Source organism: Synchiropus splendidus, chromosome 10 (assembly GCF_027744825.2).
Source record: "Synchiropus splendidus isolate RoL2022-P1 chromosome 10, RoL_Sspl_1.0, whole genome shotgun sequence".
Classification (NCBI taxonomy): Eukaryota; Metazoa; Chordata; class Actinopteri; order Syngnathiformes; family Callionymidae; genus Synchiropus; species Synchiropus splendidus.
Window position 1 is genome coordinate 7,588,297 of NC_071343.1, and position 144,179 is coordinate 7,732,475.

The 144,179-nt window shown below is 41.2% G+C and overlaps 5 protein-coding genes across 6 annotated transcripts; 4 read left to right on the forward strand and 1 right to left on the reverse strand.

Moving 5' to 3' along the window:
- The first annotated feature begins 55,519 nt into the window (after positions 1-55,519).
- Positions 55,520-57,301, forward strand: LOC128765774 (C-X-C chemokine receptor type 4-like). The gene is made up of 2 exons (XM_053876836.1): positions 55,520-55,595; positions 55,837-57,301. The coding sequence occupies exons 1-2, from the start codon at positions 55,587-55,589 to the stop codon at positions 56,962-56,964; spliced, it is 1,137 nt and encodes a 378-aa protein (XP_053732811.1). The 5' UTR covers positions 55,520-55,586; the 3' UTR covers positions 56,965-57,301.
- Positions 57,302-61,180: 3,879 nt separating this feature from the next.
- On the forward strand, positions 61,181-76,267 carry dars1 (aspartyl-tRNA synthetase 1). Its single transcript, XM_053876834.1, has 18 exons — positions 61,181-61,339; positions 63,623-63,725; positions 64,260-64,289; positions 64,566-64,623; positions 65,729-65,821; positions 66,973-67,075; positions 68,928-69,030; positions 69,443-69,523; positions 70,062-70,121; positions 71,437-71,548; positions 73,026-73,160; positions 74,007-74,154; positions 74,596-74,742; positions 74,869-74,911; positions 74,989-75,069; positions 75,479-75,590; positions 75,673-75,744; positions 75,810-76,267. Exons 1-18 carry the CDS (start codon positions 61,317-61,319, stop codon positions 75,899-75,901), a joined length of 1,596 nt encoding a protein of 531 aa, XP_053732809.1. The 5' UTR covers positions 61,181-61,316; the 3' UTR covers positions 75,902-76,267.
- On the reverse strand, positions 76,209-79,470 carry LOC128765776 (protein lifeguard 3-like). Its single transcript, XM_053876840.1, has 12 exons — positions 79,378-79,470; positions 79,047-79,291; positions 78,920-78,987; positions 78,784-78,848; positions 78,641-78,694; positions 77,759-77,809; positions 77,644-77,683; positions 77,469-77,506; positions 77,306-77,393; positions 76,991-77,086; positions 76,869-76,922; positions 76,209-76,786 (listed from the first exon to the last, which is right to left on the reverse strand). The coding sequence occupies exons 2-12, from the start codon at positions 79,288-79,290 to the stop codon at positions 76,637-76,639; spliced, it is 948 nt and encodes a 315-aa protein (XP_053732815.1). The 5' UTR covers position 79,291; positions 79,378-79,470; the 3' UTR covers positions 76,209-76,636.
- Positions 79,471-80,291: 821 nt separating this feature from the next.
- On the forward strand, positions 80,292-86,202 carry pnkd (PNKD metallo-beta-lactamase domain containing). 2 transcript variants are annotated; one of them, XM_053876839.1, is made up of 10 exons: positions 80,425-80,440; positions 81,048-81,163; positions 81,467-81,558; positions 81,649-81,761; positions 81,913-81,971; positions 82,186-82,278; positions 82,348-82,511; positions 84,113-84,199; positions 84,278-84,393; positions 84,655-86,202. In XM_053876839.1, the coding sequence occupies exons 3-10, from the start codon at positions 81,492-81,494 to the stop codon at positions 84,826-84,828; spliced, it is 873 nt and encodes a 290-aa protein (XP_053732814.1). In that variant the 5' UTR covers positions 80,425-80,440; positions 81,048-81,163; positions 81,467-81,491; the 3' UTR covers positions 84,829-86,202. The 2 variants fall into 2 exon arrangements, with proteins under 2 accessions (XP_053732813.1, XP_053732814.1); XM_053876838.1 differs by lacking the exon at positions 81,467-81,558 and having other exon boundaries at positions 80,292-80,440.
- A 1,012-nt stretch (positions 86,203-87,214) lies between these two features.
- Positions 87,215-111,910, forward strand: gmppaa (GDP-mannose pyrophosphorylase Aa). Its single transcript, XM_053876835.1, has 12 exons — positions 87,215-87,352; positions 87,702-87,799; positions 87,917-88,020; positions 88,167-88,359; positions 88,930-88,989; positions 89,491-89,621; positions 91,389-91,523; positions 93,789-93,886; positions 93,972-94,018; positions 94,117-94,209; positions 94,448-94,616; positions 95,949-111,910. The coding sequence occupies exons 1-12, from the start codon at positions 87,313-87,315 to the stop codon at positions 96,047-96,049; spliced, it is 1,269 nt and encodes a 422-aa protein (XP_053732810.1). The 5' UTR covers positions 87,215-87,312; the 3' UTR covers positions 96,050-111,910.
- Positions 111,911-144,179: the final 32,269 nt, after the last annotated feature.

Genomic DNA, 144,179 nt, shown 5'->3' on the forward strand with positions numbered 1-144,179 from the left:
GGCATCAGGATAATCGGAAACATTTAATGGTGAAGCATGGGCGCTGAAGTCCACTTTGCCAGTGTCAAAATACTATACTGTATTAAGCCATGGGACTAAGGATGTGTTGTTTTTATCCTGTTCTCACAAAAAAGGTCTTTTTTTTTATTATTATTGCTTGTATTTTGTTTGTTTTTCAGGTAGCAGAACCTAATTCACGAATGACGTGTCTATGACTTTAATTGTATTTGTATTTTGTATTTAATTTGTCCTCGTATTGTTTGCGCAAAAACACATTTTATTGGTCACATTTTAGTTCGCCCGAGTGAGTGAGCATTTATTCCCTCCACCACTGAGAATATATGTTGAATACATATGTCTGTCTATCTGTAAGCAAAACATATTGAATCTTAAAAATCACAATAAAACGTCCATAAAACATGAGTTATACATGCAAAATGTAAAAACGTCGGAAAAAATGCTGCTAGGAAAATGCTAACATTTAACAATTCTGCTGTCACTGCAAAGGATTCTTTTCTAAAGTTTATCTATCAAGGAAACTCTGAGAAAATACCATCATACTACACTCCCAGAGTAATCATTAACATGCTGAAAAAGCTAAAGCTGAAATCGAAATCTTGCAAGGGCTTTGATCCCACCCGCAAATTCACACAAACCAATGCTGCAGGGACTGATAGCCAACTCTCTGTATGTCGACCCGCAGATGCTCTTTTCCCATTCATGACTACTGCGGCAGCCTGCCAACAGTTGCTATCTGATTACGTGTTTTATTTAAGGCTGCTCTGTCCAAGTAGCAATCAGCCTTTCTATCAGATTGTCTGTCTGTTTGCCTTTGAAGCGTTTAACCTCCCATGTCAGCGTCGGACAGATTTAAGCTCCGGGAGCCATCTTGAAACGACAGCGGTAAACATTCACTTATCATATATAGTGGCCGTCCACTGGGCCATTACTAGTATCTTTTGAGGAACTGAAATATTGAAACAGACACAGTTTTTAATCGACAACACAACACACTGAGGAACCAAAGTGCTTGAGAAGACGTTGAAATTCAGAGGAGGGAATAAGAATAAATCACAGAGGTAAACGCCAGCATTTTCATGATCAAATCATAAAGAAGAATTGAAAAGTTTAGTGAGGGATTGAAAAAGTACAGTGGCCCTGAAGTGTACAACACAACAGGGAATCAAAACACCAGCAACAAAGCAGTCACCACATCACAGACAGCCATTGTTGGGAAGGAAGAACATTTGGCTGGACGGCAATAAAGTGTTCAGAGAAAACTTTTAATGATTTGTGAGACAGAAAAACAATGAGTTTGCCTGCCATCCCTGAATTGAGACGTGGCATCAGCCGCTGCAAGTTTGTGCTTTAGTGATGATTATCTTTTTGTTTACATTGTTCCCATTCTCAGACTTGTAATGGATGACTGTTGTGATCTGCGTGAACTTATTCGGTTTGTCCATTGGGGGAGAATAGTGGCTGGTTTACAGTTGACTGTTTAGTTCGCTCTTTAATTCGTCTCTATCAGTGAAATAATTGCGATTTTAACTATATTAAGATTTATATAATGTTGATAGGTTTGTAGAAAAAGGCTGAAGTTTTGCCAATGTGATCAACAGCGTCATCAGTTTGACAGCAAAATAGTATATGCTTCAAATAAGTTTATGTTGACAATGGGACATGGAACAGATGATAGCGCTTTGCTTGTGTTCTCCAATACTATCTGGACCCATGAATGTTTTGAGGGATTTGTCACGTTTGAGCTCAGGAGAATTAAGTGCACTAAAGAACTCAATCGTAGAGGTCAAGATAAAATAAGACAAAAGAAAATCTTCCAATTAAAGAAAAAGGATCCTAATTGTGTTGCATAAGAAATAGAACGGCAGCCATGACCTGCTGGCGAGAGTGGGCAATGGAAATAAGCAGCTTTACAGATGTGTGTGTGTAAGCTTTTCACCTGCTGTGATGAAACATGATGTGCATTTCTGTTTGTAGAGAGTGTTGATCAGTAACTACACCGACACCTGCTGTGACTTCCAACTGACAGCTGGGGTCATGAGTCACATTCAAAGCATTTCTAAAGTGGCACCAAACCAAGGAACAATAAACATAAGCCACTGTTTATTTAATTGATGATTTAAAAATCCCGAAAATTGTGTTATGCTAGGTTTGCTGTATTTATCTTCAAATAAAATTAATAACTGACCAACAGGGCGGAAAAAAAAAGATCAGAATTCATGTCGATGGAAGAGAATTTATTGACACCAAATTAGATATTGCGAGAATAAGTGTTTTACTTCATTGTCCATCAGTGTCATACACTGATGGTCATGTGACCATTTGTTGCCATCTTTATCGGCGTATTGCTTCTGCGTCTCATTCCATTGTGAAAGAAACCTCCCCCTAATGTTACATTTTATTGACAGAGCAGTGAAAGATTGCCTCGTGTCTGCCCTATTTTCAGTTGGTTAATTGAGTTTTGTGTCAACTTGAAAACAGCACCCGCTGTTCCTTTGGAAACGCAGCATTCCATGTAAAGCACGCTGTCTGCCAATGAAGTGAGTTCATGAAAGAAGGGATGACTGCCAAGTGCTGATCAAAAGAAGGTTTCCAGATTTAGTTTGTCTCTCCTGGTCGTGTTTCGCTGCTTGGCCCGGTAATAATGAAAACACGCTCAGTTTAATTTGCTCACACACAACAAAGGAGTTATTGGTGTAAAGTCAGGATGACATGGAGTTGAAGGTTGAGTTTTCAGGATGGTAATTAACTTCACCATCTTCTTTTGTATCCTCACTGGTTGCTGGCACAGAGAAGTCAGAATCTATCCACAGCTCCAACTGGAGGCAGCTCTGTGTTTGGTGTTGTTTCTGTGTGGACAAGATAAGTCTTTGCTTTTATTTCGGTTTCATTTCCATCCGGTGCTTCTGTTGTCTTGATCTTCAGTGATTCTGCAGTCACCTGCCTGAGACGTCCAGCTTTATATGCCACCTGGTTCCAGTCTTAAGTGTCAAGTTTCCTGACTTTTTTTTTCACCATGGATGGTCCTGACCTCCATGTGTTGCTTTCACTTTTCAGATTTCTGCTCCCTTGTTTGGCCCCAGGACACTCGACATTCTGGATTGGGAGTTTTGGACGATATTATGGGCTGATGAGGCTTCATGAAACAGTGTACTTGTTTTTAAATCCCACTAGATGGCACTCTCTGCTCTAAAAATTGTTGGATTTCAACAACCGTTTCAATGAAACCTCATTTTTAAACAAAGAGTGCGACCTTCTGAGCTCAGAAAACTGGGCCGCTGTTTCATGAAACCTCGACAGCTCATTTATTGTGGCAGGACTTTCGACAATTATTGGACTTGTGTGTTGTGATAGTTTTTGGATTCTATTCTTAAATTATTTAACCTTGTTTCTTGCTTGTCCTGTCTGTTGTTCCTTCAACATGAGCACTTGGGTTCTGCTCAGTTCACTGGCTTCAGTAGATCCCTGCTAGAGAGAGAACAATGAACCACACCTTGGGTTTGGGCTGTGGGAGGAAATTGGAGTACTCAGAGGGAAGTACCCTCAAGTCACTCAGCATCTAGATGTTTCGCAACATTGTGACTTAATGTAATCAATAATAATAAATATACTAAATAAATAAATCAACTCAGATTCTGGATCAACATAGTCGGCCACTTTAGATGCAACTTCAGATTTCACTTATAAAAGCCAACATGATGCGACTGTACTGTAGTATTCTACCCCTGCCCTACGTTTCCTGTTACGTTTTTGGCTAGCCATTTTAATCGTCCTGTCAGTGGGGGTCGACATCAAGGTCACTCGGCCGGAAAACGCTGGTGGACTTTTGAAAAGGTTTATCGAAACAACATCATAAACACCATGAATTTCACTTGGTTTTTTTTTACATGACTCCAAGCCATAATAATGAAAACACTGGTGCTGGGAGACAGTGAGTAATTGCAGGTTTGCTGGTGTTATCCATTACAGGCGTGAGTACTGGGAGGAGGGTGAGCTCACCCAGAAATTCTCTTGCGATTTACATTTAAACAACCACTTCTGTGACGCCCCAAACCCCTCAGCCTGGTGACAGGGTTAACAGTCTTTTAATCTGCTGCTGACATCTTAAGTCTTGTGACTGATAAGCTCTCTTTGAGTCTGCAGACGCACAGATGTTTGTAAAAGCAGTAAAGTCCAAGACCAGAAAAAAAGGCAGATTCCCCTTCACTAACTGGAAGTCGTATCCTCAAATCACTTGCTCAAATGTGGACGCAGCTTGCAGAATGAAATCGCTACACTGATGAGTGCGATCCATCACTGTAAATACCCAGTTACACATTCTCCCTGGTATGGTTTTATGAGGCCATCCATATTCATTGCCTCGCAAGCAAATCAAAATGATATCCCTTCTGCCACATGTGAGAGTGAACAGATCCTGGCAGGGTTTGCTCTGCTGCAGAGGATTGTGATACGTCTTCAATGCCAGCTTTGTGCGCTTCAACAGATCTGTCATCTCTGTCTTCTTCACCATCATGACAGCAAAGTTGTGCCGGCGATGTGGACGTGTCAGACAAATACAACACGCCACAACATTCCTCTGTAAAATCCAGATAGACAATTCATGTTCTTGTTCCTCTCACGCGTCACTTGCTAATCCAAATGTAACAGTAAATACAGTGATACAAATGATTTACTATTACAATAATTTAAAAGGCAGAAGACATGAAGGAATATTGAGTAAGTAATAAGTAGTGGTGGGTTCGCGAGGCTTCATGAAACAGTGTCCTTATGTTCAGAGCCCACTAAATGGCACTCTCCGCTTAAAAATTTTTGAATTTAAACAACCATTTCATTGAGGCCACACATCATTTCTAAACTAAGAGCACCACCTACCTAGCTCTGAACTAAAGGTATTGTTTCATGAAGTCTCATTAGCCCATCACTACTTATAAGATGAAAATCCAGAACAGTACATCAATATTTTCAAATAAAATTCAAATTCAAGTATTTTGCGTACTGACTGACCTAATACTGTAAGCACCGTAATGGAGGTAGTAACTAGTGATGGTTTGATGAGGCTTCATGAAACTGTCCTCATTTTCAGAGGACACTAGGTGGCACCTCTGCTCTTAAAATCTCTGGATTTGGACCCTATTTCTATCACACCTCTCATCAGTTTTTAAACCAAGAGCACCACCTACTATGCCCTGAAAATTTGGACACTGTTTCATGAAGCTTCATCAGCCCATCACTTGTAATAACAGTATCCTAATGATAGTTATTTGCATGTAGCAGCACCATGAAAAAGCTTTTTACTTTGGTTTCAGTGTGAAAACAAATCTCACACTAACTTATTATGCAGCAAATCTTTTAAAAAATGAGCTCATAGTTCGTGATGAAGAGAGTAACTGGTGCAAAGATCTCAACAGTGATGATACTTTGCAGCTGATCCATTTGAGTTGGATGGATTTTTCATTTGATATGGAGCAAATCAGTTTATAATAGCAAGGAATGAAGTTGTAATTTCCTCATCCAAAAAAAAAAAACAATGTGAATTGGCTTAGTGAGAGAGCTGCATATCTCATTCATCCAATAGAGACTTGGCAGCTATGTTTTCTCTGATATGAGTCATTAAAGATACTTTAGGCCCTTGTAGTTGTGCCACCTGAATTTCTTTCCTTGGTAGAACATCCAGCTGCAAGGAGAATGTAGCGCAGATCCAGACCAGGAGGGTGTATTCACTTTATCGTATTCCCTCAGGCTTCAGAGCAGCTCCGACTGCCTTGTGGATGAATGAGATTTTCGGTATCTAGGTTCCTCTAACTTTTGTCACTCTGCCTCCTTCCCACTCACATCCACTATCTGAGTTCCACTGAAGCTGTGCGCTTTGATCTTTCCTGCAGATGACTCAGCATCTGCCTGATTTCCAGAATTTCCTTGGAATCCTTCGAATGATGTTTGACTGCCAGTCTTGCCGATTATTCTTCAGCGCTCAAACAAATAACACGATCGCTCAAATAATAGAATTTGATGGATTATGTTTTAGTAAAAGAGCTTTATTCAATACAAAAGAAGAAAATTGAAAAAGAATGACCCCAAAAATTTGGGACGGCTGGAATTATCAGTCGCTCCAGGATTTCACAGACTTTGTTATTGACTGATTTTGCAGAAGATTTTTTTTTTTCTTTTTTCAAATTTCAGCAAAAGTTGTGATCGTTTATAGTTCTGGTTAGCTTGTGTAAATGTAAAGTGCAAAACAAAAAACAAAAAAAACTGCAATGATTTCGACAAAATATGCATTGCAAGGATCATACACACATAAGAAAATAATAACTTCATAACTATATGTATATGCCAATTCAGAAATAATGATAAAATAAGCACATCTTTATTGTTATGATGTCGTGTGAGTAGTTTCCAGGTTGGCAGCATGTAGTGTGTGCTTGGTGTTTTGTTACGAAGCTCCTCACTAGGTGGGGAATGTTTGAGTTTGTGTGACCGGATTTGTTGTTAGGACAGGAAATTAAAAAAGTACGTGGGGAAATGTTAGACAGGGTCAGGATGGAGAGTGTCAGAAATGGATCTGGATCTCGCGATCAGCCATGTTTGTTCATGTTCACTTTGTATAATGTTTTCGGGTGACAGTGTCCTGCAATGGTGAGTTCTGCTTTTTAGTTCCATCTCTTCCACTTTTAAATCATGGGGAATTGGATGTTTATTAATCGATTCAGAAGTGTTTACGTCCGAATCACGACCCATGGCAGCAATATTTGTGGGTAGTAGTAGAGGGCCACCAAGAGGGGTGGACAAAAGGAGACTAAAGTGATTGGTGGAATTTGCAAGAAAGTCGCTATGATTGGACAAAATTGCAGCACCCTAGAACAGAGAGTGGTTGGAATTAGGTTGATAGTTGCAATCACATTTCCTGGAGTCACAGTAAAGATTGAAAATGAAATAGAAATTGCTGATTCAGCACAACTCAAATTGAAGCCCTATATGCTTATGTGACCCCACGCAAAGCCTGAGTATGCTCTTGCCAAGACCTCTGATCATCTCTATATGGTCCACATCTGGACAGGTGTTGATGTGACTCCTGCACTGTGGGATGACCCCCCAGAAACTAGTCAATCAAATGCAACATTTCGAAAGACTCATTTTAGCGCCTACTCTAGACCATGCTCACCACTTGTCCTCAACACACTTCATGAAGTGGACAGTGCAAAAACCTAAATATCCAAGCTCCAAGAGGTTCCCCGAGGCCATCGCTGGCCAACCACCAAACCACTGCTGCTGCTGAGCTGTTGCCTTCTTACCACCCCCTCCATGTCTCCTTGTATCTCCTCCATGTCTTTGATAGTTTCCTGGGGGGCATAGCACACATTAGCTGAGCAACTTCTGTGGGTTGCAGTGCTCCCTTGAGCGCTAACCAGTGCTGAGAGCGCGGGACAAATGTTACCAAGACTCAGACCTGAAGGAGGAGGACCCATTTGCACAGCAGCAAGTGGAATTGATTCCCAATTAGTACTGCTTCCTATCACTGACTTGACTTCGAGCTGCGTTGGCGAGATTACGTGTTGCTTTCTTGTTCTGGACAGACATCGAGACGCGCATTGAGCATATTGTGGTAATTTATTCCGCCTGTGAGTCATGAATCCAGATCAGAACATGATGCTATTCATTCCATATCAGCAAGAAATTACATCCTCTTTCCTGTATTTGCTCCCCTCTGCTTTTAAACCGAGGGAAGAGATTCACAGCTGAGAGTCATTTGCATTGAGGGAAAATACAGGCAGGCTGACATTTAAAAACCTAAATGCCCTATGTATGTCTGAGTCGCGTTCACATTCACTGTCAATTCGGTGAAGAACGGTCAAATTTAGATTTAAAAACACTCAACCCCATCATGAAAACACCTGTGCATATGAACAAGAAATTATTTAGAGGGGCCTTCTTACCGCTGGTGCTGCACTTACAGCAGCTTTTAAGATGTTGTTTCACACTGTACATTGGATCAGCACTTATGCCAGCACAGCACTGCCACTAGCAACTCAAAAGAATCCACATCTGTAGGCCTCTTCATAGGAAGGACATGTTTAAATAGCAGGCAATTCCACCAGAGCCTATCCGAGTGGGATTTAAATATAACTTCAGCCAAAAAGCTGTGAGTTTTAAAAGCCCCATTGCCCTTGATGAAGAACAGCATTGAGTTCACTAAGTAAATCTCCTCAAGTTCCGTTGGTTAGAGGGAACAAATACGATAAAAACAAAAGTAAATCAGTCCATTTTTGTTCCTTCCTTTCTCCACAACCATTACTGTTTCCGTGCTTCCGAAAAGGACAACATTGTTTAAAGAAGCATGCCATGTAAAGCAGCGTGAAGACGAGACATTGGAGGATTTTATTTTCTCTTCTGTCTCACACCGCGCAGGACTCAAGTGTTCCTAACACATCTCTGCATGAATATTTCCCGTAAATATTTGTGTTTGAAAGGAAAATGTGGTCTCAAGTGGCCTGCCCTTTCTAAAAGCCTGCCACTGGGTACTGACCATGAGACTGGAAAGAAGAAGAGGGGGCCTTGAGTGGTTTTTGCCGGAGGGAAAAGATGGCATGCCTGTACTGATATTTTGTCTCCTCTGTTACTATAATACGATGGCAGTAAATGTTTTAAATCTGTATGTTGCTTATCTGGTTTAGTTTCTTCCATCCTGCTTTCCTCCTCCTCTGGTTTCTTTTTCCTTGTTTTCTTGCTATATGGTTTTCATTCCCCAGCTTCCGCACTCCTGTGGGACCTTTCTGACAGATTTCTTGACCTTGACTTTTGCAGAAAGCTTTTTCTTCAATACTTCAATACTTCAATACCCCATTTTGACATTTCTTTAGTTTTTTGTTGTTGTTTTTTCACTCACACTGGTGTCGTGTTGGATACTGTTTGTTCTTTTGTACAGCTGTTTTGAACTTTGACTCCTGTATTATGGGTTGACAGCATCCATTCAGCCTGATGCATTTTAGATTTAAAATGTGGAGTGATTTGTCTTGTATAAATTAGTAACAAGTGTTTGTTTGCTTGCTTGTTTTTTAATGTTTTAAATGATTCGTTGAAGTAAGTTAACTAAATGGTCTCATCTGGATCCTGGAATCAGTTGAAGGGTTAGAGCAGCGGTGGATAATCCGGTCCTCAAAGGGCCAGGTTTTTGTTCCAACCGATCAAGATCATACACTTTAACCAATGAGGTGCCAGCTGAAACAAGGCGGACAATGAAAATGAAGACACTGTTTCATGAAGCCTCATCTGCCCATCAGCGTTAGTGTAGAATATTCTGGATGATTTTCAAATATAAAGTCTTTTTAAAACACAACATACATTCAGATGAATAAAACAACTTCTCAGTTCAGAACCAATGAAGAAAACCTCTGTATGATTATTAGTTTATAACAATTTATTTCATCTTATTATTACATTTTCCTGACATCAACTAACCAAGAAGTGACATTGAAGCGACCGCTCCACTGATTTTCTCATTACCTTTCAATCTTCCTTCCGCAAAGTCGCACGCCAGCAACATTCAAACACCTGTCAATCATCTACGGCCAGATGACGCCCCGAACACGTTCTGTCAGAAGTCAAACTCAATTAGCATGGAAGGATTAATGTTGAGGTCGGCAGATCTCATTCCAAGTCAAGCCCAAAGACACGCGTGAAATTTATGAACATGGTTGTGGAATGTGAAGGACGGAGCAAATGTACCCGCTGGATTTTTCCCGCTGCAGCAGCAGCAGCATTCGATGCCCACACACTGTGGCGTGTTCTCTACCTCATGCGGAGCTATTTCAATTCATTTGCTCGTATCTAACATGGAATTAGCACATATATTGTATCTGTGTTCTCAGGCCAGCATGACAGATGCTTTATGACTGCCTGCGCCCGACACCTCCTATTAAACCGCAGATGTAATTCACAATGCTCATTTGTGGATCGCAATTTAAAGCCCGTATCACCGAAGCATGTGGCCGGGGTGTCGAAATTAGAACTGCGCCTCGCAATTCTGGAAAACGCCCATTTATAAATTATAGCAGAACTTAAATTCAGGAAGCAGCTTCAGCGCCACTGAGGCAATTTCCTGTGGAAAAGAATGGTAATAAATATAGCTAACGCACTGAGCCGGCAATGATACACCAACACGCTGTTAAAATAAGACGTGAGATATTGTAGTGATTCTTCTCGCAATCGAGGAGCGAAATCTAAAGCCATAAACTCATGTGGTGCTGCTCTCGCTCACGCAGTGACAAGATGAAATTATCTTGAAATCACAGGCCGAGTGGTATGTGAGAACACAAATGTCAGATTCCATCAGGCCCAGCATTTAGCGTGATTTACGTCGGCGGTAAAGTGGAAGACGCATGGCTTTCATAAGCAGACGTTGTTAATGCAGACGACCTTTTCAATGGTGAGCAAGAGACAAAACAAACAAGCAAATGCACAACAGGGTGAGGAATTTTTACAAGGAGGGTGACGTCAATGAGAAGTTCGATGTCCGATCTTTACCATCGCCATGAGGTCGTGTGATTGTCTGCGTTTATCCGTCTGCAAAATAACTCAAACCTGATAAGAAGGACATTTCCAGCAGAGCTTTTAACATGCTAGTTCCAGAGCACTACAGCCACCCACTGTCCCAATGAGTTTATTGATATAAACAATGCTTCAAATGCAAAAAATATAAACGAAAAACTAAATGTAAGGCAATATTTTTGTATTTTTAGGTGTTCATTTGAAGCACTTTCTTCCTTCTGCGGAACATTCTGACACCGTCAGCAGCGCATCAGGCACAAAACAAACCCAAAAGTTGTACCTCGGGGCAGCGCTTCTTTCCCTCTTTATAGTTTATTGGTATATATTGCACCTCAAATGATCGTGAACCTTATCCATGGTTCCTTCTCTGAGACACCTTTAGTAAATCTCAGAGCCACATTGGGTGAACAATACAATATTTAAGTTGAAGTTGTGATGGCTTTAACTTAAATATACGCTCCAGTCCAACTGTTCTTTTTAGAGCGTCACACAGGTAGAGAAACATTTTAATAAATTGAAACTCCTACGCTTCTATTTGAAACCCTGCAATCCACTTGAAAATAGCCACTATTTGACACCTTGGTAATGAGAATGTGTTGTTTTGGGGGCAGGAAACAGGAGAAACAGAACGTGTCTAGCAGTCAGAACTGGCTTCCAGACTATTCAGCAACACAAAACTGGAACCAGGAGACTTTAAAGTAACAGGCAGAAGACTTCATTGCCAAGTGCAACCCACAGAAAAAGAGGGAAAATATATAAAATCTATATAAAAAATTAAACCATTAAACAAGAGCAAAGCATGTCGGACTTGGAATACAGCGGTACATTGACCTTTGACTGATTCAAGGAGTCTCTTTCCTGTTCTCTTCTGTTTTAGTTGAGGGCTAAAATGACTATCAGATATTCAAGCCACAGTGTTGCTCCCACACCTCGGTTGGACTCAACACGAGTAAATTCTTACATTAATACTGTTTTTCTTTTCTTCTATTTTATGGGAAGAACTTGTAAATGTATGTGTTCAAAGTAAAGTTGCCAGTTTTTTCTCGGTTTTCGATCCCCAGATTCCTTTACCACTGTTTTACCTTGAGACGAGTTGTGTCTCCTGACAACACTTATTTCAACCGTACGATAAGAACGTCCTTGCGCCCTTGATTTTGTGCGGCGCATTTGTCAAATAAATCCGAACAGTGCTTACCTCTGGAAAGCATCCTGGCGCATCAATCTCTGTTCAAACAACCAAGCCCTTCTAACTTCCACATGCAGGCGGAAAACAAATGTGTTTGAACGACATCATTGTAGGAATGGTTTTATTTAAAGACATTTATTTCACGACACAACCAGCTGGCATGTATTTTATTCTGAATAAATCATTAATAAATCATGATTATGTGGCACTGATGTGTTAATGGCTGGTTTGCATGTAACCATAGGTGAAGGATTGGACAACTGGGAGGGAAGATCTTGAGTTGGAAAGCTCAAATGAACCCAACTGAGGAAGAATGGATGTGAGGAAAGCAGGATTATAGGAGGACAACAAAATGAAGGGTTGGGTAGCGAGTTACGACAGACAATTATGACACTGCGAAAACAAGCTTCCAAAGTTGTATACTCTAATTTTTCTTACCACTGTCTCACATTTTCCATTGATACTTGTTATATTATTCTCTAGCAGCATTCCTGCGATTTCTTCTTCCTAATGGTCTTATTTCTGGGATTACATTGTGGACCTTAGATTATTGAAGTTTATTTTGTTGTATTGAAGTGAGCTCTCATCTGTCCCACCTTCTCCTGTGACTTTCTTCCAAGCCCCTCGGTATACAGGAAGGGACAGAAGTTCTCCAGTACTCTCAACTTTCCCAGGCAACGTCCGCCACAGCCATGACAAACTATTACACAGCACACTAACAGAGCCGAGGTCTAAGTATGGACTGCAGAAGGCAAATGTGGTCCCATCGGTGTTGCATTTTTAGTACATTCATGACCCATTTTTTTGCCTTTGTAAGGCTCTATAGAAGATGCTATAAATGCCAAACTTATGACAAGTTTATCAAGTATTAGAAGTTGTGAAATTAATTGTGTTGTAGAGATGAATGAGTGACATCAAAAACACCTGTAAACCGTGACCTGTGGTGCCAAAGGGAGCCCGCTGCCTCAGCAAGACTCCACTGGGCAACAACAGGAACTCCCACTCTCTACCAACTCCCAGCATTGTTGGCTGAGGTTGACAGCTTTGCCGAGAAAACTCCTTTCATGTTTTTGATTTCTTTAAAAAACAATGCTATAAAGGTCACTTGAAGTTGAAGCTTATGTATGGCATGGATTTTACACTATGGAACTGGTACTTAAACACATTTAAACTCTAAATGCTAGTGAACAACAAAGAATGTGACCTCAGCTTAGTCTGTTGTGTCGGTGTAGAATTTTACTGAACCAGGAGACGCAACAGAGAATCATATTTTGGCAAAAGCTTGAAAAACCCAGGAAAAAATAAACCCCAGAACATAATGAGTAAAAATTCATGTCAAATTTGAAAATGAATATTAATAGATCGCAACTTTTCTATTGAGTATTCACAGATAGGACGCTTGAACACAACAGATTTAAACAGTGTTGGCATGAAATGGCACATTTTATATTAGGGATTGATTCCAGGAAAAGGACGACACATTGGCTATTCCTGCTGCCCCTTTCACAGCCTGAAGAAAATCCAGAACCTGAACAACAATTATAGAACACATCAGCTAATCTCTGGCTGTAATCACAAAACTATCTGTCACAGTGAGCTATTACACCAGCTCTACAACCACAGAGACACAATAAATCCAGAGAGATTCCATAGTCTCCTGCAGCCTTGGTAAAACTCCTCTCTGCAGCTCTTTGGAATTAAAACTCGAGAAATGTGCTGTCGTACAGCCACGCTGAACATCTCCGCATTCACACACACCTGAATTTAACTCATTCCCTACTCTGTCGTTGATACTGACTCTTCATTTTGCTCCATTTTGCAGTCTCATTTAGCTGAGTCTGAAGTGACTTTGGTGACCAGTTTACATGGATCTGAACCGATCGGATATGTACACTAAACAAACACAGTTTTACAGTGCATCGTCAACAAAGACACTAGTTAAGCCGAGTAATTCTGGACACCAAGAGCTATGATTATAGCATCTTGTTTTTAATTTTTTTTTCTATTCATATTCATGTTCTTAATTTGCATAGTTATTTGCATGAATAGAAAGATAGAGCTGCTTGCGTGTGTACCATGTATAGCTATACTTGAGGAGCAATGAGTGTTCCTCATAAAATACAGATACAAATGTGTGGCTGTACCTGGTTCATTCCTACTTGCGGGGACCAATTCTTGACAAAACGCCTCATTGTGAGGAACATATATCTTTGTGGAGACCATACGGCCGACCATAACCCTCAAATTCAAGCCTCGATTTAGAGGATGAACATGTGAAAATAACTGGGGAAAATAACTCACCTCCTCTCGTGCCAGATGGTTGCCTGACGTGCCTTGGTAAAGTTCTCCCGTCTCTTGCGTTGTGTTTTCTCCGGGTGCTTTGTTCAGTTTGAGTCTGTGTTTTTTTTTTCCATTTCATCACATTTTGTGTTCTTTTCTGTCAGACAAAGGGTGTTTTTCTACTCGCATTTTCTGTTCTTCTGTTTTTCTTCCCTTGTGTGTGTGCTTTTCACCACAGTGTTTTCTGTTGGTCTCTCACGTGTTTCTATCGCATGCGTTTTTGTTCTCACATTTACTCACCTATTTTCAGGTTTTCCCCATCCCCGTGTGTCCTGTTCTCTCAATCCAGTTTTGTTTCCTCATCTTTATTGTTCGTGCTTTATTTGTCTTCAGTGTGTATTCAATTTCTTGCTAACATATTCCAAGTCTTCTGTGATCGAGCAACGTTTAGCTTTTTGCATTTGACCCCCTAAATCACGATGACACCAAAAGAAGATATTTTTCAAATATATTTCATTACATTTTTACCATGTATGTGTTGCAACAAGGATAAGAGGAAATTGGAAGACCATATATTTAGCAGCAAGAATAAGAGGTAATAGAATAACCATATATCTATCCCATAACAAGCCTCTGATCCCCTGAAAAAGGTGAAATGCGGGTTGGACGGGGTTGATAGCTGCGTATAGCCACCGGAGAAGCGTTTAAAGGGTCATGCAAGGTGGGAGAGAAACAGGAAATCTGCCAGGTCTTTTGTTCCCAGCCGTCAATGCAGCGAATTCACCATTCAGGCTCAAGTCCCTACTCTTTCCATCATCTGGGCTCCACAGCAAGATGAGGGACAAAAACAGATCAGTGAGAAAATCCCATGCACCGTAAAGCCCAGGCAATTCTGCAGAAGGAAGATGGACTGGTTTAATGTCAGAGCTGAATCTCATCACTCTAACAATAGAATGCTGTCAACCACATGGAGCCAACAGGGAGACCTACTGAAGAATCTGAAAACATCTGAGGAGATATGTGAAATATGTATTAGTGTCTTTTAAAGGGAAGTAGTTTGGAAAAACATCACACGTGGCTTTTGTCAACCAAGTGTCTGACATCCTGGCCGCCAATAGGTTACAAAGGCTTCTTCTAAATGTCACCAGCTTGCCTTCTAGCATATATCAACCTTGTGTGTTCCTCAGTTAAAGACATGTTGGACCATGCCTGAGACCACTTGTGGCCATGACCTTTTTTCTGAGCAACATTTCCTTCCCTTTTGAGAAGAGAGTTTGGGAGTGTAATATTCAAAATGTAACAAATTGACAGGCATGCCATGCAACAGTAAAACTGCTGATGCTGCCGCTCAGTTTAAACATAATTTAGAAAGACCAACAGAAAAGACAAACTCCTGCAAAAGTCTGTTTAAAGTGATTTATAATAAAACTCAGCTTTAAATTTTCAAGGAAACTTCTGGATGGAAGAAAAAATACTTCTAATTTGAGCCTTGGTTCTGTCAGATGAATAGCAACTTGTCTAATGTCAAACAATGGAAGGTTAGAAGTCGGTCTGGAAAAACACATTCTCACTCCTAACCTGCTAAATATCCATTATTGTCACATGGACTTTTGTTTTTATGAGTGACATAGAAATTGGCCTTCCGCATGGCAGATTGCTGAATGAGGCTAACAATTGAATTATATTTAAGCATGTAACATGGATGACGTCTGCGTCACTAATGGTCCTCTAGTTGCTAGGTGACCTGTCAGGATGGAGACTGTATTGGGAATACAGAAAAATAATTTGGGACAATAATAAAATGACATTTTTTCTGAGACATCTCGCCAATTTTCTGGGGTCCCTGGTCACCCTGTATGACATGGTGAAATGGCCAATCATCCATCGTCACTATAGCATTTGTCACTGTGGCACACGGACCGTCCAAGTGCTTTGTTTTGTGGACAGATCCACGATCAACAATCCCCCAAATTTGTGTGAATATAACAATGAAGAACTATTGGATAAAAAAATGCATCATTACGCATTAGCTATTAGCTATCTGCCAAACGAAGACAGAATTTCGCCGCAGCAAAGTCCTCTCAGGCTTGCTAACTCAGACTGAACATGCTACTTTGGGTGTCCCAAATTACATAGACAATACCGCGAAAAATCCAGTCAATTATAATTTGGTGCCTTTGCATGCAAATGATTCTATACTCCTGATCACTTTTGTAAGTGTGCGCTCACAAGTTTACAAGATGATATCGGCTGGTGAAAAGTTGCTATTATGGTCTATAAAGGTTTGGCTCTATCAAGTACCCTTATAGTGGTAAATAAGAAAACCAGGAAATGTAAATCGCAACAACTATATTGTTGACATTAATAACTCAAAATCAATAGCCGTCCACTCATTACTTTTTCTGAAGCTTCAATTGAAATAACATAAGCAGAAGGAAAAATGTCTGTGATTCTCTTCAGCCTGAACAAAGCTGACAGTAAATCAGGACTGAGGGAAATCTCCCAGGGAAGTCTAGCCGGTGAAAACCGTCCCACAGGTCAGAATGTGAATAATGCATAAAGGATCTGGCTAACGCTTAGAGATCCTTAGGGACCCTTCCCGGATCTGACACGATTGCCCGTCATATCAACAATGAAATGTGGATTTCTGCCAGACTCCGCACTTGTTTTCCCACATTATCAAATAATGAAACACAAGTGATAAGACGGTGGCACAGACAGGGAGCATTTGGTTATCCATCCATCGGCATGATTCGGGTCTCTCAGGATCAATAGTGTTTACTCAACTGGTTGTTACTAAGAACAGTTGGAGGCATATCTTTTCTTGGACTTGCCTTAGAAATGCTCCCGCTGACTGCTACTGACAACAAATCTGCCAGTTTCTTTGGAGGCAAGAAATGTGTATTCGAGTTGAGCTGAGAAATAAATACTACGTTCTGAAAGGGTTCTATTTTCGTCCTGCGTATAAATAAGGAAATTTGACCAGTGTGCTTGTTAAAATGCAGCAATGAGGGGAAGACATTATGACAAGTTGGATGTCACCGCCGTGCGTGGCAGCTTGAAACATGTAAAGGAGCAACCTGTGCAGATTTGACAGGGGCGGGTCATTACCTCCAAATTACACATTGACATACTGAAGTGGAACAGTGAACCATCTAAGTAGTGTAAGACTGCAAGTAAAGCACTTATGTGGGTGCCGGAGAATACGATGTTGTCTTCTATGATGAGGAAGAAAATCTGTGAAACAGGACAATATAACTGTGAGGAACTTTGTCTGCTACTTTAACTGTTTAGTCTTAATGGAAAACTCCAGCTTCTGTGGAACTGCCACTCTGCAATAATGTATTCTCAGTAAATACAGCAGCTGTGGGATGGTGAGACCGTCTGGCAGATCTGTGCCACAAATACAGCACTCGTCCTTCATAGTGAGAAAGGCTTTCAAAAGTGTCTGACAGAACAAGATAGTTGGAGATAAGTTCAGGATTGTTGCCTTCCTGGAGAGTGTCAGAGAGTACAACAGCTGCTCGACCATTGTCTGGATGCCTACGTGTCTGTCGAATGGCCCCTCAAACCACAACATTCATATACTTCCACACAAGGCGAGGAGGGTTAGGCACCATGGGTATTCAATTATTATCGACAATTGTTGGACGACTCTCAACCACCTGAGCCACTGAGTGACGTGTCCTGAGCACATCCAAATGGGAAGAGTATCTCTATCCAGAACATCTCTCCAGTGTATGTTATTTTAACAGGAGCAAGTCTGACTTCACTAAAAATGTAAGCCCCTTAACAGTTAGAGGTTTAGTGTCATGAAGACTTCTGTTACTGCTTAACCGAGAGTTTCAACAGCTCAAGGAAATGAAAATGCCAGAACATCTAATCCCACGTTGGTGGGTTGTGCCATCAAGAATAGGAGTAAGCAAAGACTGCTGAAGCCAATGGGCTCCAACAGGCCAATAATGATTGTGTTATTAACTAGTCATACTTACTTATCAGACGCGTCCTTTCTCCGTAGTTCTCATTGAAATAGTCAAGACTCTTTCAGCCGCTGAGTTCTCAGGATCAAAAATGCCATTTCATAGAACACGGAATGATGAAAGATAAGTGAAGCTGCAGTGGATGTGACGAATTGGAGGAAGCCTGATGTTTTTCAGGATGTAGTGCTTTAAAAGTTGTTCCACGGTGAACCTTTTTTTTTTAAGGTGACTCTTCGATGACAGCAAGTTAGAAGTTCCAGATGCTGTTGACTAACTGCATGGTGTCGCCCACAGAGACAGCAAGAAGGCAGGAATGAGTCTCTGTGTACCTGCCATCTTTCTGGACTCCCGTGAGGGTTTTCAGTCATGTGATTGGGACTGGAAACATGTCATCCATGAGAAATGGGAGAAAGTGAATTAGATCCAACGCTTGGTCACCTGAGAATAGGAGATGATGACTCTGAATCGACAGCTCCTCTTGATATTCTGAGAGAGCAAGGCTAGATTGTGGACTCTTGTGGCTGGCTAAATTATTATTTATAATGCAAAATACAAACCATTACATTGGCTCCAAAGCCTCAGCCTCTTATTACCAACTGAAAAATCTAAATTTGGTGGAATATATTTTCAGATATTTAAGTTATTTTTTTACGCACAAAACATTTATACCAAGTACGGATGACCTGTTTGAACTGGCTCCAGGAGAAGCATCCCCTGGTTGTCTACTGGTTATAGACTATTCTTGAACCACAGAAAATATTTTGGTTACACTTAAGATACTGAACGTATACTGTCATTAACAAACAACCTATTCACATGTGATTTGCATCTTTAGCCTGAATGGTAGCAGAAAGTTCACACGAAACAACAACATCATTACCGATAAATAACTGTAAATAAGCACGTAATAGCTAATATAGCCTCAAGTTAGTGTTACAGATGACGCTTCAGTTTTTTTCTCTTGTTGAATTATGCTTTGCTGTCACCTAAACCAGATCCCAAACAGGAAGTACCGTGGGTTGACAACAGAGAAATAGTCAAAAGTGGAAAAAAGAACACTCAAAATGGGATAGTGTGTTATCATGTACTTACACTGGTATACCAAACATTTTCAATAACATATTTGATACTGACCTGGGGCAACACACATTGCCACCAGAATAATGCTCCAACTTGAGTCCAGACATCCCCATTTTAACACACTGAAGCTTCCAAGCTGTATCTCAGAAGTGTCTAAACAAGTATTTTGTCATGGCTGCATAGGAGTCAGACCAAGTTGCAGAATTGTTGATGGCTCACAGAAGCCTTTGGAGATAGAGAGTAGATTACAGATATTTATTATAACGATACGTCAACAGCGATACTGCCAAGAGAAGGTGAGAAACAGAAAACGAGGCGAGGAGTACAACTAAAGAGGCGGCTGAAAAGAAAGTCAAGCACACACAGAATTTGGATTAACCAGAGGAAAGGAGAAAGTGGAGTCACTTGGGAGTTTACCATAGGAACGCAAAGTAACCATCTGGCGACACAAACTGGCACCAAGGTGAGGGAAATTTGATTAGCTGATCGATGCCAGCCGTGTCGCTCAGGAAGCTGGAGGAAAAATGCAAAACCAACCCAGAAAATGACAAAATAAAAGCATGAAAACAACCAAACACAACAACCTTCACTGTATTATAGACCAAGGATCAACATTCTTGGGCCAACAATCAGCATTTGCAACATTTGAGGCAGTAATTGAAGAAGGTGGTTAATGGTGAGGCTGAGGCACCTGATTTTGAATGCTGCAAAGCCATTATTTCCCCACCAGATGGCACAATCCAGACTGTCTGACCTTAGTCAACAGCAAAAATATATTTTTTAACAAATTTAGCAAATCATTTTTACAATAACCTTGAATATTCATGGTCTGCTGAAGGCTCAGAACCATTTATATAACAGCTTTTCAATGGCATTCATTCAAGTTTGCCAACAATCTTTCTGCCCCTCTGAGATTTTTGTATTTTTTGTGGCTCCTGAATGAAAAGGTTTGTCTAGCATTGCTCAAGGAGGATCAACATATCCACTTAAATATATTGTATAAAATGAAGACCAGCGCAGGTCATCAAGGATGTATTCAATGTTATATTCAACCATGAAAAAATAACAGATGAGAACACAGTTGAGCGTATTAGTTACCACAACCATTTTTATTCACATAGTCAGACTCTTTCTTTCAACATCCCATCTATGACTGTGGTTATATGAAGAGACTAAGGCAATAGTTTGATGAAGTCACCCAGTCTGATCACTTCATGTTCTCCTGGTTTACATAGAGTGCAGAGACAATCGAGCTATGAGGAGTTCACCTCCGAGAAGAGGGGTGGCACTGTGAGCTCTACATGTTCTATGACTGTCGAGGAAGAGCAATCGAAGGTGACAGATCACAAGAAGCTGGGTTGTATTGAACTCTGTCGAACAAAACACAGCTGATGTCAGGTTTGTTATGTGGTCACCGCAGTCATCGGCCAAGGCAGTAGAACACACATACTGCATCAGGTTACACACACACAACTTCTCAATTTTATAGAACGTTATTAGACATCATTCGATCATCATCGCTCCAGGAGTTTGTTTACGTCCGCCGCGTAGCTGATACTCGCACAGCCGCACATCACCCAGTCATCTGTCCGGTCATAGTTGAGCTACTTGGCTACATGCTAGCTTAGTGGCGCTACTGACTGACTGATTATTCAGGTCCTGTAGTCTAAGAGAAATTCAACTTTCTTTCCAGCAGTTGAACTAAGCTGTTTACATGCATTTTAAAAGTCCAAACTTAGCAGTAATGCAATAATTCAGACATGTGAGCGCAGTCAATGACTGCCTTTCCATTTGTTCATTCTACCTCTGCAGCACTCATGAAATCGTCAAAACAAATATAGCGAAACTGTATCCTTCCCATGTTTTTTGGACAAAAATATGAGGCAAAATCACCCTAAAATTTTGACTCTTCCGTGCCACGTCCAAGGTCAGTCAAAGAGAGTAGTGAACAGTCAAATGTGACTTTTTATTTATTCCTCTCAAATGCATTTACTATTGAGCCACTTCATTTACATCTACATACAAGGCTTTTTTAGGAGTTTAACTAATTCTTGCCGATGGAAGAGTTTTTCTTGCTTGGATTGCAAAAGTGTAGTCACTTGAGCTGCTCCGGCAAAGAGACAGAGAAGCGAGAGCGCTATGATAGCAAGCATTGACCCGCCTGACCTTTCCTCTCTATATATCTTCTTAATGTATTTATCCACAGAGACACTTACAGGGAGCAGCAGACAGACCCGAGCATTGCAGGTAGACATCTGAGCAGGACTCCCGGGTTCATCCAATTAGCAACCGTAGCAAAAAACGAAGCCCGGGGCTAATGGAAGCGCAGATAAGATGGCAAATTGAAGGTGCAATATAATAGGAGACTGACAGATGGAGACTTCAGATGCTATCTGACACGGACGCCGACTTGCTTAGCTTCTGCTGAATAAGCATGAACCGCTGCCCTCGAGCACAGAGCGAGAAAAAACAGGGTTGTGATTATGACACGTAATGCAATATCATAATGTAATGAATTGGCTCCTGTTCAGGGACTTACATCGCGTTTGTCAGCAGATGGTTCAGAATTTGATTCTGTTTAATAAAAAAGCTGTCGATAGGGAATCTTTTCAAACTGTACTTTTTATGAAGAACAATGCAGATTCTCTTTTCGATTAGAATCCAAGTCACTTTGTCGCTAAAGTGGAAGAGTTAAATCCGAAACTCAGTATGGCATGAATTTTTAATGTTAATGTCTTTCTAATTGCGAGACATGAGCGGTGAATAGAGGAAGTGTGTTTTCTATCGGCTGGTTCGACTGTCATGCAGCTGTAACGTGGCAGAAGATTTGCGAGGACTAAGCCCTTTATATCACGAAGCCGGGAGCAGCTCGGTGATGGTGGGGGAGGGAGGTCGCTCGGCATGCACCCACAGGTGATTTGTCAGTACGGTTTAAGGAAGTGTGCTTGTGAGTGCGAAGGCGAGACCGTCTGAGTGGGTGCACGAATGAGTGGAAGGCTTTCTCTGTGTTTCATCACCTTCAAATTATTCTGTGTTACCACTTCCTCTTCCAGTTGTTGTGGAAGCAGAACCCTTTCTTTTCTTGATGTCCAGAACAGTGTCATTGCTCGTGGAGAGGAGATTTCACGTCCAAATCTATAGTGTTTGTTCTCCTCCATGTGCTAAGCTTCGATGAGACTGAGTGCAAACATTTCAAGAAAACATGACGCAACATTCCTCCCACTGACTTCCAAAATTCGGAGAGGAGTTGAATTTTCTTGTTATTGATTTGTAATATTCCTGTGAGGATAAATGTTCACCTCCGAAAGCGTTACATACTCAATGTCATAATTCTTCAGGTGCTGAGTGACCTTTACCTGAACCCGCTGTCAAGCAAGAGAGTAGCCGTTGTTGTTTGTCCAGAAATTCCATCAGAAGAGGCATAATTTACTCTAAACTGACGTGCTTCATGTTTTATAGGGAATGCATGTGATTTAGAATGAACTATCACGTCTTTTCTATCAGGGCTCCGCCACTCCACTGCCAGAGGAAATCCGAAACACAAGGCCACCGCCAATTATTTAATATCCTCCTTGCAGTTCTGTTCTGCAGATCACTGAAGGCTGAGCTGTCCACCTTTGTGGTGGAGCTTGTGCATTGTTCTCTGTTTTGCCTTTAAAACACATAGTGAACAGCCTTTAAAAGTGCTATGTAAAGAAAGCTTTATTATTATTTATTATTAGTAGTAATATTAGTACTTATTGCAAGATTTATGTCAAAAATAGATGGACTAATTTCAATGACATTTTCAGGAAATGTAGTGTTGTAGTACTCGAGATAGGGCTTGGTCTCAAGATCACTATTTTAGGTTCTCAGTCTGGTCTCAAATGCATTTTTGCTTGTCTTGGTCTCGGAGTGGACGAACTCAGGATTTCTTTTCAAGGCCAGTCAAGACCGACAGAGAAAACTGTCATACTTGGTGACCATAAATAGTAAGATAAGAACAATATTTGCTTTTTTGTTTAGTTTTCTTTGACATTTATCAGGGATCTCAAACTGCTCCATCAAAGAGCTACAGTGGGTGTCGGTTTTTGTTCATCAGGAGGTGCCCTGACTTACTGCGTCTCATTTGTGGATGAGTTTAAGACTCCTTATATGCACTTGGTCTTGTCTCCTACAAATATCTTGGTCACATTTTGGTCTTGATCTCGAAATATCTTGGTCTTGTCTCAGTGTCGATAATGTCTTGGTCTCGGTTGCCGTGGTCTTGACTACAACACTAGCTGCTGTCAGCATGAGGAACAAATTATTATGTTCTTGGTGAAGTACCATTGGGATCTAAAGTATTTCTCACTCTCTGTTCGGGAAGGGCTTCAGCACAAGCTCCATTCTACGTTAAAATGAATGCGATACACAAACACCAGGCTCATCCTGTTGGTTTGAACATCGGATGACTACCTGCAACTTTCTCACTGCTCAGAAAAGCTGATGCACTTCTGACTTCCTGCTGGAGAGGCGACATTCCTGTAATTTACTTTCAAAAACGTGATTTCAGAAACTGAGTTAATGATGGCGACAATGAATATGAGAAGCTAAAACTACAGCTGCGATATCAGGCTGTGTCTCTCTTAATATTTGGTAGGGAGACATTAAGCCATGCATTTGTGTTCAAAATCACTTACCGACGGATTTGGATAATTCCTGCGCAAATTTCCAGGAAATGTGTGAATATATTTTGGAAGTGATCCTGATCAGGAACTGAAGATATACACACATTCAAGGTCCCAACACTTCCTCGTGGTTCAATTCCCTGGTCAGGGAATTCGGTTTTAGGTCTTTAAAAGATTCTTTATCGGCGGAGGTTTGCGCTCACTGAGTGCTTTTCTAGCTTTCTTTTTGTTTGTCAGACCATCTACACCTGGTCAAGAGTGTTTAGCCGCTGTAAGCGCCGATGGCCTTGAACTTCAAGTGTGTCAACTAAATGAAATCTCCCTGTACAACACGAAGGTTTCGTTCATTAGCAGCAACGTAACAGTCCTATAGATCGAATGTGCAACAAGGCTTTTTCAGCACTGGGAGAAGTCAATATGAATGAAGCCCCTCTCTTCAGTCCTGAGTTCCGACGCTCATGTTTGATCATAATCCAAGCCAAGGTGTGGAAATGATGACTGTTTCTTGATGATCCAGCATGTTCTGCTCTTAAGAGTCGGACATCACAGAGAAGACGCAGCCGCAGCAGATATTTACCTCAAGCAGCTTTTCATTCTCTTCTGCCTGAGCTGCTTTTAAATCTTCCCAGAGACTCTTTGTTGCCTGGCAACCTACTTCCTTTATTGCCGTAGATGGGACTGATCACTGCCTTTTCTTTCCTGAAGGCATTGGTTTTTATCTGGAGTTGTTCATTATTCTGATGTCTGTTTCTTTGACCTCAAGAAAGTCTACTTGCAAATGATGATGTCTGATGTTGGCGCAGCAGTGAGCAGGGTTCCAACACGCCTATGTTCATTTTAACAGTTAAGTCAAGGTATTGAATGAAATAATGGCAGAGTGGGATGATGTTTTTTAATGTTAAAGTTGTCATGATTCCATGCTTTTATGTTGTTCCCTTGACTCCCTTTTGATTTTCTTCCTCCTTCCTTCCTGTTTGTGTGGCACACGGCTGGAGTCAGTCAACCCCTCGCTCTGTTCATTTCTCTCAGCCCATCGTACATTTATCCGTTGAATTATCTTGTCTTCACCTATTTCTAAACCCGGGTGTTCTGAGTTTTTGTATTTTGACTGCCATTGTTCTCCCGGCTCCGCGTGGCTTCTTGGTTTTCTCTCTGTTTCTGTGACTCCCGACTCGTGTGTTTATTTTGACGACCTCGGTAGTGCATTTTGTGTTGCTCATTGTGTGTGTGTTCTCTTGTTACAGACTCTACTTGCGTTATTTCTCCCAGTTCGTTCCTTCATTCCGTTGTGGACTCTTCCGAGGTTTGGTGGCGCTTTTGGATTTATCTTCTGTTTTCTTCTCCCGGCTTAGCGACACCTTTTGTTGCATATTTTTGCATTATTTATTAAATTGTTGTATTTGACTCGCGCCAGCCTCCTGTGACTGTCATCACTGCGCCTGGGTCCCGCCCCGCATCTTGAACCATAACAAAACTGCAGCTATTAAAATACGAGAAGACTCAAACATGCCTAAATAGATTGTGAAAAATGTTACTTTCACTCAAGTGGTCGCTGGTTAAACCAAAGCAGCTTCGCCTGTCGATCAAGATGCATGAAAGAAGCAGATCAGTCAGCGGGGCATAGGTCTAACACTAGCAGAATAATAAAAAAAATATAAATGCCACCATCTTTGGCTCCATTAGAATCTCTCTCGCTATCAGCTTGGTGAGTCCAACAACTGCTACGATAGGCTTCTCTTCCATATCACTCTTGTTGATCAGTTTTCCATGTCACAGTAACACACCACAACTTGGCGCAGAGAATGAACGTCCCTTAAAAATGCGGTGAATCTCCAAATGTGTTGCTTCCGCTGCTGCCATCCTGTAGCGTAACGGTCGATGAGACCTTGTTACTTCTTCCTTTGATTTATCTGATGATGAATAATTCATAACCTTTCTAAATGTAGTGAGTGGTTGGAACAGCAGGTGGCAGCACTGCTTCGATCAGCACACCCACACAGTGCCAAATCCTTATAAAGTTTAATGGATTTTGATGGTAAACATGAAACCTATCCAGAATATAGCCATCTCCAATCACCATCAAAGGATCCTGAAAATGTTATAGAAATCCGTTTTGTCAATTATTTTGGACTCATAACGGAGGTGGTTGATCACATGATCTTCTTAATGGACGCACTAAATCTACTCTGATGGATGGGGATGATTCTTTTAAACATGTCCTCAAAGCCGTTCTTCAGGTCATTGGTGCAGGTCAGACTTCAGTCAACAGGACGGGTAAATTTCCAACTGTCAAAAAAAAAGCGAGCCTTTTAGTTAGCATCCTCTGAAGGAAACCAACTGACGCCCAAATTGAAACAACTGGATTTTGAAGTGTGTTCTGCTGCATGAATGTAAGTGTGTAAGACATTTCCCTTGGCTATTTTTCATATCCATATGTTTCCACTCAAGAATTCCAAGTCTCAAACACATTTTCATCTTTCTTCACTCAACTATTGCTGTCAATACAACAGCTTTGTTTCCTCAGATGAGACAGAGGAGACATCCAGCTGTAGCGTATCCTCACTAATTATGACCCATCTGAGCTAAACACACCACCCACTTCATAATTTGCAGCCCACTCTCTGAATCAGTGAGCAGCACTGATCGATCCTACGAGCACAAACGGCTGCTGCTACTTGAAAATGACATCCAGGGTTAGCATGGCAGCAGCATTACTAATATAGATCATGTCCTGGAGATGAACCCAGGTAGATAGTTAAGCTGCTATATTGATTTTTTTCCTCAACCAACGCTGCTAATATCAAAGGAGAAATAGACGTCCTGGAATAGAAACACTAGACAACAAATAAACTCCTCTGCGATTAAACAAACATCGCTTCAGTCTTCGTGGTTTATGACTTCAAGTCCCTGACAAGCAGCCAGTCCCGAGGCTTTCTCCTTGAATCCCTCCACACCACATCAAGTCTTCAGTCTCCGGGCTTGCCTTTTAAAAACAGCTCCCTCGTGCAAAAGTCTTCTTTGGCTGAAATACTTTTTTTTTTTTTTTTTTTTTTTTTTTTTTTTCAAAAATCGACTCTGGAAAGTCTAGGCCACATGCAGAAGAAGGGAAGGCTTTCTGTGAAGTACCAAAAACCTTCAGCTGGGAAGGTTGAGAAGTAGGGCAGCGAAGATTCGCCAAAGTGAAGTGTGATCCCCTGGGGTACTGGAAATCAGACTCCAGAGTACAGTAAGACAAGGCAGGGCTCATTCAGCTCTGATCATCAGTGATGACTGGCAGGTCATTGTTTGCGCGGAGAAAACAAACATCTCCCGCACAAAGAGGCTCCCTGCTCACCAGAGACGACAAACAATGAGCGAGGAGACACCAGGGATGAGTGATAGAACTACGCTGGATTTAATAAGCAATAAGGAAGGGATGAGGGATTTAATCCAGGGAGCTGCGGTAAAGACTTAACTCGGTATTGATTCGCGATTCACAGACTCAGACAGCTTTACAGAAACGACTGCACAATTAGACTTTTTTTTTTTTTTTTGAGACATTGTGGGCCTCAGGTTATCGAAAGGGCCATTTGTGTAATAGTTTTCCGGAGTTGTTGACAGACAAAGTGGTGAAAAAACTGTTTTTTCAAAAACATATATATATATATATATATATATATATATATATATATATATATATATATATATATATATATATATATATATATATAGAGAGAGAGAGAGAGAGAGAGAGAGAGAGAAGAATAATATATTATAGAGAATAATGTATTATTCCATATAAAATATCGAATAATATAGATAATATAGAACAATACAGCAGTTTATTTAGCAAAAAATACATTTAAAAAAGAGAAGTGAACATGTCTGGTAGTGACGAGTCGTTGAGGTTTCATGACACAGTTTTGAAAGGTTGATGAGGTTTCACGAAACCGTGCCCTGATTTTCTGTGGCCACCAGATGGCACTGTCTGCTGTCGAATGTTTGGACTTGAACAATACAATGAAGCCGCTCACATCATTTCTAAGCCAAGAGTGCCATCTAGTGGCCTCTGAAAACTGTTTCATCAACCCTGCAATACTGTATCATGATACCTCATCTACCTATCACTAATATCTGGTATCTAGAAGGATAAAGTCTGTCCCTCTGCCTCCCTTTCTTCTTGTGCTGGTATGATTTGTGGGCAAGGGCATAAAGCTGCATCTCTTGAATTATATTTCATATCATTTAGCAGTCACTTTCACCAAAAGCAATCTGTGAATTGAATTCCCCAAATTATATTTCAAACACTCGAGCAAACACTGGTGAATTCGTGCACGAGAACAGCCTCTCAGTGAGGGATGGGGAAGGGAAGAGTAGGCTTTAACCATGTCCTGGATGAACACTGGGTCTGATCTGCAGGTAGCCCAGTCAGCAACCACCAGATTTTTGGAAATTGATGTGTCCAGATAATGGACATCTGTGTAAGTACTGCAGGAGCAGTGTCATCCATGTGCATTTCTGGCCCAGAGCTGGTCATTTGTCAATATGTTTGAAGTGAGAGTCCATTAGTCAGGGGTGTAAAAGTCACAAAAGGACCAAATATTCAAGGACGTCCGAGGTCGCGGGGTACTCAAAATTCTTATATATCTATCTGTTAATATCTCAGCAGGAGGCGCTCACAATTTCATAATGACGTTTCAGCGAAATGGTTGTTCAAATCTAAAGCTTTCAGAGCAGAGAGCGCCATCAAGTGGGGTCTGAAAATGAGGACACTGTTTCATGAAGCCTCATCAGCCCATCACTACTTTATAGTTGTGTCGATTATAACCGAAAGTCAGGGTGAATCTCTTGTGCAGTGCTCAACTTCCACTTGCAAAGACAGAAGCCATTAATGATAAAAAAAGCTGAATTTTGTTAAAAATACATAATAATAATAATAATAAGTGGTTTTCATAGTAGGTAGTCGTTTTTATAGCTCTGTTAGATGTTCCCCTCCAAATGACTTCTTCAGCCATTCGAAGTGACTCTGAGGTCGGCCATCACAAGACTATAAACCTATAAGCCACTACTTTTTTCTTGGGGTCTGAGCCCTGCAGTTTATACAATGACACGGCTAATTTATGGCTAGTTACAGACTAAAGATCATCATGCTGCCAAAATATTGAGCATCGTCACATCAAGCTTAATGACGGGCATTTTATTGACCTCAAATGTTAAAAAAGTGCTGTTGTTTCTGGTTTTGGAAGTGATCCTCATGCATTTTTAAGGCAGGCACTAACCTTTCTACGGTGCAGACAGCACCACTGCACCCGCGGCTTGTAGACCAGTGCTGCTCATATGAACAAGATCTATTTTCCATCTTAAATTTTGTGGGTGCAGCTAATATTCCGGTGCACTCTATCGTCTGGAAATTATTGTATATTGTTTTGCATTAAAGGATCACCTGCTTACTTTGCGACTTTTCATTACCTTTTTCGGATATCATGACATTTTTTTTTCTTTTTCAAACTTAATTTACCACCATTGCTCTTGATTCCATTCCGATGATGAGCAAAACTCCCCCAGAAACCAAAAGCCGCAGGCCTCAAAGTGCACATCGACAAAAAGTCATTATTTTTTAACACTAACAGAAACACTCCACAGTCGCATATTTCCTTTTTGACTCTATTCTAATCCCTCCAGCACCAACAGTTAGTTGCTATTCTCCCATGAACAAAAGCTAGTCTTGAATGTGTAAAAGAAGATTCCCTGCCATTATCAACAAAGAAACCACTGCTGACATTTCATACTGAATTCGTGACTCGTGACTGTTTGAAACTACAGTTTTAGCCTGAATCTGTATTCAAGGAAGTTTTGTGAGTTTGGAAACTTGTTGTGAGAAACTGGAGCTCTTTATTTAGCATTGAGGCTTGTTGAATTCAGTATTTAGTAGTGAACATGTAATACTTTACATTGATATGCCGTATCGGCCATGACGTTAAAGATAATTTTAATCTATTATATGTTGGTATGCTTATGTAATTGATACTTTCATAATTAAATAACAATAAAAGAATGTTTAAACAAATAAATAAATGTTCAAAATCTAATTTTATGCTACATTTTGGCACTGCCTCTCATTGGTCCACTGTTACTTGTGAAGAGTGACGGGCTGCTGAGGCCCTCATTTTCAGAGCTCAGTAGGTGGCGCTCTAGGTAAAAAAATGATGTGAGGTTTCATTGAAATGGTTTACAGCAGAAAGTGCCATCTAGTGGGCTCTGAAAATAAAGATACTGTTTCATGAAGAAGCATGAGTCCTTCACAATATAGAAATGAAAAATCTTTCCTACTGTAAATGTACGCCTTGAATGTCTCATAACACACAAGCAAATCCAATTTGGAGTTTTGAGTTTTCTGGTTTTGCGAGATTTCATCGCCACATTTAATATGAATTTCTGGATGAATCACTGTCAGAATGCAAAGTAAGCACTCATTTTTTCAGGGTCATAACTCAGACCTGAATAACAAAAACCAAAAAAATGTTCAGTTTTGTATTTTGTCTTTCTGTGAGTCAGCTATGAGTCCATCTACATGTAATCTACATTTTCATCATGATCTGCATCTGTTGTTACTGAGCATTAAATCTAATTTTGGCGTCAAATAAAGAGGCGAAAGATTTTGTCAGAATTTTGGAAAGAGTTTTTTTATTTTTTTTATTTCAAGATTGACATAAGATGTTACGATGCAAGACATGAAAGACAAAGTGCAAATTGGAAATAACGGCAATGAGATAAAATAAAATGAAAAATAAAGAAGAAGAAGAATGAAAACTGAAGACTTTGAACAATATATTCATGAACACATTGGCACCAAGTGAGAGAAGACAGACAGGGATGTGACAAGATGCAGTGAATACACTGACAGACAAGGAAGGAGGTGACGGAAAAAGACGCGGTAAAACAGATGTTACAAATGACACTGTGCTGAGAACATCTGTAGTGTTAATATCATAGTTAACTGTCATGATAGATTATCATAGTCATATTTTGAGAAGGGTATGAGCAACAACTTTGAAAATGATAGAATACTAGACGACAAAAAGCCAAATATTACGACGCAAGACCGTTGTTTATCTTTAAATGGATCCTAAATCGACTTCCTCCAAACTAACCAGCCGTAATTATAATTTCAGGCTTCGGAGTCTGTCCTGCCAGATGGAGCTGGAGTGTTGAGAAGAAGAAGAAAAAAGATGGGACGAATTCTTCCCTGGTCTCTCTCATCACATTCTGGAATGTCGGCTGGAACTGTTTCAACATGAAGCCCCTTCACATTCTCATCCTCTCCAGTATAAATTGGCTGCCACACAACTGGACCGGATCATCCCGGTCTAAATGAAGAGTGAGATAGAAAAGACGGGCTTGTCAATTTGTTACCAGCTCGGGTTGCTCCCCCGAACCCACCCGCAGCGTTCGGAACCTCCTAATTCCAGGAGGGATCGAAGTGGCCGTGCTGACAAGAGGACATATCAACATGTCCAGATTTCATTATTTCTCCAGCCCCTTGGTTTCCTGTGCTGATAAAAGCAAGCGAGCTGTGTTTATCCGATGAAAGACGAGGGCTTTGACACGCACACCAACACGGGGGATTGGGCTTGAACCTGTCAGGAGGGCTTCCGTTTGATTCAGACAAATGTTCCTGCGGCTCCTCCAGCACGTCGTCTTCATCACTTAACTTTCCGTTTCCACACTTTATGGCCGTTCAGCAAATGGAGGCTGCGCCCAGACAGCCGGAGGAATGGGTGTCGATTCGCCAACAACGACTCTCATTTAAATGTGTTTGTAACCTTTCACAAAACATCCGGGCAAATGGTCCACAAATCGCTTCAGTGACATTTGGAAAAAGAAGTGTCTGCATCCACCTTTAACCATGTAGGCACATTTTTACTGACAGAGCTGAAGGGAAAATGTGTTCATTCAAACAGGTGTGAATAAAACAATCGAGGGGAACGTGATAGACATAAATCATCCTGAAAATGGGAAAGGTTTGTGTCGGTTGTGCTGGATACGGAAGATGCTGTTTGATGCAAAGTGGGAATAATTGATGAGTGCTATAGCGGCGCACAAAGGAAGCTGGGTTTCCAAATGTTTGCCACATTTATACCAAAAAGTGTTGAAATTTTAAATTAAACAAGAATAACACACCTGCGCATCTTCACCAGTCTCGATTCGATGGTAATTTTTATTGTTTTGTCGACCATTGGAGTCGTTGCTGCAATGCATCTCAAATTCTCGCCTACTTTTCCCATCTATATCAATTTACTCCGCTTACATATGTTTTCAATATATCGAACCCTTCAGACCTTCTGGTCCTTGCGGAGTTGTCTTATAATTGTCTTCAGAAAAGACCAAAAACCAACACATCCTCACTGCCATGGCGGAATAACTGATGTTGGGAAAGTGGATGCGCCAGCCGCGGCAGCGCAACACATTAAAAAAAAGTTTGAGTTAAGCCATAGGATGGCGCTCCACTCATTCTATGTGAACAAACTTGTTCATTGCTATATCAGGCCTGTCAATTGGCTGTGCGTTTTTGTCACGGTGACAGCACTGTTACAAAGTTAGGGGTTATACATAGCAAATGACATCCAGTATGATACAGTGAATTCAGGTTCTGTACGTCTCCCTGTCCCGCGCATTCTCCACACTCCTTGCTTCGACAACTATACAGCAAGGGAAACATTTTGAATTCATTGAAATGCCTATGCATATGCATCTACATGCAATGTTGAAAGCTGCCTTTGGCGTCAGTATAGGACACTAAAGTCCACTTTCCCAACACCAAGATATTGCAGCATGGGAGTGAGGATGGGTTGATATGGAGAGGTATTACAGCTCATATTAGTGGAACAGACTTCAGACACTGCTACTGTTTTCAAATGTGAATTCAAAACTTATCCTTTGACATGAAAAAAAACCTTTACTACTGTTAATATCTGCCCAGAAGTTCAAAGGTAATATAAAACGACACACGAAACCAATTTGGAGTTTTTTCATTTTCCGATTTTCCAAGATTTTATCACCACATTTAATTTAAATTTCTGAATGAAACACTGCAAATGAGTAATCTTGTACCACAGTTTTCACAGGCAGGGCTCAGTCCTGAATAACAAAAAAAAAAAATTCACCACTGAGTTGAGTTTTGTATTTTTTTAATTTTCCATGAGAGTTCTATTCGCCCAAATTGTTTACGAATTGCACAGTAAAATTGATTTGTGTGGATGTGCAACTTTCTTTATTATTTATGAGATTAAATTTGACACAATTTTGGTGCCAAATAAAGACAAATACTTTGCATTTTATCAGAAATATTTTTTAGAGAAAAAAAACTGTAAATAGAGAGTTTTTTGTCTGCTTACACAATAATAACTCTGTTGTTTAATTTTACATTGCTCTCATGACCCCTGCTGCACAGAAAAGTAAAAGGGGTTTAGTCATCCGTACGTTGTGAAATTAGTCATTTAAAACATCTTCATAATCCGAGAGTAAACAAAAAATATAGCCGTCTGGGTCAGCAAGCAAACTTGAGCAAACCTAAGACACTCGAGCTCCAACTAATGATTTATGTTCCCATCAAAATAGAACTGGAGAATGAGCAAATCATCATCTGCAGCTGTGAACTATACCCGTCACAAATAGAGGCCTCACCCTGATGGAGTCAATAGTCAAGTGCATCTTTTTAAAACAACTATCTAAAGTCCTTTAACTCATCCCATTACTGCTAAATTCTTCACTCCCTCTCAATCCCCCCATGATGAACTCACATCAGCATACAACACATCAGGAAGGAAATTGAGGTGTCAGCAAAGCGAGGGATCACAACGTTATCGTAATATGTTCTTAAACGAACGAACACTTTTGCATATATATTGATGCTCAGGCTTAAATCACAAACATCGATTCAAACATCTCATTTGGAGATTGCAAATGGACATTTTGCAGAGGAAAACGCATCACTTGGTCCACAGACAGTTTTACAGAATGATTCACAAAGTTGATATTTCAGATGTGGATTCCTCAACTCCAGTGATTATTCTGTCCCCAACCACAATAACTCAGAGGTACGATTTCAGCGGGGATAGATATTACTTCTACATTTATCCCTGGAGAAAAACAAAGTCAGACTCTACCGTGAAAATTGTCGTTCTTGAGATACAAATCTGTTTGTTGACTTTAACAGTTATCATTCACAGAAGTGAACTGCCTGCAAAGAGTTTATATAACAGAGTTTAGTTCAAGCTTAACATTTGCGTCTTTGTTTTGGTACATTTTCTGTTTTGCACAGTACCAATTACTGCAGGTTTTTTTTTTGTTTTTTTAACTAACTGCACATGCAATTCTATTCCTGTCTCTTCCGTTTTGGTCTCTCTCTCATGGTCTCAGGGCCAATTCAAGCCCGGTAATTTTTTTGGCCCATATAAGCTATTAAAGAAAAGTTGTTAATAAAGTTTCCAGCAGGCAGACATCTCACCAACAATTAAACTTTCCAGTTAAATGAAACCACAGATGGTATCTGTTTATTTTTATAAAATAAAATCCATTTTATTAAAAGGCTACTTGTTTTAAAAATAAAATAAATAAGTGAACACTATAGAATACTCTGCTACACTACTACACTGTTATAATCACATTGTGTCCTTTGTGTTTTTCCATATACTTATTTCAGATTTAGACTAAATTGCTGAACGCAGAAACTATTTTTAGTGATTTTATATTAATCTTCATTCTTTATAAATAACATCCAATAACAGCGCCATTCCGTTACGCATCGACCGATAATGTATAAACTGATTGTTCAGATAAATTTATTCACTCAGAAACAAACTTCTATAAAATGAGATTCATTTTCATGAAGTGTAGTACATTTTTCTCACGCAGGTTTATCTTTTTATGTTCTCTATATGTTATTTTCTTTTTGTGGTTTGTACAATATGTGTTCAAATTCATCTAAAACTGAAATGTGAAAACTGTGAACACAAATCTAAATGTGTATTTTGGTAAACTCACATGACAGGCTCTTACAAAAACTTCTCTCCAGCGTTTGAAGAGTCATCACAACAACAATTTCATGTTTTTGTGCTGTTGTTGTTTATTTTTTCTCTTCATTCACTCAAACTGCGTCCAAGTGTGTTTGATACAGCTGCCAACCACAATTTTCTCATACTTACTCTTTTGGAATGGAGTGCTTTGGCAGGCTGGCCGATATAGTTGCACAGTAAAGTACACTGCAGCGCCGAAAAAACGTGCCCCATTTTCTCTCAACTCTCCAGGGAAGCTGGCAGTCAGCAACTGACATCCTGTCCAATTGCTTTTCATAACAACCAGTTCATTTTCCGCTCTCTCTTAAAACCCATTATCCCTTTTCCACATTTTCAATGGCAACAATGGATTAATTTGTTCAGCGGATGCTATTTAGTGATCCTCAGGGGAGATAAATTAATCGGTCCAAGAGTGAGATACTGGTAAGTGATTCTGTTCGATCAAACCATTGGATCAGGACATATGTAAAGACTTGTTTCACCACCAGATGGCCCTTCCACCCAGCTGAACATTGGCATGTCATTGGACTGAAGATGAACTCCCCTTGTGTTTAAAGGCGTCCAGAATATTCGTATAACGACGGAAATAAATAAACATACTTTTTTTTTTTCCACATTTCGCTCATACTGGCCACCAAATATATGAGGTTTGCCTTGCATTTTTGGCTTTAGTTGTATAATAAATCAGTTTTACTTGTTTACATTAAGACTGGAATGAAGCTCAATTTCAGTTTGAAATAATAATTGTTGACTAACATTGCGTGCCACTTGGGGTCAGAGGTTGTTTTCAGTGTTGAGTTTTTACTCGTGGCGGAATGTTCCTTATGCAATGCGGGCCTGACCTTGCTGACCTCGCAGGCATGACCGGTGTTAAATTATCTTCTAAGTTTTGACAAACAGACAAGTGAGTTTGTACTTTTATTGGTTCCGATTTTTATTCGCCAGGAACATGGGTCGGTCGATCAAACTGGGAGAAGGGTTACGATTTGTACAAAAACAAGGGGAGGACAGAAATAGCACCAGTCGACAACAAAAATAACAGCTCATGTTTTGTGAGTACAACGTGTTCGAAATTTAAGGAAGTGGTTTCACTCACCAGACTGTCACGCAACGCCTGATATTGAAGTCTTGTCACTAAGCAACTTGAAATCATCCGTTGAACAGACAAATAACAAGCGGCAACCCATCTGCCGCCCAAACGAACATCGGAGTGTGACTGAAATCAGGAACGACGGAGGTGCCAGTCACTGCCCGCCGTGGACATAAATTGCTCACTCGGCAATGATGGATTTCCCTCCCTAGGCTTCCTATAAGCATCTTCTAGCTGAAGAGATCTTTTTTTTCCTCCACACTCACCAGTCAGCCTGAAGGCACGCTTGTAATATTACAAGGTTTTCTTTGTTTGGTTTGAAAGTTTGGTACCAGGGGAAGAATCAACATCTGTCCATGTGGCTGTAAGGCACTCGCACTATACTGGGAGTGGCTTCAGTCCGTTCCAGGCCTTGAGTGAAGACTAAAGTTTGGCATTTAATGATTCCAAAAAGAATGACCTGAAGCCCCCTCAGGCCGTATTAAAAATGAATGGCCATCGCCTTGCTGTTTCCAAAACACAGATTAAAAGCCTGACTATTGTTAGTCACTGAAACATCTCCACACCCCTTTTTTTTTAACTCCAGGCTCATGAGAGTCTGTGTCACAGTTAACCGGAATAAAAGTTGTTTCGTCATTTTGGCGAGTGCCGCATCCGATCATCGGTACCAACAGAGATGTAGAACATAACTGGAAAACATTTAGACTATTAGAGACATGTTTCATGAGTCAATCATGAGCTTTACTTTGAATGATTCTGCAATATTTTTGCATTTAAGAGCCGTCACTAGACAATGATCATTTATGATGAAACATTTATTTGATCTTACATAACGCTAGCTAGATATAGCATTCAGAGAATGCTTTAAATATCTATAAACCCAATATCAGGGTACAAAATGTGTTTTATTTTTAGCATTTAGTATTTAGCAACAGATTTAAATGAGCTCAATGGTGCAGCAGGTGGCAGTAGTGTTCCAGCAGTTGGCCGCACAACCCAGTAGAAACCACACAAGAAAGTCGGTTGCGTTGACACTGGACTGGCAACATAGCATTGGCCATGAAGAGCCATTGGAATCCACAATGACCAGAAAAAACGATGAACTCATTGACACCGCACTACTAAATGTAAGCAACCTTTATTGTTGTCCCTTTTTAATTTTAAGTCAGAAAACAAGATGCACTGTAGCAATGTTGTGCTGCTTTTTTACATCTTATCATTTCAAACTGAGGTCATGAGGCTTGAGTATTATCTGACTTTTGCACAGATTTGTTGTAACACCACTTCCTTAAGTATGATGTACGTTGACTTGCAGCTGCTGCAGTGAAGAATCACCAGTTCTTTTGTCTGATTTATGGGCAGATGATGATACATTACGTCACCGAACTCACCCTAATGAGTGACGGCGAAGTTTCGAGGGGGTGCAGATGTTTTGTTTGGAGTTAAAAAGTAAATGACCAGAGGGCAGGGAGTGAATGTATGCAGGTGGTGTGTGTGGGCTGCTCTGCCCTTCATCCAGGCCGGGTCAGCTTACCTCTCCGTCCCTATGTGCTGACCTTTTAATACAGGCTCCACTACCTCGCCATTCACCCCAGCTTTTATGGCCTGATGTAAATCTCTCTCGGGTAACACAAGCTTGTCAGTCGTCCTCCAGCCTCCTTTTCTTCTCAACACATTTATCCTCATGGAGAATTCAAAGAGCAGCCGCGGAGGGGAGGTGGTAAGTCGACTTGTGTTAAAGTCCACTGGAAAAGACTAGGGGATGATCAAAAAGGGAGAAAGTCCAGAGAGAAACCTTAGACATGGGAACGCCTGGACACTCGAGTGGGCAAGAAAGCCCCGATCAGATGAAAGGCAGGCATCCATCAATAAGTCATTAAAGCAGACACGCAGAGCCGCCAGGAAGAACGCTGACAGTCATGGTAGTCTCCACTTGTACGGAAGTATCCAGGGGTGTTCAGAGGAGATCACAAGGTGAGGTGGGTACTGGTGTGGAATTATATTTTAAAAAATTACATTAACAATGAGGCACAATGAGCACCATCTGCTGGTTTTTAATCCATTGAGTGAAAGCTCTTCAGGTTGAATTGCAGCTCTGGAAAGCAACAGCACGGAGGTCACTAACTGCACAGGCAGGGTTCCCCTTTATAGCCCCAATGTTTGGCCGTAAAAGCGCCACCCAGAGCTGCAAGAAGTCCACCAGGGCTCTATTTTTAGAGGCGGAGGAAGGTGGCTGGTTGTAAAGAAAGTACTTTGTGTGCTGTGTGCCTTCTTTTGTGTGCACAAAACTATATATATATATATATATATATATATATATATATATATATATATATATATATACACTCAAGTAACGTCCGAGTTACGACCTGCTTAACTTACATCCATCCGTACTTATGACCACGGCCAGCAGATGCTTTTTTTTTTTTATTCACTGCAGGACGTAGCAACTCGCGTCCGACAGTTACGGCAGCACAGTATCCCAGCATCTCACTCTCACACAGCGATCTACCACTACAGCAGCACCTATAACCCTCACATCAGCTATTTTGAATGGCATTCGACTTACGGCCAATCTGACTTACAACCGGTTGGTCGGAACCGATCCCGGTCGTAAGTCGGATGTTACTTATATATGTATATATATATTTATAAAGTGCCATGTGTAGCGGAAGATGGCTGCAGTAGAACATGATTCTCAGAGAGGCACAAAAATTCCAACCAGGAACCATTTGTTGGACCCTTTGTGACAAAAGTTGCCACACATTGGTTGAGCACGCACATTTGAGGAGGAAGCATATGCAGCCAGTTGCAAACATTGATGAGAAAGACAGCAGTGTAAATGTTTGACAAAGATACCTTCATGTATATAATAATGCCTGGTGTTTATCGAACACCTGTCTAAGAAGAAGCACGAGCTACTGTCCTCTGGAAGAATGCGGTGCACAGACCCCTGATGGCTTAAAAGCATCAATCCAAAGAGCTGTTTTGTTGCACTGATTGTTTGGACGTGGGGACACTCTTTGTCCAAACGTCTCCCACTCTCACTCATTAGCTGTGGGTCACTTTAACTACTTACTGCCTCGCCTTCTGAGGCTCTGTGCTTGTTAGGACTTTAATGGCCTGAATTCCCTGAACAAACAGAGCGTTCGCGAAGAGGTCACCCAGTTCTCCTTTCACTTCTCCAACTGTGCCGACGGTCTGTGTTTGTCTGGGGCCTTTGTGACAATTTGGCAGTGTCACTCTTTGTCATGATTCAGAAGAGCAGTTCACATTAACCTCGAGGTTGCTGCTAATGACATCATTTACTGAAAAAAAAACATTGGATTTGTTGAGTTTAGATTCAAGCAGACATTAAGCTACCAACCCTTCACCTTTATGCTAAGTGGCTGAGGATTTCACGCCACCTTCGACTAAGTCTTCTGTAACGGCCCTTAGTCAGGATTTCAAAATCTCAAATTTAACAGTAGAAAGTAGCTTTTGGTCGCTCTTTATTCCATTTGTTTCAGTGTCCATATTTTTGTAGAAATGGTTCCAAGCTAAGCTACTGAAACGTTGAAGTGGCTTCATGATTGTCTGTGACTACTTGCCGCCATAAAAACAAAAAAATAATGATGATTAAGTAAGAAATAAGACAAGAGGAAAATGATTTCAATGCAGTTTTTAGTAAACATTGATACAGAACAAGGAAAAGTAGATTGAATTTTTGTATTGTTGTGACTTACCTATCTATAAATCTGTCTATAGTGAAAGATATGCTCCATGATTTTCACTTTCTGCTGCTACCAAGGGCAACGCATTCTCATTCCTGAGGTGTCACACATCGACTATTGTCAAGTGGACTTTTGTGTCCGATGTTGACGCACAAGTCAACTTTCAACTTTTGGAATCCACCCTTCTCCGCCGTAGCATGAAGTTCCAAAAGAGCAGTGGGGTTAAGGACGCACTGGGGGTAGCTATCGTAAGCACTTATTGTCTCTTGTTTAATGTGGCCATGCACTTTACTCACAGCGCCAACATGTGCGTTTTTGTGAGTGATTCTGTGGGTGTGTTCCAGTTGTGCTCGGAGCTCGGAAATTCCCAATTACATCACCGGATGCAAGACTTCCCAGTCAGAAGGTATTCAATCCAAGATGGCTTCCCTGAACGCTAACAGGAAGTAAAAGTTAAGACTCAATGAAACTGAAACCCATTTCATCCTGGAGTTTTCTAGTTGCAAACAGAGGGCGTATTTAGGAAGAAGTTGCTTATACCTGCACAGGGGAAGAATGTGAATGGCTTTCATAGATGTCGCCATCTCATTTTCCGATTTCAGCAAGTGGAATGCAACATTTATACCATGAAATTGAATTTGAAGAGCCACACTTGAAGAAGTGCTGCCCCATACCCCAACCATGTACTGTTTTTAAAGTGCCACGCTGCCTTCAATGTCAGGATAGCGGGAGGGGAAACACGCCATCTGCAATGCAAAGTTCACCTCGGAATAGACGACATTTGACGCCTTGGCATTGAAAATATGTTGCCACTTGCTGTCCGATTGACTTTTTAAATGCTAAAAAAAAGTTGTTGGATCCACTTGTTTCAGCAGAAACCCAGACTATCTTGGCGGAAGTCTGTACTCTCCAAGTGTTTTTCTCGTTATTGACTGTTGTTAACGTGAAGACAATGAGGCTATTTCTTTCATGTCGAAATCCCTTCTGAAATGAGGATGAAGGTGTCGCTTTGGACACCAGCTGAATGTGTGAGGTGATGCATCATGAATGACAGGCAGCAGGACATCACTGCAGTCTTTCCCTGCCTCGTGAGTAGCTAATGGTGCAGAGAGCACCCAGCAGTGGCAGAGACAAACACCCAGTCCCTGCTATGCAGCCAGATGTGCTCTCTTCTCTGTATTGTCCCTGCCACAAAGCCCACTCACCACGCTTACTGCTTGTAAGGCATTCACATTTGCAGTGATATACAGTCATTAACACACGTACTGGCCCGCCCACTCTCAAGCTCCATAAACAGTCATTTCAACATCCAAGACTTCTTTTTCTCAGCAAGACTCTGGGGTGTCTGTAACGTTTAAGATGGGCAGAAATCTTTTTCCAAATCATGTCATTAAATACAGTATTTTTTTTGTCTGTGGAAAGTATAAAACGGCAAGGCTGGAATTTGTATGTGTGTGAGAGTGTTCTGACCAAAGATGATTTATTTCTTTTAGAATTGTCCTCAGAAGAAACACCTCAATATCTGCACACACGCTTCAGCTTGACTGCGAGTCTCTGAGGGATGACACATCGCTATTTTCTGACATTTCTACTGACACACAAAATGCTAGGAAAAAAATCATCTTAAATTCTGCCCCTTTAATCCCAGATATACCACACTAAGAAAAAAGGAGTCTAAAAGTACTGGATAAAAAAGTCGTAGATGTTTGCTACGACTCTCTATGAGCATCATTTTTGATATTCTATGACAGCACTCTGGTTTAGCTCGCACCTCCCCCCCTCCATGGGAGGAGCAGCCATCTGCCCTGTTGAGGCACCAACACAAAGGCCTGATCAGAGCTTCCTATTGATGGAGATGTTTATGCTCCTAAAATAAATCCCTCCTTGTCTCCTGCTGTCAAACCTCTGCCGACACTACAGTTGTGGCAACAGACCACAGTTCATTTGAGTAGGCTGTTTTTTTTTCATTTTGTGAGTGTGATGTTGACGACTCAATCACCTGTGCCTTTTCACTGCATCGCATGAGCGACTTTTGCTCAAACTTGCATTTATTGCATAAGACCTCGTGACAACACGCACCGTATCTGGTGTTGTGTCACAGTCTGACGCCAGCGCTGCAGCATGAGAGGACGAAAACAAACTTCACAGTTCATCTTTTTCCATCCTCTCACGCTATTGAATGTGAGAGAAGAGGAACTCTGATGGTGATGTCAGTGTCATCTTGTGATCTACGACAGGGCAGGGTAGAGGTGGTGGTGGGGGGGGTTATTGATCGTGCCGAGGACATCTGCAGCATCTACCAGGACGGCTGTCAATCATCGCCGAGGGGAAGTGAAGCCAGGATGGCGTGTTTGTGTGCGTGCAAGCTGATAATATTAATCACGTCAAACAGGTTCAGCTGCAGTTCAGAGTAAATGGCTTGAGTTTTTTTTTTTATCGTTTTCACTGAAGCGATTCAGCGCCAACGCTCATCTACTGGCCGCAATGGACTAGATGAGCAGGTACAACACCCGAGTTTTTCTTCTTTAAGACGGAGAAAAATCCAGGAGAAACAACTGTCTGCAGGCTTCTTCAGCTTCAGGTCGATCAGCCTCCTTCTTACCTGGATTTTCCACTCTCTCTGGGTTCACTCTCTTTCATACCTCAGTCATATATAGGGTCTTGACAGAGGAGTAGACTTCTAATGAAGAGAATAAAACCCGCCGTTGGATGGATTTCTGAAATGCAGCCTGTCTGCAAGACTGTTAAAACAGGAATCATGTGTTCCTTCCATGTCAATGGCTGTTCCACAGACATCATAAAGATTGTGCCTCGAAGCAAAAGGTAGTATTAGATTGTCATAAAACACTTTCTATTCACCTCACCATGAAAATGTACTCCATCCAAAATTACGACTAACAAATATGTCTAAAATGTCTTTGATGTTTTGCTCAAGCCTGTTGGGGAATCATTTTGAGCAAAGATAGTTGGCTCCAATGATGAAGGGGAATTTTGCTTTTGTGCCGTTCATCCTGGAGATGTATGAAGTGTGGTCACAATGGAAGTATAGAAAAGCTGCTGCCAATAATTCAAGGTTTCAAATTCTTCACATGTATGCCAGGAGAGGTCTTGAAAGTGACCCAAGATAAATGTGTTCCCTGACTTTAATGCAAATACTAACTATGTAAGGCATCTAAAATGGAGCGTAGTACTGTTCTCAAAAGTGATAAAAGAGATTAAAGTGCAGTATATTAGAGCACACTTTTTGTGAGAAATCCATTATCAAACAAAAGTTTACAATGGATTCTTTAAAGACGATCAGGGAAAGGAGATTTATGGCATGGCTGTCTGGGAGTTTGCAAAGTGTGCTATCATTATCTATGCGGAGGAGATAGAAAAGGCCTGCAGATGATTTGGAAACTTGATGATGGAAAATATGATCTTTCTCAAGCTATTATGATGGCAGTCAGCCTCTGGGTATACAAAAAAGTGAATCTAATGAATCATGCGCGTTGAGAGGGGAAGGGGTAAAGGTAAACTGTGGTGGGTGTTGAATGAGTCACCATTAGTGGAGCCTTGTCAGAGGGAATGTTAGGTGAGTAAGACTGATAAAAGTCTGAACAACAGGAAGGAGAACCAGCTCAGATGTCAGGTGCTGGAGTCAAGTCTGCCCGCTGTGTGTTTGCCTTGACAGCTCTTGTCTGAGATTACATGCGTGGCGGTAGAACGTGTTGAAGCCGAACATGATTAAATATCGATGTAAAATGATGAGTGAACATTCCTGTCTGTCAGCTTCGGCAAAACAAGGAAAGAGACTGTCTGGTCGAAGAGCAATTAATCACAAAATCTACAGTGACTGGTGTCAGATGTACTGTGCACGTACAGATTTTAAGTCACATTTTATGTATATATATATATATATATATATATATATATATATATATAGAGAGAGAGAGAGAGAGAGAGAGAGAGAGAGAGAGAGAGAGATATTTGTAATTTATATCTATATATATTCCGATTTTATGTCACATCCATGTCTTAAAAGAGTAAGAAATACAAGTATATATTTGAAATATATATTAATATATATTTTGAATATATATTGATATGAACTACAAATATATATATATATATATGTTTGTAATTTCTATCTATATATTCTGATTTTATGTCACATCCATGTCTTAAAAGAGCAAGAAATACAAGTATATATTTGAAATATATATATATATATATATATATATATATATATATATATATATATATATATATATATATATATATTTTTTTTTTTTTTATTTATTTATTTATTTATTTTTTGTTGTAATTTATATCCATATATATTCTGATTTTAAGATCCAAGACAAAAATGTTGGTGTCAACATTTGCCAGAAATGATCTGTGTACTTTTGAAACATGAAAAATAAATGGCTTGTCAATTGTCAATCTTCATTCCAGTCAAAGCTTCAGACAAACACTATTCCGCTTTTGTTTTTCAGTGTAAACAAAAAGTTTGCACACATTTGAGTATGTGCAAACTGCGCACCAGAGGGCAAGCAAACGTAATCAAACAAGTTATTCATTGTGGATTCTTGCTTGACTTAGTTGCTGTGAGTGGCAAATTGTTTTGAATAACGTACTGAACCCTTATTTTAAATCCAACTGTTGACTTATCAAGCGAGGGAGAACATTTGAATTTACGACTCAAGAGTGGATATTTACAAGTTCAGCTTGTCTGCTGTTTAAAAGAAGCAAAAGTAACAATTTATTTTACACGTCGAAGCCTAAAAAACTAAACAACAAATCAAAAAACAAAATGTGATGATAAAATAATCGGAATACATATGAATCATTTGAATGGACGAAAGACGCAGCTTGTTCACTTTATTGCTATTACATTGCATTATTGTTAATTGTATATTACATGCAAATGGCGTGTTGCTAACTAAATGTTACATTATTTCAACAATGGTTTGTTTATGACCTGTTTGCTCAGAACATGTAAGACGACACCAGCATAAGTGCTTCCTGTCTCAACATCTGCTAATATATAAATGTCAAAGTACCCTAATTTTGTCAGATAGCATATAAACCCAGATGGAAAGCCCCCAAGGGAAAGAGGGGCCCCTTTTAAATTGTATTAGAGCACACGCGCGCACACACACACACTGGCGGAGGAATAAGAAGCTGGAGTGTTCCTCCAGATCCAGGGCTGCCCAAAGGCAAAAAGGCAAGAGGCCCATGATGGATCAGACATTGATTTGATTTGAAGTGAGTGTGAACGCCACCGTGCGTGCCCTTCCGCCAGGGAGGTGAAGCGTGATTGAGCGATGGCTGTCTGGAGGGTTCAGTCAGGCAACTGTAAGTAGACAAGCCGGACCTGCCGCTAACAATATCCTTTTGTACAAATGAATTGATGATTCACGCCGGGTGGAAAGGAAAAGTGTGTCCCAGCTGTCAGCTTTTCGGGAAGACCCTTTTAAGAGAGGCGGTTCACTGATCAAACACCGCTGGCACCCCACAAATTATAGGCTTCATTTTATTGCCCGAGGCATATTTGCGCATGTGATGTGAATATTGGCTCAATTTTCACAATTATCTCGAATCGAAGAGCATTAGAGAAAGAAATTTAAACATGAATAAATCATCCGACTGTTGGATATTGGGTGTTTTTTTGGGGGGGGGGGCATCCTTACCGATCAGGGTTAGAAGCAGCTTCTTCTCTCTTCTGCTCTGAACAGAAGGTGGACAAAAACAAGAGTCCACGAACAGCTTGACATTTCTTAGGAGGGAGAGGGGGTGGTCCTTCAGTCCTTCCACTTGATAAACCCATGTCTTTCCCAGATGTTTTCAAAAATAACTCAATTTTATTTCTGGAAAAATCTGAATGAAAGCACTGAGAATGAGGTAGCGCACATATCCAGCCTGCATGTGGAGTTGTATTGCACTAGTGAAAGATCAGTTAAGTTAAAAAGCTGTGCCAATCCTTTTGATAGTCAGCTAGTCACATACTACCTTAACGATGACTCCACTACTCAGCATGTGACTTGTATGGGGTGACAAACACGACGGATTGCTTCTATTGGGTAGAAAATAGTAAGGGAATATGTGTAAACACGTTGGAAGTTTATGTTTAAAATTGAATTGCTCAAAATGTGACATGAAACTGATGTGTCCTTTGATGTGTCCTCTCATAATGAAATGGTCCTTTAGTCTCAGTGTACTGTGGAGAGAGTGATGACATCATGACTAGTCGACTAATAGACTTGTCGGCAACTTATTTAACAGTCAACTATTGTCAAGTATATCGACTGTTCATTGCAGCCCTAGATTCCACCCATTTTGCTTCAGCAAAGTGGCCACCTTCGGGATGAAAGGCTGAGGTTGGAGAAGCACCTCCATAAAACAAAAAATCTCATTATTTTAAATGAAATGTCCCTCACATTCTGCCCTGAACCACGTACAGTACCGATGGACAATCTAGCTAGAACACTGGAGCAGTGAAGGAAGCCCTCTGTGATGGTTGGTGATGTGTTTCCTCACTGCGTGAGAGCGTACAATGGTTCATCTCACAAACAGTATCTTGAAGTCGATCTCATCACAGTGGGCATTCATGGAGACCAAGGGTGTGGATGCTCCTGGTTGATGTGCACTCAACACACACAGTTATTCTTGACAAGAGAGGAAAGTAAACGGTGGATGTCAGCAGGTCAAGGAGTTAACTGAAACACACACACCGATCCTGCTGCCATACAGATGGAGTTCATCCAGGAACGTCTTTGACACCCACAAAAAAAAGATGGAAAAAAACACTTTATTGTGTTTAAATAGATTTTTAAATAACCTTACGTATGTTGCCATTTTGGGACGTTCTGCCAGTTGATATGAGGTGCTGAGGTGGAATTTCCTGAAGAGTAATGATGCTAACATTGTTTTTCTGCTGTAAACAAACAGAGAAAAAACAACACCTGTCGCAGCCTGATCAATAGCCACCCTGCGCTGAAAACAGCAGCATCTTGACAAATTGACCCTCGACTTCCTGCCATAAACAACCATAAATACAATGACCTCCTAAATAATCAAAAGCAGGGTGTTGGTTGGCGCTTGGAGAATCATTTCCACCCTGTTTTTTTTTTTGTTTTTGTTTAGACAAAAACACAATAATCCTTGCAGATTTGAGTCAGCGGGGAGGGGGTTGAAGAAGGCAGCGCTGTCTTTTTGAGATCTGCACTCCTCGGAGTCTTCTGAGGGAAGAAGAGTTCAGTGGTATTGGGGAAAATAAACCCCAAGGCAGCTGAATACAAAAGAGTGCGGGTCACAAGTGAGGATGTTTAGGATTCAACTGAGATGGCTACAGAATCTACTGCAGTGTTTCTAGAGCTACAATGTTTAGTTATAAAGCACCAGAGACTGTCTTTTGTCTGCCTGAGCACCGACATGACTCCAAGCAACACTTCCAGCAGGAGGATTTTTTCTCTCTCTCTCTCTCAGAAATATGAATTTCAGACAAGCAGCATCATGCGCGCTGTCGCGGTGTTGCATTATCGCTGGCATATAATTTGATTGCTTCACAACAGGCTCCAGTTTAATGAGCAGACTATGATTAAGAGCTTTTCACATGTGATCCACCCGTGAGTCATGGCCTAAGCTGCAAAGCAGATCGGGCTTTACCTACCTGTCTCCTTCAGGAGGAAAATAAAACTATTTGTCTTCTGTTGTCTTCAGGCAATCAATATAGATGGTGTCATGTTTCAGACAGGCAGGCACCAGAGGGGCGCCCCCCCTGGCCAGGACTGATAGATTTTCCTCCTCCACTGCTTTGTTCTCAACCTGGACATTTGTCCCCCACCCACCCACAAGACCACCGGACCTGAGCTTAATGTCACTCTTCACTCCGGCCATTAACAGTGTCACTGGTTTACACATATCGAGCTCATTGGCCTTCCATCTTTGTGCTTAAATAATGAATGACGGCCCGTCTCCTTCCACAGAGTGTCGCTATAAATCAGCACATAAATGCCATTTTCGCTTTTTAACTCGCGATATTTGGCTTGAGGAAAAGGCTAAAAGGGTATTGCACCACCCATGGCTCAATCCCAGGATATTCACCGGTGACCATCAGCAGCTTTTTTGTCATTTTTCATGAGATCATAAAGAGTGGAAATCCCTTATATTTGCATCCACTTTACTTTTGCACACACTCTGTAGATTCTGAAAAAGCAGAGGTGGGCAGTTAAATTTCCATTGCCATTTATCACGCACGTTCTCACAACTGATTCTGTCACCCACTGGTAAACAAAAAAAAACATTTTTATTTATATTATATGTCTTATTCCAGAGGATAGAACAAAACTGGACTGTAAAAATATTGGCCCATGCATCCATGGTTGGTTGATCAACATTAATGATAAGGTTTTGAAGGAATAACTTTGAACTTTAGCCACATTCATGAGCTCAGCTTCACCTGTTGGAAATATTAGAAGCATGTATTTCCTCCTGTAAGAGTATTAACCTGCTCAAATGTTTCTCCTTCTCCTCCTCTGGCCAGTGGATTTAGGAAATCTTATCTGATGTCATCTGGCCCATTGTCCCTGTTATCTGAGGCGATCAGGGCTGAGCTGAGCCTGGGTCCGTGTCTCCACTGTCTTCAGTGGCCAGATGGACAACCTCCACCTGCGGAGACCCTGAAAGAGCACTTGCCGTGATCTGCTGTCGTATACAAATGCAGCAGCAGGAGCACCAGTGTCTGGAGAAAACAGTAACTTGAGCAGTGCTCATGCATGATTCTGGTGTCACTTGCTCCATATGTGCTTTTGTTTCTTAAAGAAAACTTGCAAAATAATGGGTCCTATAGATAAAAAGCATGCAGTCTGTTGAGTTTAAATGAGGGGTTTTGAGTGAAACAGCATGGGTTTATGGCACATTTTAAGGCGATACATCACATTTTGAGTACATTAAAATAAGTTTCATCACACTAGCAAGTTGAATTTACATTTACTATGTGGACCTTTCATGATAATCCCATCTACACACCCACATTTAGTAGCACCTTGTGACCACAAAATTAAACGTATTTGTCACATATATATTATGATAAATGCATAAAACTCCAGTAGCCTTTAAGTTGCCTCAGTACTGTGTGACCTGCTGCTGTCCGTTATTGTGCAGCTCTGATTTCTTCATACAGAGATGGCATTAATAAAGCATGCAAGACTAAGTGTGCTAATTTGTTTTACTACTACTATAAAGCAAAACCACAAAGGAGTCGTTGGTGAAAAAGGAAAGGGAACCCTGGTTGCATTTATCATGGAGTCAGAAAACACCCTTCCTATGCAACACAATCTGTCTTTCTCAACCAAGCCTGTGGCTTCGATTTGGATCAGAGCCACATGTGGATTCTCCAGCGTCTGCTCCGGGGCCTCTGTCACCCACTTCGTTTTTTACAGGCTTTTTTTTCTAGCTCATCTGGGTCTTTGTCACAACAGGTAGCAGCCGTTTTTTTTTTGTTGTTTTTTGGTAGTCACCCACCAGCATTGTCTTGTGACTAAGAAATACGCTTGTTATAAATCAAAAATCATGTTTATCAGTTAACTGTTTATCTGACGGTGTGGCCTCTACTGCGGGCAGGTTTAAAAAAAAAAAAGAAAAAAGAAAAGAAAGAAAAAAGCAACACACCATGCCAGCAAAGTCGGAAGTTTTAACACAGTGCTTTGTGAAGATAAGGAGCAGGCTTTGTGTGAAAAGTGGCTCTATTGTTCAACTCCAAGCTCCTTCTTGAAACACAAACATTCAATAAAGCCACAAAGATGGATGCATCAACAAATACCAGTGGAGCGGTTCATCACAACTTAATTACTCATGATAGCAGGCTGTGGTTGGTGATGCTTGTCATAATTTATTGACGTACATGAAAAAAGACAAGGTGGTTTTGTTGTGCTGTCACCTTTCCCCTGACGGAACTCTGAGTTCAGTTGACATGTGATGTGTGTTAAAGTTCTTATCGAGGCTGTACACACAAAGTATCACTCTTTTTTCTTTGCTTGAAGTGTCACTTCAGTTAAAGACTAAATGTGGATAAAGTCGCAGGTCGTCTGCGTACATGGTTGTTTTACATTTTAAATACGATTGTTGGGTCGAAATCATGTTCAGTACCGGAGAAACAAAAACTAGATCAAGCCCAGTTCATGTCGATATCATGAGGCACGCAGATCGCAATGTTAAATGCAAAAACCATTTGCATTCATGCAGTGTTTGTTTACATTGTGACAGCTTGTGACGGCCCGATGAGGCTTCATGAAACAGGGTCCTCATTTTCAGAGCCCACTAGATGGCACTGCTATAAAATCTCTGGATTTGAACAACTGTTTCAATGGAATCTCACATCATTTTAAAACCGAAAGCGCCACCTACTGAGCTCTGAAGATGAGGACACTGTTTCATGAAGCCTCATCTGGGGGGAACTTCTGAAACTTTGCAAAGATGTACTGTACCTTCATCCTAACCTGCATATGCTATATATTATATGGCAATTGTGCCTGAGCTTCTCCTCCATAATCTGCTAATGGTTCTCACCTCCCCTGCCCCCCGAAAAAACACAGCCACTTCGGCAATTTCCACAGTGTAGACACGGTCTCGCAAGGTGTGAACTTTTCCACATCCAATTGTTTTCACTGACGCCATCGGCGTGTAAACATGGCCTCATCTTACCGCCCAACGTTCCGCTTTCTAGCAAGCTGTTGCCGATGAACCTGGAACATTCAAATTCAAAGTTTGTTTATGCCTCAAGGAGAGTGTCTGTTGTCTTGATACGTTCATAGCACATGTCACTGAACTTTTTATTGCATTATTCTCACTATCCTTAACTTGCTCTTCCGATCTCTTTCTGGAAGCGATCTGTTCGACCAATAATTGTTTTACCTGTTGAGTCTGTTGTGCCACACTGAGGTGTTGCTCAGAGCGATGCACATATAAGGGACTCTGTAATGTGCAATCTGGCGCTGCCACCTAAAATACTTGCTTTCCTGTGCGTCACCGTCTTTACCTGCTTCTTCGCAGGAAGAAAATAAATGAAAGTCACCATGACTACGTGCATAACGTTGACTCACTTTCTAGGTCTACAATCAGCGCGGGCCTATAATTAAGTTTACGTCAGGATGATGTCACAGGGTCAAAGATGGAGCCCCATCATTTGAAACAGTTCCCCTTTCTTATAATTTGACCTGAAATGTTTAAAAGGGAAGTAAAATGAAGCAATTACGGATTGCAAGATTATTTTACTCACATTCCAACTGTGTTCATGTCAACAACTTGGAGTGGAGAACACTATATATATATATATATATATATATATATATATATATATATATATATATATATATATATATATATATATATATATATACATAGATAGTATTTTTCAAAGATCATCAGATCAAATTCTCATTTGTGTTCAAATCTAACAATGGGCCCCATTCTCGTAAAACACACTGTTGAGGGGATTAACTTCGGTCATTCTCAATATCGCCATTCACATTTAAATCCCTGTGATAAACAGAGTCTCTGGCATCATCTTTCTGGTGTCAAGTTTCCCCCACCGTGGGACTTTCAATTCATCTGATCCTGAGAGAAGGTCGAAGCACGAAGGACATTCTTCCTGCTTCACACTTGGACTCCAGAGATGTGAAAAACAAAAGCACTCTGGCGGGGTCCGGGCTGATTGAGCGATAAAATAGTTTTGCATTCCCCGGCGAATGATGAGCATTGCAGAACAGGCAGGCATGTAAGGACATTCAGACAATATTTTGATCCCATTTTTCATGCATAGTTTTGCACCAGGTTTTTGCTTGCATAGATGTATTTCAGCATCATGATTTCTTTATCAAAATTGTCCTGATGTCTGTGTCTCAAGACTTGAATAGGGCTTTTGAAAGTGTTGCACCTTGCCCGGAAGAAAAGTTGGGGGTGTGTTTTCATGTGTTGCCGGTGGTGTTCACTTAGTAATTAAATAAAACTGTTCGCCACCTACATCGTTCCAAAGACACATCACTCTGGAATAACACCTGAAAAGCCGACCCAAAACCAAAGACCCCCACTTTATATATGTATAAAAAAAAAGTGAAGGTAATATTTACGCAGGGGTATCATTACCAGCATTTATCTCGTGCTGACTTGCTGAAGGGATGAGTTGGAACTGGAGAGCAGCAGTCGAGGGACCACGGCTGCTCACTCTTTTCTTTATCTCTGCGACATTCTTCTGTCTCATTTCAATAGCCATTCTTCAGTCAAGAGCCTCCTTCACTGCCATTCACACGTCTTGTGATTTGTATTCGAAGTAGCTCACACATCTTTTGTATTCCAGACGATAGCAATCGGAGACCTGGGGCTGACAGTAGAGGTGGCAGATATCCTCCCAAAACTAAGAAAAAAAAGAAGTCTTATTTATTATGGGAAGTCAAATGCTTTTGCTTGAAATGATGCATGAAAGTAATGTCTGTGTTCAAAATAACTGCGTGAATGATTTGGGTTTTTTCCATACTTTCACTTCCAAATATTGAATCTGTACTTTTTATTATGACTGTTCCTCGACTCAGTGAATATCAACATGAACTGCTTTTCATTCAATATTCTGTTGATTTTCAGTTATTAATTTAAGATTGAGGTTAATAATAACATGTTGTCACTGGAATTACATTCTTAGCATTTATTTATATAAGTTGATCAATACAAACAGCACAATACAGACATCACTTTAATCCTGAACTTACAAGTTATTGAAGTAGTGATCAACATGTTTAGATTCATTATTTTATAAATATAATTCAAATGATTTTTTAAATTTTATTTCAACCACAGTTTTCAGAAAAAACATTCAAACCTATTAGTTTCAATAAATGTATGGAAATAATGGAAAAGTACGGATCAAATTAGAATATTGAATATATTTGAGTTACTTCAAAAAATAAAATTCAATATAGTCAATATAGTCAAAATAAAATTCAATACTTTAATCTCCAATAGTCACATTTTTTCTGATTTCATGCCTAAGGACATAGATGGATGATCTCTTAAAATTCTCAAAATAAAACTTCACAAGCTACAAAATTCAAACCTGGAAAACTACAGAATGATCAGAAATATGCTATACTGTAAAACTGAATGTCAAAAATGAAACCAAGCTATCCAGACGAGAACCAGGTCTGGTGCTCACAGACTGATAAGAAATGGCAGCGTCTGACTGCCGTTGATAAGAGTGTCATTCCAATACAGTGGCCTTTCTCCAAGCAGTGGATTCAGCCTGTTCTTCTCCTCAGGAGTCCTGCTGACACGAAAACACACAAGCGAAAACAGATAAGCACAGACAACAGTTGCATACTTGACTTAATCCAGCATTCTTAATATGACTATCTAATTATGGCTTTTATGCAGATTTATTATTTGGCTTCTGTTAAGAAGTCTGCTTCTCACAACATCTTTTTATTTCCTACGGCAGCTTGACACAAAGAGGGGACTTCCACTGGTGTGAGAAAGTCAGTTTGCTGAAAGCAAAAGTGTTGCTGAAGTGGTAAACCAACTGTATTGTGCAACACCATGTGTGCATAGACCTGTACTCCAAACTGATGTGAATCATTCCCTTTTACATTATGGCTGTTATTTCTTCTTTACTTTGTGTACTCTAGTGGTCAGAGAGTCTGAGAATCCTCACCGTCCTACACAATCCAAGATGGCTTCCAAGAATGTAAACAGAATGGAGAAGTTTTGGATCAATGAAATATGCGAAAGAATCAAACACATTCTGCAAATTTGTCTCCTTTGTCTCAGCAATTTTAACAATTGTTTATCAAGAAGTTGCTTATATTCAGACTTTTGTGGATGTCTTGTTTTCTGACTTCTACAACTGCAAATACAAAACATCTATTGTACAAATTAGCATTGTAATTTTCTTTGTATATTCAAGTGTTGTAATTTTTTTCATAAACAACCACACTCAATATTCAACAAGGACGGTCAAACTTCAAGGGTGAAAGGGTTCAAAGTGGTGAGCGAATAAGAAGCATCTTCTTTCCCTCCTGTTTAGTATTTGCTCTGCAACATGAGGTTTGAAAATGCCAAGGGACATTTTGCATCTGATGGACGGGTAATTTGAAAACCTCCCGAGGGCCGTTTAATTCATTTCAATCCTAGTGTATTTTGTAACATGATGCGGTACAATTGAAGTAATTATATTCATTCTATCCTCAGGAAAACTAATAAAACATGTTTCAGATATTAAATATCCTTTCTGCTCTCTGACCACGATGTGCGATTCAATTTGGATCCCTCATCTTGGCTGACACCAATGATGCAGATCAGCTCAATGAATCCGTCGCTGCTCTCGTATATCAAAGACATGTTGGATTATTTGCTCGCCTCACTCTGGATATTGAGTTTCAGACGGCTGTCAGCGTCGTCTGCGACGTGGTTGGTGTGGCACAGAGCTGTCAGCGCTAACTTAACTGAAATCAGAGCGGATGGGCAAAGCCGTGCGAGGATAAATGTGTGGCTCCAGGCCTTTTGATGGAAGTCCCACATGAGAGCATGTGTGGCGCTTTACAAATCCACACGGAGTCATTAGGCACTCTGGAGGAGCCATAGTGTTTGTATAAAAGAGAAGACGGATTCGGAATTTTACTGATGAAAACTGTCACCAAGAGCACTTATAAAGCAATTTGTTGGAGAAATATGATGCCACTGGAGATCCCTGAATGACCGGCCTGCATGTGTGAGTTCAAGAGGCTGCAAGCCGAAGATATGTTTCCTCTGTAATCCGAAAATTGCTCATATACTCAGACAACTCTGCAAAATGGAACTTTGAAGTGACACGATGCAGCACACCCACTGTATAGTGAGCTTCTTGAGTGTAAAATTCTCCGTCATGGAGCAGCGAGTATGAGCCTCTATCTTGTTATCCTGTCTGTTTATCCAGCAAAATACATCTTCAGGTTTTGGTCACTGAATACATGGACCTTCTGAATAAAGAAGTGAAACATTCTCAAGCTCTCAAGTGTTATGACCTGGAAGAACACCAAAGTTAAATAAATAAATGAGAATACTGAGCTGAGGAGTGAAAAACAAAAGGCCAAATCGTGACACTCATAGCCAATTAATGGATATGTCCATAGAAACTAGAAAACTACATTGTAAAAGTAGTGATGGATCAGCCTCAAGTTAGTATCAAAGAAACATATGAGAACAATATGCAGCACTGCAGTGTTAGAAAATGATAAAACATATAAAGTTAAGGACACTTGAACAGCCCCTCAGTTTTAGCACCAACGTTTGTCAAAAACAGAAAAAAAAGTCTGTCAATATGCGATTTAAAATGATCAAAAATATAAAATTCGATCTAACTTGAAATAAAAGGCACATTTATTGTGTAAAATCTTTGAGCTGTGATAATGTAATTTTCAGCGTGACGGCAATATGTAGCAATACAACGATAAAAAAGGAAGAAAATAAAATAAAGTTATTGGTATAAAAAGTCACCCTATATTATAACTATTGGGGGGAAATGGCTTGGTTTACCATGAATTAAAAATACAATTTATTATATAATTCATTTAAAAAGGCTAGAAAAAGGGATAGAATGCATTCAAAAACAGAAGAAAATATTTCAACAAAGAAAATGTTTAAATATCAAATCACCTTTTGAAGTTATTTGTTTTTGTGTTTTCACTCTATGACTGTTTATGGTCGACACGTTCCCTCAAACGCTCTCTCACTTCGTGTCTTAGAAACCAGACGTTCGTTTGCTGGGAAAAACAAAAGTTTCACAAACCGTCACACTTGCAGATTTTATAGCCGATCCGCTTTTGGCGAGCCCTCCTCCTCCTGCTGTTGGGCAGGGGGCGGGACTTACTCGCACCCTCGGCTTTTAGAGACCATCCGCGTTGCGATGGAGCCAAAACACGCGCTCCTTCACTCGCGAGCGGTCACTCCGGAGGCCTCCCGTTTCTTCACGCACGGAGCTGGAAACATGGCGCTGGTGAGCGTCTTCTCATTCCGTAATTCTCCACAACTTTGGCTCAAGCTTGAGCTTTGCGTAGAACTGTGTTTCATTGTTTAATGTTTGTATCTCGATAGTTTTATTAAAATAATGTTTTTTCTACTTTAAAATAGATGTCAGTTAAATTATGCATTATACTTCTGAGTACATATTTCTCACAATAACTCATTGCATGCACTGTTAATCTCTTTTTTTTTAATGTATTGTTTGCTTTTTTCAGGTGGACATAACATTTGACTTCTTGAACAACTCCTCTGACAACATCTCTGAGGAGTCGGGAGACTTTGATGATATCTTCGATGAGCCATGTGGCCAAGCGCTCAGCAGCGACTTCAACAAAATCTTCCTCCCCACTGTGTACGGAATTATATTTTTCCTGGGAATCATCGGGAACGGACTGGTCATCGTGGTCATGGGCTACCAAAAGAAAGTCAAAACCATGACAGACAAATACAGGCTCCATCTCTCCGTCGCTGACCTGCTGTTTGTCTTCACCCTGCCCTTCTGGGCCGTGGATGCTGCCCAGAACTGGTACTTTGGGAGTTTCATGTGCGTGTTTGTGCACATGATCTACACTTTGAACTTGTACAGCAGCGTGTTGATCCTCGCCTTCATCAGCGTGGATAGGTATCTGGCCGTTGTAAGGGCCACTAACAGTCAAGCCACCAGGAAGCTGCTGGCAAGCAAAGTGATCTATATCGGAGTGTGGCTGCCTGCCGCCCTCCTCACCATCCCTGACCTCGTGTTTGCACGGACTCAAGCCTCCCAATCCTCGAACTTTATCTTCACCAGCGATCAAAGCTTGGAGACGGCTGACTCCAAGATCGTCTGCCAACGCATCTACCCGGAGCAAACCAGCCAGATGTGGACAGTTGTTTTCCGCTTCCAGCACATCCTTGTGGGCTTCATCCTGCCAGGTCTGGTCATCCTGATCTGCTACTGCATTATCATTGCTAAGCTCTCCCAAGGCTCCAAAGGTCAGGCCCTGAAAAAGAAAGCACTGAAGACCACAGTCATACTTATAGTTTGCTTCTTCTCCTGCTGGCTGCCCTACTGTGTGGGCATTTTCCTGGACACCCTCATGATGTGGGGCACGGTTCAGCCCTCGTGCGAGCTGCAGCAAGCTGTGGAGAAGTGGCTTTCCATCACTGAAGCGCTGGCTTATTTCCACTGCTGCCTCAACCCCATCCTCTACGCTTTCCTCGGAGTCAAGTTTAAGAAGTCGGCCCGCAGCGCGCTGACGGTCAGCAGCAGGTCCAGTCAGAAAGTGACGCTCATGACGAAAAAGCGAGGACCTATTTCATCCATCTCCACTGAGTCTGAATCTTCAAGCGTCCTCTCAAGTTAACTTCTTCTTGAGAAAAAAAAAGAACTCGTGCTTGACCTTGTTTTTTTGCTACAAATTGTACAGATGTAAAAAAAGAAGAGTTTATACTTATGGATGTCTGTTGTACAACTCAGTTTCCAAGTCCATCGCAAAAGTGTGTAGCAGAGTGTCTGCATAAATATCTTTAAAAAGTGGTTGTAAATAGTTCTGTTTCGCACTTAAGTTGTGTGATTGTTCCAAAGGCTTTTATTTATTGTCGTTTACACTGGTGTTTTTTTTTTTGCAAATGTAAGTAACTGCATGCTGCTTGTTTTTTATTGTTGCTGTTTTTTTAAATAAAAGAAATCCTGTTTTTTTATATTGACTCTGTGTGTTTGTGTTTTCACTCCTCTTGCCCTCTGGGGTCAAGGGTTGGGGGAGGAAGGTGAGCCTGTTGTTGGGGGCAGGAGGTGGGGTCTCACACTAATGTCCCCACCTGATCCCAGTGAAAAACAGCTCCAAGTACACCCTGTAATTGCTGGAACATCTGTGCACCTTTAACATCTTACGCTGCCATGACACAAAAGCTCAAAATCTTCCCGCGTAATTAAAACCCATATGGCAGCTAAACAGCGAAAAAAAGCTCTCCTTTGACCTCTGTTTTTTGAAACTTTACATGATATAGTGGTGTCATTGTATATGACCTGTTTACAAACCAAATGTGCTGCACAGAACGGGTCTCGCAGTATCATCACAGTGACACAACTCACTCTACTTGTTCTTTTATCTGCAACACTTGGAGATTTAATCAGGGTGAACTGGTGATGTTCAGGCTGCAGACCAAAGGAAGCAGACAACAAAAGAAACGCAGGAGAATGGAGCCGACAGATTCACTCTTGGCATTCGGTCACCCCTACAGTGGAGACGCATTTCCATTTCTTTACATGTGTAAAAAGGTGTGAAGTGGCTTCATCAAGTCATTTTAGTGCCATTCTGACTCCTCTGGTCTCTTGCAGGGAGGCAGGATAAAGAAGCTTGGCCTTCAGTTGGAAATGTACTTCAATGATTTGCATAGCAGAAGGAGATTTACGGTCTGTCTATCTATCTATCTATCTATCTATCTATCTATCTATCTATCTATCTATCTGTCTGCCTGTCTGTCTATCTGTCTATCTATCTATCTACCTGCCTACATATCTATCTATCTATCTATCTATCTATCTATCTATCTATCTATCTATCTATCTATCTATCTATCTATCTATCTATCTATCTATCTATCTATCTATCTATCTATTTATCTATCTATCTATCTGTCTGCCTGTCTGTCTGTCTGACTATCTATCTATCTATCTATCTATCTATCTATCTATCTATCTATCTATCTATCTATCTATCTATCTATCTATCTATCTATCTATCTGTCTGTCTGTCTATCTGTCTATCTATCTATCTACCTGCCTACATATCTATCTATCTATCTATCTATCTATCTATCTATCTATCTATCTATCTACCTACCTATCTGTCTATCTATCTATCTATCTATCTATCTATCTATCTATCTATCTATCTATCTATCTATCTATCTATCTATCTATCTATCTATCTATCTATCTGTCTGTCTGTCTATCTATCTATCTATCTATCTATCTATCTATCTACCTATCTATCTGTCTATCTATCTATCTACCTACCTACATATCTATCTATCTATCTATCTATCTATCTATCTATCTATCTATCTATCTATCTATCTATCTGTCTGCCTGTCTGTCTGTCTGACTATCTATCTATCTATCTATCTATCTATCTATCTATCTATCTATCTATCTGTCTATCTATCTATCTACCTACCTCCATATCTATCTATCTATCTATCTATCTATCTATCTACCTACCTATCTGTCTATCTATCTATCTATCTATCTATCTATCTATCTATCTATCTATCTATCTATCTATCTGTCTGTCTGTCTGTCTGTCTATCTGTCTATCTATCTATCTACCTGCCTACATATCTATCTATCTATCTATCTATCTATCTATCTATCTATCTATCTATCTACCTACCTATCTGTCTATCTATCTATCTATCTATCTATCTATCTATCTATCTATCTATCTATCTATCTATCTATCTATCTATCTATCTATCTATCTGTCTGTCTGTCTATCTATCTATCTATCTATCTATCTATCTATCTACCTATCTATCTGTCTATCTATCTATCTACCTACCTACATATCTATCTATCTATCTATCTATCTATCTATCTATCTATCTATCTATCTATCTATCTGTCTATCTATCTATCTACCTACCTCCATATCTATCTATCTATCTATCTATCTATCTATCTACCTACCTATCTGTCTATCTATCTATCTATCTATCTATCTTAATTTAATGGCATCAAATGTATTTAGCATCACACAACTCATCAGTCACTGTCGACTAAAAAACACATATGGACAATGCTTTTACCCAAATGGCTGTAAGTGGCTGGTTGAATGCATACATTCTTCAGTGCTCAGAGGGCCCCTGGGAATGGCCGCTGAAGTACACGGCGACTCCCTTTCATACATAATTAAAGCTTTTAGCCTGCGTGATGACACAATATTCAACGGCCAAATAATGTCGCAGAGAATAAATAAACACGCCGCCTCTGCACTCATCAATTGTTCCCGAGTTTTGTCGCTGAAGTTGGTGGGAGTCGGGGGTTAGATGTTTACTTTACAGGGTTAGAGGCCAAAGCTGTTGGACCGGACAGGAAACTGGTTCTACTGTTGATTTACCGCCGTCATGTATGGACAGTGACACACAAATGGCCCTTCGTGAATGTGAGGGCCACTTGTTAAAATGGTCCGCTATCACGTGTAAACATCACAATGAGAATTGGGTTCATTTAAGGCCATTTTGGGATGTTAGAGGAAATATAAATAATAATAATAAATTGTGGAACATACACGTTTGTGCGCATTATCAAGAGTTTCATCTGTTGCAGCTCACTCACAAGACCGGTAAAGCTGATTTTCTGGGTAGAAGCGCAATTCGTGGGTGTACGCATACTGGAAGTGCAGATGATAATCACGACCAAGTTGTTCATGTAGGAGGCACAGATGCAGAGTACTGTCAAGTTTATAACCTATGGTTCAGCATACATTACAAGCAAAGGGTTAGGTCTGCGAGAACCTGTCAAGCAACGCTTATATTAAATATCAAATAAGTTCATTGTTTGTTTGAGTGTTAAACTTCTATGTTTGTCAAAGGACAGATTCCATTTAAGCACCTATCTGATTCACTTATGGCCCCATTGTTTAGGTCAGAGAAGTCAGCAGAAAAGAGACTGTTTCCTTCATTAGGTGCTTAGGTGGTCAACAGCCTGAGAAAAGCTTTGAAGAACCCCCCCTTCCCCCACAACCCCAAGCCTCGCTCCCAAGTAAAAGGGCACCATTAACCAATCCGGGCTTGGCAAAAACCATTCCTGCAAAGGTCACTTGCTTGGTCACTTTGTGCACTCCACAGAAACTGTGAAACGCAATTTTACGGTGTCGCAGTGCCTGTTATGTAATTAGTGGTTAAATATTATGGACCACACAAAGTGTCATTGCTAGGTGTGAAAAAAAAAAGTTTAGTCAAGACAGGATGAATTTTATTTTATTTTATTTTATTTTATTTTATTTTATTTTATTTTATTTTATTTTATTTTATTTTATTTTATTAAAGAAAGACAGTTATGTAAAGTGACTTTTGTTTATTGACCAAATCATTATTATTCAAATTTATGTTTATGCTAATACCGTTAATGTTAAATCAATGTCAATTATAATGCAATTTCTTGAGATTAGACTCTAATTCTACTTCAATTGCAGTTTCCTTCTTATTTGTTATTCAGAATCAGAATCAGCTTTATTGCCAATGTCTGTGAGGATCCACCAAATAGGTAAGGGCTTTGGTACATTGTGCAATGATGAACAAAAAATAACAAGTAAATAATTAAAAAAATAGATGGAAAACATAGAAAAATAACAAATGAACAAAAAAGCAAATAATAAATAAACAAAAAACAACAAATAATCAGTAAATAATCAATATAACAAATAAACCACAAACAACAAGGGCTGTATCATCCTCAACAAAAAATCAAACAGGAATGACAATCTCTTTAATTCTTAATACTATTTTTTACTGTTATGCAAGCCATACTTATCAGGAACTTTTAAAATCACTTGTTTCTAGTCGGATACCGAAACATCCGGTTGCTTTTGTGCACTGCCCAAACAGGTCCTTCTTTCCGGTACAGGAGCATGCCGAGAACAGCTGTTCACACATTGACAACCAACTGTTAAACGTCTTCGCATCTTTTTGGGGACAAAAGTCAAAAGCAGAAATGACTAAAGAAGAAGTACAAGGGTAAGAACACACTTCATGTTGATGTATGCAATCGTGACGTGCCACAGTTTTGCAGAAATAGCTCACGTCATACAGCGTCAGTAAGTTGATGTTAGCATGCGGCTAATGTTGCAGTGACAAGCCGTGGATTGCGTCATCTCAAGAGTTTTAAACTTTGTTGACCGACCTACTTTCTCTGTTTTCACCTGATTTGTCTGCGTCAGTTGTGAGGATAGTTAAGAGGAAACGCCAATTTCCTGCTCTTGTCGTATTTTGTACCGAAACGTCACTAAGACAATCCTGCGACAACTTTTAAGTCAGAAAAAAGCCCCACCATAATATGAAGCCTGCTGTAATCCAGTCGTTTAAATAAAAAAGCGTGGTTATACGCAGGAAATATTCATTCAACTGAAGGAGACAATTCGAATATTAACTTTACAGCCCTTGTAATCTAGTCTCTTTCTCATATCATTGCGTTATATTTATATGATTTGTAGCAGTTTACACATCTAGCATTAATGAATGTTAAATGTTTCAATAGCATCAAACGTTTTATCAATTTAGTTGCCCTCCCAAAATCAGCATTATAGATCACAGATAAATCTGTGTCTGGCTAAGTCATTCGACACATTCCTATGTTAATACCAAGCAGTTTCCCTTCTGGCTGCTAGCCACGCCATAACATTTGCAGTCAAATAGGAATGTTGGAGGTTCAGCAATATCTCAGTTTTAAGTACAAGAAATATCAAAATGACACTGGTGTAAAGGGTCAGTCTCTGGGGTTCTGTCTCCAACACGCTTCACTATCATTATGTTTGACAAAAAAGAGAAGAATGACAGTGCAAATCATGGATCTGTTCGCAAGGTTTACTTTCAAGTTTTTCATCTGTTTTTTTTCCAGTCTTCAATTTGCAGTTTCACTTCTGCAGAAGGTTTTCAGTATTGAGCAATTTTTGCTTTTCACCTTTATGACATTTTCATTAAACCACAGTGACTTAGTAAATGCTAGTGGATTTCCCACGTGTAATGTAAACCTCCATAGTGTGTCATTCTGTGGTGATACCCAAGCAACCAGTCTGGGAGTGTTTGCATCACAGTTAATTATCCTTTGATTTATTTACATTCGTAGTTTCCTTTACATTGGTACTAATTCTGGACTACAATGATTCCTTGCCATTAATTGTAAATGATTTTGCAAAGGCCGTGGGGTGTATGAATCTTTATAATTGTACTCAGTTGGTCCCCAGACCACACTAGCAAATGGTAGCAAACACACCATGTTGTTTCACTGGTGTTTCCCATTCAAGTAGTCCTGAATTTTCATTTGTACTCAGTAGTTTTTAATATATAATATACATGCTATGACCTTTTTTCTCTCGCTTTTTAAGGCGTGTTCTGGAATATAGCCTTCAGGTTCCTGTCATGACAAGACTGGTATTTACCTATTGGCCGTTTGCCAAATTCTCATAGGTGACTTGTGCTATATGTACTATAATAACGAGTCGGAACAAAGAAGTTAAATGTTCAGGATACCGAATGTACTAAAACAGGAGGTGGATCAAGAGCCTGTCTTGGAGTTGTTCATTCTGTGAGGCAAATATTTGTTGTTTTGGCTGGATTGGACCCTGCTATTTCCTATGACTGGATTTTGCCCATAGGCTTCCTTTGGGTAACTACACCTGGGCTAATGCCAAGAAAAACCTCATTCAAGCACCTGCATTTTCCAAACACTTAAATGCAAATGTTGGCCTGGTTTAGGGAGTGCAGAGTTCAATGATTTTATGACAGGCTGTCTGCGACCACAAAGTTTATGGCACTACTGTCCCGACTAAAATGTTTTTCACCTTTTCAACAAGCAACTATCTGCTGTTTTTAAGTACTTTGAAATGCATTTTTAAACAGTTAAAAAAAATAAATAGATGAACAATATATCAGTTCTTAACATATGCACAGTTTAATTATTCTAATTCTATGGATTTCTCCTTATTCTATAGTTTAATTATTCTAATTCTCATAACAGTTTTACATTTCTTGAACAATGTGTGCTTCCTAAGAGAGCTGCGCTACAATTGAGATTTTCTTTGTCTGTAAACTTTTGAAGGAAAACATGCTTTGCCTTTATTCACAAAGCTTTTTGTACTTGGAAAAAGAAACAATGGCACCGAAGGTAGTATGCACTTAAAAGCCGAACTTAATAGTTGGCTTCGTTTTCCCGGGCGGTCCAAACCTTCCTATGGGATGGAAGAAAAATAGAAGGTGGAAGTTGACTTGGATGTTTATGTTGTGTGTTTCTTCCTGTCCCAGAGCCACGGAGGAGGAGCAGCAGGCTCAGTCAAAGAAAGCCCTTAAGAAACAGCAGAAGGAAGCCGAGAAAGCAGCAAAGAAGGCTGAGAAACAGGCCAAGCTGGTCAGTTTTTTTTTTCGTGACCTCACTTTACAGCTGGCAGAATGTCAGTGTCTGTCTGTGCAGGACATTGCAGGCATGGTTGGCCATTGAGTGTGGGGGCATGAGACTCCATTGTCAAAGTATTCCTGTCATTTTTGGGTTTGTTTATGTCTACCTAAACAAAGTGCTGTTTCCCTTCCAACCCAGTGCACAACAAAGTCACAGCTTCTCTTAACAGACAGCCATCTCACTCGGAGACCATGATAACATCTTGCTTCTGGCTCTTAAACTGCAGTTTTTCAATCCATGTTTTTGCCAACTGTGGCTTTACCTTTGTTTGATTACATTGAACCTTGTTGATATTGTCTGCTTTACACCACAATAAAAACGCCATTTTTGGAAATTGATTTCATCAGTCTTTTTCTACGACAGTGGAATCCCTGAATCTAGGGATGTATTTTATACACTGGAAGTGTTATAGATAGTGAGAAATCTGTGTCTGTCTCGAGGTTCTGAAATCACAAGATGTATTTACTCGATATTTTTTTTCTTCAGGCTGCTGACCAACAAACCACTGAGGAAGATGTAAGTGTGAATTTTAATTTACTTTCATTTGGCTTCATTCATGCATAGTCTCCTAATTATTGCCGTTCAGTGAGACGGTTGAGTGAATATTCATTGAGTGTCCTGTATTTCCTGAACTTTATTCATTAAACACCTGGTCACAATCGCAAATCAAAAAGATTAGGGACATGCATGGTGCTGCTATTACGAATGTAATGTTTGGCATTGTTGCACACATTTAATATGAAGAATCTGAATTTAGTTTTGTCTAAAATAAGCTATTCAAATGCATTTCAGGACTTTGCTAAGGACCGATACGGAGTTCCAGCAATGGTTCAGTCTCAGCAGAAACTGGGTAAGTGCTGGGTTTTTTCTTGAGTAAAACATAAAGTAATACATTGATTTTGTTATTCATGATCTCTTTGTTGATTTACGGAGAAAGGCTTTGTCTACAGTGGACTTCATTTGCCCATGAAATTGTATGACATGGAAAATCATACAGATGGACTTACTCTGGATGGAGAGTGCATCTGTGTGTTGTTGTTATCTAATACGTTTATTTAGATTTGTTGGGCTTGTTAACAACATGCTTAAGATTTGAATTTTCTCTGTAGGAAATTCTCTTAACAAATAGATAGACTTCGATCGAGCTGCCCCTTTAAGCACGATGTACTGAAATACTAGAATAGAATGAGTATTTGAAGACAAAGCTGTTGGGCTTATTCTTTCACATCATTCAACTCTTGACTGAAGACAAATGAATCCTCAATTTGAATGATGGTGCTTTGACATTTCATTTTGCAAGTTCTCAAGTTACTTTTGTCTTCATTTTTTCAGTTGAACATAGCCTATAACAAAAGTCCATGCTGTTTATTCATTTGATTACAAATTCTCTCCTGTCTTTGATGATCGGAGAGATGCAGAGATTTGGGGCTGAATGCTGGGGAGGTGGCAAGCAAACCACTCAGTCGTCCGTCTGTCTGGAGGCTCTTTAAGCTCCAGTGGCAGCGAACAAAGTGGGGTTGCATTCACCTGCATGCCGAACCCAGCCACAGGGATAAGGCGCATCGGGGTGGGGTGGCTGCTTTCATGTGGGCTGATGTGGAGTTCTCAGCCAAAAGGCAGCCCGGTTTTTGGCGCGATAGTCTTTGTGTCTGCCTCATGAATTAGCTGATAACAAGTGGAAAGCATGTCTGAGTGACATTTGTGAAACTGGAGTCGATTTTTCATGAAGCATCAAGAGAATGGCAAAGTGAGAAAGCTTCTGATCTTGGCTCCTCATGTGTCTTATTTGTTAGATAGGTCTGTAATGTGAGTGCATTGTTGTGGGTTTGGCGAGACAGATTTTCATATTTCTCTCTGCCTTTGGGTTTCTGCCAGTATTAAAAGCGATGCAGGTTTCTTGATCTAAACTGGGGGCACAATAAGCCGGACAAGTTCTTTGTGTTTCCGTGTCTCAGACAGAGCGCTGGTCCTGGTCCAAGACCTGACTCCTGAGAAAGCTGACCAGCTGATCTGGCTACGCGCCCGAGTTCACACCAGCCGAGCCAAAGGTGAGATCACTCCCTTGTCTTTGTTCACCTTCCTTGGATTAGACAAACTTACTTTTGTGACAAAAAACACAAACACCCAGGATTAGATGACCTGTGAGCTTATCTGGTGGTTTACCACTGAAGAACTTGCCCTCAGGCCACGTTCCCAATGTCACTTTCTTCTCTTTTGGTGAGAAGTCAACAAAGCCTCCACCTCACTGCTCTTCTATTTTCCCATGGCCACGCGGAAGCAAGTGCGAACAAATTACAAACGAAAGCAAGAATCTGTTTGATTAGCACCCTGATATATAGAGCTTATCATTTTCAGACCTCACTCACACACCCATACTGGACCACAAAGAAGTTAGAAAATTATTTTGACCGTAAATGAGATGATGTAACTCTCGTTGAAATATATGACCTCATGTTTTTGCCTTCTTTTCTCTGCTCTCATCCATCTTGCTAGTTCAAAATGTGCGTTTTTCTTTGTGGTGTATTGAGAACTTACTGCTCTGAAACTGATAGTGACTGGACTTCATCTTCCATCTGATTCAGCGCTGTAAACAAGATCTGCAGTTTAAAATCTTCAATAAGATCTTAAACTGTTGGAAGGTTTCAGTTATTAAAGGTAGCGTTTTGAAATGAAATTATTATTTTTGCGGTCATGTAAACGTGAGATTTCATATGTTAGGTTAGAAAACAAATTCAAAGTATTTCGTAATTCTTCAAATATTTGACATAAATCTACTTAAGAAATACTACGCTAAAATGTGAAGTACTGAAACATTTTTTTGTCACTATTTACGTCAACCTAAACAACTCTTCTCGGAATAACTTCCGCGGTCAAGTGTCACTCTGCTCATGTCCTCATTCTCTCTGCCATATGGAAGGATATCTCACATGAATAACATCCTGATTCAGTCTGAGATCAGGTGCATCTGTCTGTGAGATAATGGCTGTGCCCCTATCCCCACGCCCCACCCCCACAGGACATAAACATCAAAGTACCTGGGTGGTCTAACTGGTCAAGACTTTGTTGACCGACTCATTGACACTCTTAGTAGGACTTTGTGTGTCGAGGGCTACAATCAACCACTTTGAAGTTTCCCTTCAGAGATACTTATTCATCTAACACTTTATTTTACTGATCGCTGTGGTTGGTTTGTTTTTAGGGAAGCAATGCTTCTTGGTCCTGCGTCAACAGCAGTTCAACGTGCAGGCCCTGGTCGCGGTGGGAGATCGTGCCAGCAAGCAGATGGTCAAGTTTGCCGCAAAGTGAGTTCAAGAGACTCCGTTTCCTGTTTGAAAATGGGAAAACAATGGTGGGAAAATCCGCGACCCTAATGGTCCACTGGTCCATTTTCGCACATTCTGAGGTGGAGGCTGAGGAAATCAATCATTTTTCACCTGACAAGAAAAGCAGGGTGGGATACAGCAGTGTTTTAATGGAGTGGTTCCTGCTAACATGGCAGTTTGATCAGAGAGGCGTTCATTAAAACCAAACATTGTTAGTGACTTGAGTCGACCTATTGTTGTCCATTACTCCTTTTAGACAAGACAAAAAAATCTGTTGTTGACAGATACAGCTGTAGTCTTAATGGGAAGTTGCTTTTTTCCGTATCACACTAATGATTGTAGCGCTGAGACTTGAGTGTCCGACATATTTTGTGCCAGGGATGTACAGATACTAACTGCTATTCCGACTTGAACCGACTTGACCTCAGTTGCCTGATCAGACTGACACAGCTTCTTGCCAGACATCAAAGTCAAAGTATCTTGACTTTGGCCTGCTTCTGCTGTTACCCATTAGCTTTATATGATTTTTAAACTGTCATTCATCTTATCTTCATCTAGGTACGTTAGAAAAAAAAAACATTCGACTTAATATCTTGATGTGTATGTATATTTGTGTGCACGACTTCCTCAATTGGGTTTAGCAATATAGCGTGCTTGGTCAGTTGAGTGGTTGTGTAATATTTAACCAGGACTAAAAGTGATGACACGGTTGTATAGATAAGAATGATTTACATCACGCAGGCTTACAGTTGGTTGCGTGTGTGGTTGTTTTGGTCATACTCGAGGCGCAGCGGCTGTGGCTTTAGTAACAATTGGTACTTGACATTTTTGCTCTATATGTTTTTGATGGAACAGCATTTCAGTCTATTTTGTCAGGATAGTATTGCTAACATAATTCATTGAAGGATATGTTTTTATTTATGGTAAATAAAAAGCTGTCTTTATACCGGTTACAGGGGTTGGACAGAATAATGGAAACGCCTTAAAGCTTTTTTTTAGCTTTAAGGTGTTTCCATTATTCTGTCCAACCCCTGTATATTCTCAAAAGAAAACGTAATTCTTATTATAATTTAAACAGACGTAGAAATAATATTTGTAATATCCTATCTTGCATAGACACAAACCATTGTGTGATATGAGACAAGAGCTGATGACCAGGTGGTTTACCTCACTCGGATCATGCGTGTTTACGTATTGAAGTCATAAAACAGGTGGCATCGTCTTTCCCTTTCACCCTGCTTTCTCATGTCTGACTCGAGTGTTTGAGATGATTGACTTGCTAAGTAAGATCCAGGATTACTAGTAAATCCTCTAATAATCATGTTCAGGGCAGCGGTGGCATTACTGGGGAAATCTCTTCCCACTCATTGTGTGTCCAAGCCACTTCCAAATGTATTGGTTTTGATGTATCTGGACTGTCAAAGTTGAGAAGGTTTCTGCCTGAAATCATGGCTTATATCAAGCCTTTATTTCTGAATCATAATGAAAATAAGCTCATTTAATCACATTTACCATTCTTAAGTCCAACCCCTGGTCAGTATCTCCTGCTGAAGGGCACATGGCGACAGCTGCCCTGGAGAAGAATGAAGAGCTGTTTTCCTTGATTCCTGTCTCTCATTACTTCAGTGTAATGAGAAGTGAGGGATTACCTTTAATTTTCCTGCTGGTCCAGTTTCATATTTTGGTCTGAGATAAGCTAGTCATTTAGAAAATGTACTCACACTTTTGTTGAACATCTTGGATTTGAGGAAATATTTGCCAAATAGATTCAACAAATATGTCTTGTATATTCATATCTAAGTTCTCTATTGACCTTGCTTTCACCTCACAGCATTACCAAGGAAAGCATCGTCGATGTGGAGGCCTCAGTGAGAAAAGTGGAGCAGAAGATTGAGAGCTGCACCCAACAAGATGTGGAGCTGCACATTGAGAGAGTAGGCACATTTCATTTTAGCAATCAGAGAAAATGAAACCACTGTGTTTTCGCACTGAGACGAAAACATTCATCTCCCTTCAGTAGTTCTGTAGTAATATATGATTATGCTCATTTTGTGGATTATGTGACACTACAAAACAGATTGAATCTAAACAGTTGGCTATTACTGTCGTGATTGTCTTTCAGTAATGTTTTCAGGCTCATAAAATAAATATTTAGCTGATATTTCTTTACCTTAAGCTGCACAGAGAAACTGTCTCAGAGGTGACGCCTGAAAGAAATGTTGCCCTTTGATGTTTGTTTTTTTTCTAATATACGCTGTGTACTTTTGAGTCTTTTGAAGATTGAATCGAACCGTTTGTGGCTTTCTGCCAATGTATGTTGATGGCGTAAGATGTTTTTTTTTTCAGATTTTTGTCATCAGCCAAGCTGAGCCTCGCCTGCCTTTGCAGTTGGAGGATGCTGTCAGGCCTGAAGGAGAGGGTGACGAGGTAAAGGATGGACATAGTGATCTATGAATTCTAGAATTTAACTCGGTAACCGCTACAACGTTATATGAAGTGCTACGTGTTTTTTTAAATTTGATTTCATATTTCGATATTCTAAGAGATGCAGACCATAGCAAACATCGTTCCCCAAATGCCTGCCAGTCTAACATCAATGTCCCCTGGCACTTAGCCGTTTGTGGCAGGATGCTGCAAAGAGTTTAGCTCATACCTCCGCAAGGAAGTCTGACCTCCCTGACCCCTGAACCTGTAGTTCCTCCTGTGATGAAACATTTACTCTTTTGTTTGTCTTTCTATATTTGCTCCTGACTGTCTCTCATCTTCTGCTTCTTGTGTTACAGTTGATCCTAGTCATGTTGTATGACAACACTTCTTATGTGGTGTTTAAAAAAATACAGCAGTTCTTTTTCAGTTGTTGAGAAAAATCTCTTGTCTGGTACAGAATTCAAACTTTTTTCAGGAAGTAAAATACATTTTATACTACTTTAATACTAATAATGTTATCGATTTATTTTTGGTTTAGGATGGCAGAGCTACCGTCAACCAGGATACACGACTGGACAACAGGGTGATTGATCTCAGGGTAAGTCTGTTTTTAATGAGAAAAAAATATATAGAATATTCCCGCATGATGGCGTATTCCTTCTCTGAAATGTAGATGAAGCGGTGTTTTTGACACGTCTCTCTGTACGTGTGAAAAATGCAGCATCAGTGAACAGAGTTGTGTTGTTTTCAAGGCAACACCTGTTTATGAAACACTTCACTTTGACTTCATGAACACCTCAGATCCAGGGAAGCTGTGAAGTGTTTCCCACACCAGTAGATGGACACTCTCAAAGGGAACCATAAATCCTCCCTAGTAATGGAGCTCCAAAACAACCGCCTTTCCAGGCGAGCAAATGAAAGGTGCTCCGCTGTGGAAATGTTCTATTTTCACAAGTTAGTTGGATCCAGCTGTTGTTTGTCGTTTGTGTATAATTTGCACCGGTGCAAATTTGTTCTTCTCATACTTCCGGCTTCATGTATTAGCCACAACATGATACTGTTTAATGCTTTTCACCCCTTTGTTTTGTGTCTTGTGATCTGATCTGATCTGTCATCTGATAATAGTCATGCACCACTGTCTCACCAAATACCAAATATTAATGCCAAAATAGTTTGTTTATCACTCTTTTTGAGATTTGGAAAATCTCGACCTGGTCAGATGATTCTGTCCTATCACATGCCTGCTCAGCGAGTGGGCGTGGTCATAGACTGCCAGAACTTGCCCCAGGTAGATGAGAGCCGTTGAGAGTCGACCGTTTTTTTTTTTCCGATGGTGCCGTCTAGATAAGATAAAAACAAGATGTTCATATTTTATTGAGACACTATTCATTGTCACTGTTGATAAAAGACGACAGTGGAGATTAGCTCTGTTTGGGTCAATTGTCCTCTGGGACATGGGTAATATCTTGAGTGAACCCGAAGCTGGTTTGACCTAGGAAGCCTGTGCTAGGAAACGATAAGAATTTTGTTTTTTGTGTTTTCACCACCTCATTTGTTTTGGTTGACATTTCTCGTCATTGATGGCTTGTCTTCAGGGAAATGTGTCAGCAGGAGTGCTGTATATTGTCATTGCAGTAGTTTGAGTTTTCAAACACGCTGGAACTGTGCTCTTTAAAGGGTGTTTTGGGGATTGCCAATAATGTCATTATCTGCTTTGATTGAAGTGTTTGGTCTCCCTGTCTTGGTTCCAGTATTTACACTCCTAATCATAGGTTTTGTGCTCCAGGCCCGTCTGCGTGTCTTGACTTCAGCAAATTGGTGATTCACCATTTGTTGAACAAGGAGTGTCGTTGCCGTTGGTTGACTGACTTTTGCACATCTAGTCAGATCTGTGTTGTTTTTTTTCCTTGTAGACAACCACGAGCCAGGCCATCTTCCGACTGCAGTCCGGGGTGTGCCAACTCTTCAGAGACACCCTCACCAAGAAGGGCTTTGTGGAGATCCAGACTCCTAAAATCATATCTGGTAAACACGCCCACCTCCATCGAACCCAAGCCGTTGAGTCATTTATTGATTCTTTGTTTCAATTTGATTTCAACACCACCACCCACAGGTGTTCAGTGAGTCACCATGTGACAGTTGAAGCTGTGCGTGACCACTCTCAAGTTCAGTTTAGATTTAGTGAGTTAAATCAAGAGTGAGACTTGCAGCTGAGGTACACAGTGTTAGTTTCACTGAAACATTGATTTAAAATGAATACAGGAAGGACTTGTCTAGTTAGTCCACATTATAGATTGTGGTTATTATTATTATTGTTGTTGTTGTTCATTCATTATGTCCATATTATCTGCATCCAGTGGCTGTGTTTACATCCTCTCAAGTGTGTAAAATTTACTGTTTGTGGCTAAAAAGAATCTGGTGTTGGAGATTTGGTTGAATGGACTGAATGTCATCCACAGCACCGTCTTGCCTTCCATAAACTGGACTGAGAAGTCCTGAGAAGATACCAGAAAGAAATGCGCTGGGAGTGTTCAGCAGTTACAAAAGCGGTGCTATGTAATTAAAACACGATTGGCGTCAGTCAAACATTTCAATGGAGCGGATGAGGAAAATATTCCCTTAACAAGTAGTTTGCGAAGAGCTTTGTTTCCAGATGCCCTGTGGCGTTTGCTTTGGAGCAAGCTATTCCCTCCTGTGTAATCATATGAGCGAGAGTGATAACAATTCTAATTGTTTTCGTTCTTTCAGTTCACAGCTGTCATCTGTTGTTTTTGAGTACAGTGTGACGACAGCCGCCAACTTTCACTTCCTCTTTTCGAGCAAACAAACGCAATCTTGAATTCAAATTTTACGCGGGCAGAGGGCAGCACGTTTTGTCGATAAGTCATTTTTTTTCCCGCCGCTCCGAAACCACTTTTTCCTGCCTGCTTACACCCATGTACTGCCAGCCGTTGCTGTGGTGTGAGCCTCCGCCCTAATTTTTGTATGAGAATATTGTATATACGTAGTATGCTCCTTTGATGTGTCAAACAAGAAACCACAAATCTGTTATGTAAGTCTGTGCTGTCTGCGAAAACAGGAGGCTTAAAACACGTTGTTTGGCTTCTGCAGAATGTGAATGTTAATTCATCGCTTTTTCTCATCCAAAATGGTGAATAATTTGGGAATCAATTAGCTTATTAGCTTGTCTTATTTTTAGCATCAAAGCTGGGATGTCAATTTGTTCTATAATTTGCTGTGAATTAATCACTTTATGTTTCATGAAAAACCAAGCGTTAGTTGCCAATAGATATACAGATGTTTGGTGTAAATAGTAAACAGCCGTGCATATGCTTTTTTTTCCCCACACGAGTTGTGTCATAAATATTTCAGATTTCAAGGACAAAGGAAATAATGACAACCCAACGACAGCTGAAGAGTTCCTGACTTGACCTTTGGAGGGTTTTTCTTCAAACTAAACAAGAGGTTTTAATTGCTATGTGTCTATGTTTGTCTCCACCAGCTGCCAGTGAAGGTGGAGCCAACGTCTTCACCGTGTCTTACTTCAAAACCAGCGCCTACCTGGCGCAGTCGCCCCAGCTGTACAAGCAGATGTGCATCTGTGCTGACTTCGACAAGGTTTTCTGTGTGGGACCAGGTGAGAGTCCCTCCTCCTCCCGCCCACGATTCATTTATGCTAAGAAAGAAACGGAAGACAGGAGATTCATTAAAAGCTTCCAGCCAATTCTCTGAAAGGACTGGTTGTGTGCTGTTGGACACAGTTTTCCCCTGTCGCCTAAAACATAGCTGTAGCTGATGGCATGTTTATTGCACAAGTGTTGAAATGGGACTGTGGACTAACCGAGTTTGAGAAAGGCTCAGCAAACACTGCCCCCGTCTGTTCATGTGTGTCAAGTCACTCGCTCTGGATTGCAAGTGGTACGTGGTGCGCAGCCTCAGTGATTTATATGTGCACCTCTGTCAGTAAATCCTCATTGAATTAACAATCTGAGAAGGACAGGAATCCAATGGGGAGCTACAATTTTACACATTACTGAAGATGATTTGTTACAAGGTGCATCTTTCAGCAGAAGAAAAAAACATTTTTACATTTCCATTTGGCAGTTGTGTTCCAAGATAAATATTTGGATTCCTACTCACTGAAAATGAGAACATAGTTGAATCGGTTGGTGCAACAATGACCAAAAAAGTCAGTCCATTGCATAATGTAGTGTTACAGAACTTGCATAGACTCTTCTGTTGCAACACTGTACTTTTGTTGGAATTTGTGGCTTTGTGACTGAAGTGTGTGCAACATTGATAATCATAGTTGCTAGAAAAGAAGTTTTAATTCTACATTGTGACATTGTAAACGTTTCATTAACTCAAAACACATTTGCTCCTTGAGTGTCGTGTTGGTCATGTTTTAAAAATGCTTCCATTGTTATCTGTATGTTACTGTCTCTTTTGTGAAGTTCCGACTTTGTGATGTCTACGTGTGCAGTTTTCAGGGCTGAGGACTCCAACACCCACCGTCACTTGACAGAGTTTGTGGGTCTGGATATTGAAATGGCCTTCAACTACCACTACCATGAGGTGATTGACTCCATCACTGACACAATGGTCCAGATCTTCAAGGGCCTCCGAGACAAGTAAGACCACAGGACTTTTGAGATACTGTTTGAGTTACATTACTACCAGCAACCAGCCAGACTTCTTAGTGAGATACAAAAGAGAACTTTGGTGCTATTGCCTCCTAGTGGTAAGAAAAAGTCAGTGCACTCTCAAAAGACTCATCGGCGTGGAATCTGTCTAAATGCCATAAGCTTCCTAAAACATGAATATACTGTCAAACTTTTCAAGAGCTCATTGTTAAATGATCCAAAGTTTCTTCATGTAAACATTGCTGTACGTACAGTAGTTGAACATGGATGGATTTGTGCCTTTCATTCACATTATTTAGATTCTATTTTTGTCTCTTTAGTTTAACATCTTAAGTCTACAAGTCTATATTTTTTTCTTGGTCGTCAATCTTGACATATTCAGCTTCTCTCTTTGTGGTGGCAACATTTTTCACTTCTTCTTGTGCTCAGCTTCCAGACTGAGATCCAGACAGTGAACAAGCAGTACCCCAGCGAGCCCTTCAAATTCCTGGAGCCGACTCTGAGGCTGGAGTACACAGAGGGAGTGGCCATGCTGCGGGAGGCAGGCGTGGAGATGGGCGACGAAGATGACCTCAGGTGAGACGTGACCGCCACTCAGAGGTTCAGCTGTTGGACTCAAAAGTTTCTTACACCCTCAAAATGATGAGCTGCTTTTGTGCATCACAAGTTACCCTTTTTGTCCTGTGTATTTTTCTTCTCCAGCACACCGAATGAAAAGCTCCTGGGCCGCCTCGTGAAAGAAAAGGTATGACTCAAGTGCCACCGGTGCATAATAAAAAACAATATTGATCGACATCTAACATTTTTGTGTTCTGACCCAAGTATGACACCGACTTCTACGTGCTGGACAAATACCCGCTGGCGGTGCGACCTTTCTACACCATGCCTGATCCAAACAACCCGGTGAGTTTTTCACCACACGCCCACTGTATATATCTCCATTTTAATGCAACTCTTAACGGCCTGCTGTGTCTGTGCTATTAAATCACCGTCTTCACTGTTTGCCATTGTTTCGGAATGAGTTCTGCCTGATTTCCCAGAATTATTGACGATGATTTGAATTATATTTAATGTTCTTAACATTAAGAGCTGAGCCAAAAGGCAAAGCTTCAGATTGTCTGGTCAAGATATGTTCCTACTCCCCTTTATAGATTAGGTTTGGATCACAGTAGAATTACTGCTCTTCCACTCGGGGGAGCCAAAGTCTCGGTCTCTTATTCCTGGCTGCTGCCCCGGTGACCTGACCTCGGATAGGCATCATTGCCTTTTTTCTCCGACTCATGTCTTGTATTTCAATACAAACATCTTCCAGAAATATTCCAACTCCTACGACATGTTCATGCGGGGGGAGGAGATCCTGTCTGGAGCCCAGAGAGTCCACGACGCCCAGCTGCTAACTGAAAGAGCGACCTTCCACCAGATCGGTGAGCACACCTCAATTGTTGGATAAAACTACAAGAATGAGTCAGTCCGGTAAATTAAAATGACCAATCCGGTTCATTTCAGATCTGGAGAAGATCAAAGCGTACATTGACTCCTTCCGATTTGGGGCTCCCCCACATGGAGGCGGCGGCATCGGTAAGACAGTCGAGAAGGTGATGTGTTGAATTTCCTGTCGACTGACCAACGTGTGGTCCTCTCAGGCCTGGAGAGAGTGTGCATGCTGTACCTGGGTCTCCACAACATCCGCCAGACCTCCATGTTCCCACGTGACCCCAAGCGCCTGACACCTTGATCCAGTAACCACAAGAACAACCTGGGATCATGTGACTCAGATGATGGTGAAAGGGAACATTCTTAGTCCAGACAGGGGAGAGGAGCTATCAAACTAATCGGATCATGAATAATAAGATAGACATAATCACCACAGAGGAGTGAGTTTTACTGATTTATTGCTAAGGTGTCTAACAGTATGTGATCAGTCTGTTTACAAGCAGCCCTTAAATGCACTCTGAAGGTCTTGGAGTCTGTCTTTGTCAGTACTTTTCTATCACTTTAAGACCAGCACAGACTAAAAAATAACCTTCTAAATTGGGCCTGAAACATGTTTTTCTATGTAAGGAAATAGCAATCATGGCTAATAAAACATTTTCACTCCTTACGTGCTCAGTCCTCTTATTATATATGTGATTAAAACGCTGCTTATATGCTCATAGATAATACTGGCTTTATTGGAGAGAGTAACTGATATGTTGAACAAGTCAAGGCTGTTATAATTCTGAAGATGATTTTTTTTCAAAGTGCTTCAGTGTTAACATCCAAGAACTAGTGATGGGCTTCATGGAACCGTGTCCTCATTTTCAGAGCTCAGTAGGTGGCGCTCTCGCTTTTTTTTTTTTTTTTTGTTTTTTAGAAGAGGTTTTATTGATATGGTTGTGTTGAGAGTGCCATCTAGTGGGCTATGAAAATTAGAGCATGGTTTCGTGAAGTCTCCGAAGCCCATCACTACCATAGACGTGAATCTTGGACGTTATTCAGTAGCTGCGCCACTGAACTGGAGGATAAAGAGGAAGATGTTGACAACGTCCATGTAGATGGAGAGAGCTCCGTAGATGTATTCTTCTGGACTGATGGCCAACTCACGGTTCCCGATGAGAAGCTGGGTGTTATGAACTAAAAACTGCAGACGGATGAGACATCAATGAGTCTCCTTCCTAAAATGAATCGCTGATATATTTGTCTGTTTGATAGTCAGCACCTACCAAAGTGTAAACGATGGCTCCAATCGCTGCATACAGCATGTGAACCCATGAGATCTGTGGAGTGATAGTCACCGTGATGACCCACTGTATTGATGTTGAAATTTTGGACAGAGATTTCTTACGTATTTGAACGAGAGGACCACCGCAGTAACAATGCCGACGATCGTGAGCAAAATGCTGGCGATACAGAGGAGCCCGCCGCAGGAAGTGAAGTCCACCTGCGGTAAGAACGGTTACATTAGTCGTCCAAGTCAGAATCTTTAAAGAAAGGAACGAAAGAAAGCTTGAAAATGAACTGCTGTGTCAAGTCGGTGAAGTTAGATTCACTTATATCCCTGGAACACTATAAATATTTAAAGACACAGGGATCTTCATTGTAATGTGAGACGAGGCGTTCTTTTTCACAAGCAACAAAGGAGCGGCTTGTCTCCATCTACCTTGGTCTGGAAGCAGAAGACGGTGACAGTCACGCACACTATCATTGTGATTCCCATGGCAATGAACACTGCTTTGGTGTCATAATAACTACACAAAAAATAGAAAGGTTAGACGAGTAAAAATTCACCACACACTGGTTTAGTGAAAAAAATAGAATGGCACCTCGAGATTGTTCCCGTCATGTAGGACAAGGTAAGTGTCTGGGAGAAAGAAGAAAGGCATGGACAGTTTAGCCAGGGATTCATTTTGTTTATATCCTGTTATGTGCTCTGTAATTATGGCTGATCTTCGAATGCAGCAGCCAGTTGGGTAATAACTGGAAACGCAGGCTACTTACATACACTCCCAGCAGCACGAGGTTCCATGGAAAACGTCTCCTGAAGATAGAATGGGTGTTCAAAAAAAGTTTGTGGATAAAGACAGGTAAAACTATGGAAGCTGAAAGCTTGTACCTGGGCTCTTTACAGCAAATGAGAACGCAGTAAACCACAAAATAAGTAACTCTGTGGAGAGATTATAGCCATGTATTAGTTCTGTTTATGGTGTCTGTAGCTGGCTAGTTTTGCTTGTATTATTATTTTTATTATTATTATTGGATTATGTATCTATCCATATTTGTTTTTTTTATCAAGAAAATTATTTAAAAACCTACAAGCATTTGTAAGAAAACCCTATATGAGGCTGTTAATCATATCCAGTTTCCGGCAGCTTTATTTTGAAAGTCCTGAGGAAGGAGGTAACTCTGACTGATGACCTTTGAGGTTGAGTTTTGCTGTTGCAGTGCTGAAATAAATATGAGTCTCTGGAATATTCATGATAACGCTTGATCATTTCTGTCTCATTCGACTAATAATAAGTGCGGTTACACATATTTCATGTACACTTTCACAGTTGGCAAGAAATGGCCATATGATCAGCTCCGGATACAACACCACATACAATAGAATCCTTGTCATAAATGATCATCTCTGTCACTATGGGGAATAAACGCTTTGGATGTTCTCTCATTCATTCCCCGCGGTTGGCTTCTTCTTTTGTCTCCTTCGCGTGTCTGACTGGAACACTGTGACGCTACTGCCATCTGCTGTCCATTTGGACTCATTGCACGCGGAATATTATAAACGAGTTATGTAGAAAAAAAAAACACTGTGTTGAAGCTTGAGCTGCATTAACTCGACACTGTGAATACGATTTAGTTACCTCTTTACTTCCTCCTATTGCATTCTTATTAAGTGGTATTTATGTATTGCAAATTTGATCAACATGATCTTTTTAATATTCAATATTTTCCACTGTTCTGTTTATAGTCCATGTGATTTTTTTTTTTTACTTACAACGAAGCCCAGTAGACACCAGGGTATTTGATGACAAACTCTCTCACTGGCTCACTGGGAAGACACAAATGACAACAGCATTGTCAGACAACACAGATTTACACAGGCAGTTATTTTTGACGCGGACAGCGACCAACACTCACACGAAGGTGAAGACGGCCACTATTGAAATGGTGACTGTGAGTTGAGCCGCCACGATTAAATAGACCTGTGTTGAAAGAAAAGGTCAAAGACACGCTTGGAAAAGTGAGAAAGATGTTCTGGGGTGACGCCCCGTACCTTCCTGATGAAGGCGTGACGAACAGAAATGTTGTCCCAGGAAGAGTTTTGGAAATCGTCCACCTCTTCTGCAGAGTTCAGACAACATCAAACTTTACATCATAACACAAGTGCGACTGTGTCGAACCTGGGCTGTTAGAAGGAACTCCTGCACACAGAGTCGATACAGTGGGCATCCCAGGAGGGAACCCGGGGGTGGCCCACATCCCAGCCGGACCACCGTAGCCAGGCGGTCCAGGAAACACGCCGGGCCCCGGGGTGTAAGATGGAGGAGGGGGGAACGAGGGGCCATGCTCTTGCTGGTTGGGGTCATTCTTTGGATGGCGTAATGCCTCCTCATATGACGGAGGCTTGTCCAGTTTACTTGTCATTCTAAACACAAAACCTTCAGAATAACAACACCGTTCATATCTCAAGCTCAGCAGAAACATTGTATTTAGGCAGAGAAATGAACTGACCTGCTCAAGTCTGCGGTAGCTCTCCTTGTTCCTGGTGGTTTTGTAGACTTACCGCACAAGACGATGTTATCTTTGTAACTGGATATGTGGACTGAAACCCACACTCTTGCAGGTGTCTCCCCTCTGAGGACTCACATGAGAGAACTGGATGAAAATGCAACAAATATGATAAAAGTCAGACTGAAATGCCAAAAAAAGAGAGCAAAAATAAAGGACAGTGCCTCTTCCTGTTCTTTACTTAAGCAAATATTCCAATGGGACGGTTCCTCAATAATTCAGTAGGTGAGCAATGGAGCCTGATGGCGAACGGTAGGTCTCTCTCTTTTTTTTTTTTTTTTCCAAAATAAAAGCATTGAGGGGTGGAAGGATGCAGGAAACGTATTAAAGAAAATACATTTTCTTCAAAAGTGATCATAGGTCTAAGTCACATATATTTCACGTCGATATTTCACGCCTCTCTCAAAGTTGTCAAAAAGGCTCATCTAGCTTTGTGTACTGATCAAATGAGGAAAATGTGTAATAAAACATCTATTTCTTTTGAAATATAACTGTTAAACTATATGTATATATTCATCAAATATAGTGTAGTCGGTTTCTTGTCCATTGCCATAAGGAAAACAACTTTTAAAAATCTGATTTTATGTACCTTTATCCTGTCTAATAAAGGTGAATATTATTATTGATTGGTTTTGTCCGTTAATCTGAAAAATGTCGTATACCCTCCAAAACAGTAGAGGGCAGTAAACTTGATCCAGGGCAGTTTAGATTGATAAATTATCCATTTTATTTATTTTTTTCAAGGCAAAAAAAGTCCAATAACTAATAAGAAACGTAAAAATATATGACATTTAACGAATGTAGGAAAGCTGTCGCACTGTAGTGGGCGTGGCCAGAGAGCGGACGGCTGTCCCGCTATGGCGCTTCCTGACTGGGTGGTGACTCTGGCTGCTGCATCCGCGTCGTTCCTTGGCTTGTGTTTATGTGTTCGCTACAGCCAAGTCAGCTGGAGACAACTCCTCAGGAACGTTATGGCTCGTACAGAAAAGCCGTTATTCAGAATCGCGTAAGTGAAACGTGTTTCAGCGCGACGCTTGGCATTTCTGTGTTTGTTTACGTGTGTTAGCGTTAGCTTGCTAGGCCGCACCACCAAAGTGCATTGGGATATGCAGCTATTTAAAAAGGATTCATATTAAGAAATACGAGTCGAGGTCAGCATAATTAAAAAAAACGCACATTTCCTATCACTATGTATTTTCTTTCATTCGGCAGTAAAACTCAAGTCTTTCGTCCTGTAAAAACCCTCTAATAATTGAAGCAGATTTGAATGAAGCGACCCCTAAGATGCAATGAAACACGTGTTATGTCATCACTTGGCTGAGGAGACGAACTTCCAACTCAGATTGTCTCTATATCTCTCTCATATATTTATGTTAGAAAGATGTCTATTTGTTAGAATCGCTTTTTTAAAAGTCTCGGTTCAGTCACTGGTTTTAGTTTACTGCATTCCCCAAATGGAGTTGCCATCTTCCATCCTCTTTATCAGACATTACTGTCATGTCCTCAACTTCTTTTCCTCAATTCCTCTCCATCTCCAACTTTCTTCTCCCAACGTTCTTTGTACCCAACCTCTCCTAAATATTCACTACTATTATATTACTGTCTTCCTCCAGGTACACTTTATACACCAGGACACGACTGGGCTACTTGTATTACAAGAGACAAATGAAAAAAGCACGAGAACATTACCCTGCTGGACATTCCTCTGCTCCATCCGTGGAGTTCAATAGTAAGAATTACATTGTTGTTTAAAAAGGCACTGACTTATATTGGATGATTGAACAAGGAAAACTTCATGTACATGTTGACTAGGGAAAGATTTGGGAGCTTCATGAGGAAAGCTGAAGGGAGAACCAGACAAGAGGACAGTTAGTCATCGCAGTGTCCCACACAGACTATATTTTGGAAGTGAACTGAGAGAGTTATGTCCTACATTTAGACAGTACGTCTTAAGAATCCGCTCAGATTGTTTTTGTTGTGTTGACTTTGAAGTCGAGGAGGATCATTCGTAACTGTTACATTTCTGCGACAGAAGGGTTGAAGACGTGAAATAAAGCATGAGAACGGAGCTGCTAGAGAAGGGAAGTAAGAAAGTTGACTCAGATCTTAAAGGAGTCAGGCATGGTAGGCGACTAATAATGAAGAAGTTGATCTGCTATTCTAACTTCATATTGATGTTAGTGTGGTTAATGGGTCGTCTCTTTTTCCTCACAGGTATTAAAATAATTCCCATTGCGGTTCTGTCGGACAACTACAGCTATCTCATCATTGACACGACGTCAAACCTGGCCGTGGTCGTCGACCCTGCGGACCCACAGACAGTTCAGGTGAGTCCATGAAAACGTTTGTCAAGCCTCTTATCAACAGTCATGCAGCACTTTGTAGTAGTATTATTTAATTTATTTTTAATTAAAGTTTGCATTCATTCTGTCATGTACTTCCTGCTTGATGTGTTTCCCAAAACTCTTTGCATTCCAGACGGTCATTGAGGAGGAGGGGGTCACATTAGAGGCAATTCTTTGCACACATAAGCACTGGTGAGCACATTTTTCATCATCCAATTCAACCAATGGCGTTGATATTAATGCAAATTTCACCATTACTATTGACTACATTGCATTTCTTCTTCTTCTTCTAGATGGCTGTTTCATTCAGTTTTATCAAGCTTTATTTTTAAGTTGGCTCTTAAAATCACAATATTGAAGTGATTTAGTTCTTAAATGACCATTTTGTTGTTGTGTTTTCATTCAGGGATCACAGTGGAGGGAACAAATGTTTGAAGAAGATTCACAGTAAATGCAGAGTTTATGGAAACGCAGCGGATAATGTCCCTGGACTCACGCAGTAAGCTCCTGCTTTGCCAAGTAAAAGATAAGTTCGATGTCGCTAATGTTTCCTCCTCTCTTTTGTCAGCCCGCTGGCCCACAGGGACTTGGTGAAAGTTGGCTGTCTGCATTTTAAGGCCCTCTTCACGCCTGGACACACTGTTGGTCACATGATTTATCTCCTCGATGGCCGAGGGGTTGGAGCGCCACCAAGTCTTTTCTCGGGTGACCTGGTCTTTCTGTCGGGATGTGGTAAGTGAAATTGTCCTTTTAATGCTGACATTGAAGGAATCTGTTTGTGATGACCAAGACACAAAAACATGACGCGGCGAGACGTTTGGCATCTTTGACACGGTCTTCCTAGTTTAAGTCTAAGATTAGTGAAGGATTGGAAGACGAAGCATGTGCGTCTTAAAAGCTCAATTTTCAGAGGAAATAATGTCAAAGGTGAGGATATTTAAATATACATAACATTTGCAAGAAAATACTTGGAACACATTTTACATTTTAAAATTCAGCAACTTAGGTTGCAAATTAAAATTGTGACGGCATATTTTGAGAAGTCTTGACAGGCCACCTTCTTGTGAGGACATTTTGCTTTGTGAGCGCATTTTGGCCTGCCCTCACAAGGTTTAGAGGGTTAAAACGTCAGTAAAAGTAGTTGGTTTGGAGTCCTGGTGAAGGTGAGACATTTGTTTTGGATGGTTAGGTTAAGCGTGAGATGTCCTAACAAGCTGTCTCTGCCAGTAAACCACGTCCAGTCTGACAGGATTTCAGGTCAGTCGGGACCTGCAATCAATTCGAGCAGCATTATTCTACATGTTTGCTTTTCTGTGTAATGACAGGCAATGGAGCTGAGATAGGACTTTCTGGCCAACAAAGACTCATAGATTAGAATGTGTGGCTTTAACGTTCATATTTTTATGCCTGGAAAATTCTCTCATTGCTTTCATCTCACATTTGTTGACCTAACATCGTGGCCATGGCTCATTGTTGTGTTGTTACTCTGTGGGTTTCAACAATCTAGTCAAAGGTCAAAATTATGTTTCAATCTTCGTATAAAATTGCACACTGAGAGTGCTGTACTTTCTTAACCATAGGGTCGGTATGGGCTGCGAGCGCCTCCTAGAGGGTCGCTAAAAGTTTTGTTGTTTCACACCTTTGGGCCCTGAGGGACGCAAGACACTGAGTTTTAATACATTAGCCACATATGGGGGCAGCAGTGAGTCACTGAATTGACTTGACAGCTGCAAATCTGCGATAGTTAACAACTGGGGAGAAGTTCTTGAATAGAATAAATGATGAAGAAACAGTACAAACTGTTCATGAAAGAACCTGTTGGCGCAGTTTTGAAAATTAATTCTAACATTTTACGGCGATACTTTTATTTACACTTCACTTAAATCTTCTTTGGGGTTTAAACAAAGTATACTGTATATTTTTTAATTTTATAATATTTAGACATGGTTTTTTTATATTTATTTTATTCAGAATTTTCTTCAGTTTTTCCAGTTTTCTCAACAGTTTGCATCATGTGTATTTTCTTCTTTTTTTCTTCTTTGATGAACGTGACTTGCACCTGGTTCTGCTGCTGGAAGGACTTTTCCATGACAAATAATTATCTAATAAATATTAATATCTTCTGCGATGATGTGCCATTTCACAAGATTTTGGTTCCTCTACGTGTCAGTACATTGAATATGGTTATTGATCACAATGAAATCAAGAGTAATGAATCAGTTCTATTTCTTGAATAGTCCCCGGGCCCATTTGTTCTGGGAAAGCTGGGCCCCGAGATCAAAAAGGTTAAGAACCCCTGCTGTACATTGCTTCTCTAATTGTTGTTTTTGCAGGCAGGATGTTCGAAGGCAGCGCCACAACAATGCTGTCATCCCTCGACACCGTTGGATCTCTAAGCGATGATACTTTATTATGGCCTGGTAGGAAAAATCCTAGCCAGCTGATCAATATTTTGGATGCTGAATGCGACCCCTGTGTCACCTCTTGTGGCCCCGCAGGTCATGAGTATGCAGAGGACAACCTGCTGTTTGCGGCGGAGGTTGAGCCACACAATGCTGCGAGGGAAAACAAATATCACTGGGTGTTGCAGCAGCGAGCCCAGAAGCTTTGCACGGTGAGAGTGATGGATTGCTTTTGTTATGCCTGTAGCTCACCATCACAGAAAGGATTTATAATTTTCCTGGACGTGGGAAGAGGGGCTTATCACCTGTCTGCAGTGTACGTGATGTCAGAGAGGCACTGGAGTCGCTTCACTTCTGAACATCGATGAGCAGGATCCCACTTTTAATAGTTCCTTTTGCTCTTCTATTATCACTTGCTCAGTGTGAATGTCAGCTAATGGACTCCGCTAAATTCTTCTCTCCTTCTCATTCAGTGTCCGTCCACCATTGGTGAGGAGAAGCGCTACAACCCTTTCCTCCGAAGCCACTTGGCTGCGCTCCATCAGGCCCTGGGTCTCCAGCAGGAGCAGGACGAGGACTGGACCTTGTTTCGGGCTCGTGTGCTGGAAGAGCTGAGGAAGCGCAAAGACCTCTACAACAGAGCCTAGTAAAGGTCCAAGATTTTATGCTTGCAGAGGGATATTTTTTTATTTATCTAGATGGTAATATGAGGCCAGTTCTAGCTCACTGTTACCTCCATTCTGTGAGTAGAGTTTCATGTATTTCAGTCATAAATATTGGAATTAAACTTTATCTTTGCTGTAACTTTTAAATTCTGGCTGTCGTGGAGTGAATTACTTCACAGTTTTTAGACTTTGGATCTACTTGAATGGTACTGTTTTTTTTTGTTGTTTTTTTGGATTCTAAGGGACACAATACGCAAAATGTACCTTTTCTTTGAGCCACTTTTGAACGATTTTAATTCCATAACTTCCATTTTATTGACTGGAGTTTGAACAGTTTGAACCGCTGGTGTCACTTTTTCCCTTTGTTTTTAGCGATGTTCAGCTCTGCATCTTCCCTCTTGAAGCAGATATCTGCTCCATTTCCTATCAAGTGATGAGCACATGTTGAGTTTTGATTCTCATGGAGCAATTGTTAATGAAAGATGAAAAAATGCATGATTACTAGACTCCAATGTCGCAGTATGTGATTTTTTTTTTCTGATTTACAATGCCAGATTTTGCTACTAGCAAAAAATACATGCCAAAAATCCCCATTTCCTTTACTGCAATTAAATGTATTTTTGTGCTGAAAATAGTTTTGAATAATATAATTATATATAATATATAATTCTGTGACAAACTGGTTTATAAAATTCCCATTGTTTTTTTGAGGCAAAATAAATGAAAAATATTTTCTTGTGGACATTTAAAACAGAGCTGTCTGGGAAGTGCTGAATATGTTTTGTTCAAACCTGTCTTGCAGATCTTTTGCTCACATGTTTGATGAATCAAAGTTGGATCGTGTGAGTGTTGATGTGGGAGTCTTTTGTTTTTGTTCCCTAGGGATGTTCAAAAATATATGGTGACATTTTTTTCTTTTCCATTTCTCACAACATTTATGTTCAGTTGGTCTCTACTGCTTTGAAAGGTCATACATCACCACTGTTAAATAGTATTTTCAGGGTTTCTCTTACATAGCTTCAGCAAGTGATCGGCTGATGAGGCTTCATGAAACAGTGTCCTCATATTCAGAGCTCAGTAGGTGGCTCTCTTGGTTTAAAAAATGATAGAGGTTTCATAGATTCTAGAGAAGAGAGCACCATCTAGTGGACTCTGAAAGTTAGGGCACTGTTTGATGAAGCCTCGCCAGCTTGTCGCTTCAGCTATTTGGGTTGATGTTGCATTTTAAAATTCTGGATTTCCGACGGTACAGTTGCGTGGTTTCTTCAGTGTGTCAGCTGCATTTTTGGGAATTGCGTTTTGCAGCCAATTTATGATTTAAAGTTCTATTTTTGTATGTTTCAACATTAAAATGTGATGGGGAAAAAATGTGTTTTGTCTTTAATCAGTACTCTCTTTGTAATTGAATATTTTGAAGCAAAGTTTATACGAAATGCGACAACACGCCTCATGAAATCCAAATATTGATAGTATGCTAATATTACAAAATACATTTGCATATTTTGAATGTTGCTTTCTTTGATAATTGAATCAGCATTAAAATAAATGCGCTCTTGTGATTTCAAATGTGATTTGAGTGGCCTACTTACAATCATAAGTCCAATATAATCAAAGGCTGCTGAGAGTCCTGGAGTGAAACCACTTACTGATCAAACTGCAGAAACCAATCAACATATTTCAAGACGAGGAGGAGTTTGAAGGAACCTGTGAAACCTTTTCTCACCGCTGTTTGGCTCCATGTGATCCAGATGTCACAGAACAACGGAGACATTCAGACTCTGTGGTTTGGTTTCCCGGTAACCTTGAGCCAAAGACTGAGTCCCCGGTGGGCTTTTGACGAAAGTGTTATTCTGCTTGTGTGATGCGGATCCGACTCGTCTTATTTGCATATGTTTGAGTTATGGATATGCCACCGCATGGGAGACAGTCTTTCCGCAGGTTATGTTTTAATGAGCAGCTGTTAAAGTCAGTTCCTCTGCTGCAGCTGTTTACATGTTGCTTGTTGTTCTTGTGTTTGGAAAAACTTCCAGTTGATGTTGCTGCTCTTGCTTTTAATTCACGTGATTATAGACTTATTAAATCACGTCTTTCCCTCTGTAATGAAAATATAATAAGCAGACAATTATTATTATTATAAGTATATTGTAATAAACAAAGCACATTTAAATAGGAATTTAACTGTTACAGCAAAAAAACATACGAATTAAAGTAAATAAAATAATCAACTAAAGAAGTCACTATTTACTATTATTATTATTTTAATCTACATTCCCATTTCTGTCGATTTAAACTAAAGCGCATATTGGAGCAGACAATCCGAGTTCTGTAGTTAAATCCATTCCGTAGCTTCCATGTGTTATGACGTCACTGACGAACGAGGAAGCGATCACGGATGCAGAACCAGGCTGACGCTTTTCGTCACTCGCTGACTGTCACGAATAAATCACAATTAGCCTTAAATTCAACATGTTGAAGGCAGTAATTTTAATCGGAGGGCCTCAGAAAGGTGAGACGCCAATTGCTGACCCTGTGACTGAGCGTGAAAAGGGCTTAAAATCGAGCTACACTGCTTATGCTAATACACTCGGTTTTTATTTACATCTTATACTGACGTGGCACAATGGTTTTGTACGGAGTAAATGCGAATGGTTTAAATGCATTTAATGAGTAGCAATTATGATATTTATGCACTTTGAAACAGTAACTTGTAAGTATACATGTTTGGGCAAAGCAGGTGTAAACTATAAATACACGAGTGGTGTAATGGAACGATGAATGTTTTGGCCTTGTTATGGACATCAGTCACATTGAACCATTATTTGCTGTAACACCTACAACTGATACCTGATTTCCAGGCACAAGATTCAGACCACTATCATTTGAAGTTCCCAAACCACTGTTCCCAGTGGCAGGAGTGCCAATGCTGCAGCACCACATCGAAGCTTGTGCCAAGGTGAGACTTGTCAAATCCTTGTTAGTTTCGATATGACCAGTCTAGTTTCACTATTTGTCTGCTCAAAGTTGGCCTGGCTAATGTCAAACATAAAGCGTGTTCGTTTTATTTTTCCAGGTACAAAACATGAAGGAAATCCTGCTTATTGGATTTTACCAGCCAAACGAAGAGTTGAACAGATTTCTTTTAAATGCACAACAGGAATTTAAAATTTCCATCAGGTATGACTCTGATTTACTGCGTATTAGAATTTTATTTTGTCTGTAAATTGCTAACATGTGGAAAAAAAGTCTTGACATATCTCTCATCTTTGGTGGTTTTTAGTGAAGAGGAAGCTTACTGTTGTGCCCTTTTGTCTGCACTGCAGGTATTTGCAGGAGTACGCAGCTTTGGGCACAGGAGGAGGCATCTATCATTTCAGAGATCAGATTGTCTCTGGTAATCCAGAAGCTTTCTTTGTTCTCAATGCGGATGTGTGTTCGGCATTTCCACTCCCAGAGATGCTGAGCTTCCAGAAGGAACATGGCGAGCCAAACAGTTTTGTCATTCTTGGTACAACTGTGAGTATTTTGTCTTTGATGAATAGTTGTACTTTAAAAAAGATAAATATGAATTGTTATTTGTCTCTGTCTATCATGACATGACAGATGTTATGTTATTAACGAGGGGTGTAAGAAAATATCGATATGCTCAAATATGGTGATACTTGTTTGTGCAATATTCCATTGATGTTTTTGCTGAAACATCGCAATACTTGATTGTGTGATATTTTCTTGATTCTTTACGATACTTGGATATGCATCTGCATTTGTGACATTTCTGTTCACTGCGGTTATTTTGTTGATTAAGGGAGCTGTTCATTCCTCTGTTGGACTATGAAATTTAACAGAAAGTCTAACTGTACTGAGTTCATAACAATATACTTGTTTTTATGCGCATAAAATTGTACTGCATTATATATTTTCCCCCCTTTAAATGATGGCACTTGTCAACACATATTTTTTAACTGACAGCGTGGCAATGTATTGCAATGTATCAGGTCACCACTTTCTGTATCGGGATACGTATCGCATCGATGCCTGTCCATACAAAGCCCTATAATAAAACTGATGTTGTTTATGTCTTTGCAGGCAAATAGAAAACAGTCCCTGAATTATGGATGTATTGTTGAAAACGAGGAAACAAATGAGGTATTTACTTTTGTTTGCGCTCTCTCTGTCACTTTCTGTCGCTCTCAGTTGTTTGCCCTCTGTATATCTAGCACTAATATATGTAATGACTTTCTGGGCAAAACAAATAATGTATTAGTGATAATATGAAACCACCACCTCTGCATCTTTATTGGGAGAAAAACTACAAACTGTTTAATAAATTGTATCATATTCATGTTACTTGAGGGTTACATTTCTAGTTACTCTGTAATGTGAAACTCGGAATTAATTTGCTGATGCATCTTGTGTTTAGTCAATCCATCTGCTTTGGGCTTTCCCATACTTTTTTAAAGTTCTGTAGATGTTATAAACCTGAGGAACATGATGCTAACCTGAGGGAAACACGGTTATTATTAGGCATCGTGTTAATATTGGAGAGTAGATGCTTTAAAGTCCATTTCACACTGCCTCTCATCTCCCTCTAGAAGTCAAACTCACCCACTTCCCAGAAACCGGCTGAAATGTTCTTGGTTCTCTCAGGTCCTGCATTATGTGGAGAAGCCCAGCACGTTTGTGAGTGACATCATCAACTGCGGAATCTACCTATTCAACCCCGATATCTTCCAGCACATCGGCACTGTCTTCCAGAAGAACCAGCAGGATATGTTGCTGTGAGTGGGGGGTTTCTTCTGTGAATGTGTCGGCGTACGGATACATCCATTTCCACCTCTTTTTGTTCTCATTCATTGTTTTTCCCTCCATCAACTATGATTTCTGTTTTCTCACACGGTCGCCAGATATCCTTATGATGGGTAAGTCTGCGCATGTAGGATGCACGGTGTGGTTATAGAGCACTCGGTAGATGGTGTCAGCTTGAATAGCAGACGTTTTTTGTCATGAGTTTGCTTTGGGCGCTTGTGAACTGAGCCTGCACTCTTTCAGGCTTTGTTTGGACTGATTAGAAATGGCTGCATTACTCTCAGCCGAAAGTTGAAACTGTTTTATTTTACACTTATTTTGCTCTGTCTTGGCGGGAAAAAAAGATGCTGTTGAATTATGAAAACTCTTGAATGCACTCATAAATAATACAGTTTTTGGTATAGTTTAGAAACACTAGTCCTCAACCACTGCACCAGGAAATTTTATACATTTTTAAAAATAATATTTTTCGTTGTTATACATATATTGTGAATTATTACATTCAATTTTTGCATGCATTTAAAAAACATTTTGTAATTCATCTTATTTTTTTATCTCTTCATTTTTACCAAACACATCATCCGAAAAGCATTGATGGCATTTTTGCGTGAATTACTTTTGAGTTCAAATCGACTCTACCATTTAGTTGATCTTTTCTCACCCAACAGCGGTGCTATGACATTTATCTTCTTCTAGTCTCTTGTAGTTCTAGTCTGCTTGCATCTTCTCCGAGCGCCTCCCTTCTGTCAATGCTCTGACGACAACCACGCTCCTTTCACAACACTTGCTGAAAAAGGTTCTTAATTCACCTGGGAGATGATATTTGTCCCTTTTGGCCCATCCAAAATCCCCAAAGAGGAATGGGAGTTCCTGGCTTCTCAGTGAAGAGCTTGTGTTTCTGCATCCTCTGCTAGATTGGCAACACAACTAGACTTCCCAAGACATTTTTCTCTGATCTTTTTCTCTCTTCATTTGCCTGGTTTTAATAACACAACTGAAATTGTTTCTTCTTATCCTTTATCACAGCAGCTTTTATTTAAAGTGTCTTGATATTGTGCTTGTTTTTTGGCATCTATCCACTCACATTACAAAATGTCTTTGTGCTGTTGTTGCACTTTTTAATCTGTTATGTCAAAAGAGTTGATGCCTGAAATACTTGAAACACCCCACCCTCAATACACCTGTTCACTTCAATAGTATTTAGAAAGAGTCTGGTGCTGACTCAGCCTAAAATTCCAAACACATCAGAGGCACTTAAAGGAAGGGGAAGTTATCCTGCCATACCGCAGAGGGACCACTTTACCTCGAAGCACATTTCCTACTTTTTGGGTAAAACTTCTACTCTGGGTGAAATCCTATTAAAATATATGGCTCATCAATATTTCACACTGTTTTCATCTTTAGGCTTTCACAATTACACGATGCCAGAGATCCTGATTAATATGGAGCTCTAACCTTTCTACTTTTTGTATCACCACGAGCTAAGTGCTGCGCTGGTAACAACAACATTATCGTCTTTGATGCGTTTCACTCCGGGGGCATGGACGGGGATGAAAAATCTCCAGCATATATCGTCTCAATTTACTCACCGTCCTGACTGTTCATCATCATTTGCATTCGGCTCCAACCCAAATTCGAACTAAGTGTATTTCGTCTTTCGTTTGACCTTTCTGTTTTGTTTTAAACGCGGGCCGCAGATGCTAGCGCCGTGCATAAATTTGGGGTTCTGTTGCTTGCAGAGAGGAACCGTCCAACGGTTGGCACAGAGCGGAAGCCATTCGTCTGGAGCAAGACATTTTCACGGCCCTGGCAGGACAGGGCAAACTCTTTGTTTATAAAACCCTCAGCTTCTGGAGCCAGATCAAGTCTGCAGGGTGAGTCCATCTGTCAACGTTTCACATGCTGCGTGATGCAAGTCCACTTGGTGGGTTTCTGGTTTGACTTGGAATCATACTGTTAACTCACTTGTACTGCTGATTCTAGTCATGAGTTTTTTTTGTCCCTTCTAATAACTATCTTAGCCGTTGTCGTAGGCCTGTGACCTTACATATGTTAAGCCGAACTTGGGACGCACCTGTGCCAAACTGTAACTAAATCCTGACCAGTTCCTGACTCTTCTGGTCGACTTTTATTGTGATTTCTTTTTTCCAGTTCCGATTACCATAGCAAGCATGTGTCGCTTCAGTCTTCTGATCATAGTCCCTTACCTTCTACAAAGCACTCACAGGCGGACAGTCTCACTGTAGTGCTCTGATCTGCCCCTAATTCAGGTGGAGATCAGTGCCTTGCTCTGTTTTGTATTGTACTTTCTACATTTCCCTAAGGTGCAGTACAGTAACTAGGGCTCTAAGAACTAGTCCACATAGTCAACTATAATCGACTATTCGTGATGTCAACACTCTCTCCGCACTAGTCTGAGACGACAGGACTGTTGCGACTGTAAATGTCCAAACTAAGGTACCGTTTTCTGAAAAGAGGACACATCGCTTCCACACCACATTTTGAGCTATTAAAATTGAAGTATGAGGTTTCAGTGTTCATAACAATTCACTGCTGACAAGTTGAGTAATCCTTAAGGTAGTCAGTGACTAGTCGACATTCAAAGTAGTTGATAGTCGCTGCCCTCGTGTTAACAAGTTCAGTCGGCTCACTATTGTCACAATATGCTCCCTGGTTGGTCGAATCAAGTGCTGTCATCAAGCGTTTCATTCTACTCAAAAATGATGTGGAGACTAATAATCCATGTAAATAAGAAGCAGTTAAGGGGGATATAGATTCTGTGACGCCACTGTCTGCTTGTGTTCACCCCAGTACGATTCTCCCACCATCATCAAGTGCGATTTAATAAGGCGATGAGATGATTTAATGTCTTTTATGATGGCCAGTGGCGACTGTTCTAACTGAGGAGTTGGCAACATGGCTTCAGAAGTAGCAGCCAAGTTTCGACGAACCTGGAAGGGAGACCTTGAAGACCCACCTCCATCACTGACTGTTCCGAGTTGAGACAACAAAGGGGAAAGAGTCGCCGATTAAGCAAAAGTTTTTCTGCCGCTAGCTAGTTTTGACATCAAATTATGGCAACACATCAAAGTTGGTCACTCATTTGAACCAGCTTCACAGGCACATTGATATTCACGGTGCGCAGAGGAAGAAGCCTGTTGATCAAACACAGCCCTTGCTATTTTTTTAACGGCCTTATGGCTCAAATTCAGATCGCCATTTTGTGCTGTTCCGAACCGAGGATGTGAGTTTTTATTGCAGAGTGGAGTGCTCAGGGGGATTTTAGTTTTCTTTATTTATGTCTTTATATTTTAATCTTCAACAATTCACAATAAATTAATCAAATACATTTTGAGGGCCTTTTTCCCCTCTTTGACCTAATAAGAAAAATAAGTACATTCATCTAAACACCAATAAACAAACAAAAAAGACTGTGAATTGCAATACTATTTGTTCATGTATGTGATTAGAGTTTTGTTTAGAGAGAGCAACTTCCCGAAGAAGATGCTAGTAGGTGAGTCATAACTACCTAATATGCCACCAATCCTCATGAACAAATCTGAAGTTACTATTACCATGTTGTGTAGTCAAGACAACATTCAAATTCTAATTGAGTTGTCAGCACTTTTAAGATGCTCTCTGTTGATGTTAGAAGACCAAAAAAAAATTTAGTGATTCAATTTTTACCAACTTGGAAAAAAGACAAACAGTACAAGTGACTGAAAGGAGTTTCCCACAGGTGGTGTTGAGCTCCTGTGAGATGCAGGTGCAGGAGTCAGCAGCTGCTCCACCAAATGAAAGGAGCGAGCTGTCGTTCATCCAGTTAGAATGTCTCCTCAACGCCTCCCTAGTGAGGCGTTTCGGTCATGCTGAGCTGGTAGGACGCCCCAGGGCAGACTCAGGACTCACTTTTCTGCGTTCCCCATGGAAGAACCAGACCTCAGGAGAGAAATGAGGGAAATATCTCTCTCTACTTGGAGCTCAAAGAATCAGATCGATGCTCAAGTGTTTATATGGTCATTTATCCTGGAAATGAGACGGTGACCTTGGCATCATGCAGCCTTTCAGACCACACTTTCTCCCAAGCTTTAGTTTACTGTTAAGAGATCATGTTCAAATGAGAAACTCTTCGATTTCAGATCTGCCATATATGCCAGCCGATTGTACCTGAACCAGTACCACACCAGTCATCCAGAGCGGCTGGCGTCGAATAAAGAGGGCGGGCCCAAAATCAGTGGTAAAGCATCTGTAATGCAGCTTCAGTTTTCACCTGCGATGGTGAGGAAATGCTTGAAGTCGCTCCTCTTGTTTGCTCTCTTTAGGCAATGTTTATATCCACCCGACTGCCAACATTGACCCGACTGCCATGGTGAGTCGTCGGTTCTGAATACGTATTTATATGTGAGCAAAAAGTCTATTTAAGAGAGCAGTGATATTGATGGGTTTCATTTTGTTTTCCTTGACCAGCTGGGTCCAAATGTGTCCATTGGCACTGGTGTGACTATTGGTGCTGGGGTCAGAGTTCGTGAGTCGATCATTCTGCATGGTGCCACTCTGCAGGTGAGTCTTGTACAGATGGTTTGAGTTGTGCTTCGGGTCAGACATGCTGATCTCTGCGGGTCTTGTTTTTCAAGGCTGCAATTTGGAAGAAGAAGAAGAAGAATATCATAATCCTAGTTTTATATTTTTATATTACATTTGTTGTCTCCGGTCTCTGGCTGTGAAATAAACAAGATAGCAATCGACTTGGCTCATTTCATTTGAGTTGGATAATAAGTGTTGTGTATGGCTGTTGCAGGACCACTGCTGTGTGCTGAACAGCATCGTGGGATGGGACAGCACCATTGGAAAGTGGGCGAGAGTAGAAGGAACCCCAAGTGACCCCAATCCCAACGATCCGTTTGCCAAGATTGACAGCGAGACTCTGTTCAGGGAAGGAAAGCTGACGCCATCCATCACGATACTTGGTACGTGACCACGTTTGAGTCCCTCTGAAATGCTAAGCTAGCTTTAGCGTATGACTGCTCGTTGTCCTGAACTGAAAGTTGAGTAGTTCATCAGATGCCCGGACCCAGGTCTGGTGCTGTCTGCCTGAAGTTAAAATGCTAGAACCAAATGCTGTGGCTAAGTTCAGGTCTGTTTGGGAGAAATGTGCAGTGTGTTAAGTGGGCTGATGAGGCTTCATGAAGCAGATTCCTCAGAAGGTGGCACTTTCAGTTATAAATGATGAGATGTTCCATTGAAGTGGTTCTTCAGATCCAGAGATTTTAGAGCAGAGACTGACATCTAGTGGGCTCTGAAAGTGAGGACACTGTTTCATGAAGTTTCACGATGCATTTCCAGACTATCTAAACCAGTTAACAGTTTATTGTTTAAACAAGGTATTTGAATCAGTGTAAGATCCTAGAATGGGATACAATTTAAGTGATGGATTTTAGACGGTTAAACGCACATCTTAGGTCATTGTGTTGCAAGTTGACTTTAAACTACTTGTAGTGAGGCTTCATGAAACTGTCCTCATTTTCAGAGTCCACTGGATGAGATGTCACTCTCTGCTCTAAAATCTCTGGATTTGAACAACCACTTCAATGAAACCTCACATATTTTTCTAACTGAGAGCTCCACCTAATGTTTTATGAAGCCTCAGTGTATTACCCAGTAACAATGAGGTCAGTTGTATTCTTATCATCTCTGCTCACATTGTTACAGCTATATCAATCAAAGACGAATTTATTTTTTGAATTGATAAAATATGATGAGATAAGAAAGGAGTCCTTTATTTGTCAGAAAAAACACCAACAGTCGATGATGGACTGATGATGTTTCATGCCACAGTGCCTCGGGTCAGTAGGTGGCACTCGCTGTTAAAAAATGATGTGAGTTTTCAGTGAAATGCTTGTAAAAATCTTTTTACGAAAAGATTCCAGTGGGCTTATCTGATTCAACTTGGCTGCTGTATATCCCTGTAACAATGTGAGAAGATATGACGACAATATTACTGACCTCATTTTTACTGACTAACAAACTGAGGCTTCACGAAACAGCGTCACTGATGGCACTCACTAGATGGCACTCTTGACTCAGACGTCTGGGCATTTGTAGTGAGTGCGCCACCTACCGAGCCCTGAAAATGAGGACATTGTTTCATGAAGCTTCATCAGCCTTTCGCTGCCAATAACTATCAAACTCTTTTGTTTAAATTCAACACTGACTCAAACATTTTTCTGTTTTCATCACCCAACCCCACTACGGTCAACCCACCTGCCCATGCTAAGCACCTCCTTGCTTTGTCCCCTCAGGTTGTAACGTGACCATTCCCTGCGAGGTGATTATCCTCAACTCAATTGTCCTCCCGCACAAAGACCTCAACCGCAGCTTCAAAAACCAAATTATTCTCTAGTTAATCTCCCCCCCCAACGCCATTTCCACTCACTGTCACCGATGAAGGATGCTGGCAGTCACATGTCGCCGCCGCCTCTGAGTTACTGTATATAAGACGTCAAGAGAGAAGATGTGAGACGTTCATTCAATTGTTGGGGGAAATACATTTTTTATATATTTGCCCTCCAGGCTTTTACGCGTCAACAAAGCGTCTGCAATATTGGAGAGAAACTAATCACCCGGTTTGATTCACCTTGAGAAACGCAGTCAAGCACCAGGGTTAATCATTCAGTGTTTTATTGACTTAACAGTGTCACATTACCACATTCTAATATATTTGTAATATGATAAAAATTGTTTATGGATGACCCCGTTTTGCTTCTCAAGGCCGTTCTTGTCAAACTTCTGGATGAGAATTACTAGAGATTAAAAAAAGTTTTTCCTCACTGTTTATTAACAGCAGCTCTGATGAAAACCTTTTAAATAAACACACGAGCGCCAGGATTTACATTGCAATCAAATAATGCTGCTTTTCAAATGGGATATTAGCGAGTCGGAGGAAGGGGAAAGTGTCCTTTTCACAATCAAGAGAAGAACTTTTCCAATTTATGGCAGCAGCTTATTAACATTTAATTATTGAGGCCCGGAGCACTCGGGATAATTCCTGCGCTTTTGTTTCACTTGTTACACCAGCAGTGTTGTGGAGAAATGGAAATGCAGCATAATGCATGTTAATCCACGCCATGCACACGCTGCTGAAAAAGTTCTGCGTGTGTGGAAGAGAAGTTCATTTAAAGTGTCTGCGTCACTGTGGTCTTGTTTCATATTCATCCGCGCGTCTGAGAGCAGCCATCGCTTCCTCCCACTTCATCAGTCAATCTGGATCTGGTTGCTGTTGGCCTCGCGCTTTTAATCTGAAATCATTTTCCTGTCACGTTGTCCGGGTTGTTTTGTCCCTGTGAGGATTGTCAAGAGAAAAGCGTGTTGCATCTCATTTGTTTTTCTCACTCAAGTTGTCAATAATTTATTGTAGTAATAATCATGACAATACGAATTTGTTTTGGATTTTTTTCAAAGAAAAAAGAGTTCTACTATTTTAAATAATCTATGTCTTCCGTAATGAAAACAACTGAACCGTAGACTGGAACACTAGTTGGAATACTGCCTGAATTTAACGCGTATCATCATCTAAAATAAACAAAATATGAGCAGTAATTTTGCGATCAGTTTATAATATGGTTTTCATAAAAAATGAGAAAAGAATAGGAATGTGATGAAATATTGGGATGATGAACATGTGTTTAACAATAACAATAATATTACATTGGTGTGTCCTCCACAATAGAAACAACAAAGCCTTGAAGTGGAACACCGATTTGGTGGCGCTGTTGTACCACACAGTGATGGAGGAGGTGAGGATGGACTGGATGATGGCTGTGTAGAACTCCACCAGCAACTGCATCCTAGTTTTCGTAGCTGCCTCAGGAAGTACATTCACCAGCCGCTCCACCTCCCTCCTGTAAGCCGACTCATCTCCATCTGAGATGAGCCCGATGATGGTGGTGTCATCCGCAAACTTGATCAGCTTCACGGACTGGTGGCTGGAGGTGCAGCAGTTAGTGTACAGAGAGAAGAGCCATGGAGAGAGAACACAGCCCTGAGGAGACCCGATGTTGAGGGTCTGAGTGTCGGAGACAGTCGTCCCCAGCCGCACACACTGACTGTGGCTGGTCAGTAAAGTAAAAAATAAAATAAACATAGCACAGTCTCTAGAGATTCACCTGTGACGTCTCACATAAAATTAAATGTTTCCAGTTGTCCTTTTGACAGAATAATTGCTGCACTCCGCAAGGTTTTTCTATTTTTGCTTCCTTGAAGTGGTATATAAAAACGTGTCTGAATTAAAATGATTTAATGCTTCATGTTTTCACATCATGTACGCTGAAGGTCTCATCATTTTGATTCCAAATTCATTGTCAATCCATGTGATCTGTATCAGTGATCAGATCGGAGCATCCCTAATGTTTAGCCATGTATTTCAAAAAGTTTCTGCGCTCATCTTTATTAGCCTCGAGCTGTGGAAGAGGCATTGCTGGGACAAAAATACATCCAGGACTTGTTAAAGACAAGGTTGTGTCAAAAGTGATGGAACGCTGTACTTCCCTGCGCCAGGTTCGACTTGGAGTAATTGCCCCTATATGGGAGTTTCCTGACGCAGCATCGCTAGGGGTCCCAATAGGGGCTAATTAAAGTACCAATACCAGATGATGCACAGGGTTACTGCCGATTGAACGGTTGACATCGCTGTTAGTGAGCGTTTGCCAAACACCAAGATGAACCTCGGAGAGTGTGTGTGTGTGTGTGTGTGTGTGTGTGTGTGTGTGTGTGTGTGTGTGTGTGTGTGTGTGTGTGTGTGTGTGTGTGTGTGTGTGTGTGTGTGTGTGTGTGTGTGTGTGTGTGTGTGTGTGTGTGTGTGTGTGTGTGTGTGTGTGTGTGTGTACGTGTACACACGTACTTGCACGACTATCGTTTCATGAGCACGTGTAAATGTAACGGTCCTGACTCTGGTCACTCATTGTGCACACGTTCACAACATGATCAGTGAGCACAAGGAAGACTTTTTTTTCTTGTTTTGTTTGTCGCGTAATTCACCGCGATCATTTGCCACAATCCAAGTGGCTCCTTTTGCCCGCATGTGCAAAACATGGCAGGATTTTAATGGACGTGCGATGCCGGACGTGCCGCGGCATCATCTTCTATTGAGAATCTCAACCGTCACAACACCACAAAGTAGCCCGACTCTTCTATCCAAGTATGTCCCTCCCTGTATTCCCTCAGCACATCGCCCGCTGTGTTTTATCCCCCTCATTCACAGCTTACATAATCAGTCCAGTGGCTGGTGTCGGGTTTGTGTTCCTTGCTGGGGTGTCGGTGCTCTGTAAATGAAGCCTGATGAAAGTGGAAGTGTTCCTATTACCTCCTCAGACGCTCTAATGTGTCCAAATGCATTGTAGTCACATCGTTTCTAACAGGAGTTCTCACTCTTGTTAAATGTATGAAAGGCAGTCGATCCGAGGAAACAGGGATAAATTGGTGCGGACGATGTGAAGCCTGTCCCGCTTTTCACATCAGCTGGTGTTTACCGGCTTCAGTATCGCGTCAGAATAGTAAATACTGCTAAGTGCTTTCCTGCCGAAAGACATTTCTGGCTACTTTTATTTTTCATTAACAGAACGTTGTATGTCTTTCCGTACGAAAGACTACGATGGTGAATACATGATTCATTTTTATTCCAAGTAAGAATGTTCCTCAGTCAGAAGATGAGACGTGAAAGCGAATTCATGAACTTGATATTCTTTGAACAATGTTTGAATGTTCAACAAAATATGTTAAAAGTGATGCCTGAGGCCTTTTCCACATGAATATGCACCTTTTCAATTCCATCTTTTTTTTCAACAATGAATACTACATTCCACACAAAGGTTATGGGTTAGTATTTCTCAGGTTAGTCAAGGGGACGTCAGTCCTGTGGGTGGTGCTGTCTATCGCTGTATCCTACTGCAAAGTTATGATTATGTGAGAGGTGTCTAAGTGCTCCGAGATGTTTGTCTTTCCGTGTACCATTTTTGTTTATTTTGCGACGTACATAATGCGAAGTACTGGGTTAAACTCTGCTTCTACTTTAGCATGCCTCTGACTACTCTTTGCTATTGGTATACATTGTTAGATCACACCAAGCGTCAACAGTACTTCAGAGGGTTTTCACTAGTGATGAGGCTTCATGAAACTTCTCATTCTCCTCATTTTCAGAGCTCACTAGGTGACGAGAGTTTCTATTGGGCTCTGGACATTAGGGCACTGTTTCATGAAGCCTCATCAGCCCTTCCCTAGCTTTCACCTTCTCACCAGGCGATACCATTGGCATGTGAGGTGCTGCAGAAAGGAGTTACTAGCTCAACAGGCGAGGCTATGACATCATCATTTTCCAAAACATTGAACAGATACATTGGTAAAGATGTGTTTTGGCTTCTATCTCCACTGTTATCAGGTTTCAGCATCTTGTGAATTCCATGACTAAGATGGATTTGGGCGGATAAACACAACAGCTCGCACGGAATGAGCCAATATGGCCGACGCATTCTTACTGCATTTTTTTGAAACTTGACATTAAATGTAAACATTCTTGATCTTGATAGGTGAAAGAGTTTCACACCGACTTAGCCGTGTTTGATCGGCTTTCCGATTTGCTTGGTTCCGAGTCCGTTCTTTACAACCAGACAATGGGTTAAAACCTTTATTTTCAGCGAGACTTTGACAAACCGTCTTCTTCACTGCAGCGCCTGAAGCAACATCTGATATTGTAAATCATTTGTTTTCATATTCACAGCAGCAATTGTTTTGGTGTTTGATTTTCTTCAGCATTTTACGCCGTGGAAATATTTATAAACCGCAGGCAGCCCTGTCAGAATATTCCACAGCCTCATCTTGATCTGAGGTCACTTCAATTTATCCTGGGAAACCTTTGACAGAGCCGCAGCAAACAAACACCGGTTTCCTCGGCGTAAACAATTAATCCGACTGGCCTCCCAGAAGGAAGCGTGAATCAATCTCATTACTAATTGTTAGGAGCAGCTAAAATACCGACGTGCGCTTCGCACTTGATGTGCTGTGATGAATTATCAAGTAGGTCAGCAGGAACGTCTGACAGTCTTGACAACTGTTCGCAGATTTGGGAGGGGATTATTAATTTACATTGTTTCCATAATGAAATATTCAACATTGGAAGACTTTTTCAAGTTGAAATACATATATATTTGTAACTTTTGCTCCAACATATTCTCACTGCATCACATATCGACATACGTCAAGAGGACTTGGTGACGCAGAACCCTGTTGGCACATCAATGTTTAAGAGAAAAAAATGGTTGGGATTAGCAAACCCTAAGGAGCCGCTCTTCCGATACTCTTTCATGACACTTGAATATACTGTATATTGTACCCCACCTGATCATGAGGCTCATTGATAGTTTGCGGTGTTTGGCTCCGTGAGTCAAGCCAGTGGGCACATAATGGTTGCTTACAATGGTCATCTCAAAGTTTCCTTTTCCCATCCGAAATGCTGCGAGAGGGGAAACCAATGACTCATTTGGAATGCCTCTGCGTCAACCTGTAATGCGTAATGCCGACATTTAAAGTTTTCTTGACAGTAGTTGATATGTTATGCCTTAGGTGTGGGAATCTGTTGGCATTGGTCTGTCGTGGCGAAGAAGGGTGTCAGTTACCATCTCCGCCTAAATTCTGACTTTCGCCTTGCGGTCACCGACTTTATATGACTGAGAATACACAGACAAGAATGTAGGCTTGGCTTGAGAGAAACTTCTAAGTAGGAAGTTTCATAGTTTCAAACTGCTCATACTAGTGGTCAAGTTGTGTCTAGAATCTTGGTTGTTATTTTAGGATAGCAGTCCAGCCATGTAGAGAGATGCAATGTAGAGCCGTTGGAGAGAAGCCCAATTGAGGTGACAGCTAGTCAGGATGTCCCGGGGACATCTCCTTGGATCTAGGGGTCGACCAATATGCTTTTTTTTTTGTGCAGATTCCGATATCTAGTGGCTTAGGAGAGCCAATAACCGATATTAGGCCGATATTCTGGGTCGATATTTGTCAGATTTGGCTCTAGTATTAATATTGTGGCGATATTAATTTGTTTGCAAACCTTCCATGAAAAAAACAATGTACATTCTTGTACAGAATGGTTTTATTGCTTAAGTTGGACCGAAAAATGTTGACTGACTGACTTGCAAAAATGGTTGAATAAGCCCTACGAACGAATGTGATGCAGTCAGTGGCCTAGCTAAAGGATTAATGAAGAAAAGTAGAATCAAATCTATCACTGATGAAAACATGAACAGGAAAACGTTAACAAAAACATTAAGTGGCTGTGTATTTCACTTTGCCAAAAGCATGAATGAGCGGCCGGCTATATTCTTAACACAAGAGGGCGCAATTGGGCAAATATCGGCGGGGACCAATATGATGGAGGCCGATAAGTGAAAAATGGCCCAGTTTTGTTGTTTCACACCGACCTGAAGAGGGCCAGATTAGCGCAGACAAATGGCCGAATGTGGCCCACGTGCCATGTGTTGACTAAAGCAATGGTCAGAGATGAGACCCCTATGATTCTGTTCTTCATTTCTGATCTTTCATGTTCTCCCACGATAACCAAAACCAGATGAGCTTCATGGATATTGTTCACTTGCATCTAGCGTGCTTCGTGCTCGTGCTGGACGCCGGCTCCACTCTGGGCACATGCCCAGCAATGTTTCCACCTGAGAGCACAGGTGTGGAGGCAGCATCTGTGCGCTAAGAGGAAGATGAGTAACACAGGCCTAAAGGTCTGACAAATGAGCTGTCAAATAGAAAGTGACATCTCGCGCCGTTTTAACTCATAGAAAAATAGCTGGGGCTGTCGGCGTCGGAGAGAATGCTAATGTTTTTCTAAACTTTGCTGTAAGACCCCAGAGGTGCTCACTGTTGTTCCAGAGCATGGTTGGCCAAACAATGATGTCACCACTGGAAAGGTTTGACCTCAAAACAGAAAGAAGAAGATCTTCTCGGTTCAAAGGCTCAGACCACATTGACCATCTCCTCCGAACGAGACTTTGTTTGCCACACCACAGTAAAGTCAACAGTCGCAGTCAGAGGTCCAACTTCTGAGTGACGCTCCCTCCAGTTTGAAAGTCGTGACAGTGCTGTGCTCACTGCTCATCCTTGACACTCCAGTTTGTATTTTTGGGCCTTTTCACTGTGAGCTTTGGCAGGTTGCAGACGGCGGTGCCGAGCCAAGCCAGAATCCCCCAAATGAAAACAGTCTTAGTTCCACTTCTCAGCAAACTCGACTTTCATTCACTCCCCAGCCGGTCAAACTCCTCCAGCGCTGGATTTGACACATGAAAAGAGTCGTCTATTAGAGCAGAGAGCCGTATGAACACTTGTTAAAAAAGTCAGAAGTAAATTATGTGTAATTAATCACAAAGGAGGAGGAATATTTGTTGAGAGCGAAGGCTAATGCGTCTCTTACAGCCGGCTGCACATCAGAAATGACATTGACTCCCAAGTGGTCGACTTGGAGACGAGCTTTTGGTCATCAGTCTCTTTTTAGTTACAGTCACGGAGCATAACTGCTTATCAGCCTGAACCTTGTCCCCTGCCGTAGCAACTCCAAAACATGGGAGATGAGGCAACTCTGGAAGAGCAAACAAGAGCGTACAATTATTTACTGACTTTATTTCGTTCACTATTCCCCTACAGTTAGAACAGTAATCTACAAGAGGCTGATATATTTGCTTCTCGACTGGCGTGTGTCGTGCAACCGCTTCCAGTGGTTGCGCTTATGTGCCGTTGACGCCGGTCGAGGGAGTAATCTCTATTAATGTCCTAGAGATTCAAGTTCTCGGTCTTCGTGTTCTGACTCGCATGTCATCGCTAGTCTAGGAAGACTCCGCCTTTTAAGGTAGACCATTAAGGACAGCCCAAACTGCAGGGATCAAAATCCCTGTGGAGAACCCTGAGCTTCACGTGTTTTCCAGAGTGTCCTCCTTGGGTCCCGGTTTCATTGAACAGCCTTTCTGACATAGAACGTGGATCACAAGTCTCCATTCGCCCATCCTGCCTTGGAAACCACTTTTCCTGCTGGACTACTGAAACATTCCCTGGACAAAAGAGAGGCGACTAGAAGCCTACCTCTATCAGTGTCTTAAAACATGACGTTGCGTCGTTCCTCTTGAGCACAGCTGTGTTATTGAGATCCAAAAGTTTCATGAAACAGTGTCATCATTTTCAGAGCTCAGTAGGTGGCGCTCTCAGTCTAAAAAAAAAGAGGTTTCAATGAAATGCTTGTTCAAATCCAAAGACAATAGAGTAGATTGCACCATCTAGTGGGCTTTGACAATAAGGGCACTGTTTCATGAAACTTTTGGATCTTATCTGTCTATGTTGCAGCTTGTTTGACTGGAACTAAAACCCTTTTGGCATTCAGCTCTTGAGCCTCTTCACTTTGCTATAGAGGAGTCCAGACACAACCTTTCTATCTGAGATCTTGTTCTTACGGTTGCGACGGCTGATGAAGCTTCATGAAACTGTCCTTATTTTTTAGAGCTCAGTAGGTGGTGCGATCGCTTTAAAGACGATTAGATGTTCAACTGAAATGGTGGTTTAACTCCAAAGATTTTAGAGCAGAGCGAGCCAGCTACTGAGCTTTGAAAATTCGGACACTGTTTCATGAAGCCTCACGAGCCCATCACATTTGTTTTTGTGGTAAATCCAGAGCTCCGCCTTTTGCCGCTGCTCCTTTTTATGTTGGACTTTCTTGGAGCTGATCCTCATCTCTGCTGCTTGTGTAGTGAGGTCATCCTCACTCTGTATTCCAAAACTCACTCAGCGGGGCAAGTAAAAAAAAAAAAAGAATCAAAAGTGCCTCGGAATTATTGAAGGTGCCATAACTAATAATCGTTGAGAAAAACACCCCGGATTGCTTGTTTTTCTCTTTCTTCCAGTTCATGACCCGGCTCTGCTGGAGAGGAGTGGAGGAAAACTAGTCATACATTAAATTAGTTCTGCCGCGCCTGCTCGACCCCAATGCTCAGATCAAGTGGCCAAACTTGCCGGCTACACGGTCACACCAACTAAAGAGCAGAGGGACCAAACACCCGTGCAGCTGAGCGCTGCCTCGTCATGTGCTTCTGCAAAGCTGCTTGGTCTTTGCCGCGTGATAGATGCCGCTACAGATGTGTCATCCTGCAATATTTATAAGACGTGCACGCTCTGCATCCACGGCACCTTGGTGCTGGAGCTCCGCAGCGGACAGTGCCGGGCTCTTATGCTAATGCCGGACAGCAGAGCCAGCTAGGATCATGAATACGGGCAACATTTCAAGTGAAAATAGCAGAAGAATATTTATATGACGGAAGCCTTTGAAGAAAAGTAGCGTGTTTTGACGTTGCTGGTGAAGGGTTACTGTTGATACCAACAAAAACTAAAGGCAGACAGTCTCATATTTCTCTTTAAACCATTGGAAACTGACCAATTCTAGGAGGTCCTGCTGAGGATCGTTTTGAATTTGGGCCCCTTTGTGAGACTAGTTTCGGCACCCCAGAGCTCAAGCGTGGTTGTCCAGTAGAGGGCACTGTGGGTGTTCTTCCAGTCACCAGGTCTGTGAGCCACTGAATGTTTGAGCAGAGCTGTGTTGGGTGTTTGCTTGACTTTGTGTCGCTCAGTAAATAATCTGCAGAGCGGCATTAAAGGCAGTTTTCTCCTCTCGCACCTGCAAGGACAGCGAAACACGCATTTGAAACACACCACATTCTTATTGATTGGACAAACACTTTCGCGGTGTGCGGTCAGTGGAGAGATGTGGATTCAGTTTTTGATGTATTTGGACACCAACTCTTGTCACTAATACGTCGGTTCAGTCGTCGACAGCTTTCCATTTCTGTAACTCGCGAATCCACCGTTTCACTCCTGTCTGAAGTAAAGATTTTTTTATTTTTATTTTTTATAGAAACAAAAAAAGCACTAAACATTTGTAACAAGACATTTACCTGTGTACAAGTGAGAATTATATTATTCAATCTTTATTAAAAAACTACTACCACGACAGATAGTAGTACCATTTTTCCCTCAAATTAATAAGTGACTTAAATAAATAATTCTATAAATCTTCACAACAGTTACTTCTCAAGAACAGACTTTCACAAATCAAAATGTGATCCCTACTTTGAATTTAGACACAAAAATGCAATGCTATTTTTTCATTTTTTTGGGGGGGTTTGGGCAGCTTTGTGTGATTTTTTTTTCCATTTTTTACTTCATTATTATCTGAATATTTACTTAAATAAGTATAGTATTATTTATTTGTTTATCAAATACCAGAATTTATTTTTATTTTATTTTTTATTTCTTTTATTTTCATTTTTATTTAGCAGTAGTAGTACAACATCCGAACACATTATATTTTCAATAGCCATTTTTTCCCTTACTACCCTTAGTATTATTTAGTTGTTTATGAAATTCCAGAATTTATTTTTATTTTTATTTAGCAGTAGTAGTACAACAGCCGAACACATTATATTTTCAATAGTCATTTTTTTCCCTTACTACCCGTAGTATTATTTAGTTGTTTATGAAATTCCAGAATTTATTTTTATTTTTATTTTTATTTTTATTTAGCAGTAGTAGTACAACATCTGAACACATTATATTTTCAATAGCCATTTTTTTCCCTTGCTACCCATAGTATTGTTTAGTTGTTTATGAAATTCCAGAATTTATTTTTATTTTTATTTTTATTTTTATTTAGCAGTAGTAGTACAACATCCGAACACATTATATTTTCAATAGCCATTTTTTCCCTTACTACCCTTAGTATTATTTAGTTGTTTATGAAATTCCAGAATTTATTTTTATTTTTATTTAGCAGTAGTCGTACAACATCCGAACATATTATATTTTCAATAGCCATTTTTTTTTTTTAAACACAGTATTTTCAGTAGCCTTTTTTTTTTTTTCAATTTCACCCCCCTCTCACTCCCTCCCCCTCATGCTCACTGAGCGGACGACAACACGGGCACCGGTTTGCGTTCCCCTGTTTCCATCCGAGCAGGTGATATCCCGACCCTCTCTGTGTTTCCCCCCGGGAGCCATTACCAGGTTTGCTGATGCAGGAAATAGATTCATTGTAGAAAATAATACTGTTGAATAATTAATCGTATTAAATCAACAGCAAACACAGCGGCGGCACAAAGAGGAGGCGCAGGTAAAATGTTAAATTGTGCTTTTAAAATGCTGTTGGATGCTTGTGAAACTTAAAGGATAATCAATATCAAGCCGGAGGCCTGCGGTTTAAATTAATGGCACGGTTGTAAATCCTATAGTTCGTGTCGCGCCGGCTGTTTTTCCACGTGAAGCCACCGGCCGTTCCCTGCAATTGTGCAGTGCTGGCTTTTAGAGTCGGTGAAAAATGACACGTTAAATCAAACACACACTCGGTTGGGAACGTTTGAGTTTTATTCATCTGTCTTATAATAATAATAATAATGTTCTATATAGCTGGATTTTATGGTAGCACAGCAGCCTCCAGTGTTTTTCTGCTGGCTAAAAATGAAAAGAGATTATTTCTGTTTATTGAAAAAAAAGGCCTTTTGTTATCACCACAGGGTTTGAAGTTAACATGAAAAGAAACCAAAGATGAATTCATCCTCAATGACGAAAGTGAAGGCAAATTTGAAAAGTTTAACCTTGGAATTTTAGCTCATCCCCAGCTTTGGTTATTTGTCAAGCAATTTTCTGAATATAATAAAATAAGATTTTTTTATTTTTTATCGAGAACGATAAGCACCAAAGTTCCAGCTGTTTCCCCTCATCCCGTCCAGCTCAGTTTAGGCGAAAATCTCCTCATAAGTGAGATTAGAAAATCATTATCGCGGTTTAATGAGCCTTCATTGTTACCCCAACAATGCGTTTCCCCAACAATGCAGCTGTAATAAACAATCACTAAGAAGATTATGGATGATTAGTTTCTCCATTTGCGGGCGACAAATTGTCCGGCGTGGCTCCTCTGGTGGACTGAGGTTATTGAATAAATAATGTCGTACATTCATACGTGAACCTGTTTTTCATTACCGGTCTAATGAACAGTACATAAATAAGAGCAAAATTCAATGACAGAATTTGTGAGTTGTGAAGCTGTCAGTTTACACTGTTTTGAGTTTCAAATATTTTTATGGATGTTATAAGACATATACATTTATTCATATACATGCTAAAATAAGTAAAGTGTAAGCAAAACAACAACAAAAATAAACATCAAAACTCTTCCCTTCCTTAACCTACTTCAGCTGAGAGTTACGTTTACACACCAACAGTTTTGGGACTCAAGTTAAACAAGTTAATGGTTAAACAAAGCTGGATGTTGGGTTCATACCATATAAAAATATAAGCATATCTTGAGGAATGTGATGGTCAATACAGAATGATCTCATGATGAAGTTCATAGGGAGAATTTATAGTGACTTTAGGTTCTCAAAATACGAAATAAAAGGCCACCAGATGTTTTGGAATTTTTCTGGAGAACTGCTCAGAGAATAGCGGATCTTTTCAAGGCTTAGACCCGTCATGACCCGCATCTCTCCACCTCAGTAATGTAGCACGCCTGGCCAAAAGAAAATGGAAGTATTCGTCTTTTGTCAATGCTAAATTTTACATCTTCGCCTGAGCTGCCAAACAGAGCCAGCAAAGGGGTCAATATTTTGGAGTTTTGAAGATAGATTTCCCCCCAAAAAACAGTACGTTTACACTGTTTTTAAGGCGGTAAACAAGGCCGAGAGGTTGCTGGTTTGACTCCAGCTCCGGCTTGTGCCGCTGTACCCCTGAGCAAGGTTCAGATGGCTTGCTGTGTCAGAACCGTCAGAAGGACAAATAAGTGGATCAGGCATTAAGACGGAGAAAAACAAACTTGAAAGAATGAAATTAAAAGAAAAAATATTTTCTCCTAAAAAAGATGATGCATCCAGTGAGGAGCATTTTTCGTCGCCAAAGATCAGGAGAGATTTGCTGGGCCGCTGGGCGATGACAAACAGTGAGCAGCATTTATTTGCTGCAATCAAAGTCTGACCATCTCAGGAACAACAGGATATTGAGCCTGAATAATCTGGCTATATTGGGCTGTGGCGCATTGATCCAGCCGCCGCCTGATGTGGCTTCGCTTCATGTCGTCATGTTGATGGTGGAGCGTCTTATAAAAAGACAATGCTACGTCGACTAAAAAGCTAATGTCTGTGGAAGAACATTTTGGGAGGATTTATCCCTTGTTGGAGCCGAGCCATAAGCAAGGTCCGAGTCAGCAGTAGCAAGGGGGCCCCGAACAATGGAGCGATGTCGGACTGCGCTATCAGTCGGGACACTCTGATGTTCAGACAAGCGAGCGAAATTGGACATTTAGAGAGTGATTCCCTAAAAGAAAATCAATTAACCACTCAGAGAGCAGCAGCAGCAGCTTGTTTCGGAGTGTGATAAAACATTTAAGTGGTCCAGATGGTCAACCTAAGGGGAATCTTAACTCCACTGCTGGTAGAAGTTTTCTTTATTCATGTGCTGCGTGAGGTCAGTTGGAGAGCATCGGTTCTTCGGTTCCGGCGTCCCTTCTGACCTGCCTTCAGACGCGACCACGTGGTCGCATTTTAGTAGGGTTGGGTTGGATAACTGTGGATACGTGTCGTGATAAGTGCCAGAAATGTTCGTACTTCCTCATTCGTCCGTGTTTTCATCTCGCTCATGGTTGAATTTTGGTGTTTCAGTAACACTTGCGACCAACAATAGCTGCCGTCGCTGCTTGACTCTGAATTTCTTTTGCACTCATGGGTGTGTCTCCAGTATTGGAACCCAAAAAGGCAGAAACTGCGTCCTGCCCGCAGTTTGGTCCTGGAAACAACTGATGGGTAAATGAGGTATCATGAAACAGTACTGCAGGGTTAATGAAACAGTGTTTTAATTTTCAGAAGCCACTAGTTGACGCTCTTGGTTTAGAAATGATGCGAGGTTTCATTGAATTAGATGCTCAAGTCCAAACAATTTCCAGTGGACAGCACCATCTAGTGGGCTCCGAAAATCCGGCCACTGTTTCATGAAGCCTCATCAACCCTTAGATACTGTGTCATGAATAGGAATGGGCATCAAAATTCTCATGATTCGTAAAGAAAAGTAAATTCCAGTTCCTCCGTTTCACTCCTGTCTGAAGTAAAGATTTGTTATTTTTATTTTTCTATAGAAACAGAAAAAGCACTGAATAGTTGTAACAAGATATTTACCGACGTACAAGTGAGAATTATATTATTCAATCTTTATTAAAAATTCTGCGACAACTACTACCACGACAGATAGTAGTACCATTTTCCCCTCAAATTAATAAGTGACTTAAATAAATGATTCTATAAATCTTCACAACAGTTACTTCTCAAGAACAGATTTTCACAAATCAAAATTGTTTGACCCCCACTTTGAATTTAGACACAATGCTATTTATGTATGCTAGATGCCATTTTTTTGGGGTTAGGGCAGCTTTGTGTAATTTTTTTTTCCCATTTTTATTTATTTTAAGATGTAGAATTTGAACTTCAGTATTGTAGAATATTTACTTAAATATATATACTGTTATCGATTCCCGACCGTGGATTCCAACGACGGATGGTAAAGCCCTCAGGCTTCATCTCTTTTGCAGAGACAAGGCGACTGATGCGTCAGAAATGACGAGAGACCACCTTTTTTTTTCTAAAGAATTTTAAAATGAAGAAAAAAATGGCTTCTGAGGCTGCATTTTTCTCTTGCTGTGAAAAACTGCTGGTGCTCACGCGCCACTAGGGGTGCTGTCTGTGGATGTATTTTTTTTCTTCTTTCTTTTTCTTGGAGTGGACTTATTTCCACTCTTGACAGCTGTCGATAAAGAGGCATGATAAGTGTCTGGTGATTGACAATGAAGTTCTATTCCTGTGTCACAGCAGTAATAAGCCAAAGAATTCAGATGACACTGAAGCGCGGCAGTGCGGCTACCAAACAAATTTGTTGAGTAATTGTTTTCTCACAAGACAATAACAGCGAAACTTGGGTCTAATTGTGAGAAGTGAAAATAAACTGGAGGACAGCGAAACGCTGCTCGAGTGCGTGAGAGTGTGTGATTGCACTTTATTATGTGGCACTTCATTAAGCTGAAAAAGCACTTTTCTTGGCGGTTTTTGCCCAGTGACAGCAAAATAGCGCATGAAAACTTGTCAAAGTTACTTTTCTTTATCTTTATAGTACAACTCAATTGAAGCTCAGGTCAAGATGGGCGTGTGGATACTTTGTCAGTGGAGGAGCAATATGGTGTTTTTTATTTGTTTCGTAAAGTTAAAATGATCAAAAATATCTCAGAATTCAAAATATTACACGCATGCTGAATCACCAAGGGTCCAAACTTACAACCCAAAATACCAGTTATAAGTAGAGCTCTTTCAAGTTTGAAAATAATGTTGGGCCCCATCTGGTGGTGGGGTCAGAACTGCAGACTCTTTGTTTACCTGTATTGTTCCTCATACACATAATGCCGCTCAGTGTTTGTGCGTTTCGGTTTGAGTTTTAAGTGTGTCTGTTTCGTAACCTATTTATTTGGAGCTCTTTGTTTTTCCATAATTCAAAATAAATGTGGAAGTAATATTTTCCTCACTCTTTATAGCCCCAATATCTCTATAGATTTACTCACCTATGCAATTGTTGGTCTGTCAACAAAGTAACTCAAAAACAAGTCAAGGGACTTTGAAGTAATTTTTCAGGGAACGTTGATAACAAAAGCAGAGGACAACATTTGGGTGGATATCTTTTGAAAGCTTTGTCACTACTGTGGTGTAGCGCAGGGGTCTCAAACTGGACCACCAAGGGGCCGGAGTGGGTGCATGTCCCTTCAGACTGACTGGCAGAAAGGTGACTGTTTGGAAGGAAAACCTGCTCCTACTGCGGCACTGGTGACCCCTGGTGTAGAGAGTCCAACTACTCTTTCACTGCACCGATACGGTGTCTACAGTTCCAGAATACTAATAGTGTTGTACTCGTGACTACTTAACCCAAGACCAGAGAAAACCAAGACTCGCGACCGGCTGAGCATGAGTCAAGACCTGGGAGTCCAAGAGACCAAAGGTAATACAGATCCCATTCGCCTTTTTGCCATCATGAATGAACGCTACTGTAATCCAACCTAATCTAGGTCATTTCCAGCCAGCCATGAAAGTTTTATTGAAATATGTTTGTGTGAAATATGTGAAATATATTCTTTATACTCTGGTTGCCAATAGATGGACAGAGGCCTCCCTCTCTCTCAATATATATATATATATATATATATATATATATATATATATATATATATATATATATATATATATATATATATATATAGTCCGATTGAGGCTATGTTATATTATATGGAAAAAAAGTAGTGTTGACTGTTAAAAAATAAATTGTGGGTTAAAAATGAATTGCAGTATTGGTGTGATTGATCTGTTCGGTAGAGGTCTTGCACCATGTGAGCATGTTTCTGTTGCTTATTTATTTCCGGATTGCTTCACTATTATCATTCCATCGATTTTGTGGCCTCTGAAAAACCTTGTCAACCCTTCAGTTAGTGATGGGCTGATGGGGCTTCGTGAAACAGTGCCCTGATTTTCGGAAACTCTAAAATCTCTGGATTTGAGCAACCATTTTTTGATGAAACTGCACGACATTTTTTAAACCGAGAGCGCCACCTACTGAGCTCTGAAGCTGAGGACAGTGTTTCATGAAGCCTCATCAGTACCATATCAGTATGTTCAATACTGTGTCATGAAACCTCATCTACCCACCACTAGTTTTACGTGGCGGTGACTGAAAAGTCATGATTTTCACTGCAAAGGTAGCAGCATCAGAACTGCCAACACTCTTCATCGCTGGCAACACTTTGAAACTATATTTCTTCAGCCCATCGACCCATCGATTTAAAGGGTAGTTTCAAAATAATTTATTGAGTGTAGTTTACTACATTTTTAATGGGAGCTGGGGAACAAATCTTGAGCAGAGAATATAGAAATCAAAAGAGATTTAATGCACCTGAATCTATTATACCACCGTATTAATACACAAGTGAGGAGCGGACATTACAAGTGCAGGTTGTTTTTAAGGACTGACCCACTCTCATTCCATCTGTTCTTTTCATTGGAGAAATACAACACAGTTGTTGTTCCCCTGCTAACAAGTGATCCGCTTCCGTCCATGTTATTGTCGGCTTCAGCTCTTTATTCGCTGGGAAGCGGTGCCACTCGCTGCCACAGTCGGACACATCCATACCTGCTGAGCACATGAAGAAGTCAAGTGTCAGGGAAACTTTGAATGGGATCAGGAAAATAAGAGCTATTTTCCCACTGTATGGCCAGTTTGGCTGGAAAAGTCTGCACATTCATTACAGCGGCTGCCTCCAGGACATGGCGATGTCGTCGCTTTAAGAGGACCCACTGCATGGCTGAAGAGTTTGAGTCGGAGTAATTTTCTCGCCTGCCTTTGAACTTAATCCTTTCAGCAGAGGTTTTGGCCTTAAGGCTCTCACAGTTGAATTGGAGATATGACTTCACCAAGAAATATGCATATAAACCAATGTATTGAAGAATCAAAGACTCCCCCAAGTTGATCTTTTTTCCCCCCTTTCTTACCTGTTTTCAGCGGGTGATTGGTTTCATCCGAGCCGGACAAAAGAGTTCCACCGGGTCCCATTCTTCTAGTACAGCGGATGTGTATGTACTTTCATTTTGGAGAAGATAATTTGGAACCATTTTTTTTTTCTTTCAGGCTATAACAGGACATCAAAGATAGGATGCCCTTTCTTATTCTTCCGCTCAGGCAGAGTGACATTGGCAGCTCAAAAAAATTCCTTTAAATTTTGGAGGGAATAAATTAAAAAGTCATTTTAAGACGTTGAATTTCTGAAACAATCGGCTGACGGGCGGCAAACATGCTCTGTGTTCTAGCATTGGTCAGTGGCTGGTTTGAAGGTGGGGCTTTTATCGAAGCAGAGGTCGTGGAAGAACAACTTTCTTATCTTTCTTAAGTTTTTTTTTATTCTTCTTCCAGCGTTTCTCATGAAGGGTTGCCACAGCAAGTCAGCCTCCCTCGTCCCTCACATCCTCTACATGTTCTCATTTACCGCAGTGTTGAACTTTCCTCTTCTCCTTCCACCTGGTATCTGCATCTCCAACATTCATCCTCCAACTTGTCTCCCCTGTCCACCTGTCCAAACCACCTGGCCTCCCTGACTTTGACTCCAAACCTCTCTTGGAGAGCTGCTCCATTGATTTCCTCCCATCAGTCTCTCACAATGAACATCTTCAGTTGCACACCTTCTAAACCTGCTTCGTGTCAGAGCCACTGTCACCATCACTCCAGCTGCTACTCTGTCACTTATCACCTGCATCTCATTCTGTTCCACCCTGTCTGCACTCTCTTCTTCAGCTGCCTTTATCTCAGGCCATTAATGTGGATGCCTGACTCTGGGTGAGTGTGAGACGTCAGGCTTTTCTAAAGGTGTGTGAAGGTTGCGAGAAGCAGATGAAGATGTCCGGGCTGCTCACTGTGGGGGACCTTCTTTTGAACATGTCATCAATGGGTTTGGATGGTTCTCCATCTCCGGGGGTTTCCTCAACAAGCTCCATCCACCGAGACCTCTGTCCAAAAGTCTGGGTTTAGTGAGGGACTGTTCCTGACGGTTTGTTTTGAACAAGTCTTCTATGACTCCAGAAGAGTGAGTTCCCTCTGAGAATGAGAATTTTCAGATTTAGGTCTTCACTTGAACTGGAGTGAGTGGGCAGCCTTGAGGTCAGGGAGCTCAAAGGAACTCCATTGAAAGAAGTGCTGTTGATGGAAATGGAACGTTGCCACCCCAGTATGGCACCTTTTTTAAAGCCCTCATTCCAGCGTTCCTCAGTCGGTTGCGGTGCAAGTCGGGTTGTGCTTGATCCCAAACCAAACAGTCTATTCAAATAACAGAAATCTATTGTTCCAACATTGGTTGGTAGTTCAATAGGAGTGGCGGGATTGTGACACATTTGGGGTGGAAGGGTTGGAGCTTCGACACGTTTCAAGGCCATGTGTTGCATCAATTGCTGATGTTGAAAAATCGCAAATCAAGGAGCACCAACGAATCACAGCCCAGATTTTACGACATACGTAGAGCCACCCGCATTGACCTGCATCATAAAGTGACATCAGACACAAGGTGAAGTCTGTTTGGTGGTTGGTAGAGTGTGGGTAGCACGAGAAGTGTCCTCAAGTTGCTTCAGTGTGAACTAATGATGAGGCATCGCGAAACAGTATTGGAGGGGCTCTTACAAATGACGGGAGGTTTCATTTAGTTGGTTATTGAAGTCTAAACATTTCACAGCACACAGTGCCATCTGGTGGTCTCTGGGAATCAGGACACTGTTTCATGAAGCCTCATCCACCCATCACTAGTGTGAACCTCGTGTGAGTGCTCCAGCCAGATTGAGGTCTTTGTGTGCTGTGTGCTTTGCTCCAGTCTGACACTGCCACAGTCGCCATTATTAGATAGGGGGCGCCAATTCTTTCCATCTGCTCTTGTCACCACTACGACACTACAGAGTATCCTATCATGAACATGCAGACAACACAGAATACACCAACAATTTTTACTATGGCTAATAATATTTTGGATTTTATCTCACTAGACCACTGCATTAAAGTTTTTACTTTTTGATCATGTGTGGCCTTAGAAGTAATATTTCGATGGTAAAAGCAATGGCAACAAAAGTGTAACATTAATATTTGCAAGACGCCATGCTTTTTTATCCTAATAAAATGAATTTGAAAAGATTGAATGGAAAATCTACTTTTGAAAGTAAAACTTTTTTTTCATGTTTCATTAAAAAAAGAAAAAACGAGTCTTCTTTACTTGAACCACAGAGGTCCCTGGCTTCTGGATGATTCCCTAACATTTATACTAAGAGCCTTAAGACAGATTAAATCTTACTCTCCTGTGTAAATAACCCCTCACATATCTTCCAACTGACACTCAATTCAATAGCAAAGACTTTATCGATGGATCCTCTGCCTTAATTAAAACTGTGTTGAAACACCAGCAGAAGTAGTTTCTATGTTGCACTCCTCTATTTCAACCACTTTCCTGTGTTGCTTCACATTGTGTTTGACTGTTCCGGACATATTTACTCCTAATAATCATACCCCTAACATTATTTATTGCTGCATTTAGTAGGGTGGAGTTGAGGACAATGTGGGTTCTAGGTTTTGTTCAACCCAGACAAGATTTAGCCTAAATGAAATCCAGTGTACAAAAGTATTGTTGTTGACCAAGACTGCTTCCTCAAATACAAGTGTGGTTGAACTAAAAACACTTAAAATGAATGAGTCTAATTCTTAACATGATAATGAGATGTTCTGACACAGATTGTGACCAGTTTCAGTAGTGATGGGCCGATGAAGCTTCATGAAACAGTGTCCTCATTGACAGAGCTCAGAAGGTGGCGCTGTTGGTTTAAAAATGATGGGGTTTCTTTGAAATGATTGTTCTGATGCTGAGATTTTAGAGCAGAGAGCGCCATCTAGTGGGATCTGAAAATGAGGGCGGTTTCATGAAGCCTCATCAGCCCATTACTATGTAACTGGCTCAATCTCAAATGGGTTTTCAGATTAAAAAAACACAAAGTTTGTGTGTGGCATCGATTGCGATAAAAAAATGATTTCAATGTTGTTGGGCTATAGATGGACATGACTTCTCATGGTGATTCATGTGAACGCTTCATCAAACCAAAATCCATTGTCAAACTTCTGAACACGTTTGAGAACAGCCTTTCACTTTATATTTAGTCTGAATTCAACTCTGTTTTTGTATATCTGAAGAGCAAACGTGTCTTTCTTATCGAGTTTAGCTGTCAACAGATTTGCTGAAAGCGAGGAATGCGATGACGTTGACTGTTGAGGGTTATTTTCTTGAGAGCTACTGCAGTTTTGTCACGCTATAACCCTTGGACACTTCAGTGCTCACTAACTGAGCAGCAGGCTGGAAAATGCTTTTGATTTTGAGAGGGGGAAACAGCAGCCACAACAGCACTGTTCTTCAATGTCACTCGTGAAAAGGGGAACTAGAAGGTCCAGCCATGAAGCTGTGGTTGATATGGAAACTGTTAAATATCTTGAATTCTGTTCTCTGCATGCAAACCAAATAATCATTTAAAAATGCATGTTTTTAAAACCTCCACTGATGATGCAGGAATGATTCTTTACTGGAATCTCTGGATTGTCAACAAGGTTTTGACCCAAACCCCGGTGTGAAACGTGAGAATCTCAACAAATGTTTTACGTTTAAGCCACACATTTCAAACATATTCCAAACACATTCTCAACTCTCCTCAGTAAACTGTGTGTTAGTTAAACAAAGCCAGGGTCTTCATGCCCATCAGATCCTCTAGTGTCGTCCCACGGAAACAACACAAAAATAACTGATATATCGAAGCTGCTGAAGCTGAGCAGGTGAGACATTACTGTATATTGAAGTATGTTTAGGGTGTGGGCTCAAGAGATAGCAATTTCTTTAGGACCTTCTGTGAGTAGCATGCTGTTAGATGGTGTGTCACTTATGTTCCTGCAGGTGCCTTGATACAGACCTTCATATTTAAAGCCTAAAACCAGAGTTTTGACCAGTAGGAATGTAGCACACAGTTCAATAGTTGTGATCAAACTCAACCCCATAATCTGAATTGTATTTTAGTGAGTGACCTGAGAACATTTCTTATTATTCCACCGCCCCACTTTTATGGACGAGTAGGTTCCTATAGTGATGGGCTGGTGAGGCTTCATGAAACAGTCCTCATTTCAGAGCCCACTAGATGACACTCTCTGTCAGAAAATCTCTGGATTAGATCAACCATTTCAATGAAACCTCACATCATTTTTAAAGCGAGAGCGCCACCTACTGAGCTATGAAAATGATCACACTGCTTCATGAAGCCTCATCTGCACATCACCAGGTTCCTACTGTGCATCCTAGTTAGTACAGGTAGGCTAGGCTGATGAGGCTTCATGAAGCAGTGTCCTCATTCTCAGAGCTCAGTTGGTGGCGCTCTCAGTTTTAACATTATGTAAGACTTCATTGAATCGGTTGCTGACGGTTTTATCTCATGAGGCTTCATGAAACAGCGTCTTCATTTTCAGAGCTCAGTCGGTGGTGCTCTCGGTTTAAACATTACGTGAGTCTTCATTGAAATGGCTGCTGACTGTTTTATCTCGTGGGCTCTGAAAATGAGGACACAGTTTCATGAAGCCTCATCAGTCCTTTGCTTGGTGCAGGAGCTGCCTGTGACTCCACACAACAGTGAAGCCACTAACAAAATTACACATTCCTCAAAGGTGACCTAAACCTGAGCAAATACTAATAATCTGTAACTACAACTTAAAGATATCAGCCCCCATGAGGTAAAACAGTTGAACTCACCAAAAGCCCGTGTAGCCCACTTTCCTGTGGGTAAACACTTGTAATGAGAGTGTTTTGGACGTTGTCATGCAGGGAAGGCACCAACGTTTCCTGCTCAGCAAGTTCCCATGGCGACCGTGATTTTGAAGGTGGGGACAGATCACCGGTGGTAATTGCTTCAAAGCAATGCATACTTTTAGCAAATTGACCTTTATCAGAACTTTCAGCCGTATTAATCATCTGCTTAGACTCCATTTAGGCCACGTTCAGAGTTCTATTGATTGATAACCGTCTGCTGGAGCCAGACCAGACATTTTTTAAATGAGACGGAAAAGTGCCCCCCATGTCACTGGGGATTAGGTAAACAATAGGGGAACATTACAAACCGAATATTAACTGAAAAGTTTGCTTGAATCTGAAAAATGATATTCAATAAATGATGGAGATTTTACCCTGATGTAATCTCTGTCGCCCAATGTGTCTGAAGTTTTCAATTGCGTATGAATAACCGCAAATTGATAGACGATAGTGAGGGGTTTGTGATGCTTCTTGAAACCGTGCCCTTATTTTCAGAGTCCTCTATGGGTACGCTCAACCATTACAATGAAACCTCACAAGATATTTCAAACAAGAGCGCCACCTACTGAGCTTGAAAATGAGCACATCACTAATAAAGGTCTGGACTCTGACTTTTGCTGGACCTCACGACAATTTCATGTTATTCTATTGGCAGTGATATCAGGAAGTAGCGTGCACTAGTGATGGGCTAATGAAGCTTCATGAAACGGTGTCCTCATTTTCAGAGCTCAGTAGGTGGCACACTTGCTTTAAAAAATGAAAATTTTCATTGAAATCGTTTAAGTTAAAAGACTTTTGGGCAGAGATCTAGTGGTATCTAGTGGACTCCGAAAATGAGGACTCTGTTTCATGAAGCCTCACCAGCCCATCACTAACAACAGTGGCAGAGTACAGACTCCAGCGTGTTGTCTCTCCTATGGCATGTTGTTCACTGTTGTCGAGTTGACTTTTGCGTCTCAGAGCAAGTTTTGAATGACATGCAAAGAGTACATTTGTAGATGCGTCAACACTGGACGCGAAAGTCGAATTGATGTGGAGGAGGCTGTTAGATAAAAGGAAAAGATGGATAAACGTAAACACAATAAAAGCAGTGATAATATGTTTGTCTTATACAACAGTTGTATTTTGTAAATACATTTCTACTGTGTTTTTTTTTTGGGGGGGGGCGGTCCGGAACAGATTAATGGCATTTCAATGTGTCTCAATTAGGAATATTGATTTGACATACAAGTCTGAGGCCATGGTTCTCGAGCGGAATAAGGTGGTTTGCTCTCTCCGGATCGGTGGAGAGTTCTTGCCCCAAGTGGTGGAGTTTAAGTATCTCGGGATCTTGTTCTCGAGTGAGGGAAAAGGGGAGCGTGAGATTGATAGACGGGTTGGTGCAGCGGCAGCAGTGATGCGGTCGCTGTATCGGACCGTCGTGGTGAAGAGGGAGCTGAGTCACAGGACGAAGCTATCGATTTACCGATCGATCTACGTTCCCACCCTCAGCTATGGTCACGAGCTTTGGGGAATGACCGAAAGGATGAGATCGCGGATACAAGCGGCTGAGATGAGTTTCCTCCGCAGGGTGGTTGGGCGCACCCTTAGAGATAGGGTGAGGAGTTCGGTCATCCGGGAGGAGCTCGGGGTGGAGCCGCTGCTCCTCCACATCGAGAGGAACCAGCTGAGGTGGCTCGGGCATCTGATTCGGATGCCCCCTGGACGCCTCCCCAGGGAGGTGTTCCGGGCATGTCCTACCGGGAGGAGACCCCGGGGAAGACCCAGGACTCGCTGGAGAGATTATGTCTCCGGTGTGGCCTGGGAACGCCTCGGGATCCCCCGGGAGGAGCTGGAGGAGGTTTGGACTTCCTTGCTCCGAATGCTGCCTCCACGACCCGACCCCGGATAAGCGGCAGAAGAAGGTGAAGGTGATTTGACATATAAGTAATCTGCGTAAAGACCTCAACAAACTGAAGTGGTCTCAAGCAGAGCTTTAAATCCTCTAAAAGAATTGTGCTGAAAGAAAGAAAGGCATAATAATGTGTTGTCGGTATGAAAACGGTGGCGTCTTCATGTGCAAATGAGAACCTCAGCAGCACAGAAACGATCTTGACGCCAGTACCGTCCCACATCACTCATCCTAAGTGGTCACTTAGATTTGGTGCTGCCCCTTAAGATCTGCTATTATGATGATTATCCACACAGCAGTGGGGCGGCCGCTCGTCCATCAGGGCTCTTCTGTCGCGAGGTATTTATCTCTTTTTCTCGTCACTTACGTCTAACCGCTCTCCGACTGTGATGCCTCATTGCCAATCAATCCCTGCTTTGCATCTCGGAGGTCACTCGAAGTGAATTTGTGTGTTTTCGCGTGTCCTCAAAGGCATTAAAGAGATTATCTATCCGCCCAATAATATCCCAATCCTGCTCTCTGATCGTGGGCAACACATTATCCTCTGTGTCAGTCTCCTCGCCGCCATTAGGGCGAGTGGCCCCCGCTTCATTCGCCCGTCTGTAGCTGCGACCCGAAAGCTGCGAACCAGACGAGGGTTCACTCGGACAAAATGACAGGCTAATAGCCTTTAATGAGCTGTTTTGGCGTGATGTCGTCCTCCAGAGGTTGTTTGCACAGCAAGGCGATCTGACATGTCCCATCTGCAACCCCCGGCAGCGTGTGTGTGTGTGTGTGTGTCATTGTTTTCACGCGCACGGCCCGATCGGAGACAGCCTGCCGCGTCTAATGGAGAGAGATGTACAGTATCAGACCTGCCTGTGCTCCCTGGGCTTTCAGCTCTTTAGCTGTCATTCACGGATTCAGCAAGAGCGATGGCGAGATCCCGACTGTGCTAAAACCGTCGACGGGGCGGGAGATCTAAATGTCCGTGATGTATTATTTTGAGTGGGGATGGCTATTAACGGGGATGAGAGGCAAGGTTAAGAGGAGCAGAGGCGCAGCACAACATGTCATCATCCTTCTGATGCCTGTGATGCTTTACGAGGGCGCGGTAATGCACCGCAAACTTCTGTAAATACCCGTCCGCCCGGGAGGGAAGGGCTGCCGGGGTCTGCTCCTCTGACACCATCACCCTGCAACACAGCCAGACCAGCTGATAAAATGAGCTGTAATGCTTCGCTCGCTGCTATAGTCAAGTATCTTTCGGCAGCAAGAGGTGAAGGAATAAAGCGGCGTATTGTAGCAAGCTGTCCTGCGAAATGAGAAAGAAGGATGCAAATGAAGACAGTAGGCGGAAGATTAATCGTTCTGCCGAAGAATTAAAAACTTTTTATAAACTAATTTAAATATATTGTTGTTTTCTTTGAGCATATTTTAGAACATGAATTCATTCTGAGGATTTTTGAGTGCTGTTGTTGAAAAGAGTAGACAGATGAGGTGGATGAATTTGAATGTGATTTTCAAGTATTATCGATTGAGATTGAGAAAACAGGATCAATAAAATGTGAGCTACATGTCAGAATCAAGTCCCTATGTTAGACGATCACGGTGCCCATATTCCACTGTGAACTATGTTCTACCCTGATCAAAGATCCCTCCCTTGTCTTGTCGACACTCAAGCATTCCGTTGCGCAGAGCTATTTTGCTTAGCATGTAGCATTGGTTTCATTCCGAACCAAAGCATCCGTCCATTTATCGAAGGCTATATGACCCAGGTTTGCTTGGACAAAATAAAACCTGAGCATTTTCTCGGCGGATAAAAAGGAAGACTATAATGTATGGTGGAATCAGACAAGGGCGCACTCGGACAGCTATTATGAAATCACTGACAATGCTACATGCTAACCACTTAGCACTGCACAATAGAAAGATAAACTCCACAAAGTCAAAGGGGTGGTGTATGAACTTGTCTGAGATCAGCTAAGAATGTATTTCCTTATGTGATAGAGCGGACGTGTTCCTTTAATATGAGCAAACCATGACCTGAAAACCAATGGCAAAAAGTAGCGATGGGCTGATGAGGCGTCATGAAACAGTAGAGCCCACTAGATGGCACTGTCTGCTCTAAAAGCTCTGGATTTCAACAGTCATTTCAATCTCTCATGTTTTTAAACCAAGAGCGCCACCTACCGAGCTCTGAAAATGAGACAGTTTCACGAAGCCTCATCAGTCGATCACAACCAAGAAATCTGTAATGTAAACAAACACAAAACTAACTGAACGCGTCGTGGGTCAGCTGATCGGTCCACGCACGTTATCTTTTTTCCGGCTATTTTCGGGGGCGTTCGAGTTCTGGATTTTCGCTCGAAATCCAAAGCAAAAAAATCTTGAAATTTTTGTTTGAACTCTGATTTGTTCAAAGTCCGGGACGTTCGAAAACCTTGGTACCACTGTATTTCTTTGTTTTCAGGCCTTGTTGCACTTTTACTTAGCACCTGCATACATCTTGGGTGGTGCAGTGTTTTTTTACGCATCAGTATTAAGCATCTCACATCCATAAACATTATGAATAACTTCATGAGTCACAGGTAGAAGGTGTTGGATCAGATCTGTATCGACTGACCCTCAAGGCTGCGGTGTCGGAATCCGACGTGAAAAAGTGGTGTTGATCCACCCCCACTATTAATGAAGGGGAAAAAAAAGCGCTTCTATTTTGACCTTGTTCTCATGGTGGCTCGACAAGGGACTTGAAAAGGCTGCCCCAGGCCAGATAACACAGAGATCCCATTCAGAAGATTACGGAGACATTGTCAACCTATGATGCGCTCTTTCATCTATCGTACAGGACATTCAGGATGTCTCATGAGGGAAAGAGACAGGCAAAAGCAGAAGAGAAAGACAAGCGATGTGGTGCGTGGCTGCTCTGCATGAGGGTGTGAAGAGGATCGGTGTGACTAGAGAGGTGCAAGCTGGGTGGAGGAGGCTGACTAGCTGGGACGACCCCTGGTGGGAAACACAGAGGGAAGAAGAGGCGGCTTTGATCAATTATCCCTTTCCAGTTTTCTGACAAACCGAGAGCAGTTGACTGTCTCATCGCATGGTTTCGTGGTAGCAGACACAGACACGCAGCTGTTAGCAAACACCTGTTGAAATACAATTTTCATTCATCTTGAATTTTGCTAATGTCTACCTTCTTTGTGCTCCAAATCTCTGGTCTCTCGTGGCCTTTCCGTTGGTCATATCCGAATAGAATTTGCCTGTTTTTTTCCGTACAAACAAAGGAACCTTTTGGGTCCCAGAGGGCACAAACTGCCTCCAACCTAGCCACTGCTTCATGAAAGCGAAGCTGTCATCGCCCCGCCTCTCTGACCACAGTCTCTTCTTCAGCGACAACAGCTGACAAAACATCGGACTCCACTTTATTTATGCGTTTGTGTTACTCTTCACTGCTCTTTATACATCGCTCAAGCTTTTGTTCACTACGCCTTTTCTGTTCTTTCCGTATGTATTTCAACGCCACATACTGACTGACATGTGTACTACATTGTTTCAGTGATTTCAGATGGACGCAGATGTTTTGTGTTTTGAAAATGGCAGGCATCCAACAATTGTCTTGATGAGGCTTCATGAAACACCGTCCTCATTTTCAAAGCTCAGTCAATGGCGCTCTTACTTTACAAATGATATAAGGTTTCATTGAAATGGTTGTTCCCATCCAGTGCTTTTCGAACAGAGAGTGCCATAGAGAATGAGGACACTGTTTCATGAAGCCTCATCGACCGATCAACAATTGTCCTTATTTTCAGAGCCCGCTAGATGGCACTCTGTGCTCTAAAATCTCTGGGTTTGAACAACCATTTCAAATAAATATTTCATGTTTTTGAAGCTAGAGTGCCACCTAGTGAGCTCTGAAAGGATAGATAGATATTAGGCAGGGAACATTTCTAAACATTTATTATATTTCTCAATAATTTATTAAATAAATCCAACTGTGATTTATTCTATCGATTAAAATAAGTAAATAAGTAAAATGAAACACACAGACAAACACAATAAAAGTAAATTGACCTTGTGCTGTAAAAAAAAAAAAAAAAAAAAAAAAAAAGAAACTAGTCCAGATTTGACCGTGTAAATAAATGTTTTGAAGGACGTGCACCATTTTGAGGCTTCCAAAGTCAAGTAAACAATCAAGCACAAGGGCAGCGCTATCGATCAATTGAGAATTCGTTCTGAAGCAAATTCCAGGAGACATTTCTTTGTATTTCCATCTTTATAGAAAAACATCAGAACCACATCGACGTTAATGGGCACTAAAAGGGCAATGGCGCCGCGAGGACGCCGACTTGACACTCACTTGAGACGTCCAAAATCATTTAACGTCTCGCAGCCTTGCTCTTTCTGCTAATCTTATCTGCAGGGAAGATCATTTGAATCATCTTTTTTTGTGCGAAAATGGGAGACGCAGATGTACCTCAACGCCGCGGCGAGGTCTGCCCACTTCCTGAAATCAATTTCCCCGACTACAGTGGAATTAATGAGCTATTATCACATCATCTGTATTCCAGTTAAATGCAATAACTGACGCAGTGGCACGCGCACTAAAGGCAAAAAGCCTAATGAAGTTTGCACGACTTATTGTCTGTCTGCCCGGCTTCATTTATGGCCACGGTAAATTGATTTGAAAAAATATTATTGAACCTACTGAACCATCCGTTCTTTAATTATTATAAAGCAACCTCAAGGTTTATATTACACACACACACACACACACACAGGCAGGCCGACTCACACGCTCATTTCAGATGGTTTTATTCTCCAGCCCCATCTGAACCTTTTGAGCCTGTCTCATCTCTGAGCTGCTGCATGCCCTGAATGTTAAACTGCTGGAGAATGCGGCTAATTCCGAGGGCTTAGCCCTGTTTCCCCCTGTGTTTAAATGGGAAATCAGATCAAACTTTGGCTGTTTAAGAGTGTGTTTTAGCAACTGATGAAGGAATAAAGTCGGAGCAGCTTAAGGATCCTCAGTTCTCCGCATCCTTTCCTTCCAGAGAAAACCTTCATGATCCCCTGCAGGAGCAGGAAAAAAACACTCTGCAAATATAAAGATGTTGCCACTGTCATGAAAATGAATCTTTTATGAGTTTTAAAAATATATTGTGTGCTATGTCTGCATTTACTCTACTACTAAGATTTCCATACTTTAATAGCAACATATACTAGTCTTGGATAGATTATTAAACCGTTTTTAAGTCATGAATATTAGATAATTCAAGCACAAAAAAAACATAAAACAAATACAAATACTGCCTTTGTAATGTCTGCACAGACAAACTTTGATAGCAGGTGGAGAATACATCCATTTTCTCCTTCTAAATTGTGTTGAAATGCCCCAAAAGTAACTCGCTGTTTTGCCTCTTTGATGGGCTCCAAACTCTGCAAACTGAGTACTCGCATGATTCCTTGCTAGCTATACTTTTCAGTGTGAGCAAATGGGTTTGCCTGAGTTTTTGTACTTGCTAACTGTTGGTCAGAACCTTTTCTGCGAGGGCTGCGTATTGGCAGGAATCTGGCAGTACGATGCGGATCCTGTATACCACTCAGTAGGTGGCGCTCTCTCTTTAAAAAAGGTGTTTCATTGAAATGTTTTTACAAATCCAGAGCTTTTATAACACTGACATATAACAGTACACTATAAATGTAGCGGATATCCTGTCAGAAGTAAAAGTCTATGGTTAAACCATGTGTGAGCAAATATTCCGCAGCAATATTCCTTGCTAATTCTGATGGTTTCATAGATTCATATCACCGTCAAACTTCTATTGTATTATTCTAGAATCAAAGTTACACCCCAAACAGTATTGGCCCGGTTTTGTGATGAGACCTTCAGCTGTTGCAGTGCAATTTGGGACTTGCAAGGCTCACTATGTTGCAGGATATACGTTGCTCGATTGGATGTGGGCAGTTTTTCTTCAGATTTTTTTGTTTTTGTTTTATCTGAAATAGCAGCTTCTGCTGGTGCAAATGTCGGTCAAAGTTCGCTGCTTCCCACTGTTGATCTTAGGAAGCATGTGTTTACATCAATGAGCGGTTGCAATTGTTCATAAAGCTATTTAAAGTCATTTCAATGCTGCAGGATTCTATTACACCCTCAGCTGGTTGACAGATTGAATCGCGTTCTCCGTCGCACCGACGGTGGTCGTGGCGCGTTGATAATTGCAGATAAGGAGCGGGTCCGCCGTGTAATTCAAGAGGATGGACGCTTATTTACGCTGTAAGACACGCGCAGCGATTTGCTGCTCTTATCTTTATGGATGTTCGTCTGCCTGCTGCCGCCGCACTCAGACATGATGCCGTCATTTGTTGCTGTCGGGGGAGACAAGAGGGCAGCTGTCTGAATGCAGCCGTATAAGTTCAGGGTTTGTAGCTCAACCCCGCACAGACCAGATCCTTGAGTTCAACTGAACATGGGGTTCAGCAGGAGGAAGTAAATGTCTCTTTCAGGTTGCTTTGTTTCCTGTAGAGCAGACTTGGGCAAAGTGTAGCCCAGGGGCCATATGTGGCCCTTGGCCTGTGTTTTTGTGGCCCTCATGAGGTCAGACAAAACATCAGACAACTGATCCTGTTTCCGTTTTAGCCAGTGCTGGTTCAACAGTAAATACAACACATTCATGACAAAATTTTTCTCAAAATTCAATGAAATAAAATTAAAAATGTATTTTGTAATAAATTGCCTTTTTATCTTATATGTTTGGTCCACAGTTTTATTATGATTTACATTCAAATAAGTTTTAAATAAGCATGTTTTTATAGGTTTTATGCTATTTTTAGACTTCCTATGGCCATGTTACTTAAGAGGTAGAGTATAGTGAAGTTGGGTGAGTGTGCATCAGGGCGAGAGCTGTGCTAGCACATGTGGAAAAGCTTCCATAAGCTCATCATATGTGAGGATATTTTCAGCTCTACTTCAGATCACATAGGAGAGGGGTCAGTACTCAACAAGCACAATTGATCCACATTACCGTATATACATTTACAGCACATGTATACAGTGCTATTTCACTGAAGAGCGGCATTATACCAATGTAATATCATGCTTGTGGACGTCCATTCAAAGAGTGGGTTCATGGTTTACATACCTGGAATCGATCGAAAAAAGCCTGAGTTTTAGAAAGGCCATTTAAAACAGAAGGGTTCTGGTCATTATGTTTAGGTTCCTGGCAGCAGATGCTTGTTGAAACATGTGAGGTCCCACTTCATAGACAGATGAAAACCATGAAATGACTGGAGGAGGTTTGAAGACTGGGACTCTGTATCCCAGCTGCTGCCCCCACAACCTGCCCACTTGATTTCTTCCACTTTAGCAGACACTTCTGTGCACCTGATCCAATTGGCGGTCATCATCTCACTCCCGGTGTTGATGCCTCACTCTCCTCCACCAGACTCTCCAGCGTTCTCCTGTTTCAACTTGTTTCCACCCTGATTTCTGCCTGCTCCTCCTGAGTCTCGCTGGCTGATGCTCGACCTTCTTCCTGGCCCTGACCTCCCTCCTGCTCTCTCCCTTGTCGATACTTTTGCAACGCTGCTGTCGACCTCCGCTTGTTTGTCCCCTGGCTGCTCTCTCACGGCCTTTGACCACCAGCCTCAATACAAATCTACAGTCTGCCACGCCCCCAGACAGAGCTCCGATCAGCGGAAGAATGATGGATGGATGGATAGATGGTGCTCTTGTGCAATGAAGAGATGAACCCAAATCCAATTTAAACCCTTATATGACTCTTATGTCAAGTTTTACGAGTTTTTGTCCAACTTTTGAGTCATTTTCTCAACTTCTGGTGACACACACTTTTAATAAATTGTGTAGTTGGTGTTTCAAGCTTCATTCTCTGTGTAATTCTTTGCGTGCGTATGAATAAATAATTTCTATTTTATGAATGTGTTCCGGTGCATTTGATGCTACAGGAAATTTTACGATAAATTCTCACAAACTTTGTGTACATTCCGGAAAAACTCTGTATCCCTCAAACCCCACAAAATGTGTTTATATTTTAGAACAATTTTATAGGCTGCAACGAAAGATTGTCATCACCACTTTGTGGTTTCTTATTAAAATAATGTTTTGACCTCTCATGGCCTGCAGTGAGTCACAGGCTCGGCCCAATGAAAATAAATCTTCATTGTCGTGACTGGTTATAATAATGATCAAACTTTCTTGTGGCATTTACATTTGCTGTGGCTAAACCGAAGCACCATTTTAACATGGAGAATTAGCCAATATATTGGAACTGCAGTTGTGTACATTAATACAATGTGAACTGAAATTGCTGCTGAATGAACTGAAAGTCAAATCTCTGGTTTTATTCAAGTGCATAATCCAATTCTGATCGCCAGACTAATTTACATTACAAATGACTGACTCGCCTTGACCTTTCCACTCGCCTCAAGAGTGTTAAAATATTGTGTGTTCTTACTTCTGAGGCGTTTGATACAAGCACAAAAAAAAGAAATAGCCTTGAGCTGAAATGATCAGAGAACTGGAAAGTGGCATGGATAGCGTGAGCAGAGATTATTATTTGTACTGCAAGAGTTTAGACTGAAAGTTGTGAATTTTACTTGCTGGAGCTTTTTTGCAATATAGGAGATATTTTTCCATTGTATATCACAGTCCATTGGATCAAAGATATTAAGAATCGTTACAAGACGGTAGGAGCTCCATCTTGCATAAATAACAAGACTGTGTTTACCGTGATCTACTTACTTTATTTAACACTACTTCAGAGGTGGGGGAAAGTTGTTTTGGTGGCTGTAAACCAGTGACTACTCACGTGGAAGCAGCGCAGCTAGTGTCGACAAGTCATGTTTGGGGTTGTCCCCCTTCTGTGTTATATGAATCAAATTTTCCTGACGTTTTCAAAGAAGATGTTGGGTTTAGGATGAGGACTCATGCAGGTTGCTAACCTCTTGTTACTATACATGTCAAGTAGTGATGGGCTTATGAGGCTTCATGAAACAGTGTCCTAGTTTTCCGAGCTCAGTAGGTGGCGCCCTCACTTTAAATAAATGATGACAGTGAAATGGGTCTTCATTTTAGAGCAGAGAGTGCCATCCAGTGGGCAGGACCCTATTTTTCATATTATTTTTAAGATTATGGTTGAGTCGGTTGAAATCCTGGTGCGTCAACATGTGGTGCGGAAGTTTCAATTCTGTGTCATCTCCGGATGCAGAAGTGCACTTGATGATTGCAATGTCTTCTTCTTTTTCTTTGGGCTTCTCCCTTCAGGGGTGGCCACAGCAGATCATCTTCCTACATCTCACCCTCTGATCCTCTTCTCTCAAACCTGCAAACCTCATGTCCTCCTTCACCACCTCCATAACTCTCCTCTTTGGCCTTCCTCTCCACCTTCTGCCTGGCAGTTCCAACCTCAACATCTTCCTACCAATGTACTGGCTCTCTCTCCTCTGTACATGTCCAAACCATCTCCATCTAGCCTCTTTAGACTTTGTCTCCTAAACACCTGACATGTGCTGTCCCTCTGATCTACTGCTGCCTGATGTTATCCATCCTGCTCACTCCCAGAGAGAAGCTCAGCATCTTCATCTCTGCTACCTCCAGCTCTGCCTCCTGTCTTTTCCTCAGTGCCACTGTTTCCAAACCATATAACATTGCATTGCTATTCCATCCTGCCTGCACCTGCTTCTTCAACTCTTTCTCACACTCTCCATGGACAGTTGAGCCTCAGTACTTCAAATCCTCCACCTTCTTTATCTCTGCAACCTGTAACTTCACCTGTCCACTTGGGACCCTCTCATTCACACACATGTATTCTGTCTTACTGCGTCTAACCTTCATTCCTCTCCTTTCTAAGGCAAACCTCCACCTCTCTAGCTTGTCTTCCACTTGCTCCCTGCTGTCACCACAGATCGCAATGTCATCTGCAAACATCATCGTCCAAAGGGGCTTCTTGTCTAACCTCATATGTCAACTTGTCCATCACTATTGCAAACAAGAAGGCGCTCAGAGCTGAGCCTTGATGCAGTCCCACCTCCACCTTGAATTTCTGTCTCTACCAACAGGAAATAATGGGATTAGCCTGTTGCTGGAAACTAGCATATCACCTTGTAGTTATACTCAAATAAACCTTTCTCATTTTGGTAACTTAGCATCACTTAAGAAAAATCCTGAAAATGTTTTCTTCACTCTATTTCTGTTTATTCATTCCCTCCTCACACTGTTGCTCGGATGAATCCCTTTATTTATCTATTCTCAGTTCATTGACCTGGCGAAAAGATTTCTACTCTTGAGCTGTAATTCAAGTCTTAAGTGATTTGCTAACTTTTAATTGCTATTGTTCAGACCGCTGATGGCACCTTCCAGACATTTGCAGCGCCGGATGTTATTGTCTCTGATTAAACATCATCTAAAGTCAACTCAAAAACAATCAATGATAATTCGACCGCAGGGGTGGATGAGCCATCTGGACGGCTCCAGCGTGTCGACGGGAAATCTGGCACGACTGAAGCGCGCAGAGAAGAGTCCGGCAGGCATGCCGGAGATTGACAGGTGGCTTCATGTCAACCCAACATCGCTCTCCGCGGGTCGCCCGGCTCCTAAATGGACTTTTAATAGCTATTAAAAGCATGTTTCGTTGATAATGTGTCCGGGACAAACATGACAAAACCAAGGAGAAAGAGCCTGAATTTACCGCCCCGCGTCCATTGTTGGTTAAAGCCTCTGAGCTTGGGAGGTTTCCTCAGAGATGCTGCCGTTTGACGGGTGTTGGACTCTGTAACGCTCTCACCCACGACCTCTGTCACGTTGACACATGTTCACGCTAGTGGAATACGCGGGAGTAAAGTGGCCTGAACCATTCCTTGTCAAAACACCTCCCATGATTACAGCCTTATTTACCGTCCCCCGCTGAGCGTGATTGATGGCAGCCATCTCATTAGCGCCACAGCGGTCCAAGGCCTCCTCTTCTGTCAGACTGGCAGCCTTTACCCCACGTATATTGTTTGCTCTGGACACCTTCTGTACTCCAGTGAAAGAGAGAAGAAATGGATGGTATGGACGCTTTGATATTGTCCAAAGACAAGCCGGAGAGAAAACATAAAGAGGTTTGTGAGGAGCAGAGAGAAGGTTAGAAGGTGTGACGTGAATGATTTATTAGACCGGCCGGACACTTAATAATTACTTAACACACACACACAGGCTCGCGCACACATACATCACCTTTACAGTATTTCTGTCAGGCGACGAAGCAGGAATGGAAATGATATGTGATTGATGCCAGGAAGCAGGGGAACGGCCCGCAGGAAAAGCAATGCAAGGTCTTACTTATAAAAACATCAATCAGGGAGCAGAGGCTGTGAAGCTCGGGGTTGTGAAACAGCAAAGTCCGCCACCCCCACCCTTCACACTGTGAACAAGACTGGCCTCAGAGGGAAGTTGGGCTCTACGACTGGCTTAATGAAGACACTGTGGAAGCATGTGACATACAGTCAAACGTTTCCTTCTGCTGCCCTCATGAAAGACTCGGCGGATGTTTACCAAGGCTGAAAACAAATCATTAGAACGGCGTTTACTGGTGAGGGATTTCTGTTTTGACGTTATGTCCGCTGTCCCCTGAACGCTAACATCGCTATAGGAACGGGACTTTAATCTTGGGATCATTTGATAGCTGTGGCAGTGCATCATGGGACTTATAGTATGAGTGGTTGGTTCTGGTAGTGATGCACTGATGAGGCTTCATGAAACAGTGTCCTCATTTTCAGAGCTCAGTTGATGGCGCTCTCACTTTGAAAGCGATGAGAGGTTACATTGAAATGGTGGTTGAATTCATCAGATTTTAGAGCAGAGGGTGCCATCTAGTGGGCTCTGAAAATAAGGGCGCTGTTTCATGAAGCCTCATCAGCCCATTACTGGTTTCAGGCCTTAAGTCGAGGATGAAATTTAAAAAAATAAAATAAAAGCAAAAAAAAATTGCTTTTATTTTGTCATCTGACTTCCTGTGTTCGCCTCTCTCCGACACTGTGAGCTTCGCAATGGCATACACCTGGAACTAATGGAGCTTTGTGGTCAGATTCATTTGTGTCTGTTGATGTAAAGAGTCTGACTTTAGTAAAAACACAAGAAAACAATTCAAGAAGATCATTCCTGAATTGGATGACTCTCTTTACTCTCCTATTTTTTTTTCTAAATGCTAGTTTGTTCTTTTCAGATTACAACTTGTCTGACGAATAACTAAATGGAAGAAGAAGAACAACAGTCTTTTGACATTTGGTTTGATTCCTACATGGTTCTTTAAGTCGAATTTAGTGACAAACCAACCTACTGTAGCAGCACACGGACAGATTTCACATGTAGTGTAGCACTGAATTCATTCAACTTTATAATCTAACCGACAGGATTTATTTTACTCGAATCACTTGTCAACTCTACTGATTTTAATCCACAACGTTCTCAAGGAAGGAGCTTTTAAAGGTATATATTCCAGTGATCCTCTTGTCTTAGCTTGAAATGTAACTTTGTAAAGTTAGCCACAAATCTTTTCCGTTTTATCGAATTATTATTCACGCTGTAATTTCTGCCTTTGTCTTGTCAAAGCAAGGATCCAAAACACGCTCCAGGTACTCCACCTCACAAATCCAACGTCGCGGTCAGAATTCCTCCGGGGACCACGAGTACAGAAGCAAAAACTCTTTTGTTTTTCACTTGCTCAACTGTTTCTCATGCACTACTCTGCTCATTCTTCTCGCCGTCTGAAAGGTTATTTGTCAACCCTCTTTAATTGGGTTATTTTTCAGGGACAAACGGATCCTCAGGAGGACTTTTCATTTAAAATGCTGATAAGCACCTGATTGTGTCTGTCAAGTCCCTGCTGTTTAAACATGAGCTAAGATAGATGATTTTTTTTTTCTTTTTTGGGGAGCTATTTTTTTGGCTTCTGTCGACAGGGTGTCATTACAAAACATCACACGTTGAATTTCCTCCGAATTATCAACATTCACTTTTGTGCATAAACAACTTTTTTCCACCTTCGTCGCCAGTGAAGGTGGTTTGTTTTGACTGTTGGCGTGTTGTTTGTCATATTTTTCTGGCCGTTGGAGATTTGCCTGAAGGAAACGTGAGCCACTTCACTTTCCCTCTCGCCCTATTTGCATTGCATTAGTGTGCAGGTGCGGTGGATGGGGACGGGGCTGGAACTATGCTAATGAACCACCATGTTTTAATTAACTTCAAGTTAAAATGGCGTGAAATTGAAAATGATTATTGCCAAAGTAAACACGGCCAATTAGGATATAAGGGGTGCAAGGCAAATTGTTTGATAAGTATTGCTTATTCTGAGATACCTGGCCCGACTTCCAAATGAAGCTCCGCGGCACAGTCTTCTTGGGTGATGACTGACAAACGGATGGCTGCTGAGAAGAGTTTGGATTCATTCACAGTTGCAGACGGAAATAACCGTCTGCATTTAGAAGCCCATTTGCTCAAAGAATAATGTCGAGAATCGAAGATACTGTACTTAATAGCGTGATGAAGTGAGTCATACTGTACAACAGCAGAAATAAAACAAGACAAAGGGACGGCAATATATATATATATATATATATATATATATATATATATATATATATATATATATATATATTTTTAGCTTTAACCGTATGAACATATATATATATATGTATATATATATTATATTTTTTTAAAGAAAAAACATCATGTATAAACAGTTTTTTCTTATTTTATCATAAAAGTTCATTCATTCTAGCACCATAAGACACTACAAAATTAAATAAATAGACTACAGTCAACAGGTAAACAGACAGGGCTGATGTAACCAAATGCTAACAAGTAGCTAAGCACCATTCTGTATGTTTTAGTATTAAGCGATGACAACTATGGTCAAATCATGTTCACACGGTTAAAGTTAAATCATAAAATCAAAGCATGAGACGTTAAAACCTGTGTGATTTCGTCGCTCATTTCATGTCATTGTATCACACCACCTGCTCTGAGAGCAACTGAGAGCACAACACATTGGAGAAGCAACAAGACGGAGCGACTCACAGCAGCTCTCTGAGGAAGTCTGTTACTAAAGTAACTGCTCAGTCTGCAGAAGTACTTCTCTAATATGGACAAGGCCATCGCCAGCATATACATGACGTTCATGGAAATTGAGGTCAAGATGTCTGCATTTTAAGCAAGAGGATATGTCTCGCCTGTAAGAAGCCCCAAAACTGATATCAATGGACACAAAAGAGTTTGACAGCCTGACTGGAATATGTAATTTTTAATGCCTTGTTTCACGCGGACGTCTACAGAGAGGAATTCAATTCATTCTTCATATACACAGTGCCGCAGTGCACCTCCCCGACTTCTCACTCATAATAGCTGAAGTGAAAAACAACTGTAAATAAAGCACAAAAACAAAGCAGAGTAGCTCAAGAACAATAAGCATTCAAATAAAATGCCAATGCAAAAATCCCTGAAGCCTTGTTCAGACAGAAAACTAGTTCTTGAGGCTACACTTTAAAAAGGCGATGGAGTAATTGAAACATAAATTGAACTTGGATGCGGCAGCAAAGCCCCAGGCAGGAGTTCCAGTAACTGGCTCTTGAGTGAGAGACAGACGGATGGAGGGAGTGGACTCGGGTTTTAGGAGCGTCCTGTAGAAGGAGGAAGGTTCTGGTCAGAGGAGCGTCTGGGACTCTTGACCTTGACCTCAGATGAGTAAAGGAATCTGTACGGACTGTGTGACCACATCAGTAATGTGCTTTCCCTTGTATAGATTTCACAGCAGGAAGCAACGGTTAGTTACATGCTCAACTTCCCTGGCAGTATTTCTGAAGCCCATTTCTTGACTCAGTAAGCCTCACTTAACACAATGCTCGTCCTCTAAACAGAGCAGCAGACTGCGAGTGCGGCAGTGACAGCAAGGAAAGCTGCCAGCGGGTGATGAATGGGCCTGTCAGACTGGGGACAATTTGATCATGTTTATTGACTGAAAGCGTAATTTGACTGATCAGATTGTGAGCGACGATGCGTGTTCACACATATGCCAGCTCACCTCACACACACGCCCTGCCCACTCCCATGCCACCTCTGTTTATACTGGAAACAGAGGTGTTTTGCATGTCATTTGAGTGTGTAAGGAAGTGTTTTTCCTGTCTCAGCATTAGTTGGGAATATACATATATATATGGATATGGACAAAAAAGATATCACGATAAATACACTGTCTTTCTATTCCATGTGTTGGACCCTACAGTCTCTCTTGAAACTGTTTTGTTAGATGAAACTTAGTTGTGGAGTTTGTCTCCAACATCATTATTTGTTTATGTTTAAATATAATAGTGAACTCAGTGTAGAGATGAGTAATTCAATGTTTCACGTCTCTGGTAGAAGCAGCTGGTGTCTGACAGACTGCTCTGCCAGCTATATTTAGGGGTTAAATTGAGCTGTTTGTCTGCTGTATCTCATGCCTCTGAACAGTTGACTTTATCTATGGAGCAGTTTGGACACATTTCCTAGATGCTATTGAAGAAACATTAGAAATCATGTGAAGAAATGATCATGTAGTCATATTCTATTCTTCAAATCATTATACAAACTGTCAGTTCTTTGTCTTGTGTGATGAAAAACCTTCCCTCACAATTCTCTCTCCTAAAATGGTTGTTTTTCATTGCCTTATTGAAGAGTTCACTCATACTTTGACCGCTTGAGAATTTGTTGATGGTCCCTAACTGATGCCGGGTCGTAGCATTAGCGCTGCCTGTGAGAGTGTGTCCGCGATCAGTGAACCCGAATGGGGATGCTCACGAGGGCCAATACCGGAGCAGAGGTCCGTCCATTATCCAACTATTTTCACCACAGTGTTTCACCGAGGCGCCAGCGCAGCAGGAGACCTGCATGTGTTGATGTGAACCAAGGCAGACAACTGCGTCAGAGAACTTATGAGGACCACTTCATCTAATAGAGACTCAGGTTCCCTTTATTAAAAATAAGTTTAAAAATACGATCGTGAACCAAAGTCTACCACACTCTCCACAACTGCCTCATGCCGGTGTCGGCTGTCAAACGCCGCAGTGCTGGTAAGCGCAGGGCGCCGTCGCGGTCTTGTCATGTTCATGTATGTCAAGTCTAATGCAGCGAGTTAAGTTATCGACCATCCCTAGTTGGGAATAACTGCCTTTCTGTTTGTATTTCAGTTATGTTATCTTTTTACATGAGTAAGTTGCTGTGCTATAATAGCGTCAGAAACTATTATCAAAGTAATATATCATACATTCTATTGTATCATTTGTTGATGAGGCTTCATGAAACAGTAACCTCACTAGATGGCACTGTCTGCTCTACAACTTCTGGATTTGAAGAATCATTCCAATGAAACATCTCATTTTTTTATGCAAGAGCGCCACCTACTGAGCTCTGAAAATGAGGACACTGTTTCATGAAGCCTCAGCAGCCCTTCACAGGCCATTACACAACAACGGTATTGATATTAATAATAATTGTGATGCACCCTGAAGTTTGGGCCCTGAAGAACTAGTACTTCATTACTAATACAAAATTTGACACCCCTCTTGGCTGTTCCAGTATGGAATATTCAACTGTTGCAGTGCATTATGGACTTGCAGGCCTTGTATTGTGTATTGACAATGGACACTCAGAAGCAGCTTTTCTGACCAACTGTCATTTCGTTTAAAGTATTTTGAGTTGGTAAACGTCTTTAAACATTTACAACTTTCCATGCTGATCCAGAATTTACTTGTCATTACATACTGTAATTCCAGTGGGTCATTTTGTCGTTTTCTTTAGTGTCATTAAATGTTACAAAGCGAAAGACGTTATTTCAGTCACGTGTTGTTGCGTATATTTTGTTATCCTTCAGTAAATAAATCAAATCTTCCATGCCTCAAAAGTCTTCCTGGGACCATGTCATAATTCCTGTAATAAAAAACCTTTCTGCCCTCAATAACCACGGTTGTACCAGCTTTTGTGCAACTCAATATATGGAGCACAATGCATAAATAAAACCAAAATATAAACACACACACGCACGATAAATTAAATATTCATGTCAGAATGTTATTGGAACGAAACAAACCTATTTGTATAAAAACTAGGGAGGAGTTTTTTTTTTTTTCATCAGCACTCAAAGTGCTTTGGAGCATTTTTTTTTCCACATCAGCATAAGTAGATCCCGAACCAGCCCGGCCTTGTGAATAACTTTAGAAGAGGTGCTTTTCCCTCACAAATGAAGAAAAATGTAAACTAAAAGGCCCTTAAAAGACAACGGGGAAAAAAACCCTTGATTGATTAAGAGCTGTTTTATTTGGATGAATAATTGAAATGTGTCTCCCAGCCTGTCTGTGCACTTAGTGAGAGGCAAGATGATCGCAGTGGAATCCCTGCCTCCACGCCCCTGGAGCGGTTTTATGCCTTTGTTTCCAGCATAAGATGCACTTCTGATTTGTATTGTTATTTGCAGACATCTTTTAAAGTTACGACTGGTGGAGCAGCGTGTCAATTTTCTGTTCTTCATAGTTTGTTGTGTCGACTGTTTCTTTGGTTAAGTATGCTCTTAATATTTCTACTATTTCTTACATATATTTTTTACCCAAAAGTCTGTCACTAAAAGTAGCACACAAGATCAGAGTGTCCACGAGAAAATACTTGGTAATGAAAAGAAGATGAATGAAATCCCTCGTATTATAGAATCGATATCAGCGCCTTCAAGAATTCTTGTATTCTTTTTGAAAAGATCATGCTTCACTTTGTCAATGCTGACCCAGTTAAGCTTGACATGTGATTTACACGGGGCATGTCGAGTTTTTTCACACGCAGAATATAGTGTGATTCACACCCATATTTCACAGGCTCATTCCAGAATTGATATTTTTCCTTCTAGAAACGCAAGATACGAGGAAAGTTATATCTGGCACTAACATTTGTTGTGCATCTAAATTTGGGGTTTTAGGATCAGTGCTGGGTCCGATTTAGGCTGAAATGACTGGATCAGAACCCACCGAGTCCATAAGCCCAAACAGCCTCACAGTCACTTTGCATGACGTCCCGTTTGATTTAACAATGGTGCGGCAAACAAGGGAAACAGCCAGGTGTTTTTGTTTTGTTTCATTACTTCACTGTTTTTGCCATGTTGTACTGTTATTTGTGCCGGTAACTACTGATGAAAGGGGACACATTATATAAAGTGGCTGTTGTGGACACAGTCAAGATGTAATGTACCGTACATTTTGCTACGGAAATATTTTGAAATGGAGGAGGAAAAAAGTGTAATTACGCCACAATTATCTGCTTGAAATATATTATTTCACTTGTATTCATTTAAATGAAAGAGATCCTTTTTAAGTGGTGAATATTTTGGGAATAGAAGGGTCAAACAAGGGTAAAAAAATAACTATTATTTTTATCTTTTTCTTCACTTTATGGGACAATACAGTAAAGTTTGTTATCAGAACATTAGGCCTAAAAAGAAAACATCTGTATTATATAAATTACTCATGGGCTGATGAGGCTTCATGAAACAGTGTCATATATTTCAGAGTCCAGTAGGTGGCGCTCATAGTTTAAAAATGAAGAGAGGTTTCATTGAAATGGCTATTCAAATCTAGGAATGAGCTGATGAAGCTTCATGAAACAATGTCCTCATTTTGAGTGCTTGGTAGGTGGCGCTGTTGGTTTAAAAAAAAATCGATGAGAGGTTTCATTTAAATGGTTGTTCACATCTAAAACAGACAGTGGCATCTAGTGGGTTCTGTAAAGTAGGACACTGTTTCATGAAGCCTATCATTCGTCAGCCTGGTGACTGAACTGACAAATTAAACCTGGAAAGTAGTGAGCGGCTGATGAGGCTTCATGAAACACTGTCCTCATTTTCAGAGCCCACTAGTTGGCGCTGTCTGCTCTAGATGTGAACAACCATTTCAAATCGTTTTTTAAACCAAACTACTGAGCTCTCAAAATGAGAACACTGTTTCATGAAGCTTCATCAGCCCATCACTACAGGAAAGTGAAAAAGTTAAGCCCTTCTAGATCAACAGTATGAGAAGAGTAAATAAAATATAGATGGCTGTTTTGATATCCTCGGACACTTTGCCATCCTCAGTACCATATTGATACCCAAAACAACTTTCATGATTTCTCATCCCAGCAGCAGGACCAATGACACCAGGTGACTCCGGATCGCTGGCCTAGTTTCCTCTCTCAGACCCGTCGGGAGACAGGATGTATGAAATACACTTTTTTTTTTTTGCATAATTTGGAAGTAATTTATCACATTAAATGACAAATTGATGAACTGCTCTCTTGCAGCCATCGCTCCGCCATCACGCTGTCACTCAAATAAATTGCAGCGGAATTATCCATGATTGCATTTGAAATGCAAAACAAGCAATGCATTTTAAGGATGCCGGTTTGTTGATATGCCAACGGCTCGCTTGGAGGCCGGAACCTGAATCCCCACTTAGATGTTAGTAAATGTTCTGCGTGACGCAGCCGGCGATGTGACTTTCCCACTGTGCCCAACTTAAAAAGCACCTCGGAAAACGTCTCGCAGGGGGGTCCGGCGCTCATGGCTCACGGACGACAGCGGAGCACGGTGGACCCTCTTGAGAGGTTGGTCTTCAGTCGAAAACATCTCTTTTTCACCCGCGTCCGCGGTGTTATTCATCAGAAGTGAGCTACCTGTGATGTTGCCATGCGCGCGGAACAGCAGGCGCAGCAGTTGACACCCTGGATCTGGGTTGAATCATGCAACAGAGCAGCTGCCCTTCAGCAATTATCGTTATGAGCCCATAAATCACAGCTTAATGGGGGAGACAGCGGAGAGATGCCGACAGTCATATGTGAAATTGTCTCAGCGTGAGTCCCTTTAGTTAATTTATTCACAGGAACTCCCTGTACGCTTATATTCCCTCCTATTATTCGTTTAAGAAGTATTTAGCGCTGTACACAGATGAACTCCTCTTCAGCATGCGCTGGGGCGGTTTGCAGCAGGGTGTGAAGCGGCCGGGATGAGGATCAGCACCTCCAAGTCTGAGGCCATGGTTCTCGAGCGGAATAAGGTGGTTTGCTCTCTCCGTGTCGGTGGAGAGTTCTTGCCCCAAGTGGTGGAGTTTAAGTATCTCAGGGTCTTGTTCTCGAGTGAGGGAAAAGGAGAGCGTGAGATTGATAGACGGGTTGGTGCAGCGGCGGCAGTGATGCGGTCGGTGTATCGGGCCGTCGTGGTGAAGAGGGAGCTGAGTCACAAGACGAAGAATTACCGATCGATCTACGTTCCCACCCTCACCTATGGTCACGAGCTTTGGGGAATGACCGAAAGGATGAGATCGTGGATACAAGCGGCTGAGATGAGTTTCCTCTGCAGGGTGGCTGGGCGCACCCTTAGAGATAGGGTGAGGAGTTGGTCATCCGGAAGGAGCTCGGGCAGCACATCGAGAGGAACCAGTTGAGGTGGCTCGGGCATCTGATCCGGATGCCCCCTGGACGCCTCCCTGGGGAGGTGTTCCGGGCATGTCCTACCGGGAGGAGACCCCGGGGAAGACCCAGGACTCGCTGGAGAGATTATGTCTCCGGTCTGGCTTAGGAACCCCTCGGGATCCCCCGGGAAGAGCTGGAGGAGGTTTGTGCGGATCTGGAAGTTTGGGCTTCCCTGCTCCGAATGCTGCCTCCGCGACCCGACCCCGGATAAGCGGCAGAAGAAGGTGAAGGTGAAGGTGAACTCCTCTTTCTCTGAGTTTAATGTGTTATCTCCTAAAGGATTCAACACTCTGTAGTGAGACTTGAGCTTATTGCATCAGAGTGTTCTGTGACACTACCGCCACCTGCTGTCCCATTGAGTTCATTTGAATTTGACTGTGTATCAACAAAATTTCAAATGATATAAATGAGAAACCCATCCTCACTTCCATGGTGTAATACATTGCCTTTAGGAAAGTGGACTTTTGCGTCTCATGCTGACGAAAAAGGTAACCTTCTGCGTCATATGTTGACGCATTAGGTTTTCAACTGAAGCACATGTTCCGCCTTCCGCAAGCATGACACGTATGACAGGGCTCTCTGCTCTTAAGTTGTTTGAACAACCACGTCAATTGAATGTGTCATCATTTAATCATCGGGGCCCACCTTTTCTAGAACAAATGGGTCAATAACCATACATGTAAACAAACCAAAACCTTGTGAAAAAACATCATGAATACAATAAACAAAATAAAACAATGTCTAAATATCATAAAATATTTTCTTTTTTATAAATAAACTCAAGTAAGTAAAGTGCATCTTAAAGTATTACCATAAAATGTTCTTATTAATTTTAAAAACTACTCCAACAGGTGAACAGTTTTTACTGTTGGGGGCGCCATCACGTTGTTCTTCACAGATTTACAGCTGTCGACACACTATTGGCACCATATGTGGCAACTGTATTAAAACTGAGCATCTCATGGCCCTGAGTCATAAAACAAAAAACTTCTAGAGGCCCTCTAGGGGGCGCTCATGGCCCCTGTGGTTAAGAATCACTGGACTAGTAGAAAGACTCAGGATTGAATGGAAAATAACACTGTTTTCGGCAAACTTCCCTTTAAAAACATATTGTGTGCTGAAAGTGTCCTTTGAGTTGTATCCATATCTTATGGAGAGAAACACACACTCACCATATTATCCTCACATTTAGCGTAAATCATCTCATCATCTCTATTTTTAAGAACTCATTAGTAGCTAAAGTTCCACGGGCCCTGCAAGTTTGCTAATCTCCAGCTATGATTCCTGCTGATAAGAGCCTTGTGTGTCGCCGTAGCTAAGAGCATGTTTTATCTTGGGCTGACAACAGTGAGAAGTCAGGTCACTGTACAGCAGTGTAGCGATGGTGTTGTCTCCTGGAGCTCTGGGACCAACAGTGGAGGTACAAACTAAGGTTAATCCTCTCCGACAGACACGAGGGGGACGGCTCCAGTGTGACAGGCCTCTTCACAGTGGCTCAGCTTCCTCCAGGCGAATCTCCCCGCGTCACGACGTAAAAGCTTTTTGTCTTTAACACGGATAGACACTTGGACGTCCTGGACTAGTCTCATGATAAAACAATGACTTGCTCATCGTGTTTTGTATTTTTTTTTGCCAATTTGTCAGCCATGTTTTTAAATTCAATTTAAGTTGCTTTTATAGTATGGTTTGGATCTATTTTTATGATGTCACCCCATGTGCTAAAATAAAGTAATGTGATGTTGGAGCCCTAAAAGACAAGCTGGAACGCAAGTTCGCCTTTCACTTATGAATCTTTAACACATCAAAGACTATTAGAAAACATCCTTTAAATTTAAGCCATGGACTGTTTCATACTGAACAATGGAGTCGCCACAGGAGTTACAGGATCTGCGCCACTTTCTTGCTAAGGTTTGTATATATTGGCTTGGTCTGATCTAATCTTTCTTGCCCTCAAGAGTTCACCAAGTAAAGCAGCATTTGGAGGCTTGTTAAATCATGACTGGGTACAAATTATGTTGTCACCGATGGAAAAAGGGAGCTGAAAGTGGGTGGAATCCCCTTTTTACCAGAGAAAACATGTTACTTTTGCACCAAGATAATAAGTTGTAATGTTCTTCCAATCCAATGGTTGAACAAATTCTGAAATCCTCCCAGTCCGCAAACATACTGGTGACTGTAATATTGTCTGTCGGTGTTGACTTCAGTGCTCAGTAGGTGGCGCTGTAGCTTCAAAACTTGATGTCAGGTTCCATTGAAATGGTTGTTCAAGTCCAGATATTTTAGAGCGGAGAGTGCCATCTAGTGGCCTCTGAAACATGGGGCACTGTTTCATGAAGCCTCACCAGCCCCTCACCAGTGTCGCCTACGTGTGGACTGTGGTTCCAGCTCATCTTTTGAGGGATCTCTCCAGCTCTCTGTACACGTTACCTAGCACGCACTCCCCCTTTTTTTTTCTCACCGATCTTCATATAATTGTCTCCATGACCCCATTTACAGCTGCCATTAACACCCGGCCAGTATGTAAAATCTGAATAATGACATTTGATCAGTGGAGGCTGCGATCACACCTGCCACAGGAAAAGGTCTGCTCATTACCTCAAATCATCCCGCTTTGTATATTGGAGCCCAATAACCAGTCAGGTGTTTGGAGCTGCCTTTGACTTGAGTCATAACTGTAGTGGCATCACAGCCACGGAAGCAGGATACATATGATGAACAGAAAAAGATAGACCTACAGCCGGTGGAGCACAGTAGGGGGCGCTGTAAATGTGCATGTTGCTCCGGCTTGAGCATTGTAAACTGCTTTTTATTACAACTGCATATTTCAGAAGCTGACTTGTACTGATTTTATTCATTATTTTATCATGTGAAGCTTAACACTCAAACAAGGGTTCAGTCTTGTTGAAAAAGAATTATTGATAAAGTGCATGTTATATTCAATTCAACGGTTGAACTTTGGTTTTGAAGTGTGATTTGTCTGTGTGTGTGTGTGTGTGAGGATGCGTGTTTAAGCCTGTTCTATTCTAGTGAGGTCCAATTTTGGGGGAAACACTTTGGTGTTTTGGAGGTCCTTTTGCTGGACCCCACAAGGTTAAGCCTCAATTTAAGTAAAGGTTAGCCATGTGTTTTGTATGGTCAGGTTAAGTGTGAGAGGCTGGGAAAGCATTGTGGCAATGAGAGGTCCCCAGAAAGATGGCGTGGCAAAGCTGTCTATGTGTCCTCCTTCTGTCTTTTGGGAAAACTGGTATGAGTTTTTAACCAACACAGTGAGGACATCTTGAGGATTAAAACTTCAAAATAACTAGGTCAGTATGATTGGGTTTAAGTTTGGTTCAGAGTCCTGGTTACAGTTAGCCATTTGTTTTGGATGGTCAGGTTTAGGATGAGAGGCTGGGGAAAGGGTTATGGCAATGATGGTCCTCACTTAGATGAAAAGAGAAACCTGCTTAAGTGGGATTAGTTTATCTATTCTTGTGGGGGCCAATTTTGTGACGTTGTTTTCATGGTCGTTCCGAGTTTAGCCCAGATTTTGAGCATGAAAACATAAAAATAACTAACATAATATGTGAGTGTACGTTTGGTGAAGAGTCCTGGTTAAGATCTTGGATTCTTTTTCAAACCCTATTTACTCCAAACACACCCACGAA

Coding starts and splice junctions, on each gene's coding strand:
- dars1 (XM_053876834.1), top strand. CDS start 61,317: ATGACTAAAGAAGAAGTACAAGG. Junction 63,726..64,259: donor CTGAGAAACAGGCCAAGCTG/GTCAGTTTTTTT, acceptor TTTTTTCTTCAG/GCTGCTGACCAACAAACCAC. Junction 65,822..66,972: donor TCACACCAGCCGAGCCAAAG/GTGAGATCACTC, acceptor GTTTGTTTTTAG/GGAAGCAATGCTTCTTGGTC.
- LOC128765776 (XM_053876840.1), bottom strand. CDS start 79,290: ATGACAAGTAAACTGGACAAGCCTCCGTCATATGAGGAGGCATTACGC. Junction 78,988..79,046: donor AGTTCCTTCTAACAGCCCAG/GTTCGACACAGT, acceptor TGAACTCTGCAG/AAGAGGTGGACGATTTCCAA. Junction 77,507..77,643: donor TCGTGCTGCTGGGAGTGTAT/GTAAGTAGCCTG, acceptor TCTTTCTCCCAG/ACACTTACCTTGTCCTACAT.
- pnkd (XM_053876838.1), top strand. CDS start 80,292: ATGGCGCTTCCTGACTGGGTGGTGACTCTGGCTGCTGCATCCGCGTCG. Junction 80,441..81,047: donor AAGCCGTTATTCAGAATCGC/GTAAGTGAAACG, acceptor GTCTTCCTCCAG/GTACACTTTATACACCAGGA. Junction 82,279..82,347: donor AATGTCCCTGGACTCACGCA/GTAAGCTCCTGC, acceptor CTCTTTTGTCAG/CCCGCTGGCCCACAGGGACT.
- gmppaa (XM_053876835.1), top strand. CDS start 87,313: ATGTTGAAGGCAGTAATTTTAATCGGAGGGCCTCAGAAAG. Junction 88,990..89,490: donor AAAACGAGGAAACAAATGAG/GTATTTACTTTT, acceptor TGGTTCTCTCAG/GTCCTGCATTATGTGGAGAA. Junction 94,617..95,948: donor GCCATCCATCACGATACTTG/GTACGTGACCAC, acceptor TTGTCCCCTCAG/GTTGTAACGTGACCATTCCC.